This window comes from Porites lutea, chromosome 11, assembly GCF_958299795.1.
Source record: "Porites lutea chromosome 11, jaPorLute2.1, whole genome shotgun sequence".
Taxonomy (NCBI): Eukaryota; Metazoa; Cnidaria; class Anthozoa; order Scleractinia; family Poritidae; genus Porites; species Porites lutea.
Window position 1 is genome coordinate 26,796,676 of NC_133211.1, and position 142,779 is coordinate 26,939,454.

Genomic DNA, 142,779 nt, shown 5'->3' on the forward strand with positions numbered 1-142,779 from the left:
CGTGCCTAAAATCCAGGATTAACCTTTGTTAGACGGAGCGGCGGGTCAAACAGAAAGCGGGTAAATGATATTGGAATGCAAAAAATTTCTGAAAGGAGGTTGAGACTGGGAAGCTCATTAACAGCTACGGACAAAAAGAACTGTAAACACGTGCAGAGGCATTGTAGGATTAGTAAAAAAACATAAAAAGCTGGAAGAAGGGAATTTTGTAACTTAGACTAATAACATTCAAAATGAACAGAGAAACTAGCAAAGTATGCCAGAAATAGATCACTATGAAAAATATTCCCCAAACTGAAGGTAGAATAGAAATATCAACGGTACACTCAGAGCTCTAAACCGCGCCTAAAACTAGCGGGGTGAACGTCAGAAGAAACTGGTATAACATCGAGACAATCCTGATCCATATTACGCCTTGCCGCTTAAAAAATTCAGTACTAAATTAGAATAGACTGCACCTGATTGTTGTCCTTCATGAAGCCGTTTGGGATGTTTGGCTTGTCCATCGTCGGGTAACAGGAACGCTTTCCACAGGCAAAACAGGTCCCGACACTGGGTCGACGAGAAGGCGAAAAACAGGAACGTTTGACATAAGAGGCTGGGGTTGCATCTGTGAACTTGAGGTGGACGCCGGCGTTCCAACTGGCGAGGATCTGTTGTTGAGAGTTGAAAGAGTGGTCTTCTTCTTAGCGGCCTAGTACGCTACATGGCCGCAAAATTCTGCACTGTGGATCCTTTGAAACTGGTCTTCGTTGGCCTTCTTCTTGAACTTACGTGGTTCGCTATACTTTAGTTTCTTAATTTCTTTCATCTGCTGCTCGGCAAAATATTCGTTAGCGCGCTTGATTTGACCAACGGTTTCTGTTAACAAATCTTTAAACGAGTCCATAAACTGTTTGTTATTCTCCTAAATGAGATCGGACACTTCGTCTTCGCTGACCGATATAACGCAAGAAAGAGCCGATAACAGCGTTAAGAAAAACGAAAGAGAGGGTGGTTCGTAAGCCTAGATGACGTACACGTGATATACGCAGCCTTATATACCCCCGATATGGGTACCCATGGTGCACCCGGCCTAGTACCCAGGCCCTGTTGTATCTCGTGCCGTCAAAATATTTATTTCTGTCTTCTTCGCTGGCTCATTCGTCAGAAATAACATTCTTTCAAATCGCTGTGTATTTGACTCTTTTTGTTTTAAACGGTATCTCGTGTCTGATTTTATTGCTAGCATATATTAGTCGCGTGTTTAATCAATTGATCCTTGTTAAGTTATTTGTTTTATAATAATACGTCAATATGGTCCCTTGAGGTTTTTCCTATAGAGCTAATTTGTATTCAACTTTGGGCTTGTGAACTCGCATAATTACCTAACTAATGACGCGTGAAACGTTGAGAAAACAGTTCTGTAGTAGTCAGACAAACTTGAAATAAAGCGTTTTCAGCTCCCCTTTGTGTATGTCTTGTTTATATATATCCGAGTTTTAGCGCTAAATAAGATATAGGAAGCTGTTTCTCGCGTTGCTAGGTGATTGCTCTTATTTTCCTTTTAATTAAGTTACTTACCGAGCAAGTCTAGGCAAGCCTATTGTTCCTATTATAGTAGAGAAACACTCATTAGTAAACCTATACCGAATTAGTATGCAGGGCGACACTTAATTAGTATGCAGGAAATCCAAATTAGTATGCGGGAAGGCAGTGAGCAGGCTTTTATGCGGTTCAAACAATAAAAATACGGCAACCAACCAGAAGGCTTCGTCAAACGAGACAGCCAATGAGCGTCTTTCTAATTCCGGTCAACCAATCAAAACAACTATGACATCATAGTACCCCGGAATACATATGACATCATCTTCCGAAAATAACTAAAACCTGTCAAACCGGTTATACCAACCATGACCGCCACAAGATAAAAATAGAACATGACATCATTGATAAACCCGTCAAACTGGATATACTTAATGAGATTCCACCGCAAGTTAATGAGATTCCTGCGCATTTTATTCATGAGATCAAGACAAAAGGTTATGACGTCACCTAGTTAATGTATTCCTGCGCATTTTATTCATGAGATCAAGACAAAAGGTTATGACGTCACCTAGTTAATGTATTCCTGCGCACGCTAATGAGATTCCTGCGCAAAAAAGGGGTTAATTTCATCCCTCCTATACTACTCATTGCCGCTCTCACAAGTGTACTGGCCCCCCAAAAAATACCAAGACAAGAATAAAAAAACACAAAAGGTTTGAAATTTCATTGTTGTCGGCTTAGCTAACAAACAATGCGCTATTGTTCTCCGTTTCTCACCTAAGTGAGAACAAGTGGTTTGAACAAATTATGACCCGTGAAACGCCCTTTCTCGATGCTGTGTGAAAACCTTTACAATGCTTACAATGAAATACGTCATTGTCTGCGGTCGGATCAAAAACTGACAAACAAACAGATGTCAAAAACAAGTGGCCAATTATTGCCCTGTGAAAGACGACCTTTATGTAACCTATACCTCATGAATAATATCATGAAATAAGGGCCTGTTTACATGCATGGAGTGGGGGACCCCGGTCTAGTGGGGTTGGTTTCTTTTGTTTTCACGCTCTGGGGGACACAAAACAAAAGAAACCTACCCCACTAGACCGGGGGTCCCCCACTCCATGTAAACAGGGTCTAAGTTAGATAAACCCCTCGAACGTCGGTATTAATCCATATACATCCCGAGGGCCTACGGCCCTCGGGCTGTATATGGCTTTAAACCTCCGTTCTCGGGCTTTATCTCTTACTTATTTGCCCCCAAAATTTTGCATAAGCACTGTTTTCGATATCTCTTGGGACGGCTGTAATACCCAGGAGAAATGAAAAAACAAAGGTTATGCAAAATTTTGAGGGGCAAATAAGGTGCATTGTGGGAGATGTGGAAGTGGCCAATAGTTTTTTGTCACGGTTGTTGCACGTTCTCCTTGCCATGAGGATCCATGGGCTCGGAGACTTTTATTACTTCATACCACCAGCACCTTCTCATAATAAGCAACTGAATAAACGGCATGCATTTTTAACTGAAGCCGGAATCTCTCTCTCCCCCCCTCCGAAAATCTTCGCTGCATTTCCTATCTATAGCCGTATAATTCGACAAGGAGTACCATATCCCTCAAGGCCTGAAACGTGTCCAGAAACTACGCATGACTGATACAACCGACATAACGCTGCCATGCAATGATCGAGTCATCCTCTAAAACCATATTACACATGCGACCAAGCTGCAAATGCCGGTTTAAGAGCTCATTTTTGTTGCCCCTCCAACGCATTCCTCTCTGCGTACAACGCTTAATATTCTTCACTGTCAAAAATTTGTACCAAAACTAAAACCCGTGTATCCTGTTTTTCATTGTTTTTAACGCATCATATCCACGTAATTCATTCTTTTGGCCTTCGTAATGGCAAACCAGAAAACAAGCCAAACCCGTTTCTGCTCAGCAAACACATGGAAACACAGAATCAAACATTTTGTCTAACTTTCAAAACCTCGCAGCTATAATGACAACGTAATCCAGTACACGTTGAACGTAAATTTTTATTACAACTAAGATAGGAACATTCACATTGATTAATTCTACAATGTACGATTGGAAAAGTAAAGTGAACGTGGCTTTTCCATTCATTATTATGCGAGAATTCCAGGTTCTCTTATCATTAATCCAGAAACCAATCAAAACTGGGAAAATTTCCCGGCGTCATCTGGCAGCGACAAATCTGCAATGGAAATGAATCTGATTCTAATTGGGGAAAACATGATAAAGTAGACATGAGCTAAGCTAGTCAAAACCAATTTTAAAAGGTCGCTCTGAGAAGTAGAAATCATATCATCACGTGAGATCAGCTGGAGATCACAATGAGTTATTCGACAGGAGGAAATGCTAGGCAGCAAGAAGCGTACTGCGAAAACACGCACAAGTGTCTATAGGAGTCACCAGCGAGTGCCTGACAAGCCAGTTTTGATTGGGTAACTGTTCTCTAGTATGTTTCCTCCCAAAATTGACATAATTTTATATTCAACGAACCATCCTTAACTCCTGTCGCATAAAAGAATTATGGAGTTAAACCCCTCTAAGTTAATGTTTTTTTGAATCTTTGGTGCAGCGCAATAAACAGTACCAGAGGAAAGTGCTGATCAGTTGCTTTCATTTCAATGATCACACTTAAGGATTCAATCCCCAGACTGAAAAGTACATTTTAGTCAACAGTATTAAATTAAAGTACTGGTCCAACTTGCTCATAAGGTGCATGGCACTATCCACTGGATAAATCTCTGTCCAGAGGATGACGCAGTTGTTTTCTATAATATCTATATCTACTGGATAATGATTTATTCGGTGTAAAGAACTATCCAGCTTTTGAACTTCACTACTACTAGGACCTTCTCTACACATTTCCTCTTCAGGGTTTGGCTCATAGACAAACTCTTAAGCTAGAACATACTATGAGTTTTGGAAACAAAGGTTGCTAATAGTTTAACTCTCTGCGTAATGGAAAGAAACGTATTTTTTGTGCATGCAAAATTATAACAACCTAAAGATGAAAATGCGATTTCTATTTTTTATCACAATACCAAAACGTTGTCAAGATAATGTTTTTTTTTGTTGTCGTTTCGTTTGGTAACCTCATAATTAATTGATGATTCAAATCAATAAGTCAAAATAAAATACAAACAAAAATACTTAGAAGAAACAACATTATTTTTAGGTTTAGTTTTCAACAAAATGTTTTGCATATTTACATAATTTCGAGGGAATACTTGACCAATGTAGAAATTTGTTTAACCGTCACTAATTATACACTAAACATTTTAACCTCATTCTAGGAGCCCTAATAGTCTAATGCTACTACAAATGAAGACAGAGACCACCTTAATCATTTGAAAGGCAGCTGGAAGAAATTAAAAATGCAAGAAAGTCACGTTTATATGCCAGAACAAAAATTATAAAAAGGTTGAAAAAATACAAGTGACACAAAAATATGTTGGAAAAATACCACTGCAACTTTGATGATAATATATGACTTGTCAGGATGAAAACATTGTTTTTGCTTTACAATTTTGAAGCAGCATAGAATATAAAAATACTTTCAAACCACTTGGTATTAATTCCTAGCAATTCAAGTGATTAAGGTGGTCTGCGAGGAGATGTGCGCCTTTGAATTGGTCACAAGTCTGCTACTTAATTGTGCCTTCATTCACCGTTTTCTCATTCTCACGTTCTTGAAGAGTGACTAGTTTTTCAAAGCACGCTAAGCAAACTCTAACTGGATCATACAGCTGTTCTTCAGGCAACGGTAATCTCTTTTCGGAACAGGTTCCACAGAAAACCAGCCCACAATTCCTAGACAAAATTTGTGGGGAAAAAAAATACATGTTAGCTGCTGTTCAAGTAGCCATCAAAAAGGGTGGCACGTATTAGTGACGGCTTTTTAAACTCGCTAAAGTAAAAAGGTACAGGTTTCCGATGAACACAAGAAGGGATCATTGGAAAAAGGTCATCTGAGATTTAACAAACGTCACTAATATAAATAGTTATGCAGAGTATAAGGCCTTCTGAATTAGTGAGTTACTATGACTATATTATGACTATAATTATAATGTTCAGGGCCGGGTTGTACAAAGCTGGGTTAAGATAACCCGAGGGATAGTGCGAAATGTGATTTCAGAGATGAAAGAATAAAAAGCAAATTCGGTGTAATTCTTCTTGTCTACAATTTGATGATTAGACTTTTGAACAGATTAAAATTTAACCCCGGGTTATCACTAAGCGCCCTTCAAACAACTGGGCCCAGAGCATAATCATGCAGACTGAAAGCAGTACTGTTGCTATAGTTGACGTGTATGATATGAAGAATTATGCAGACCTCAGAGAGTGTTATCTGCCCTGGCCGATAACTCCTTTGCAATCATACTCAGCATCATCCAATAATTGCTGTTTATTAGTCTCAGATGACTTTTGAGCTTGTCATAAGTAATGATGACTCACAACAATTGGAGACTATTATTATTGTAATTTTCAGGTGAATAACAAAATATTTCAATTAATATTGGGACAATAACTACCTGCAATGATGTTTTCTATTAGCAATCCAGAACTGTGTATCACATTTTGCACAGTTAGTTGCAGCATGATCTGGGACCCACAGAGTAGGCTGTGCCTCACTCTCTTCCACTTGAATCCAGCTCCCTTCATCACCACTGCCAAGTGACAGAGGCGGCTGTTCTCCACTTACACTTGATTCTGGTAATGAACACTGGTGGTGAAAAACAACGAAATAACATAATATTATTTCTTGCTTGTTCACTGGATGGAAAAAATGGATTTACACAAATTTGTTTGCTGCAAATGTGTCAGAACATTTTGAAAACTGAGGAGTAAATCTGGGCAAAGATGGTGCCTAGTTATTTACACCCCGTTTTTTGATATGCAAACATGGCATTTGCCATCATTGCCCCTTATTCACCCCTTGTGACATATTTGTAAAGAGCATATTTGTGCAAATCCATTTTTTCGCCCAGTGGTTTTACAAGACAGCATCGCCAAGTAGTTTAGCCATCAGCCAAGATTGTTTTTGATGGCCCTGTCATCATGGGTGTCAGTAGCTGATTGGTTTGCCTCTAACTAGTTACGCGTATCACTGTTTCTTGCTATGGTTAACTCATTGAGGTCATACGTTTTTTAAAGTTATCCACTGACCAGTTGTTGATTTTAATAAATATTGATCGCAGGCTCAGGTCTATACTGAAAAGGCCAAATAAATTATTAACTTTATAACCTCGTCTGTTCAGTCATTACAAGGAAATCTCAGTCGCTATCACTCAGTCAATACATTAAGGCCTTGGTTTGAGATTTCCCTGTAATGACTCTCAGTTAACTGACTTTGTATTCACTTTCACATGCTACATACCACTTCATCGGCAAGATCACTTGTTCTTCCAACTGTCCCTCCCTCTGTGGACGTCATTCTTCTCCTTTGTGTATCCAACAGCTGTCTTTGCAGTGCTTCCACTTTAGCTTGGTGTGCCATTTCAATCTGCCGCAGTCTCTCTTGGACAGGATCAGAAACATATGTCAATCCATCTATGTCTAGGTACCTAGTGAAGAGTTCTGATGAGTTTGGTCTCAATGTTGATGTACTTGGTGTTGCTTCATGGGTACTGCCTGTAAGAGTTAAGTTGCTTGAAGATTTAGCTGGTGTCCCTTGAGAGTTTTCTGAACATTCTGTTACCTCTTCATCCGAAGGTATTCCTTTACTAAATGAAGAGCCATGCACTGTTTCAACCATGCATTGCCCTACATCACTACTTTCTTGCAAACCTTCCTCTTGCAGTGAAGATTGTTCTTCCACCACAGAAGTCATTTGTTGAGTCTCCTCTGTTAAACCTTCAGAGGAGGTCTTTTCAGAAGATTCCAGTCCATTTTCAATGGCAGAATCGCCTTCAGTTGAATCTAGAATAACAGTTTGTGTGCTACTAGACATACTGCTTTCTACATCACCAACACTTCTCAAACAGGAGTCTGATTGAGCACTAACATACACACTCTTTGACTCAAGAGCAACAGTGTCCTTTGCTATGGGTGTGCTTTGGGGTATGTCATTATCAGAAATATCAGTCCTACTTTCAGGGCAGCTCTTTGATTTCAAATTCCTATCTAAACTATCAAATAATTGTTTCCTATTGTCGTCAAGCGCTTGTTGATGTTTTAAACAGTCTTTGCACATCAGATTTCCATCAGATTTAGATGCTGTAACATGGCACGTCTGCAGAGCTTCTTCCTCTTGCACAATGCTGCTGTTAACACTTGGGAAAACAGGAGAGACAGGAGTGACACAAGCACTGCTTACTGAGTCACCATAATCACTAGTGTCTCCATTCTCCAACACCGTCTCAGAATAAGGAGTAGGGTTGGCAAGATATACGGCTGACCACAGCTGGAGACAACGAGGTTGACAGGAGGCTTGTAAAACCTTAAACCAAAGATATAAACCTCAATATCAACATAAAAATGTAATAATATTATTAGAATTTGGTTGTGTTATCAGTGCAGCCAGAGGTTCAAAATCAAAGTAAAAACTATCGGGAACTTGTGGATGCATTGTCTAGAAAATAGAGAAGTCATGAATGCGATAAAATAAAATATTTATTTTAAGTTGAAATGACTTAAAGAAGAAAATCTATCAATGTACCTATCAAAACACATTTTGTGTTTTCATGAGTTCATATTCCAACCTCATATCCAGGGTTCTCTTGATCACGACATGGCGTGAGTGAATGCACGCCTTAAGTTGCCCAAAGTACACTTTGGTAACAACAACAAAATGGTGTTTTCATATCAGGCAACTTTGGAACAAGCCAATGATCATCTATCTCAGGTCAGTGAGTGACTCCTTTGCATATCTCAACCCCAAAGTGATAACTTGAAAATGCCCTTCGGACATCCACCAGTTAATAATCTAGATGTCTAGTGGGAATTTACACCATTATTTCTTACCAAACTGATCAAGCAGTTTAGGAACTCTTGTAAGCTCAGAGACAATACTAGGATGAGATTACAACTGTACCTACATAAACTGTGTCAAAATGTTACCTGCTCAGAAGAAGAAGAGTACAGAAAATTCTTGAACTCTTTATTTTTCAGCTTCAATAATGACCAAAGCGAGAAGGTACGTTTAAAGATATTTGCCTTCAGACGCTCACTTTCACTGTTGCAGAGGAATGTACCAAAGAGACAGGAATAGGCATGCTGTGCCAATTTTACCTGTTCAATAAAAAGAGAAGTTAACTTTCAAGAGGACTCAAACAGAAGCGAAAAAAGGGCAAGAGTCTGAGACATCTAAGTCAAAGACATTTCTTAAGTTGCACTCAAGGAAGGAGACCCAAAGACCTCTTATGCAGTCATGTCAAGATTTAGAAACCAGTAATAGGAAAGGCCTGAAGATGGGTGACACTTTTCCAATTCCCAGGAGGACTACCCCCTTGGATCTACGTTGCAGAATTATATTACTAGTACAAGTGCTGTGATTTCTCTATAAACCTGTATTTGTCTTCAAAGGGTATTGCATGGGTTTGAAAATGCCAAAAATCTTGTGGCACCTCAATAATACAGTAAAAACCCACATATAAGAACCTAGAATTTTTGACCTCAGGCTGAACAGGTTCTTATATTTTAGGGTAGTTTTTCACAATTCAGGCTGATTAGGTTCTTAAAAGATTCTTGTTTTTCAGAGGTTGCCATAGTGTAACCATTGGCAGCAATATTGTACTACTAATACATAATGGCAAACAATCAAGGTCCAAGAAGAACATCAATATGTTTCTATATTTTCTAAGTAAGATATTAAGATATTGAATCGTCTATATTGCATGGTAGCTTTATGGAAAACATACTTCTAGTGAAAATCCAAACAAAATTAATATAAACCAAAGAAAACCTATACACAATAAACTTTTGTCAAAAGTTTCTCACAAAATTAAAATCGAGAATTTTGACCATCAAAATTGAAGTGATTATTTTTGTATAAGAACCTATTTTCCTTTGCCAGGCTGAAAAGGTTCTTATATTTTTGGGTATTTAAATGCCAAATTCCAGCCTGTAGGTTCTTAAATCACTAGGTTCTTATATGTGGGTTTTTACTGTATGACACACAAAAATTTCCTAAGGTGTATAATAGCTATTTTCATTGCAAGGATGTTTGAAGGCTGGAGAGTTGTGAGATGTGGCTTTGGAGGAAGGTCTTAAACATATCTTGATCTGACAAAGTTGGAATGAAGAAGTATTGAGGTGTTTTGGTGAGGAGAGGGCCTTCATATCTGTTATCAACAGAAGACAGAGAGTCTGGCTTGGTCATACCCCACAGCATGGTGATCTAATCCCATCAGTTATATATGAGGGGAAAAAAATAGGAATGAGGCCACTTGCAAGACCTAGAATGGGAATGCTTGATAGAGTGAAGGATGGTGACCCTTGAATACTATAAGGAAGGACCTGCCTAAGGGCAGAAAACACACACACACACTTGAAGAACTGAAAACACAATGTCCAGTGTATGTCAAGTGACCTTTTCTTGAAACAATACACACGCACAAAATCTTACCAAAAATGATTCATTGAACTCAAATGAGCAGGGAAACTGCCTGGTGAGTTGATGAACGCAGTCCAACCATTGAAGGAACACTGGACACCTCTGGTTCTCATCCTGATTGTGCCCATGACCACACCTGTCTGCAAAACGATGACCAAACTCCAACCATTCACGAGTAACCAATACTTGGAATCCCTGGCAAGGGAAACATTACAACAGTTTGGGAATACTTAAAATAATATTTTGAAAGTTCATAAATTATTATAAAATTCAATTACATCAGCTTTTTGCTTGTGTACTTGATAGCTGAAAAGAGGAACTGTTGAGCAACAGGATAACAACAGTATGAAGCATTGTTTGTTCCTTACACCACCTGTACAGTAGTGACTGTATATCTGACCTGAATGGGCTGGCATTTAGAATAGCATTCATAGGCAACACATTGTAAATCTCAGCCCCTGGCACCTTGCTTTTGCTCTTGGGTGACTAGGAAATCTCAGCTTTTCACAGAAATTCTATGCTGGGCACCCTGGATTTCACAGGTTCAGGGCACTAGGCTCCCTTCATTTTTTTCTTAGAGCACAGCCTTGTATTACAGATCTAATGAAAATATTCAGTTGAACTTTTACAAAGGAGCAAATGAAAATACTGTGTTAACTTTTGTATAACTTAGTTGTTAATTTTATGGCTGAATAAATTGAACAAATGTTGTATGTAAACATGGACAATTCTGTGCTGAGATTTACAAAAACACCACATGATGTGGTCAATCAACCATGGCAAACTAAAGAAATTGAATTGAATTATGCATTTAAGTAACTATTAAGCGCTAGTGGCTGTAAATTTGCTCTCACTCTTCTACTGTTATAGGGCTGTAAAATCACTGTTTGTTTTCATTGTATCATGTTAAAAAAAACAGTTAGGATCTATCTTGTTATTTATGACCGTATTAATTTTATTAATTATTCTGAGAAGTTTGTTTTTCCGTGAACGGCAATTTCTGCCATCTGCCGTTTCCACTCCTCAGAGCTCCCAGCTAGTGAACTAAAGTAGCAGCGAAGGGCAAGCTGTTTTTTTCATTTTCATCTTACCCTGTGATAACAACTTTCGTAAAGTAATTTGAGCTAAGGATTATTACCAACCAAATGATAGGTTACAAATTCCCACAAAGAAAAGGTTTAAGCTTTCTCACCTCAATTGTTCTGTAGTAAGGGTCAAGCATCAATTCTGCCAGAGCAACTAACTGGGTTGTTCTGTCCCAGCCGTCACTGCAATGCACTACAACAGGCCTCTGTTCCTTGTCGATGGCATTCACCACAACGTTGGTTGCTTTCATCAACAAAGAAATATGATGAAGCCAGTTCGTCTTTTCCAAGCTTGACCACCAACTAGCATGAATACAATAGAAAGCATGTGATACAGTCAAATCTGTATTAAGCAGCACCCTATTAAGCGGTCACCTTCTATCAAGAGGTCAGTTTTCAAAGTCCCGAAAATTACTTCCCTTGATGTATTGCATTTTCAACCTCTATTAAGTGGTCACAATCACCATTTGCGAAGTCCTACAGTCACTTAGCCATTCCCCAAGGGTGACTGCTTAGCACAGGTTCGACTGTAGTTAGGAAGCAAAGCCTTAAAATAATCAATGGATTTTGCATAAAGGGGCCTGCTCGGGTACAGATGGAAACTTGAGAAACTTAGAAAATACAAAATCAACCAATGAAGAATTTTTAACACAACACAAACGTGACAAAGTTTTGAGCATAAATAGTTGTCTGGATGTTTAAGAAACTGGCCCATAATTAACATGTTATTCTACATAATATGGGTTTCATAGTCAGGGAATACATCCCATAAAAAGCTGCACTATCACCCAATTGCATTTAGTTTTGGTCCTTATGGCATCAAGTGTCATAGAAATCACTTACTTGGGAGAATCTCTTGGGCCAAGGCACAATGTTCTCAGACTCTGGAAACTTTTCCTTATCGTATGAATATTTGCTAAGTTCATGAACAGTACCTCACAGCCTGGATAATACTCTGATAAACAAAAAAAGAACCTAGTATCAACTCACCATTAAAAATAGTCACAAAAAAGAATGTTGAGCCAAAATACTGGAAAGAGTGTTAAAAAAATGAGGAATATTTACTTAATACATGTACTGTATGGTGTCCTCAAACAGACAGCCACTACACCCATCCAGCCACAACATTTAATAGTCAGGACAATGAGTTCACTAGGTGACTCACAGCAGTTACCAAAATGTTTGCGTACTTCTACTTTAAAAGATTGATACTGCAACTCCTTATCAGTTAATGCATCAATACTTGCATTAAAAAAATGGCCATTTGTTGGTGAACATGTTTTGGAGTTTATATGTTACCATAGCAACAGAATAAAGTAAAAGTAAAATCTTAACATATAAATTACTATTTAAATAAAATATGGCATAATAAAATTTAGGTAAGGTTGAAATTGAAACAATGCTGGACAGCAACTGCCCCTCAACACCGTTCAGAGCCAGCATTCAATTGGTGGCCTTTTTGTACAAGGTCATTTTGCTTGCTAATTTTCAAGCCTGCTTTCCATTTCCCCACTCCCTCAAGAAGGTATAAGGTTTCATTGGTAAGTATTCTTCAAAAGGGTTCAGTGAGGCGGTGGCCTTGGTCACCTACTAGCAGAGTTGCCATGGATACCTCCTTCCTGTGCCTAGTAGACAAGCCAGGTTACACCAACCTTTAGCCACCAGCTCCCAAGATCATCTATCGATGATGAGGTTAATATGAAATTGGAAGGTGTAAGCATTTGCAGTCAAAATCAAGTATGTGTGATAATCCTCACTTGAAGTTTCAAATGAAAATAACAATACCTTCTTAATCAATAAGAGAGTCGGTTAGAAGGCAATAAAATAAGCCAGTCAGTAGAGTAACTAAGTAAACAGGGTACACCAAGGAAGTCAACTCACCCTCACATTCACAGCCACCACCTTTTGCCCTATTGACCACAGCAGCAGAGTAAGCCCTGGCATCCACAATCAGAACCTTGGGCTGTTCTGCAACTTCAATCTCACATGTAACCTTATTGTCCCTAACAGAATCATCGTCGCCATTGCCAGTCATATCTCCATTACATATGCCATCTATGTGGCCATTGCTCAGAAGGTTTGTCTTGCCTAGCTCCTTCAGAAGTTGTTTTTTAAGGGATGATGCTGCAGAGTCCATAGCACATGCTGCTCCTATTGCATGAAGGAGTGCTTCATCTTCTGGACTTCGCCAGCCAAACCATCCCACTTCAGGCTGGCTACAGCGAGCAATCACTGCTCCATTGGTCATGTGCCTGCACCAAAATCACAACTGGTAAGTTCACTATTTACAGCGAATAATAGTCGCTCACACTGATTAATAACTTGTCTCTAGATAACATTGCCCTTACTTTGACACCTGCAGTAACTTATCTACCAAACATAACTTAAATTTTCCATCCCTTTCAAGGGTGGAAAATGATATTCTTAAAATTCATGACTTTTCAGGTTTCCATGAACTGCACAAACCCTGGTATACAGAAGAGATCAGTTGAATTCAAACTTTACCTCCAAACTACAGATGGAAATCGTCCTGAAGTCCTGAATTTACCAACAGCCTCCATTTCCTTGTCTGTAATCTTGGCTGGTACGATGTGAAGCTTAGGATATGTACAGCACAATCTAATTGACAAAGGTTTTTTATCACACTAAATCAGTCTTACCTTCATAACAAATATTGTTACACAGTTATAATGCAAAGGTACATACTCAAAGTTACTGTTGAGGTCAGTGATCCGCCAGGCATCACGAAGATTATCAAAACCCATTCGCCTAACTTCAGACATGAAAGAATACTGCTCTGCATCTAAAAAAAAAATTAACTGCTTTTAGACAAAGTCAGACCCCGGTATGTGCCGTGTACTGTTTAAACAATTAGATTTTGAATAGAATGTTAACAGCCTTCTAATATGTCTATTATAGATAATGCCTTTGGCTCTCACTCATAAAACCAATCCCCTTTTGACAATATTCACTCTACAGCCACACTACACTTTACCAATGTACTTAGCATAGCATAGAGTTTGTTCACCTACTAAAACATCAATTATTTGAATAAATCTACCTCTCTGACAGAAGCTAGTAAACTCTTCCTCCTCTGCTGAGTTTGACTGCTTGCCATCTGTGCACCACGCATAAAATGCAAAGGCAAAAAGATCTTCAATACGGGACAAAGGAGAGATGCACTGGGTTAGATGGTACGAACAATTCAGGCACTGCTCATTGTTATCAAATACAATCCTGAAAGACATGAAAGAAGCACCGAGTGTGAACAACAACAAAGTGATAAAAAATTACAAGTAAAGTATAAATAATTGTTACAACTGAGACAAAAGATATAATGAATACATACTTTTCTTCATGCCTGTTGCAAAGAACCCCTGTGCAAAATGGTTTTTATCCTCTGCAAAAATCTTACTAAAGAGTTTTCCAGTAACTAACCTAAATGACCTGGCATCTTTACAGTTAATGTCCATCAGAACAAGATCTTTCATTTCCACGCACTCTATCAAACGCAAAGGTATCTAAAGAAACAGCATATCATATGTTGAAGTTTTTATATTCTATTGAGGCATTTTCCTACATAATAACTCGCACAAAAAATGTCAAGATAAAAAATGTTAGTGGAGTTTTTCTGCCGCCCTACCTATTCTACCATTATCAAAAATAGATTCAGTCCAAAATTGCCCTTTTCTATTTAGAAAGCAATAGATTTGTGATGACGCAAACTGTCATGTCCCCAATCAAGGGCAATAGACCTTTCCCACATTCCGCTCCAGTGAACACACACAATGAAACAAGGTCGAGATTTCACTGGACAACCTCAAACAAATCACTGTATTTTGTGAACATTAGACTCTAGTTAGGGGCTTTGTTCACAGAAATGCAGGAAAACCCTATTATAATAGATGAAAGTTTATACTGCTCTGATCTCTTAGGGAGCTAATAATTCAAAAGTATGTTTGAAATACTACTTGCTGCAAATGGTGCCCTCTTGACATTAAACTCAAAAAGTACATTGACTTTGCACTTAATGTTGTGAAAATATAGTAATTTTTTGTTCAGGGGTTTCATTAAGGGCCAGGCACCAAGCAAATTAACTGGCTGTGAATGCAACTTTGCATCCCCCATAATCCATTGAAAAAATGCAAAAAGAACTGTGCTCCATAAAAGACCATCTGAAATGTCTCAGTGTTGCAAGCACGTGTCCGAACCAAATTATTTGTGTGGTGGATATTGGTATCAAATCACTATTAAATTGTCTAGAATAGTTATCTTTTTTGTCTGCAGCTTCAGAATGCAGGAAACCACATTTCTGCAACTATAGAATTTAAAACTTTTCTGGGGAAGCATGCTCCCAGACCGCCCCTACGGGGGCAAGGTCCTCATGGCCTTGCCAAAGGGCCTTTTGCAAAAGTTAGTCACGTGATCAACTTTCTGCAAACACGAAAATAGTTTGCTTTTGGAAAATTTTCTTAGCACGAACTGAAAGAGCATATTAAAACTAGGTAACCTGTAAATTTTCAGCCATATATCTCAAAAGAAGCGATTGTAAAGGCTGCCGAAAACAACTCTTGTCACCGGGTTACGCTTGAGTGGTTTTCCATACAATTCCTTGTAAATTTTGAAATTTTCAAACTCTCATTAAATCTTTCCCTTATGCATTTAAGGGCTTAAATTGCCTGTCATGAATAAAAATGAGATTTGAGCCAAGTAATGATGCTTTAAGGAAAGATTTAACGACAGTTTGAAAATTTCAAAATTTACAAGGATTTGTATGAAAAACCATTAAAGCCTTACTGGGTGGCAAGAGTGGTTTTTCCCATACAAATCCTTCTAAATTTCGGCAGGTGTTCCAATCGTTACTGTTGAGATGGAAGACTGAAAATTTACAATTTACCTAATTTTAATTTGCTCTTTCAGCTTGTTAAGGTTCCAGTTAGTTTGGGTTGTTATACCAGTGCAAACAAAACTGGAACTTGATTTACTCCATTTTCAAATCTCCAAATCACTAAATTTCAGAGTCAGGGTAACTGGCAGCTTTTTTGAATTCTGCAAAATTCCAACTCACATTGACAAACGAGTCTTTGAAGCGAATAAAAAGACGGAAATTAGAAAGGGCAAGGACAGCATCAGATGTTCTCTCCAGGTATTGAACACTTTCTCCATTCAGCTCTGGAAATGGCACCTGAGTAGTATTGTCATCTAAAAAAAGGATCATACAAAGAAAAACATTCAGGTTTCACTGGACAATTCAAGTGGAAGCTAGTGGTTAACATGCAAGACACATTGGAGAGATTTAGAGTTATGTTTATGGCAAATGTCACATTCAAGTTGAGAGTTTAGCACAATTGAAAATAAGCAGATAAAAGCAAAACTATTCTTATGGACAAAACTAACAAGCATTATTTTACTAACTTTTTAGGAGAATTAATTAACAATTAATGAAAAAGGATGAGTATCTTATGAAGAATTATGGAGATCGAGGAGGGTGTTACGGCCTCGGCGGATAACACCCTCCGAGATCTCCATAATTCTTCATATGATACGAAAGCTGAATTCAATTATTGTTTTATTATTCGTTCAAAAATAATTCCTTGTTTAACATGCTAACCTCCATCGATCCATCGATGTTAAGTTCATCTTCGATAGTGCATGCTTAGGTTTGTCCAGCTCTGCAAATATTCTCCAAATAGCAGATGTCACCCTTCGAGTTGCCTTCTTGCTGTTCTTACCATGTTTTTAGCTATTTTTTTGCCTAGTTCTTACTCTTGAAACATCTGCCATTTTTTGTTTTCACAACCAAAACAACTCAACCTCGTTCCCAGGTTTTCTCAGTTAACTGTGCCTTAACCTGCACGAACGCTGCATTTTTGCCGTCATTTCCTCGTTAAACACATAATTCTTCCAAATTTCGTCATCAGAAACTGGTTATGGTGAATTATGCGTGTGCTTTTTAGCCAATCAGAATCGGGGAAATATTTGGAATGAATAATAATGAACAGTAAAAGACAAGTAAGGGGACACATGGTACATTTGCCTAAACATGACTCTAAATTTTTCTGTTATCATGCCCTTGCCCTTCAGAATGCATAAAACCAATTGATGATATTTTTACGTCAGGCATTAACCTGATAAAAACATAAACTGCTTAAAATCCGTAAGGCTGAGTAAAATACAACAAAATAAAAAATCAAGAAGCTGACAAAAAAGAATATATACATACATCAAAATTTATTTTGCTTTAAAACGTTCAATTGAAATGCGACACAGAAAAAGCTGATTAAATATACATCGCACGATTTCTCATAAATTTGTAAACTACTGTCAACAATCATAATAGATGAGGATCATTTGAGCTACCGGATTATGTATCGACGTGAAATTCATAAAAAGTTTTTGACGATTTCCAGCTGTTTTAACCTTCTCGGTGAGTAGGACGTTGCACAAAGATCCAACTGATACCTTTACCAAACATCCAAGAAAAGGTCGACAAATGACAGTTCGCAATTTTATCCCGTTGATTGGAGGTCTAGACGGAAATGCCAAGTGCGATTTGACGTTCATAACGTGCTATTATATGAAGAGCATTAAATAAAAAGGTTGGTATTCGATTTAAACGCAAGCTCTACATAGGACCATACACAAACCCACCTGTTCATTTGGTTCCTAGGCATCCCTTAATGATAATGTCTTACCCTCTGTAGCTTCATTTTTCTTTCTTTTTCGTCTTATATTATTAGCTTTCTTGAAATGCAAATTTCTCAAGTGTGGGATGTAAATATAAGCTTACTGTTGTTGTCCCAACTCGTAAAACCGTCAACTTGAAGCTACGATAAACTCTGTTGGCATCATTGAATATAATGGCACAGCATGAAATCTTGGACAAACCTGAAACGAGCGTCTTCTTTGGGAAGAGTTCACTTGCTTGTACATACACCAAACTGGATGGCTGTTCGTGATCAACCTCCTACACAATTTTCAAGTACTGCTTTAGTGCTTCAGAAATGATTTGATAATTTAGTCTACAATTGACACGTTTTAAAGCTTTTTACTCACTGTAGCCATTCCAACTATAACTCCAGGCAAATGCTTCGAGAACTTATAGTCTGCGTGCTGCAGAATGAACTTAGCTCCAAGATGTCTTCCGCTTAGCTGGAATATCTTAAGACAAACTCAGGCAACGGAGAAATACATCAACGAAGAAATAACCGAAACAACGCTTTAGGTCTCTGACTCTATGGGAACGGTAATTTCAGGATGATTCATGCATGAATAAATCGTAAATTATTATTCTATCGCGCCCTACCTCGTCCAAATTTCAACGGTAGGTGTGGACGTCAACAGAAACAAGAAATGAAAATAAATGATGTCATGTTTTTCCCGCCATCCTATAATAAGCATCAACACCTCCAATTTGACCAAATATGGTCAGTTAGGTACTTCTAAGCAAGCAGTGCTAGTCAGCGGTGACGATAATGAAATTATGCGTGTTTGCAAATGAAAAAATGGCGGCGAATCGGCTTCAATGAGCGTGTGTTTATAAGTGAAATTTCTTGGTTCTTTTTCAACTGTTACCTGTTCGATTGCCAATATTCAGTGTCAAGTATGAAGCGAAGGAGAACGCGTACGCCTTCGGATGCAGGTAGTCCTCCACAGGAAAAGAAAACGGTCAAATCTTCAACAAGTTCCAACTCTTCTTCGATTAAAGACGGTCCTTCTAAATCTTCAGATGCCCAAAATGCCGCCAACCTGGAAGAAGCGGAAGTGGAAAAAAGAACTGCTGAAAGTGATGTTAAGTCGTTCGAGAAAGGAACAGAGGAGATCAGGAAACTTGTAGCTGAGATTCAGGGGCAAAAATTCGCGGTAAGTATCATCTGTTGCTAGGTGCCATGGGCTCGATATCAACAAGCAATGTTAAATCATGCTTCCATCTATATCTGTCTGGTAATTGTCTTGCACCACTCCAGATCTAATAATGTAAAAAAAAAATGTTGAAATGTATTATGGTGGAAACAAGGTTACTTGCCCTTTTTTTAAAAATCAGAATGCTGATACAAATGAGTCCAGAATCAGATGTACATTGCTGTTTACAATCTTGAAAAAGCTCAACCGACTTGCTCACATGAGATGCAAGAAATCCAGAGAAAGAACCCAAGAGGTATGACCATAGAACTAAACATGCAATAAAGTATACATAGTAAGGATGTATAGTATAATTCAGTGATTCACTGGTCAGAACATGTTCAGAGCCGCAGATAACTTTTGGTCATTGGACAAAGTCAAAGTGGGAAAACTGTGAACAACAGAAATATTTATGAGATGTTATTGTGTTGCAAGAAAAAAGTCAGTTGGGTATGAGAAACAAAACTTCAAGCAAGGACATTAACTAGTTTGAGGTTTTGTGGCTAGTTCACATGTCCTGATCTTTGCTGTGATTGGTCACAACAATATAAAAAAAATATTTCAAGTTTTCAAGTTTTTGCCAGTTTGATTGTAACTATGGCTAATGTCAGAATAAATTATTTCTGTGATTGGATATATGATAACTGGACAAATCAAATACTAAAGAGTGTCATTCTAAATTAAAGCTGAAGATTTGCTTAATAATTTACAAATAAAACGTATAAGTCAACGATGTATTTCTAAGAACTTTTCTGGTTTGTCTGAGCAAAACATTGACCTAGTCAAACATGTTTCCTTTCCAAAAAGGGAAATTGTTTACAGGTCTAAATCTGAGTGCACCTCTGAGAAACCCACCTTGACTAAAGTTGGGAGGTTATACCTGCTAGAACATGTCTAATGGGTTGGAAAGACTCCACCAATCTTAATACAGAGAGGTGGCACCTGGCTGTGTACAAACATTTTGACTACTTTCCTTAAATCAAAGAATTGAAAAGATCTGTCAGTGCTGCAACAATATAATTTCTCTTTTTAGAAAGAACATGTGCCTTACTATGCCACCTTTTTTCATCAAACAAACCAGAAACACTGTTGGGTATACTTTTTGTTAACTTTACTTTCTGTAAGAACTATGTAAATCTGCAGCTTCAAATTATTAGAGTCTCTGTAGGATTCAACATTGTTTTCACAATTTTTACTTCTTTCAGGCTAAACAAAAGGTGGACAGTCTTCACTTGCAGTTACAAAACCTTCTATATGAAGTGATGCATTTGAAAAAAGAAATAACAAAATGTCTTGAATTCAAGTAAGTGAATAATTTTACTTTTGTGTTTGTACATGTCAGGAGCCTTGTTTTTATAATAGGCTCTGTAAAGTGTACAGCAAGAGTTAGAAACTAAATGCAAAGAAGATCATTGCAATTCAAGGTGCAACTTATGCAGCTGCGAAAGGAAAGCCTGAAAAAATCAGGCTTGCTGGGAAATCTGTTGCTTAGACCATAAATAATTCACAAAGAAAAAACAATTGAAGGATGGAGAAGGCCATTAAGCTTTGATGTGACTTATATGAATCTCTGTTATGAAGGTCAAAGGATGAAGAAATAGAGCTGGTTTCAGAAGAGGAGTTTTTTAGGGATGCACCTAAAGAAATTTCAAAACCTGTAAGTGACCTGTTATAATAGTGACCATGGCAAGAAAAGAAGGAAAAGTGTGTAACAGTTTCCATAAAACACGTAAAAAGCAGACTGTGTTTTACACAGGCCTTGATCGTAGAAATTTGTGTTTGAAGTTAAAAATAAATTCCATAAGTCTTATGGAATTTAAGATACTTTCGATGCATGTCATTTCAAAGAGATTTCTCACTAAGCATTGGATACTGTAGTAACACCACAGGATTTTGTCCAGACTTAAAAAGTGTATGGTGACAAATAGTCTCACCATAACATGGTTTTGAAGTTGAAGGATTTAAAAGAAAAGCAACTGAACCTTTATATTAACTTTTCAGCTGATCTGTAAATTACAATGTCTACATACTTCCTCAGAAAATTAATTATTGCAATATTTTCACTAAGCATGTGTTGAAAAAAAAAGATTGACAGTCAAGGTTAGATATTGCTTAAAAGTGGTAAGAGCACTTGTGTACATGTAAAAGTGTAATAATTTTCCAAAACTTAATTGTGAAGGAAGTTACCAAGACAGATGCTCATCAGCTGATGTTAGCAAGACTTGACTGGGAACTGGAGCAAAGAAAAAGGTATTTTGTCTACTAGAAAGTGTTTATGACTAAGGTTTGTTGAAGGATGTTAAGGATAGAGCTTTCTGTATTCTATATTGTTATGGAATGTTGTTAGAAATTAAAACCGAGATTTGCGAAAAGTAAAACGAAAAAACAAGCAAAAGTTAAACTTTGATGAAATGATTTTCTCTGAGTATTTGGGGTATTAAAGTGTATGTTTCTTGACCCCTTTTTGTCTCAAATTGGAGCTGCTGTTTCACATAAACTGTTTTGGTTTTAGAATAGGGTACGTTTTTGTAGCTTGTGGAACCAGGGTCTGGAATTGCATACCTTTCTTATTCTTCATCTTTTGCAAACAGCAATTCAGGTCTTAAACAAAGCAGGCAATAATTGCTAATAATTAGCAATAATTGCTAATTATTAGTAATAATTTAGCAATAATTGTTATTGCTAAATTAGTGCTACACAAAAAAGGAGGGGCCTTGACTGTCTGGGCATTTTTTATTTTGTAAAGCAGTATACCCAATTTTTTTGAAGGTTAGTCACTTAAACAAGTCATCTGTGGTGGAAAGATGGGTATTTTTAGAGCAAAGCGTTACTGGTAATTGTTTTAATTTTTGAACTTGTTTTGAACTCTGTACCAATTTTCACTTCAATTTCCTTTGCAGACTAGCAACTCAAAAAGAACAGTTTCTCAAAAAAAAGGAATCGTTATCAAAAGAGATCCACACCAAGAAAGAATTCTTGGACAGTTTGCAACCAAGATTAGAAAATATATTAAAGGTAACCTGTAGTGGAGCTGTGTTGTAAAATTTTAAGCTATTATCTTAATCTAAGGGAAAGTCAAATTTGGTGAGTGTCAGGCCACCTGAATTGTTGACCTATCCCTCACCTCACCTCAACTGGGTCTTTGTACAGAACGGGTCATTTCTTCTGGTGATCTCAGGTGCTGTAAAAACAGAAGTTTAAGTTATCACAGGATAAGTTAAAGGAGTTGTGTCACGGCTGTCTTAAGTTTATTTTTTAATATTTCTAATTATACATCTCTATTTGCAATGGAACTCATAACTTAAGTGAAGAAATAACTGGCAAATGACAGAATCACAGCTTCTTTTCACACAAATATATCTCCAGAGCATCATGTCAAACATTATAAACACCAAAGGAACTTTGAAAAACTGTTAGGCTGAAAGGTTTTCAAAATCTGCAATTGCAATCTGGTTTAATCTCCTTCAAATTTGTCCATCTGTGACTTCTATTTTGTATGCTATGTTATTTATACCTTGTTGTAATATTTTGAGGAGTTATTTTCATGATTCATTCAATATGGTGGCATTTCCTACCTTGGGAATTGCAATTGATTTTGTGACACAGCTCCTTTAACATTACCTTTAACATTATTAAACGAAAGACTATAGCATTTGGAAAATGTAACAATACACTGAAGAAAAAATTCACATAACTCCTCTTCCACATCACGGCAACTTCCATTTCTCTTGCATGTAAAAACAACCAACATTTTGTGATGCCACCACTGGTTGCCCTGCGAAATGACGTCTACAGTATGGATTTTTTGCACTTTTTCATTAGACGTTATTTTGCGGGGGAAACCAGTACTAGCATGACAAAAAGGCCAGATGTTTTGTCAGGCTACCTTTTCTCATGCAGCTGTAATTTGTCAAGCTGTTGTCTTTCCTTAGGCTACCCAGCCTGTGCAAGAGTACATGAACATGCCGCTGGATGCCAAGCGTGTACAACATGAAACTGCACGGTATCTTCCACAGCCTTTGTACATTTTGTATGTTCAAGCAACAGCATACAAGGAAGCATGTGATTCTAATTTAGAACTGAAGATTCTTGGTGATTTGGATATTGCAAAAGCTGCCATGGAAACTAAAACTGCTGCTAGAGGTTTGTTTTTTGAACAAAGAATAAGTCTGCAATACTCTGTTGAGAGTGAAGACTTAAATTGGTAAAGTAAAGTAAAAGACATTGTTTTACTTATACTGAGCATTCCTTGAATTTTTGAATGCTTACTTCTGGACCCTAATGCACAATCCAATGCAGGGTTATTTAAATGACTCATGAAAGCTGACTCTTTAAAGGTGATCAATCTATAAAGAAGATTGCAATTTGAAGAGAACCTTTATAAAGTTCTCGCTGACCATGGAGTATACTATGGGTCTGCTGTCTGTATGGCATGCTGGGCTTTGTTCCCATCTAAATGTCATGTACTCTGAATAGTAAGTCCAATGAGGATGAAAAAAATAAATAAACATTTATAGGAGTGTCATTAATCAAATCAAACCATAATTTCAAATATGTGCAGAACTCCTTGAAAGAGTTATTGTCATGACGTTGTAGATTTTACATGATCATATTGAATTCCAGAAATTACATTCTCTATCTGAAATTACAGTTTTCTGTTATACAGTCTAGCACATTGAGTTGCAATAAAGTATTTTTAAGCTAATACATGTTTTGTTTTGTTGTAGATGTGGACAGTGATTCAGACCAAGAAAATGCTGAAGGACATAAGAGGGTGAGAACATAATAATTATATTTTATCAGTATTGACTTGTTTTTCAGGCTTTACAGTGTATCTTGTTGATGAAAACAAAACAAAAACCATTCTAAGTTGTCCAAGTTACTCAATAATAACCTGGTTACCTAACTGAGTGCTGCTGCAGACAATGTTAGTCTTTACACTAGAGCCTAAATAAGCTAAGAAATATTTCAAGACAAGTATAATTTTCAATTCTTCAAGCAAAAAGAAGCTTCCCACACAACCGTTTCTTTATTGCTTCAGATTAACTTAAGGCTGTTTTCACACGCAACACAATTAATATTGATTGACATGATTCACCTTTTTCAAAACTCAAGAAACCACAAGTTTGCTAAGTCAGTTTTAAGGATGGTTTTCAAGTCACTTGAAACTTTCTTGAATTGAATCAACTTTCCAACTTTAATGAAATGCAAAGTAAAATAACTTGAGGTTTTACTTAGGCCTTCACACGTATCTTTGGTTAAGTAAAACTTAGCAGTTCTTAAATCTTACTAGTGTCAAGGCAGCCAATGTGTATTTTCTTACTTTGGAATCCTTTTTAGTCAAAACACAGGAGAAAAAAAGAAGAATCTCGTTTAGAGGAGAAGAGAAAGTTGCTGCTTAAGAAACATCCACTTCAAATCCTTGTGCAAGTTCGGTGTAAAGGTTAGATCTATAGTCATTAGAATATTATTGTCATTGCTTTAGTGAAAAAGTCAAATGAATAGTACCAATGTTTTTGCTGTTCTTTTTGTGCTAAATGGTTTATTTTCATTATTTCTGTAGACAAAGCAACAGTAGATTTGTTGTTCTCATATTTGCCAACATTCAGCACAGTTGTAGTATCACCTTCCTTGTCGTTAACTGAAGCTCTCCCTGAACCTGTATTGGCAAACAGGTGAGTTCATGACGAATGATGAAGATTACATGAAAGCTGGGGATGGATATGGCACTTCCTCTTGCAAATGTTAACATATAACTGCTTGCTGAAACTTCAGAGCAATTAATGATCCCATGGGTAAATTAAATTATTCTGCTTGACAAATGAAACATAATTTTTTGGTGCAAATCGATGTTGTAGTTCAAAATCAAATTATTATGCTGATTAAAAGGGTTTCAATGTAGTTTAACTCTCAATATCCCTTGACCTCTTGAACAATTTTTTATCTTTGGTGCAAATGGAGAGTTCTAACCAGCAGAGGAAGTAATTTGTGAGGATATAGAGAGCGAGAGAGAGAGAGATTAATCTGCAAACTAAGTTAAATTAACAGTTACGAGGCTTAATATTATATAAAGCTTAAACCTTATATATAATGCTTAAACCTAAGTGCCCGCTCATCACATGATGTGGCATGACATTTGCTAGGGACCTTAAAAGAAGACTTGACTATTAGTACCAGTTTAGGGCTTAGTATGAGTTTGAGCACCAATCTTATCCTGAACATTTAATAACGTGTTAGTCAGCAACAGGAAAGAGTTATAGTTGGGGGGGGGGGGGGGGGAGTACATTGGCTTGCAATTGTTAAGAAAAGAGATGTACTCTCACTTGTTTTGTATTTGCGGTCAAGTCTGGGGGTTGCTATTGTGATGTCACTGCTTGTGGAGTGGGATGCCTTGATCATTTCCACAGACTGCCCAGGTGTCCCAAACTCTGCACAATTTACATTGTATTCAAACGATCTCCAGGTCCCAACTGATACATGTAGAAGTTGCTCAGGCTTCTGAATGGTCTTCCTTCAAGTAAATAGACCTCTCTCTTTCAGTGAGGGTACACTCAAGCAGTAAGCACAACTTTCTTTAAATATGCCAATGTGCCAAGTCTTTTTCCGTTAATCTTGTTTTTGTTTTCAGCACTATTTTGTCCCCTGATTCATTGTTGACAAGTTTATTTCCTGATGACAGTGGAAAAAAGGCACCAAATCCAGCCAGTCTCTATCAGCTTGCTAAAGTTGGGTAAGTAAAGTCCTCTGTTACAGTCATAGACTTGTCTGCGTGTAAACTCTTTAGCCTTGGTTGACCTCACTAGTGACACATGCATGAACATGTGCGCCTGAAAAATACCAGGCCCTAATTGTTGAAACATGGAATAGGGCTGTAGACTGGATAAATCCCTCTCCAGTAGATAGGTAGGAGATGAAACCATTAATTACAATTATTGTGCTATCCAGTGGATAGAGTTTTATCTGGTGGGTAGCATTATCGCCTTTTGAACAACTGGGGCCTGGATATTTCTCTTCACCTGTGATAAACACAAGGAAACATACAATGCAGGGATAGGCATAAAATTTTGTTGCAACTAATGTTGGTGCAAAAGAATAATTTTAAAAAGGTGGGAAATGACAGGTTTTAATACAAGTATAAAACTTTGTCACTTTTGCTTGTGCCTTTTACTTTTTTTGTTTATGGTCAGTTGCACACATCTATACAAAAAAAGCAGAAGGCCTTTATATTCTAAAAAGACATTGTAAAAAAAGACATAAAATGTCTTCAATTTTGAAATATTTTCAGCCAAAATCATGATAAGCACCCATTTCCACATTTCAGTAATATTACTTGTTTATAACAATTCACATCATAAACAATAATTGTGTTCTTTCAGAATTAAAGACTTTGCAGAGTTTGTTAATCAAGTTGGCAAGCCTTACATGTGGGCTCAGAGGATATGTGGACTTGACTTTTTACCTGAAGAAATACATGTAAGAGGTTTCTTTGATATGTTTAATATACATCAGTGCCGTAGCCAGACCAAACGGCCAACCGAGGCAGGCGGGAGTTGCTAGGGGGGTTCGGGGGCATGCCCCCCCCCCCCCCCCGAGAAATTTTGAACTTTAGTCTCTCGGAAATGCGATTTGCAGCGTTTTCTGGGCCTTTCGGTAACTTTTTTTCGAGTTAATTTAAGTGGAATTTAAAAAGCAATAATCAGAAACAAGCTACATAATCTGGGTGACCGTTAACCTCGCCAATGGTTTTGATCAGTATTTGTTCAAAAAAAATTTGAGTTAACGTACGTAGCCCCTTGAGATCGATGATATGGTAATTTTTTCATAGTATATTGACTGAATTGCTGAATTCTTTGTAATATCATGATGCGTTAAAAATATCCGATGATCGCTTATGTGAAATAAAAATGATCGGCGAAATTCGTCAAAATTTTACCGAGGCGAGTGCCTCGGTTGGCCTTATACTAGCTACGGCGCTGTACATAGACTACTTTGCCAATTTTCTTGTTATGATACAAACAGAATGTTTTTTGCTTTTGTCCTTCAAATATTTTGAGTTGTAAGTTTAACCATTCATCTCTACAGTTCATGATTCTTTTTAGACAAAGTGAAAGTTACTTTTATTGAACGCTACTTTCTTAAGCCTTATAAAACAGCCAACATTTTGCGAAGCTCCACCGGTTTCCCTTTGAAATGTTGTTTGAGGAACGACTGCAGAAGTTCCATACTAATAATTATTACATGTCACTACACAGATCTGGGTAGTGTTTCTGATTGTTTGAAGCAAATTTCCCTCGTGGCACAACCAATAAAATCACTACCCAGATCATTATGGATTTTCTGCAGTCATTAATTTTTTCAAACTTCACATAGGAAACTAGTGATGTCGTTGTAAAATGTCAGCTGTTTTCTCAGTCTATACTTTCCTAACTCTTTTTTACATGCCTTGGACACAAGCACATAAGCTTTTATCCTTTAAGTATATGGATAGAAGTGTAATCATACTTACGGAAGCTACTAGCATTATTCCTGTGACTCTGGTTATTGTAATATTGATTTTTTTAAAGGTGGCTTTTTTATTCTTGGGATGCACAAAGATTGTTGCCATTGAAATAAAGCTGCTGAACAAAAAGTTCTTGTCGTGTTGTCTATTACACTTTAAAACGTCGCTCTACCTTTTGAGTTTGTCAATGAAATCCTCTGAGCAGTAATTTCCTGTGGTGGCGGTGGTGGTAGTAGTGAACTTTATTAACATCTCAAGTGCAAAAGCTCTAATTTGTGAAACAAATACAGAGATTAAAATAAGACATAAAAAAGTGATATGAAAGCTAAAAATTAGGTCTGTTTACACATAAAATTCTAAAATACTTAATGTGAAGTAGTTATATAAGAAAAGTAGTTACAGTGTATTTTGCAAAAAAGTGAACATTTAATTAAACAAAAGTTCATGAGTCTTGTTTTGCCTGATTTTTCAGTTGTCTTTTATTATTTACTTATTTTGACACGTTTTTTTGTAAAATAATAGTATTATTTTTTGGTAACAATTATTTCTTTGTTTAACAGGACGTTGTTGCCAAGTCATCAGTAAGCTTGTCACACATGGAAGCTACAATCAAAGCCATCAGGACAAGAATCCTGGCTAGACTCGCTCTTGAGCAACAACTTACGTCCTTAGGTAGAAACCGCGGATTGTTTTCTGCTTATATTTCTTAACTGTAAGCGGTCACTGGGTACTTAGGTTCTTTCAAAGGTGGTGTTTCGCGTGAAAATTTCTCATCCAATCTATCTTTTCATTCGGTATAGTGATGGAACATTCCTCTGAAGGAACACTTATTGAATCGGTTTTTTTTGCCGCCAATCGTCGGGTAAACGATTGGAGATTGTGTAACACCGTCTGGATGCCTGTCTTGGAGATGTCTTTGTTGTGAGATCGAAATGTCGTTGTAACGCCAGGGAGACCTATGTTAAAAGATCATTTTTACCCCCATTTTCCCCCTCAGTGTGGTGCTCTACCGAAAGTTGTTTGGCTTCCCACACACACACATTTTCTGGCAGAGTGAGATCAGTGTGGAGAAGTTAATATATACTGCGCGAGTTTAGCTTAGCAGAGATTAGAGAACTCTCAGAATGGAATAACAATGATTTTTTTTCTAGAAGTTGGTATACATGTTAGGACTTGCTCAACTCACCGGGGGGGGGGGGGGGGGGGGGACGGGGATCTTCACCAGAACCGAAGTACTTAAGAATACTGACAGCTAGGACCGGGACAAAATGCTGCCTTTAAAGCCCCTGCTAAATAACCTGAGATCAGGCTCTATTTTCGTTTCGCTTTAAAAATTACATTCCAACGGGCAAGGCTAAACGATCAAACATTTTTGCACAACACCGTGTTGGAAGAGCAGGTTTTACCGGTTTAGCCACCTCTCTCAACGTTGCATTTAAATGGCTTTCGTTCGATGTTTGATCTAGATCAATCATTTTTTTGCATCACAAACAAATGTTTGATATTTAGCAACGCCATGTTGTCAATTGAAATGCAAAATTGTACAGAAATGTTTAATGGTTTAGCTGGGTGCAAACTCTCTTAAGCTACACTAAAACGGGCTACAAAAAACTTGCAACTTGTTTTGTAACATTTCCGCAGAGCGATGTTGCGCGTTTACCACCCACGTTCGATTTTTTATTGCAACAAATAAGGTTGCAAGGTTTTTTTTGTGGGTGAAATGCGCAACATCGCTATTTTACTCCTTTTGCAGCAATGTTGCAAAACAAGTTGCACCTTTTTTGTTGCCCGTATTACCCGCGGACCTTTAGAGGAAAGACTGCCTTTAGATTTCTCTGTTGCTGTTAATAAACGTCTTTGAATGGACGCTTTAGTAAGACATTTGTTAGTATTCAGATGAAATGTTGTTAATTTTTTTAGAGAGTCTGACGATTCCTCAAAACAAAAATTCTCTTCAAATGTTCCCGAGCAAGATATCATCGGGACTGACTGCCTGGCACCCATCAACTTTGGAAGAGTTCATGGTAAGAACGATGTCTATAAACTGATCCGAAACTACCAGCGGTGACTGCGTGTGTAACCTGGGGAAAGCAATGTAGCCAGACATGAGATCTTCACGAATGGTTGCCGGGTTGGTTTACTATTTACCAATCAAATCTGTAAATTTCGTTAGTTTTAACGTAATTGGAACTACATCCTTTTTGAGAAGTCCCCTTGGAAAATTTCCAAGATTAAAATGGTGGTTCTTTTGGTCGGATTAAGATGTTACAAATAAAACTTCCGTTTCATTTACACGTTTTGCAACTTAAGCGCCACATCTAAGAGACTTCGGGCTTTTCTGACCATTCCTCATGTAGGAATTGCGATTATTTGTAAAGAAAACACCAATTCTATGAGCGTGGATTAGAAGTCGGTTTAAGAGCGAACGTGAAGTTAAAGGAAAGTTATAGTTAAGATGAATCCTTCATCTCATTCTTTGTGTTGGTTCTCCACTTTGGCGACCTCGTTTGAAACATGCAGTTTATTTTTCCAGGAGCAGCCAGTTCTTAGAAGCCTTGTCGATGATGGGTTTATTGTAGAAGATGACATGCTTTATCAAGCCGTGTTTGAAAGAGGAAAAGGTGAACAATCCTTGGCCTATGAATAAATAACAGAAAAAAACGAAGAAGTTAATGAAACACTAAGACGTTTAACAGTATTCAGGTTGAAATGTCTTCTAAAATGTTGACCTTCTATCTTAATGGTCTTTGGAGTACTTAAGTTTACCACTGACATGACATGGGAAAACCGAAAATTCTGGTTGGAAAGTCAAATGGTTTGCGCCATTCTGTTTGGAGAGCTTCAGAAACATGGGCTGTGATTTGAGGGGACGCAATTTTTCTACTCATGTTAGTTTATTTAGCTGATTTTGATTTACATCAGGGGCACCCAACGACAATTTTTGGAAAATATCTGTTCGGAAGACGATTTGAGATCTAGAACTTCCGGAACATTTGTTGTAAAATTTCTTCGCGGCTTGCCTGCCTCCCCTAGGATTTTCGAACATCTCAAAAATGGTAATTGCCCATTTTTTAACGGATGTTTACCCTAAAAAGGTAATGGGAGCCTTTTTTCTGGCTGAAATTTTCGAAAAGGTAAGTTTTGATCCCTATAATTTTCGGATCACTAAACTTTCAGCTGGGAAATCCGAACAGGTAAAAAATTTTTAGGGATAAAAATATGCCTATATCTACCGTTCAAATACTAAAATACCTTTAACAATGCTATGTTTAAGTGGTTTTGAACTATATTCTCGTTGGGTTCCCCTGATACAATACATTATAGCGAATGGTTTTCCCGCCACATCAAATTTTGTAGTTTAGTGTTCATGGACAAGATTTCCTCTTGGTTAGTTTGGGTAAATGGTAGGCGCCCTTGGTCTTCCTGGTCGTAATCCTCCTCCTCCGCCTCAGTATCGTTATTGTCCAAATACTATTAACAAATAATTCAGGTAACGGCTTTCAATTTATTGTTGATATTGGGATCGCTTGTGTATGTATGACGGAAAAAAGTATGCGGCTAAGACGGCTATATATTAATTTTTTTTTGGATATTGGCTTCGTAAGCCAAAACATTTTTGTCTGACTTCGGTCCTAAAAGAAAGTCTGTAGAACCAAACGGATCTACAAAGATTGGTAGTCGAAAATTAAACTTATTATACGGCTGAATCCGCGAGCTGGAAAGATGAAGCGAATCCTGCGTTCTGATTGGCTACGCGGGAGGCCCGCTCGGGATTTCCCGCATTGGCCCCACAAGAAAAAGTTATCTTTTTGGCCAAGTAATAGATCCTTTATTGACCAAGCTTGTTCGAAAAAGATGGCTGCATATTCACCTCGTTCTATTTTTGCGTTTTCATTGACTAAGACGTCGTATCGGTCAATGTAAACGCGAAAAAGAACTTGGTCTGTATCCAGCCATCTTGACCGAACAAGCTCGATCGGGTTAATTACTTAATAGTGAGTGAAAGAAAGTTTTGGTTTCCTGAATGGAACTTAGATGCGTGAGAATGTTCATTAAAGAGAGATCGAGTATGCGTGATCGACTAAGCCGTTCAGTTCTGTTTCTACCTTTTCTTTTCAGCACAGCTCAAGGCTTCAGTAATCGTGTCTCAAGAATATCCAACAGCACCGCCATTTTTCTCAGTTGAAGTATCTTGTGGAAAGACCATGATTAGAGACAGCCTCACAAAGGTATTGGGCCAAATGTAGGCTTTACTTTACAAGGATAGCTCCCTTAAGTCAATTATAAAGGTCATTGTTATCATTAGAGGCTCAATTTAAAAACACCTTCATAACTCTATCACCAAATCTTTAAAAACTACGAATTATTATTATATAAAAGAATAATTTAATTCAGTTGGTCAGGAAAATTTTACATTTGTCAGGGGAAAGTCAGGGAATTTCAGAAACCTCTGGCTGTGGCAACCATGTATAAGCACAGCTCTGAAGCCTCTCCAAATTTTCTGTATTAAATACCCTGCCATAGTACATCACGGAAGAGATTGCTTGAAATGTGGTTTCTCCCATAGATTCAATTCTGGTGTTTATACAAACGTGCCCACGTTGCAGTGTTACTGCGCTTTTCACGAACATGCGAACTCTAAAGTTCAAAAGACGCCTTCACAATTGCGTTTTTCGCTGCCGTCAATCCTAATTAAGTAACACACCAAACGGATCGAAATCCATTAATCACAAATCACAAACCATGACCTTTTGAACCCGTTAAAGTAAAGTTTTGTTTCCTAAGAGGTCCGTCAAGATGATTGACGGCAGCGAAAAACGCAATCGTCAGTTGGCTGTTAAACTTCAGAAGTCGCATGTTTGTGAAAAGCGCAGTAAATTATTACTGAGTTCTCAGTTCATTAGTCACAAAACGTAAGCTTGTCGAATACGAAGACGCTGGTCCAAAAGGACAAAATATTGCTAGGCTGTAGTTTTGCTTCAAATTCCATGTAAAGCGAACGGCCGCAAGTAGAACAACTGTAAAAAATGAATTGCTTGATTTTCTCGTATTTAATTGTAGTGTCGAAATCAACCCTGTTGCAGGAGGGATGGGTGACACCCCACCTAACCCCGATGTTTTGCAGTGCACTCTTCAAGTAAATTGTATCTCTTCAGTTTAGCTCTGTTTTACACTGGTGTATATTTCATTCCGCATCTCATGTATTTTGATGCTAATATGTTGCCTTTCGTGAATCATTCTTTATAACAGGCTGTGGAAGGAGAGGTGAATGTCTTTTACCCAGAGCTTACTGCCGTTGACTCTCCTTTCAATCTTCTAACCAATCAGCTACGCCGTTTGCAAGTGAGTCAACCAATCCCCAAACAATTAAAAAGAGATGCCTTTTCTTGCGGACATTACGAACACGGCATGACTGCATAGTGTTTAAGTTTCTATGGAAACTGTTAAACACAACAACGGTGATCTAATCAGGAGGTCTTGGATTCGATGCTCACCATTGTCAGAAATATTGTCTTTCTTCTTGTGCGCTCCTGTTTCCATGCGTTGGATAAAATGGAGTTTGAAGAGATGTTATGACACTTGAAGTCACCCTTATTTTTGTAGAAGCCTATTTGACTCTATAATAAACTGCAAACGATTCAAAGCGATAAAATGTAATTTAATTTTCCCCATAAGCTTTACCCGCAGCACTTCACTTTCCCATGGAAACTACTCGTTTAGCCGCGTTTCTAATGTGACTTTTCACTTTTAGATGTGTTTTGATATTTATTTGGAGAGTGGCAGTTTGAACCATGTGGAGGGTGCTGAAACGTTCGATCGGGAGAAGTTCTTCCTTCGCGTCAAGAAGTAAGTGGAGGTAACATAAGCATTTGCAAAGAACCAAATGGAAGTGTATTCAAAGAGCTATCCAGTCTTGTTTATGTGAAGTTGTGAGGACGTGGAAACAAAACTTCGCAGACAAGCATCAAATAATTGCGGTCCTCGTAGCGTAATAAATTGAGACTTCTTAGCAACTGCAACTGAACGAGTTTTGACACGATACAAGGAAAATCGTAGACCGTTTTCACTGTCAGAACAACTTCTTACTGCCTTCGCGAAACGAGATTTTGCAAAGGCAAAGAGTCGTAAGACAGAGAACGGAGAGGGGGGTACGCGTCGCCAAAGGCCAGGGGTAAGAGAGTCAGAAATTATAACCCAACTAAGAACGGTGTTACTTGGCAAAAGACACCGAAATTTCGGGATAGATGGCTTAAATAGGCAAAAGGTCTGCAATGCCCTGATGAGCTACGAGAATACCAGCGTTGTGCGCAGGCAGAATACGTGGTTATTCTAACAATGAAAATAGTAAACCACTTTCACTGTCAGAACAACCTGAATTAGTCTTTCTGTGGCCGTCAACATACGACCAAAGAATCATTCTAAGGACGAACAGACGATCAAAACTTCATTCTAAGGTAGAGCACACGATTAAAAAATCATTCTCAGGTCGAGGACACGACCAAAAATCTTGATCAGGTCGAACACACGACCAAAATCCTTCTCAGATCGCACACACGACCAAAACCATTCTCATGCCGAACACAAGACCAAATCTTTCTCAGGTCCAACACAGGACCAAAATCATGTTTGGGTCGCACACACGACCAAAAACATTCTCAGGTCGAACACACGACCAATATCTTTCTAAGGTCGAACGCACGAACAAATTCATTTTCAGTTCGCACACACGACCAAAAACATTCTCAGATCGAACACACGACCAAAATCTTTCTCAGGTTGGACACACGACGAAAATCATTTTCAGGTCGCACACACGACCAAAAATATTCTCAGATTGAACACACGACCAAAATCTTTGTTAGGTCGAACACGCGACAGAAATCTTTTTCCGGTCGCACGCACGACCAAAATCTCTTTCTCAAGTCGAACACACGACCAAAATCTTTCTCAGATCGAACAAATCCGAACATTTTCTCAGGTCGAACACACGACCAAACACAACTCATGGATAAAACACACCAACAGTTCCTCTGGTCGAACAAACAACCAAAGTTTATTAAGTCGAACAAACGAATCTCAAAATGCTTATCCTCAGGTCGAACACAGCACCAAATCATTCTCAGGTCGAAACGTACAAAGCAACTGCGAGAAAAAGACGTGCGACAGAAAGCTGCATTTAATACAAAAGACACAGAAAATTTCGGGAAAACGCAGGCAAATAAAGAACACAATTAGGTGACATACAAAATTCCGGACGACTAAACTCACATAAAGGCGAGACAAAATGCAAGGTAGACAAAGCAAGTGTTATCGGTAAACAGAGGTAATAACTTAATAACATACGAACGCGGAATATAACCTGAGAAAAAACAGAAACCAAACCCGGATGAATGAGCCTAAAACTGCAGCAGCTTGTTACTTGGGCTAGAGCGGCCTTCGCGCCCCCTTCTTGAGGTTGTTGTTCCTGGACTTGGGGTTGCTTAAGGCCTCCCTTGTTCTAGTGCATTAGCTTCCAAGACATTGGTTAAAACTTCGGATTAGGTCCTACAGGAACAGGCAAGTAAAATTTTTGGGCCTCGGCGACGCGAGAAGAAACTCGTTCAAGAAATATAACCCGGCTAAGAACAGCGTTAGTTGGCAAAAAAACGCTTAACTTACGGGATGGGTGGCTTAAATAGGCAAAAGGACTCCCTGAGACCTCCACACAATTGTCTGTAATGCCCTGGCGGGCTACGAGAATACCAGCGTTGCGCGCAGGCAGATTCTGTGGTTATTCTAACAGTGAAAAGAAATTCTGACTTTTACGTCAAGCTCTGTTCGACATGTTCATGTAAAAATACACATTTTTATTATAAGGAGATGACTAGCCATCTTAGAAGACCTAAATGTCCTAATTTCCCAAGAAACTTTCCCCTGGACCTCCTACTAACATTAATGTGCTAACGATTAAGGCCGGAACACGCTGGGCGACAGGTTGCAGCGACACATGGCGGTGACAAGTCATAGCAACAAATCGCCTCGTGTGTCTGGGAAATTTTTCAGCAAATCTTTGTCAACGAATCAAATCAGATTGAATTCGTGCAACTTGTTGCGGGCGACTAAGATTTTCACACCAAGCGATTTGTCGCTGCATCGCACCGCGTAACTTCTCGCTCGACCTGCAATCAAGGAGTGATTGGTCGTCGATGAGTTGTGGAAGATTTGTCATTTGTTGAGGCGACATGTCGCCTAGCGTGTCCCGACCTTACGCGTTTGCTGTAGCCTCCTACCCCCCCCCCCCCCCCCCCACCAACACCTTAACCTGTGAATGATTTTTGAAGCTCACTTTATCCCTGTTTTTTCTTTGTTCGTTTGTATTCATCCATAGGGGCAGAGATCGAGGCCTTCCTTTGAAATATGACGCAGGTCAAGGATTGTTTACGCAGAGATGACAGTTGGCACTAACCGAACTAGGAATTGTTTCGTAAACTTGCAATTGGATTTCTTTATATGAAGTTTTAAAAAAAACTACGTCTTTGTTACAAGTGTTAACATTTGTTCTTAATAACATTGTCCCTTCCTAAAGAATGTGTGTCCTTATTTGTTTGTTTACAAGAAACAATGTGAATTGTCTTGATTATATGTACCGTTGTTGGAGTTTGAACAGTCAAAAACGTATTTAAACGCTACGCGTCATCTTTAAAAATACGGTTGGAGTTTATCGTCTTACTTTAGTTAATTTATTTCTGAAAATACAACGTTTAGTTTTATCAACTGAGTTGACGAGGAAGATTGGCCACCGTAGGGGGAATGAGAAGATGACGTTGTGAGGGTCAATCCTTTGTGAGAGAGAATCAGGAAACCGTTGGTTGTGCGTAGCGTATTAACCCTTTCGGTACCGAAATTGAATTAAAGGACTGGTTTGGTATGTGTGCGCGCATTTGAAAGTTCCAGGCTGTTAATTCTTAAGCGTATGGTGTTCGACAGATGTTTCGATTTTCCTTTAAATGAAAGCAGCGTCAGCAGACAGTTGGATGATGATATAGTATCAAGTAAGTTTATTTGAATGTGCCCAATAACGTTTCTTGTACGCCAGATTTTTATCGGAGACCAGCTGGTGTACGAACCATTAACGACTTCACGCTGGAGGCGATCGGTTAGAAAGTCTTTAATCAAAAGTTTTACATTAAAACGGATACCACAGTAATCAACTTTGCCAAGCAACCGCTGGTGATCCACTGAGTCGAACGCCTTGGCAAAGTTCTGGAAGACCATTCGTGTACCACTAGAGAGACCTTTTGGGAACCCATGTTGAAACATGGATATGGTTGAATTTGAAGACGAGGAAGAACAGACGATGAGTTAAGTGGTGCTTTGGAAAGTATCCTGTCGGTTTCAAGACCACGTTGAAGTAATTACTTGGGCACAGGTTAAAGTAACCTTCCAATGGATCTCCTTATTCGGTTGCTCACAAAAGTGCAATAGGTCTGTGAGCAAGATTGGGCGCACAACAAAAGGTCTAGCCGTCGAACCAACAGGTCGCTTAACGCTGGCTAAACAATGGAAATTCATCTGGGCTCGCAGGTCTTATTTTTGCGATGGGGGACGGCCTGCGATATGGTCACGTTCAACCGATATACAGTCGGAAGTGTCAAAGGCAGTAGAGCTGGCGCACCTTGCCAACTCCCTTGGAGTCGAGATTGTAGCTATTGTTTCTCAAAGTTCCCAGTAACTTTTCGGGCCCGGAAAGCCGTTTAGAGTTGCTGTATTTTTATTCAAGATCAAAGTTTTAATAATTTTGAAAATAATACAGTGAAACTATCAGTTAAGGAACAAAACTGAGTGGTTTGTGGACTGGGAACTGGGCTAATATTCAACAGGTTTTAATTTTAAAATTTGTCTTCGGGCCCGAAAAGTTTCCCGGTCTTTCGAGAAACGGACCCCATGCCCGAATCACTAGTGAAAATGACTTCCTTGTAACTTCCTGAGCATTGAGAAATTAGGTGAAGAAGAGTTTATGTGGTTTTCGGGGGACGTGGTCACAAAATTTCAGACGTTTGTATGGATCTTTAACCATGTTTGAAGAGTCATAACTTGATCCCTTTTCAACTTTAGAGCACCAAACTTGGTCAAATAACGAATCTCAACATGATCTTTTTATATAGTGGTGTCAGTTTATCGATTACTTTAAATCTGAAACTGGCCCCAGTTCCCAACGCAACTCCGAAACGGCCAATGAAGAAGAAGAAGAAGAGTCGTGGATGGAAGGACAACAAACGTGCCCTCTTTACAATACTTAAACATGTGAACAGTAAGCTCGGACGTCAGCATACAAGGCGCCACTGGCAGCCGCTCTCAGTCCATTAAGAGCTTACTGTACCAATCCAACTCGTGATGTGAATGATGTGACGTGTGAAGGTTGACCACAACACCGGGGTCTACGTCCCCTACTCTTTTCGAACAGTAGTGTGGGTTCTTTAACGTCCCACAAGAACCAGATAAGTGTAAGTGCTGTGAGACGGGACCTACGGTTTTTCGTCCTTATCCGAGAAGACTAGAAAGTCTAACCGTTTGCAGTTGTCATTACAAAGGCAGCACTTCCTTCTCAGTTATTTTAAAGACCCTGAGTGATGGTCCGGCCGGGGTTCGAACCCGTGACCTCCTGCTCAGCAGACCGGCGCTCTCCCAACTGAGCTAACCAGGCGGCGGTTAATATGCGCCCTCAATGTGGCAGTTAAAGATACCATGACGTGGAAAGCGGTGAAAGCGTCTCTTAAAAAGTGTATTGGCGTTCTTTTTTGAATCTTTTTCGCGATTATTCCAAGTCGCTTACTTTGTGTAAGCGTAGGCACCACTCCGCTTGAGTTGTAGTCGGGCAGTGACCCCTTGAGGTTAAGTAATGTACAAAAAAGTGTGGTGCATGTGCAAGAAGATATCAAGGAACCTTAACAGGAAGTAGCTAATTGGTCACCATGCTCGTCCCATGTGTGGTTACTGTTAATGTGCACACGGAGCAAGTTTTGTAGTCCTTCTTTTCCGACAGTCAAGTTGAGTGGGCAATCGGCCAGCTTGCCATGGGTTGAGCATGTCAATAATGACCTCACCGGTCAGGATTAGCAGGCGCCCTTCCATGTCGCAGTAAGGCAGCCAAGTAGGCTCTCGAGATTATTGAGCGAGGAGGATAAAAAGTTTAAAAGTTATAGACCACGCCCACTAACGCTTTGATGTGCTTGTTTCGGGCACAAATTTCTAATTGAAAGAAGTTATCTTATGTGAACTGCACGCTGAGTTCAAACACATCAAAGCAGCAAGCTATAGAGTATAAAAGGCAATTTACGAAGAGCAAATATCTCTGGATGACTGTCATTGCGACCGCTACCTTATATAGTTGTTGTTGTTGATGTCTTATGGAGACAAGCACAGTATAGTATTCAAGTCAGGAACCTTTTCCGTATTTTGGAAGATTAAGATAAAGATGTTTGATATTAGAGTCGTTGAGGTCATTGCTGCAGCTGCCAACCTCTGTCCCGCAGAGGATCAAGAAACAGAAGCCACTCAGATCTAACACATTGAGGTTGAGGTTTATGGCAGCTAGGGAAGGACTAGCTAGGCTTCGAACACAGCAGTCTCTCTATTAGCAAGGACCAGGCCCCGGTTGTTGAAACCTTGGATAGCGCTATCCAGCGGATAGGGTAATTGATTTCCGTAATACTTATCCGTTGGATAGTGCTATCCAACGTTTGAACAACCGAAGCCATCTCCAGAAGAGACAAGTGCTGGACCACGCTTAATTCTTTACGAAGTGTACTTTCGTAGACTTCAAAAAACAGTCCTCTGAGAGGACATGAGTTTACTGACAATGAATAGTCTGTACAAAAACCTCGTGCCTGCACGTTCTTCAAGGCAGTCACGTTGTGTAGCGACTTCTCGGCACGTGCACTTTTTGTTACTGTTTGTTTCGTGCTATATAAAGTGCTTTATAGCACGTAAGGTTGGTTGGGGGCCATAGGCAAAGTTAAAACTTTCGCAGATAAGGTTCTGGGACTATTGTAATTTCTTGTCAAGATTAAGCACGCTAATGTCGTAATGAAATTACCATAAGATGAAATTTTAAGTGATCTTCCTACTGCACATGCCTCACCGTATGAATATATTCCTGATTGTCATCTCAAATCCCAGGAATTAAAATTTTAGCAGATCAAAGCAACTGAGGCTCGTTTATCTTAATACTCAAAGCATGGTCTCTACATTCTATGAACTGCTATGCACCATCAACGAGTATCCTTTCGATATAGCAATGAGCCAAACATGGTCAAAGGGTAACCCACATCTACTAAAATACGTCAGCATCCCTGGCTTCTTAAGCGTCTTTCGCAAACGTTACAAAATACGTGGAGGAGGTGTTGGGGCGTACATACGAGATAATCTAACCCTTAAACGACGTAGACATTGAGAACATTGAACCCGAATTGGAACACGTGTTGGAGATTCCGGGGGCAAATAGACATGGCAAGATGTTGCTTGGTGTAATGTACCGATCAGAACGTATTCAGGATTTTCAACATCGACTGGATAAGACTGAAAACTTATTTAGCCAGTTAAACGCCTTCTGGGACATCGATTTAATGAAACCTTAAGCCACAAACCTTGACATGTTGAACTCTTTGAACTTACACCAGCATGTACAACGTGCCACGCGAAAAACGCATACCTCACCGACTCTAATTGACCACAGAATCAGCAATGTGCCGAAGCGAATCACATATTGCAACGTCTTACCTTGTCCCACCATCAGTGACCATGTTGTTCCATACATATATATTAACATCAGGGTTGATCGATTCAAGCCACGATTCAAAATTGTTGGAAACGAACAATTTTTTTTATGAAAAAGCTTTTAAAGAGGACTTTTCTACACTTCCATTTAGCCCCGAACTGGTGATCCAGAAGAGCAACAAGTCATATTTAATTCGATGTTGAAGTGATGCAAAGACAAACATGCTCCACCACGCAGAATGAAGATCACCCGCGCCCTTGCCCCATGCTTAAACACGTACGACATTAGGCAGCTCCAAATCGAAAAAAGCGAGCTACGGTATCTTGCTCATAAGCAATTCAGTCGATGTCTGGAGTAAATTCCGAGAAGCGCGAAACAATTTGAAGACAAAAATTAAACAAGTAAAGCGGTTGTTTTATCAGAAAGGCTTGTCATCGAGCAAACCCATTCTTCATCCTAACCCTCAGCCCCTGAAAGTGGACCCTGATCTTTTGAAAAACCACTATACTTCCACCTCACAACGCTTGCTAGGATCAACACCAAACTCTCCGCACGCTTTACAAGAACTTGTCAACTCACTATCTGATTGTTCACACAAGCTCATTCGACCTTCGTCCTGTTACCTATTGAAGTGCTGAAACAGCTTAAAAACATGAGATCTGATTGTTTTACTGCAGCTGACCATATACCTGCTAAGTATGTAAAGATGGCTGCCGACTACATTGCCTCTCCGCTGACACACGTTAATAGTTCTATTTCCGCAAATATTTCCTTCCCCGCCGCTTGGAAAATGGCAAGAGTGTCTCCAAGTCGATTTCCCAATCAATGCTGACCAATGCAGACCCATCGCTATTCTTCCTGCACTTTCTGAGGTCTATGAGCGACTTGTCCCCAATCAAATATCAAAAAACACATCGGCGAAGGGCATTCTACAACTACAGTTCTGTTACGAATAAAGGATGACGTAATAAGAGCAATGACAATAGGTAGGTCACTCTCACTGCTTTTGCGGATTTCTCAAAAGCGTCTGACACCTTTAACTATTCAGTTGTTCTAAGGAAACTACATGCCATTAGGTTTACCGGTACCTCATTAAACTTGGTACTCAAACAATCAACTTTTAGGAAGCAATTTGTTCAAGTCAACGGCAAACAGTCTAACTTAGTGGATATCCCATTTGACGTTCCCCAAGGCTCCATATAAGGACCTCTTCTCTTCAATCTGTATGTTAACGACCTACAAAGGGACTTAAAAACTGCTCATGCTTCCAGTATGCTGATGATACGACTCTATATGACCACAGCAACCCTAGGAATCTCAGTGCCTGCGAAGATGAGATGAACAATAACACATTTTCTAGAGCAGTGGCTAAAGATTCCAAAAAAAACGAAAACTAACCAGATGCTGATAACTACGGAAGAAAAACTACGAACGATATTAAAAATATTCATTACTAGTAAAATTCAATCAACACATGAAGCAGTTACGAATGGATAGAAATAGCAAAGAAATTGATTTGGTTAAACCAATTCGAGAATTATCATAATTCAAAACAGAACACTTTTCCTGTAATATGATACTTGAAAGACCATTCCTCAAAAACGAAAAACACCTTACGTTTTTTAGTTAACGGAGCATAGTATCTTATTTAAAGTTATTTAAAAGCCCTAAGAACAATCAGTATCAAATTCCTCTTTGTCATAACAACGCTTTATAAACAGAGTAAAAAACTGAGAGATAGCAAGTATCGAACTTAGTCCCTTCGGCTCCGAAAGTCTCGCTTTACTGCACGTATGAGAACAATAGAAATGACCTTACCATCATTCATTCTTATGCCGACGATAGCATAAAGCTTTCTGGTTATATACCAATAAGCTCAAAAAGCGTTAATTCCATTCATAGGGGAAAAATGATGATCTTCAGGGCCTGTAGCATTCTCCCCCCCCCCCCCCAGGATGGTGAGCACAATTGACGCGATATATGGTGGAACCCGAGCTAAAGTAGTAAAACCAGAAGGCAAGAGTAAGGCATTTAGGATCTCCTGGTAACGCAATCATGTACCTGGACTTTGCACACGAAAATCACCCTGCTATCTGATGATTTTAATCGGGATAAGAGGCTGCTGGAAAGCGTTGAGACGGAGTGCAATCGCATCCTCCTTTTCCTAAACAACAAGAAGACTAACACGCTTCTCCCGGAACACGCTACCCTCAAGATCTTTGGTAACACGCGATAGCACAGTGCTCTGGGAACTGGATGACTTTAAAAATCAAATCCAGGAGAGTTCGTCTACATTAGACAAAGTGAACGAGTTGAGATAATCTAGCTAAAGTTTCAGAAAAACGGAAAGTCACTTTTAGATCCTTTTAAAGTGACATTTTCGCTGCCGTTGCCGAAGTGGTGTGAAGTGTATCGAGCGACTAAACCGCTTAAATACTTTCAAAGAACACAACGAGTCAACAAGCACATGGCTCGGACGAACAGAACAACACGACAGGGCTCACGTGACCCCCAACAAGTTCCCAGGACCACATATTCCTCCCCTTCAAGTTAATATGTGGCATGTTAATGATATATGAAATAAATCATATTTGAACTGCGGAAATGAAATGAAAATGAAGAAATGATCGTCGCAGTGAACGCAATTTGTGCAATTGCGTAAAGAAGCCTGAAAAAAAAAATTCAGGACTTCAACGGGGTTTGAACCCGTTACCTCGCGATACCGGTGCGATGCTCCACCAAGTGAGCTATGAAGCCACTGACGTTGGGAGCAGGTCAATTGTGGGTTCATATGTTCTCGCCTTAAACTAAATGTTCATTGGGGGTAGGAGGGGTCCATCAGTAATAACGCTGTGGTGGTCTTCGGTCCCTTACTGGATATCGTCGCACCGGGGTGGCAGGGACTAAGCTTGGGTCTTCGGGTGTAGTGGGTAACTCCAACTCCCCACAGGTTACTTCAGAGCTATTCATATCGGGTACTACAACCTCCGGAACAACACTTCCCTTTTTGCTATGGCCTGCCCTTTGAACTGTTGGACTGGGGCAAAGAGGCTCTGTAGTACGAGAAATTAATTGGTCATGATCTCACCGAAGTACCATTCCATCTTCTAGTTTGACTCGCGCAGACAGAGGGCCGGATTCCTGGATGATAGTTCAGGGGAACCACTTCGACCTCCGGGCGTAGTTTCGGACGCTCAAGGCATCACCAAGCTTCACTCCGCGCGTTCGGCTATGCTGATCATGCTGTTTCATTTGTCTTGACTGAGGCAAATGAACCCTTGTCGCTACATCCGTTTGCAGCAGATCGTGGTGAGACCTAAGACCACATCCCCACCTTAACTGAACTGGAGATTCACCAGTAGTGTTTTGCGAGGTAATCCGGTAGCTTAGAAGAAAACGAGCCAACTTGGTGTCAACAGAACTGTCACCCTGTTTCTTTATTCCTTGCTTAAAGGTCTGTACCGCTGGCTCCACTAGACCATTTGTACTTGGGTGGTAAGGTACTGAGGTAATGTGCTTGATGCCATTTTTTTGCAAAAATGACTAAATTCACTGCTCACAAAATTGGATCCATTTCCGGACACTACAATCTCTGGTAAACCATGTGAAGCGAAAGTTGACCTCATCCTGTCTATGGTCACTCGAGGTGGCAGAGTTCATACAGTGGATATACATGCACTTGCAATGGGCGTCAATGATCAGCAAGAACATCTTTTCCATAAAAGGACCCGCATAATCTACGTGCACTCGCGACCAAGGGCGGGCCGGGCATTCCCAAGGGTGTAATGGCGAACAAGGAGGGGTCTTTTGGTATCTCTGACAAGTAGCACAACTTTTCACCTTCTCTTCTAAATTTGTGTCCATTTTTGGCCACCGAACATAGCGCCTGGCTAAACTCTCCATTTTGACTATCCCCGGGTGAGTATCGTGTAATATATTCAACACCTCTTCTCGCTCCTGAGGGGGTACTATGACCCGAACTCCCCATAAGAGGCAGCCAGCATGTACACTCAGTTCTTCTCTTCTAATAAAATAGGGCTTTAGGGCTTCTTCTTCTACCTTTGAAGGCCATCCTTGAAGAACTAACTGTAGAACTTGGGAAAGCACTGGATTGCGGGCTATCCACAATTTTATCTTAGTAACATCTACTGGGCTGGTGTTGATAGTTTCTAGAAGGTGTACAATGTCCCCTGGGACGGGTGTGGACCCCGGGACATCCAAAACGGGTAGGCGGCTAAGTCCATCCGCATTACCACTCTAATTTTCTGGGCAATACAGCAGTTCATACTCATAAGCTAGCAAAGTCAATGCCCACCTTTGCATCCTGCTTGAGGCCATTAAAGGTGTGGCTTTTTCAGGATGTAGCAGCCCCAAAAGTGGTTTGTGATCTGTGTAAATCTTAAAAAGGCGACCATAAAGAAATTGGTGGAACTTTTTCACAGCAAAACCTACAGCTAGTACTTCTTTATCTAGGTGACCGTAGTTCCTTTCTGCCGTAGAGAGTGTACGCGAGGCGTATGCCACAGGTCTCTCTGATCCATCTTTTATAACATGGTCTACAACTGCGCAAACACCATAGGGCGATGCATCACAGGATACAACCAGCTCTTTCTCGGGATCATAATGTACTAATACGTCTGATGGCTGAAGCTGGGTTTTGGCTTTATCAAATGCTTCTGGCTGTTCCACTTCACACTTCCGAACAACATCTTTCCTCAGCAAACTACGTAGTGGTTCCAGAATGGACGACAGGTTAGGTATGAACTTCCCATAGGAGTTAAGCATACCAAGGATCGACTTCAGCTCAGTGGAGTTTTTCGGTGCTGGGGCCTCTTGAATGGCGTTTACTTTTGCTTCGACAGGATGAAACCCCTCTGCATCAACTTGGTGCCCCAGGCACCCCAAAACTGAAATGAAATGGTCTTGGAGGAGTTTTGCTAAATCCTCATAGCTTTTATCCTTTGGATCTTCCGGGGCAACCAAACTTCGCACAAGTTTATAGGTTTTCGCTCCCACACAAACCAGAAAAATGGATCTCCTCTTGCCAGGGTCTGTGATTTCATTCGCTTCGAAGAAATGGTTTACACGCTCGATGTCATGGCGCCAATCTTCAGTTTCGTAGTACTCGTCCAACTTCCCAAACGTGGGCATGATTCACGTAGACTTCCCTTCCTTTGTCTACCTTGCAGTGGGCGTCCGTACACGTTCCCCGTCGCCAAAAATGTAGTGTATCGGGGCGACTAAACGGCTTAAATACTTTCAAGGAACACAACGAGTCAACAAGCACATCGTTCGGACGAACAGAACAACACGAAAGGGGTCACGTGACCCCCAACAAGCTCCCAAGTTTCCCAACTCCGTTTACCCTTGGGAGCATTTTATAGCACTGATGCCAATGCCCGTAGTAGTAGTAGTAGTAGAGGACGGCTGTTCAGGGCTTTTTTTATAGATTAGTTGATGAACGAATTATAAAAAAAGAGGGACAAGTGACCAATATCGATTAGTGACGTCATCACTTTTGATTAAAGGGTTCAATTGCGTTTTAATTGCTCCCAGACTGAACCAAAATTGGGGAAAAAATAATCACGCAATAAACCTTTATAGAAAGGCTGCAGGTCGGCCATAACCCACCCTTAAAGTCACGTCACGCAAAATTGGAATTATCACGCAATACGTTATTCTTTTTACCAAACGTTTAATAGTAAAAGGTTTTAAACAACTTGAATTAAAATGTAAAGCCTTTTTTGTTACAATGCTTATTCAACTATCATTATAAACAACGTCTTCAATATTGAACCCACGACTCCTCACTCGTTTCCAATCTTTTGGCCTTCTTCCATCAGATGGTTGGAAAAGCTGTAATCAATTTATGGTTTGTGGTGTCAAATATTACTGTCACTGTATGACAGGCATCCTTGGAGAACCCATCCACTCCAACTATTTCACAAAAGGTCTTTTGTCTCACTCCTCTATTGTGTAATTTTCTGTGGGGCATCGACTTGTCTGGCCTTTTCATGGTTTCTTGAACTAAATGCTTGTAAATAAAAGCCTTGTCATTGCTGAGGAAATAACTTTTATCACGTCGCTGGCTGTGTGCCATGTGATTTCTTGATATATGTTCCATGACATCAATCTTCTCTAAGGAAATATCCACAGAAACATCCCCCTGTTTGTAGCCTGTGCTTGGCAATTTCAAAGGGTAACATCTTGGACGTTCTCTCTGACACGAAGTATCCTCACCTTCCTCCATCTTGATAAAAATGAGGACGTTCTGGCCAGATAGCTACTAATAACGACAAGAATGCTCCGCCCCTTCCACGGGACACACAGTTATTGGTTAATTTCCACCAGAAAGGCTGTGATTGGTCAACTCTTGAAAGGCTGACAGGAAATTGTCAAATTTCAGCCAATGGGAACACGAGTTTCTGATTTCGCTTTAGTTATTTTTAGCTTCTTAGTAATCAGCCCAACGTCTTGTCCTGTGACACTTCCGGTTCAACAACTGGTTACGTCACTAAATCGATATTATCTTTAACGTTCTCTCTGGCATAGAAGATCATCACCTTCCGCCATCTTGATAAAAATGAGGACGTTCTAGTCAGACAGCTACTAATAACGCCAAGAATGCTCCGCCCCTTCCACGGGGCAAACAGTGATTGGTCAATTTCCACCAGAAGGCTGTGATTGGTCAACTCTTGAAAGGTTGACAGGAAATTGCCAAATTTCAGCCAATGGGAACAGGAGTTTTTGATTTCGCTTTTGTTATTTTTAACCTCTTAGGAATCGGCTCAACATATTGTCCTGTGACACATCCGGTTTAACAACTTCCGGTTCACAGATAGTGGTGACGTCACTAAATCGATATTGGTCACGTGTTCATTATATTATTTTATAATTGGCTCTTTAACTAATCGATAAAAAAAGCCCTGAACAGCCGTCCTCTACTACTACTACTACGGAAGTCACGCAACACCGCCGGAACAATCGCGCTGCATGTCACTCTTTTAACGGAAATGCGCAAGTCACGCAACACCGCCGGAACAATCGCGCTGCATGTCACTCTTTTAACGGAAATGTAATGCTTAAACCAAAAGTTAAATTATTACAATTGAAAAGAGGAGCTTCTACGCGAAATCAGAAGTAAGCTGAAGGGCTGGGGAAATGGGCTTCGGCTTTTTGGAAGGCCCTGTAGCAATAATTTATCAGTGAAGCCAAGGGGTGACCTGTGAATTTTTTGGTCAGTATGAAGGGGTTATTTGGAAAATATTTAAGACAACATCAACTAATTTAGTCCATAACCCTGCTCCAGTGATAAAAACCTTTCCAAAATCGTTTCTAGAGTCCCGAGAAACCGGAAGTGAAGTTTAAATTGTTCCCAGGAGATTCAATTTTTAGACACAACCCACCAAGACTCCTCTTGGTTACGGGTTCGGAGCATCAAGAGATTCCATTTTTATTGTGAGGAAAAGTTAAGTTTCACAATGTCTACGACTATACTAGCAACTAGTAACAACGAGTCTTACAAACACTCCCTTCAGACGTGGCGTCCCTTAGCAATACAGAACTTCCTCTCCAAGCAGTTGAAAGGGACTCTTATAGGTAAGCACGAGTCTACGTGGTGAAGTAGTAAAAAATATTAAAAAATATTCAGGCGTGGCTGCAAGGGATAGTTTCCCGCAATGTAACGGAGGAACGTCTCACGCCTTTGTAATGAATGTCCGGGAGATTGTCGTCCAAGAAGTTTTGTAACACTTCAGGGTCAACAATTTCGAGCGCTGGCTCTTGTTGTTAGTTTGTTGCCCAAACTTTGCCACAAACAATTTAAAAACCCAAGCTTTGCCAAACGGGTCCTAGAGAGCGTCCCTTAGAACCATCCAATTGCACACGTGACTCCTTCGAGCCGATTACTAATGTTCTCTGTGAGACTGGTATCCTTGAGCTGGGTTTTAATACATGATATACTCGGCCTTCGCTTGTACTTGATCCGACAACGGATCTATGTATTGTCACACAGGAAGGAGTATCCTGTATAATAGTTTCTCGACTCACTCGCCTTTATCATCGAAAAGCCAGAAAGTCGGGTAAAATTTCGAGGTTAATTGTCGTCATCCTCATCCTTTCTCTCTTCATACCCGTATGGATAGGACTGAAAGGTGATGGGGTCGAGGGCGCGTTTGTTAAAGACGACCCTGTAGTGTTTGTATTGAGGCTGTGTGTACAGGTCGTAGGTGGTGGCGTTGCGTACAATGTGGTTTGACTGAACAACGGTGGTCTCTCGGGGTTTTGATTTGGGGTCCTTCACCTCATCCAAGACATTCTTCCTCATGACTTCGAAATTCAACTGCGCCGACCCCTCACTGTTGAGACAGAACCCCCGCACTTTGCAATCTACTTTCCCGTCTTTGGTGACATAACCGTAGTTCTTGGGTCCTGCAGCCACAAATTCTACGATGACGTCTCCGTTCAACTCGTCTTTCATTTCCCCAAGGTAATTGCCGGTGGGTATTTCAGGCAGACCAGGGCGCCACTTGTAAATGATGGAGTCTGTATCGAAATACAGAACTTGTTCTCCAAGCAGTTGAAGGAACTCGTATAGGTGGAGACGGGCCCAACAGGTGGTGAAGCAGGCAACGAAGATATTCAGGTGTGGCTGCACAGGACAGTTTTCTGCAATGTAACGGGAGTGAACTTCCACTGTGTTTTCGTTTACTACACCTATGTAACGAATGTCGCGGAGATCGCTGTCGAGGAACTTGTGGAACTCTTCAGGGTCCACAAACTCGTGGACCTGGCTCTTATTACTTTGTTGTCCAAACTTTCCCCAAAAACAGTTCAACATAAGTTTAGCCAATGATCGCAAACCAGGGTTCTTCTTGATGTGGTCGGGACGGAGACGAATCTTTTCACGTCCAAAGTAGTCCTCAATGTATTGGGCTTGCTTGACTGGATCGTCCTCCAAGTCTTTTGGCCATCCTTCTGCTTCTTGTTTGACTCTTAGCCATACGTTGATGTACTCTGTAAACAAGCTATCCGATGTCTCTGGGAAGTGCCAAACCTCGTAGACATGGATCACCCGGTAGCCCATCTTCACAGCCTTCTCGACCTCGGGTGTACACCACGTACCCACGATAGCGCGCTCATCGTCATCATGTGGGCACGTCCATTTACGTTGCATGAGAGGGTTCTCAGTTGCCAAGGTTGCACATTTTGTACACAGGGGGAAGAGCAGCTTTTGTTGGTGGCGAAAGGGTAGTACGGGGTAATACAACATACGAGGGGGGACGAGGCGACATTTGACAAGTCCAAAGTAATTGGAAAGGGTGGCAGGGTCAACCTGAGAGAAAAATTGAGGATGACCAACAGGATATCGTTTGTACTTGTTGACGAAGGGGTAGAGTGATGTGACGTCTACGTACCGGATCTCCTCTCCCTCGCCGATATCCGCTCGATGGTACATTTTAATGGCGTTGGTTCTTCCCCCGAAAAACGCGTCTCTCGGGTTCAGTGGATCCATAAAATCTAATCCTCGACAAAATGCCCGCACATTTTCGTCCTTGTCTTTGAGACGAGCCCAATCACATTCCCACATTTCCACCACCTTGTAACCGCGCTCCTCTGTCAAAAATTGAATTTTTTTGCGAGTACTGTTGCAAACCTCTTGCATGGTCAGGCCCAGGTGTCGTGGGTGACGTGTGTCTCTTTGCTTGAAACAACGAAGACAACCATGCCAAAAGCAACCTTGAAATTCGTATACAGTGTTGGTGGAAGGGTCGAAACCGTCTACAGTGTAGCGGCTTTCGGGAATCCTGTACTCCCCCTTGTTTTTAGCGTGTTGGATGGGTTTCATCTGCAGAGGACGCTCGTCATGGGAATGAGCGTTGTCAACGAGGTTGAGCTTTTCGCGTTCTTCTATGCTTCCGGCATTGTTGATGGCTTGGAGACGTTGATGGTTGCACCAATGGAGCCATTCGCAACTTACTCGTGAGTGATTCTGTTGCAGCCGCCACCCGTGTAAGGGTTCGCTGGCTAGTTGGTTTTCTTGCATTCTGTTCATTCGAAAGTCTCTATTACATGCTGAAGCGATGGTTATGGAGTTAAAAGGATTAAATCCCGTCATCTTCGTGAACAATGATTTGAATTGCTGGCAACCCGCCTTTAACAATTTTACGTCAGAGGTGCAATACTCAACTAATTCCTTTTGAAAATTGAATTGGTAATTTTCCGCTTGCCTTTCATCGTACCACTGTTTGAACTTTTCTCGCTCTTCCAACGACATACTCTCTGGTATGTAATAATCTTCGGCGGGTAGGTTGCCAACATAGTCCTGATTTTCCCGTTTGTTAAAAAGGTGGGGAAAATACCCTTTCTTCCGTTCCGCCAGTCCAAACGTGGACGGAAAACGAGCAAGGGCAAAAGGACAAAATGAAAAGGAGTCGATAAAACGGATGGATCCCGTTGTCAGCTGCAAGATCTTGGCACCATTCCGCACTTGCCCCACCTGACGATTCTGGTTGTGATATTCTTGTAAAATGAAATAACCGTCATAGCCTTTGAAATTGTGCGCCAGGACAGTCACGGGTCGCTGACCATACTCAGACAGGTCATCCAGCCAGTCAAGAAACTTCTCAATGCAAGTCTCTCCTGCAAATAGTTCCGTTTCAGCCTCGTCGTCTTCTAACTCGGCCATGAGTAAATTAGCTACGTGACGACCATCAATCTGCATGGCTTCGATGTCGAAGTAAACGTGCACAGGTCGTGATTGGTCTTTGCCGTCCTCTTCGTCCGCTATATCAGATGCATTGGCCTGGAGTGCTTGACGTCCCGCAGCCGCACCCCTTTTGATGGGTGGACCATTTTTGTCTCCGCGACGCTTTCGTTTATATTTGCATCTTGTTTTTTTCAATTCCTCCTCGGTGGGGGCTTTCTGGATATAGCAACGATGGGACGCAATGTCCACGTAGTTCCCACACGAGGGACAATCGGCATGTCCACACTGATGACGTTGGAAATCGCGCGGAGAGCGTTTGGTAAAAAGACATTCCCTACATCTTTTACGAATATCACATATGGATTTTTCGTCCACGCCGTCGGCAGATTTCCCAGTGTTCCCCTTGGTCCTGTGGGCCTGCAAACACGTGTCTCCGAAAAATTGTCGAAGGCAGTCCGGACATGTCAAGGTGGCCCGTTGCCCCCTTTTTACCTTGTCCACGAAATCCTGACAGTTGCGCTGAAAGCAACAGGAACAGGTATTGGAAGCCTTGCAGCGGTGACGCTCTACGTGATCGTAGGGCGCGTGGCAATAAGCGCACACGAATGATGTACCAAAAAAGCCTGGAAGCGAGGTGATGACGTCGTAATGCCCCTCTGTGTAATACAAGATGAGTTGCTTGTCACGAGGGGGTCCAAACGTACTAACTTTGTACTGACGTGTGGCGTCCACCAACAAGACTTGATAATCAACTAGAGAGGGCGCCAGGGCAAACAGGTTAATCTGTTCGTAGCTGCATGGACCAAAAGGGACGCCTGCTTCAAAATGAAGATCCTGTGCTTCAATTTTCTGAATTTTGCATCCCCTTTTGAATGATTGCCACTTCCGATTTTCCAACCGGGCTTTTGCTGTGACGAGAGCCCTCGCACAACACATTTCGTCCTTGTTCTTTATTGTCACAATACTGCCTTTCAATGCTCGAAATGCGGCTTGGTTTCGTTGACCTGGTCGACGGTACTGGGGTCTGGAACCCCGTGGTGCATCTAGCACGTGTGTTATACTGAGTTGAAACGTGTCGTCCAACTCAAATTGCTCGTTTGAATTAAGCATTTTGGCCAAATGATTGAGAGTATCATCTACGCGGGCTTCTCCCGCGCGCCACTCCCCCACCCGCATGGGGTACCCATGATAACTGTTTGTGAGGCGATCGGAGTGAATATTGAAAAACACCCGATCCCCATCGTATATTTCTTCCCCTTGCAGCACTTTGTCGATGGCCCGTCTCAACGCAGAGCGAAGCTCCATCCAGACGTTTGCTCGTTCAGGCATGTGCCCAGTCCGTCGCAAAACAGTTTGAAAGTGTCGTTCGTGAACGCCCAACGTACGACTTCGACGATCGACAAAGGGGAGCAGGTCAAATGTAAGTGGTTGCAATAGACTTTCATGTTGCGTATTTTCAATCATTGTCCCTACTACTATCATCTGCGTAGACAGCATATACACTGTTGGAGCTAGGACTTCCACTCATCTGTTGGCTCCGACTGTAAAGACAAAAGGTAATGACCGAGTATTGTTTTTGTTACATTTATAGGTCGTACGCAGCATGCGAGTATATATGCATACTACTTAGTATTCTATGCAGATCCGCAGGAAAGAGAAACGATCGTAAGACTTGTTTTCGTATGTTCAATCCTGTGTGACGTGTCACAAAATCTCACTTCATTTTCATTACCCCGAAAGCAGCTGTTAGGGCAATATAAATATGTACCGCTCTAAAGGTGAAGTTTTTGATCCGTTTTGGTTGCGAACGGGTATAAATTGTGTCCACTTTGGTCTGAGAGTAGGTAACGTTTTCGAGGGTGTATAACCTGTTTGTCGTTTCAGTTCCAAATGAATACGAAAGAAAGACTTAAGAAGCAGAACCGCAAATTTAACAATTGAATTTTAACACTTTTTGTATTTGTCGGTCTAATCTAATTGACTTCTACAATTCCTGCATTCACAAAAACAAGCTGGTTACATGATTTCCTGGAAGCCACATATACCTATTATGCATGCAGCACTAGTTCAAATTAAAAAGGGTCGAAACATTTGCAAAAACTTTAGAATTACTTTTTGATTAAAACGGTGGCCCTTTAAAAGAACTTCGAAGACAGTTTTAAACAGACCGGTTGCTGAATTAATTTGGCGTAAACACTAAGGAGTATTATATTCCATACTAAGACAGCAACGAAAATACCCCTTCTAGATCAGCAAAAAAATCATTGAAAGTGAAAGAGACCAATGAAAGTTTCTTTCACTGGAACTCAGAGGCGGCCCTTCAACCTCCATAAACAATGCAAATGGGTAATGAAAGCCTCATAGAACTCCTTCCATCTTGAGAAACGGGATTAAAAAAGTGATCATTTTATTGTTAACTTTTTAGGCCATTCATAAACTTGCTCCGACTTACATTTCCGAACTTGTATCACCGAAAGACACAGGGGGTAGGTACTATCTTAGATCAAATAACGGCAAACTTCTTAACATTCTACCATGCAAGTCTCTTTCCACGCTTGGTGGTCGATCTTTTTGTATGGCTGCCCCTAAATTATGGAACGATCTTCCCCTTTTTATTAGAAATATATCTTCAGTTAATGCTTTCAAGAAGGTTCTTAAAACTCATTTATTTCAGAAGGCGTTTCCCAGCTAATTTATTGTTTTTATTCTCTTTATTAAGAAGGATTTGTATATAGGATTTTAAAGATTAATTTTTATTTTTAAATTGTTATTTTTACTAATTTTTAGGAATGATCTGTAAATTTTGTTTTTGGAATATGTACTAGGATTTTAGGATTTCGTTGAGTCAATGTTATGCGCAGAAGAAAATTTCTTTCCCTGGATTGATATTTGCGCAATACAAATCAATAAATATTATTATTATTATTAATAATGAAGTTCCCGTTAATATAAAGGCTGACCAATCACCATCGTTTAGCTCCTTATAGAGGACATTACCTGATGCTACGTCATGCAAGTAGGTTACAAGAAAGCTTTCCATTGCAAAATTGGCATGTCAGGTTAGTGATATTATTTTGGCGCCAAACAACGAAGACATTTTGTTGCATCTTAACCTGGAGTAAAACCTAAAATGCTTTTAACCGTAGATAAACCACTGTTGAGTCGACAGAAAGATTTTTAGGTGCATTATTTAAATCCTATAGCACTTCCGACCAAGCAGTTTGGCTCAAGAAGATGCTAACTAATAGATTTGTTTCAAAGGGGTCCTCATGATGCAGCGAAACGACCGGAGACCAATCAATCAGATTCATCCAACAAAAGCTTTTGAATCACTTTTTGATTAAAACGGTTCCCGATTGAAAGAAATTCGAAGAAAGTTTTAAACAGACCGGTTTCTCTTCTAAATGGGCGCAAATGAAGGAGCGCGCGCGTTTCGGTTGATGTATTTCCTTATAATTATGCCATTCCACAAATTCATCGAGATGTTATAGCTAGACTTTGTGTAAAACCGAAAATGCTTCTGACCGTAGAAAAATCACGGTTTAACGAGGAAGGAGTCGACAGAAGGATGTTGACGTGCATTAATTAAATCCTAGAGCACTTTAGACCTAGCAGTTTGGCTCTAGAACACGCTAACTACTTAGATTTGTTTCAAAGGGTTCCTAGATTCCCGAATTCGAATAAATAATGCAAAACGTTCAGTACCTCTGATACCTAAATCGTATTATTTCTTCTTCTGTATTCCTCTAGTCAGCGAATAACTCCAATTCTCTACGCGACACGAAGACTCTCCGTACTAAGAAAGCGACGAAAATACCCTTTCTAGATCAGCAAAAAACTCGTTGAAAGTGGAAGAGGTCAATGCAGTTATTTTCGGTGTAACTTAGAAGCAGTGCCTACCATAAAGAATGAAAATGGACAATGAGAAGCCCGGTAGAACACCTTCCATATTTAGAAACGGAATGACAAAACGCGATGGGCGATGCCAGTTTTATAATGAAGTTCCCGCCTATATAGAGGCTGACCAATCACAATTGTTGAGGACATCACCTGACGCTACGTCATGCTCGTTGCAAGAAAGATTTCTATTACAAAATTGGCGCCAATAAAGGCGCGCGCGCTTTTCCGTTATTAAATGTATTTCTTTATAATTATGCCATTCAACAAATTCATTCTATGTTTTATTCTCGCTGTGCAACGCTCTTTATGTAAGGTCAGTGATATCATTTTGGCGTCAAACAACGAAGACATTTTGTTGTATCTAAACTTAGAGTAAAATCGAAAATGCTTTTAACCGTAGACAAACCACTGTTGAGTCGACAGAAAGATTTTTACGTAGATTAATTAAATCCTATAGCACTTCAGACCGAGCAGTTTAGCCCTAGAACATGCTAACTACTTAGATTTGTTTCAAAGGGGTCCTCATGATGCAGGGAAACGACCGGAGACCAATCAATCAGATTCATCCAACAGAAGCTTTTGAATCACTTTTTGATGAAAACGGTTCCCGTTTAAAAGAAATTCGAAGAAAGTTTTAAACAGACCGGTTTCTCTTCTAAATATGGCGCCAATGCCGCGCGTGCTTTTCGGTTAATGCATTTCTTTATAATTATGCCATTCTACAAATTCATTCCCTCTTTTACGTCGGGGAACGCTGTTTTTGTAAGCTTAGTGATATCATTTTCGCGCCGGACAACGCAGATGTTGTAGCTAAACTTAGTGTAAAACCGAAAATGCTTCTGACCGTAGAGAAATCACTGTTTAACGAGGAAGGAGTCGACAGAAAGATGTTGACGTGCATTAATTAAATCCTAGAGCACTTTAGACCTAGCAGTTTGGCTCTAGAACACGCTAACTACTTAGATTTGTTTCAAAGGGTTCCTAGATTCCCGAATTCGAATAAATCAGCAAAACGTTCAGTACCTCTGATACCTAAATCGTGTTATTTCTTCTTCTGTATTCCTCTCGCCTCCGTACTAGGACAGCGACGAAAATACCCCTCTTCCTAGATCATCAGAGAACAAGTGCAAGAGGCCAATGCAATTACTTTCAGTGTGACTCCGAGGCGGCCCTTCGCCCGCCATAAACAATGAAACTGGTCAGTAAAAAGCCTCGGAGGACTCCTTCCATCTTGAGAAACAGAATGAAATAAAGCGATGAGCGATGCCAGTTTTATAATGAAGTTCCCGCCAATATGAAGGCTGGCCAATCACCATCGTCTGAGACCTTATTAGGAGATCTCCGGATGGATCATACAAGTGCGTTGCGTGACTAAAAACAGCAGCACTATGATGAAGCTCTCAGTGGCTTCTTCGTCTATCTCTTGGCCTAAACGTCGCCTAAATGTATAATGTCGGGTCCTTTTTGATGCTTGAGATGACGGACTTCACATGAACCGTATCGAAGTTGGATTTTAGTCCACCCAAATTTACCTGGTGACAAAAGCAAAGGTAATAGACCAGTAATAATCGTCGGGATATAGCGCGTCCGCTTACCATGGCGGCTTCTTCAACTTCAACGTTCACTGCAACTTTATTTGCTCTGTTTAGATGAATTAATCTTAGACAAACAGAATAGTAATTTAACATTAATGAATGAGGCTGAGTATCTTATGAAGAATTATGGAGATCGAGGAGGGGGGTGTTAAGGCGGATAACACCCTCCGAGATCTCCATAATTCTTCATGTGATACGAAAGCCGAATTCAATAATTGTTTTATTATTCATTCAAAATAATTCCTAGTTTAAAAACATAGCTAAAACATGACCTCCATCGATGTTAAGTTCATCTTCGATAGTGCACGTTTAGGGTTGTTCAGCTCCGCAAATATTCTCCAAATAGCAGATGTCGCCCTTCGAGTTTTATTCTTGCTGTTCTTGCCATGTTTTTAGCCATTATTTCGCCTAGTTCTTACTCTTGAAACGAGTGAATTGTCCGCCATTTTTGTTTCCACAACCAAAACAACTCAACCTCGTCCTTAGGTCTTCTCAGTTAATGCTGCATTAACCTTTAGAAGGCTGCATTTTTGATGTCATTTCCTCGTTAAACACAAAATTCTTCCAAATTTGGTCATCAGTAACTGGGTATGGAAATATTTTGAATGAATAATAATTTTCTTTAAGAATTGTAAATGTTTATAAATACAAAATCCCGAGAGGATGGGCACCGTGGCCAAAGGAGCCGAGGCTTCAGAGTTGGCCACTGTCATGTTTGAAATATAATCCGACAGAAAAAGGCCAAGATTTATATTCGTTAAGATTAATGGGCACATTATCATAATAATCTACAGTAAATATTATACTTACTGAAGCATATCTTAACCTAGGCGTTCATTTATGCACCAACGCACAATAAACAAAGGGCATACTTTGACATCCGCTTAGTACTGATTGGAAAGAAGAAATGTTTTATGCTTTCTAAAAGCAGGTTCAGTAAGGGACTTTAAAATAATGTGATGGGACACTTTCCCATGCCTGAACTGCCTTATATCTAAACTTAAATTTGCCTTATTACATGAAATGTTCATGACACATTAATTTCATGAATGTTGCTGTACAAAAAAAATCACCAAATTAAAGTGATGCAAACAATAAGTGTCGCAAACATAAGACGATGCAAAAATTAATTAACTCACATTATGTCCATAATCTGCAAGAAAGAACGAGTTTATTACCACTGAGACGTTTACAAAATCACATTTTTTTTTCTTTTCTGAGGAATTTTCAATGTAAATGCATCTTGTGGCCAATTGACTCAAGAACAATAATTCACGTACAAGCATCAACTGCTTGTGGACATTGTGAGAACTGCTTTGTTGTTACTGGTGCTCTTGCATATTTCTTAATTTTGATGTTATTGTTCCTTTGATAAAGTCATTTCATTTAATTCAAGGACATGTTAAATAACATTGTCTATGAGATGTAAATTGTTGTACTCAAAAACGCAAAATTAAAGTGAATCAAAATATGAAATTTATACAAAATCGCGAAATAAAGATGTGAAAATTTCATGTAGTAAGGTAGTCTGTGCGAGTGTTTGTTCTATACAAATTTCCTTGGGTAGCATATCGAGTTTTATGAGAGTGTATGTCTACTGTTGGGATGATAAGGTCAGAGAATATAGCTGGAATGTCTTTCTTTTTATTGAGAATTTTATGGGTAAATACAATGTTTTTGACAACTCTCGGGTGCTTGTCAATGAACACACGTAAGTACTTAATATGATCTTTGCTTTCAATATTTTGAATATTTATGTCAACTTGTTTTTTGGAGATGTTACAACCATATAATTAGTTTTCCTTGAATTTGGAGATAGCTTATTAGTATTACAATAACTGAAAACTGATTCAACTGCAGAATTCATAACCAATTCTAATTCTCTTGGACTGTCACTAATAAAAAAGATATTTGTATAAATATCGGCAAAAATTCTAAATGTTGGTCCCTCACAACAGTTAGGGGGATCATTTATATATGGTAGGAAAAGTAGAAGGCCTAATGTAGACCCCTGAGGTAAGATAAGATAAGGTAAGTGACTTTATTTAACGAGGGTTATGCATGAGAGTATTTAAAATTACTTATAAAGTTGTGGCCCTCTAAAAATAAATAAAAAAATACAATGAAATGAAATAAAAACTAGCAATAGGTTACTATTTACAATAAGAATATTTACAATGAAAATTTTACCAGTATTCGACTAACGAGAGAAATAGTTCAAAATTAGGGACAGTGAGGGTTAATACTCATGAGAATGAAGTGATATCTTTTATTATTAATATCAAAAGATCCGTTAATCTTTTGGAAATTTAATTTTACTTTCCATAGTTCTGACTTGAAATATTTTAAAGTCTTCTTAGTTCTTAGGGTTCGGGGTAAGTTATTCCAGTCCTTAGCGGTTCTCACTGCAAAGGTGTGTCCTACCTCTAAGATGTTTTTGTGGCAGGGGGACAGTAGATTTAAATTACAATTTCTTGTTATTCGTGCATGGTTATCTGAGTTTTTTCTTAAGGATGTGTTTAAATGATGAGGCAGTGTTCCATGTATCCTTTTGAAAGCAAGTGCATAGCAATTGATGTATGCTTCATTGTAAAAAGGGAGCTAGCTTAAATTGTCAAACAATATATGTTACTGTTGATATGGTGTAAAAGGCCAAGACGCTCGGAGAGCTTGTTGCAGTGTTCATTGACATATACTTTGTAAGTTAGGTCTTCATCGATGATCAAGCCAGGAAGTTTATGACTTGCAACTTGCTCAATTTCAGCGGTATCCATTACAACTTCCAGCTTTCCTGAATCTTGGTCCATATGTCTCTGTAGACACTTTCCTGTAACCAACAAAGCTTTCGTTTTTTACGCATTTATGTACATTTTATTACCTCTAGCCCATCTCTCTATCTCTGCCAGATCATCAGATAATGTTTGGTTTAGTGATGAAATAGTTTTCCAATTTGAACTTGAAGGTAAGGTGGAATCATCTGTGTAAATGTCCACAGTTGATTTGTGAACATGAAGAGGCATGTCGTTGACGAACAAAAGGAAAAGCACCAGACCTAAAATTAACCCTTGGGGCACACCTTGCTTTACACTCAGCTGTTCAGATTTAACTTTCCCTAAAGTAATAAACTGCTTTCTCTCAGACAGGTACAATTTAAACAAAGCAGTGGAAGAGGAACGAACGCCATAGATAGACAACTTTTTTAGAAGAAGTTCATGATCTATTACATCAAAAGCTTTGTGAAAATCTATAAACACCAAACCAGTCAACTCCTTATTGTCGATGTTTGTTTAGTATCTGATTTGTAAGTGTAATCAGGGCTGTGTCTGTAGAATGTCCTGACCTAAAAGCTGACTGGAGCTCATATAGCAAGTTGTTATCTCGCACAAATTTAAAACGGGAGTTGGCTACGTGCTTTTCGAGAATCTTACCCCTCAAAGGAGAGGCAATTAACTAGATTCTGCATCACCTAAGGCTAATTTAATGTACTGTGTATGATGTTTTAAATAGCTTTCAAACCAGCCAAGGGGGAGATCCCTGATTCCATAAGCATATAGTTTTGAGAGTAATATTTCATGATTTACAGTATCAAATGCCTTTGATAGATCAAGGAAGACTCCACAAGATGTTTACTTTTTATCTATCGCTTCTTTTAATTTTTCAGTGACCTCTAGTATGGCTTGTTTAGTAGGGATTTTCAAGTTCTTTCGGAAGCCAAATTTATATTTATATAAAATTTCCATTTTGATTTTATGATATACCAAGGGGGCGGGCTTTGGGGATTATAGCTCTATGGGGAGGGGGCAAGAAAAAATTTTCTCGCCTCCTCCCAAAGCGTTCCCTGCCCCCTAAGTAGATTTGACACTCATCTAAGATGGCTGCCCTTAATGCAAAGTCCTCGATCTCAAGAGTCTCATGGAAGAATAGAGGACTGTGAGCAGTCTAAACTAGTAAGTAGAGGTTAACTTGTGGGGGTATGTTTTGTTCCAAGGGTTTGTTTCAACAACAACAACTTTATTCTTTGTACAAAAATACAAAAATTGGATAGTTTGCCCGCAAATAGCTCGATTTTGCCATTTCTGATTGGTCTAATATTCCTCCAGTTAATTCTATATAACCAGCTACCATTATTTTACCACATTTTGAAATGCATGCAAGCAATGCATCAGGATGCAATGGTATATAGAGAGGAGAAGTGTGATGTCACGTTACCATGGTAGCACTATTTCTGGATGACAACAAAATCAACGACAACGATGACAGCAAGGAGAACAGGAAAAATAATATGTTTGTATTAACAAACAACAACTTTGCACGTGCATCACGCTATTTTGTCGTTGCACCACTACGACACGAATCTTCCTAATTTCACGAGCCTGCTTTATGGAGTAGTTAAACACAACACAAAAGTTGTTGCTTTCTTTTTCTAAACTTAGATAACAATATACGATCCCAAATGAAAGGAAATTGAATAAGATTGGTGAGGTTTGAAATAGTGCAAATAGACTTTTAAGTGACTTTATCGGTTTGTTGTTATCCAAAAATTTTGCTACCATGGCAACGTGATGTAATGACTTCACTTCTCTACTGCCCTAATATAAAGTAGCAACCTCATTTACAGGCAGTGGCATGGCAGCCTAGCTGTTTATGTCTGAAACAACTCAAAGGATTGGGGAAACAGTTCATAGCTATTTAAAGACGAAATAGTTGTTTTTCTGACTAAAAGTTAAACTAAACAGAAGAAATGCAAAAATACCTAAAAATGTCTCTTTATGGGTGTTATCAACTTTTTTAGGAGTATCTACAAGAGAAAAAATCTGTTTATATCTGGAAACCAAGCTGGGAAAGAGTTAAATGTTTTGAAGAAAGTCTACAAGGAGGTAAGGTTATTAAGAAAAAGGAAATATCTTCAACAAATGAAATACAAATATTTGTCTTTCTTGTGACATGTGGAATTATGTAGATCTTGGATGCTGACAGCCTCATTCAATTTATTGTTTATTATTATTATTATTATTATTATTAGTATTATTATTATTATTATTATTACTATTATTATTATTACTATTTGTGTTATTTGATGGGCAGTTTTTGGCCACTATACACCTTCTGTGTATCCCCCTACCCTGCATGGCTGAGCGGTTAGAGCATTGGACATGTAAGCTGGAGGCCCAGGAGACCCTGTGTTCTAGTCCTGCCCTGATTGCTAGCTGGATATGTTTTTGGTGCTCCTGAGTTCAAACCCTCAACCACACTTGTAAAAGAGACAACTGGTTCGCTTCCTTTCACTTGGGATTCTTAACCATGTTATGTTTCATTTGAATTTGTTTCAATACCCCTAAGCGGATAATTAAGTATTGTAAGTACTTATAATTTATCCAGTTACAAGGATGTCGCACGTAGCATCAACGATGAGTTTTTATCTAATAATAGTTTGATTCCCCTTGGCAGAGGATTTGTACACTTGGTTTGGAATCTTCTCATCAGTTCCATTGCATTTTTCAGTGTCTTAGACAAGGGGTCACTTTTAAAGGATCTCAATCAACCGCTTTGTCAGATTGGATGATACATTGTTGTGGAAGTCCTGGTGAGCATATCTAATAGTTTAAGAAGTACTGTGCTAAGCTTAGAGTCTGGTTTCTTAAGAAATATTGCTGTTTAACAAAAATTCACTTGCTGCCTTATACTTACCGTAAATCCGCTATTAAGCCCCGGCCCTGTCAGTTTTTTCTGTTTTTTGTTTCTTATAGCATTAACATTTCTTTCTCGGGTTTTTGCCTTCCCTGCCTTGATTAGATGTTTCTATTTACGAGGGAACATTAAACATGAAACTCTGCTGTATTGTTGATGTGTTCCCAATAAAACTTGTTTGTTTGTTGTTCTCCCCCAACTCGGTCATCAGTGAAGACTCTCCTAGATTGTTTCCAAAATGCCCAATGCTTTTTTGGACTGATTCAAACGCTGTTTGTGCTAGTAAAACTTCTCCCCAGGCATTTCCATAGTTTCTCTCAATTTACTTGCAAAGTTAACTTTCACTTGTTCTATTGATTTCTCTAGTGAAGCGCAACCGCATGGATTATTGGGTAAATAGTTTTAGTCGAGTAGTTTTATAAATATTTTAAGTTCGCGGCACCAGCTAATGGCTTACTTCACAATCGGGTGGTTTTCAATAGCGTATTGTTATTTTTGACAGCCATTGTCATTCCTACTAGACTTAAAACAATAGTTCGCTGGTCTTAAGTAGGCTACGTTTCTACCAGACTTTTTCAAACTCGCAAGTATAGTGGCTCTTGTCCGTAAATTTTAAAAGTTAAACGTATTCTGCACTATTCTGTCCATAAATTTCAGGATTTTGTTGCTGGTACGTTTCCGGAAAATCGCGCTCAAAGTCAGCTTCCATGCAAAACTTGTCTGTCTATCATCAAATTTTTTAAGATTGCAATTGTATATATACAAGACTAATTTAATTCAGCTGGTCAGGAAAAAGTCAAGGAATTTCAAAAACCTTTTGCTGTGGCAACAATGTATAAGCACAACACCCCTGCAAAACTTCTCCAAATATCCTGTATTAAATACCCTGCCATAGCACATCACTGAAAAAGATCGCTTGAAGTTTGGTTTCTCACACAGATTCGATTCTGGTGTTCATACAAACATGCCCACGTTGCAGTGATAAATTATAATCGAGTTCTCGGTCCATTAGTCACAAAACGTAAGCTTGTCGCATGCGAAGACGTTGGCCCAAAAGGACCAAACCGCTAGGCTGTACTTTTGCTCCAAATCCCATGTAAAGAACAGAAAGAACTGAGTTCTCCAAAAACTGAAGTCACAGCCGACTCCGAGCACTGGCCTATAAGGGAAAAGTTCAAGACTTTACATGCAAAAGTCAAGAAATTGCTCCTTGAAAGCCGTAAGCACTTTTATGACTCCATAGATACGTGCTTTAAGAGGATTCGTAAGTGCCTGTGGTCTATTTTTAAGCTTAATTCTAAATCACATCATATTCCAGACCTTGTCTCCATGGCAACTGCCCCTGAAACTACCGATGACCAACTGCATAATCCACCGAGAGAAAGTTCTGATTCTCCTGCAGGAATAGCTGCCCTGTTTAATCGTTTTTTTGCCTCTGTATTTACAGTTGACAGTCCAATGGAGGAAATATCGTGCGCACCATCGAACACTGTTATGGTCGATCTAACTCTCACTGTGACTACGGCCCAAACTACACTTGAAGCTCTGGAAGTCGGTAAAGCCACAGGGCCGGACGAAATTCCAGGTAAGTTGTTTAAAGGGACTGCCCCGGTAATTACTCCATCGCTTTGTAAGATCTTCCATAAATCACTCCAACTAGGGTCTCTTCCGAGCGATTGGAAACTGGCCAATGTCTTAACTGTCCATAAAAAGGGCGTAAAAGATCACGTGGAAAATGACCGTCCTATCTCTTAATTGCCAATAGTTTCTAAGGTTTTGGAGCGTTGTGTGTTGAAGATGGCATCAAGGCCTTCGACAAAGTCAGCCATAGACGCCTCGTCCACAAGCTAAGTCAAGCCAGCTTTGGTTGGAAGCTGCTCAATAGGCCACTTGCACTAAGAGGTCACGTGACCAATGCTTCCTTTAAACGATGAGTTGGAATCTTGCTGATGCCAAAAATTGACAGAGCATATCAAAATTATCTTACAGCCGAATTTTGGAGGAAACGCATTTAAGGGAGATATTTTTTGGCACTTTGATTTTTCTACAAAGCAGTATGATTTGTATTGGCCGCCATGTTGGAGGGCATACTTTTGCCCTCCAACATGGCGGCCAAAACTACTTTTTGCTTATATCTTATTAAACGTTTGATAGTTACGCTCAGATGTGCTGTAAACGTTACCACATTATCTTTTCAACATTTCCCTTGAACTTTAGGTGCAAAATTTGTGTTCAAAAAGATGTAATTCCGAATTTTAAAAATCACATTTTGGTCACGTGACCAGCTACGAACTTACTCATTTTAAGAAAATGGTGCGGGTTTGACAAACCAAATCACTATTATTTTGTTTAAGATATCACCCACTAATCGTTTTTCGAAGGCAAAATCATATAACTTTCATTTTCATAAAAACGATGTCACATGACCTCTTAGTGCAATTGGCCTATTGGTTCCAGTCCTACCTATGGGGTCGCCGCCAACGCATCACAGCACTCGGCGCCACTTTGAAGGATCTTCCTGTTACCTCTGGAGTTCCTCGAGGTTCTATACTGGACCGGCCTTCTTCCTCCTATACGTTAATGTTGTTTCTAGTAGTCGAGTGTTAATGTTCACCGACGACACAGAAATATCTAGAGAGATTAGGACCATACGCAATGCCTGTTCCCTCCAGACAAACCTTGGAAGGCCTGAAACTTGGTCCCAAACATCTGGTGTTCCCTTTAGCAAAGCCAAAAGTGCAAGGCTCAGCGCATAACAAGGCCCATAATGTCTACCTACAAACTCAACAACACCCTGCTCGGAACGACGTGCGCCGCAGAAAAAGACCTGGGTGTATGCATTACTAATGATCTGACATATGGAACAAGCAAGTATACGAACATTCTGCCCGTGCCAACAAACTACTTGGGTTCATCAAGAGAAACACGAGATTCATCCTTGGCACCGCAGTAAGACGAACGCTATTCTTAGGCTCAGAACGTCCTCATTTGGGATACGCCACTCAAATCTGGGCACCGCAGTCCATCGAACTCACTGCTAAAACTTGAGTGCATTCAAAGACTCACCACTAGGTTTATTTTAAACCTGCCTTATTCTTCAACTATAAGCTACAATTCTCGTCTACAAACTTTCAATCTCTTACCTATTTGCCACTGGCAGTAACTATTGGACCTTGTCTTCTTTTTCAAAAAATAGTTTGGTCAAGATAGACAGACCCCTGTGTCTTACGTGATATTCGCAAGTACAGATGGACTAGATCATCCACCAGTGCCAATATTAATAAATAAGTACCTAACAAATCCAAGACCACTACTTACCAGAAAGCTTTTCTCGTTAGAGCATGTAGAATGTGGAACTGGCTCGCTAACGAACTTGATTTTAGTTAAGTGTCCATAACTTCATTTTAATCGGTTTTATTTAATTATTACAAGACCTTGTTAGCCACTTTTTTTGATGTAATAGTGTGTCCGTCTGCTACCTCGTCCGATCGCTTGCTGTATGTAGTTAGTCTCTTTTCTTGAATTTTGTCATTCTTAGCATTTCATACTCTTTTTATTTTACCCGGGCCCTCTGTAATTGGTCTCTGCTGTTGCGGTGTCCCTGCTGACCCCCTTCTGTAGTTTAATTACGTTGTATGTTTTTTTTGTTTGTTTCTTCGGCAAAGCTAATAAAATAAAATAAAAATAAATAAAGCAAATGGCGGCAAGTAGAACTACTATTATAGACGTTGGCCCAAGAGGACAAAACTGCTAGGCTGCATTTTTGCTCCAAATTTAAAAAATTAATTGCTTTGATTTTCTCGCATTTAACTATAGTGACAAAATCAAGTCTCTTGCAGGAGGGGTGGGTGGACCCCCACCCAACCCTGCCCAACCCTGATGTTTTGCAGTGCACCATTCAAGTCATTTGCATCTCCTCATTTTAGCTCTGTTCTTCATTGGAGTATATATTATTCAGCATCTCATGTATTTTGTTGCTAATATGTTGCATTTTATGATTCAGTCTTTGTAACAGGCTCTGAAAGAAGAAGTGAATGTCTTTTACCCAGAGCTTACTGCCATTGACTCTTCCTTCAATCTCCTTACCAATCAGCTACGCCGTTTGCCAATCCTCAAGAGGTTAAAAAGACACTGTTTAAATTTAATCAAATCCTGACCTCATGGATAAACATTGGAGAAGGTGATCTAATCCGGAGGTCGTGGATTGGATGCTCACCATTGTTAAAGATATTATCTTTTTTCTTGTGCGCGCTTGTTTCCATGCTTGGTTCTAAAATGGAGTTACAAGAGATGCTATGACAGTTGAAGTCACCCTTATTTTTATAGAAACCAAATCATAGTTCAAACTGGTCACTTGTTGGAAGGATATATATAAATTTAAGGCTGACAGGGTGTCCAGTTCCTATTTTTTCCTATTTTTTGAGCCTATTCCCGTCACACTTACAATCTGGTATCAAATGGATCAGTGTCATTTTGCGTACACCGCGGAAAGCCTGGTTCCGTACTTAAAACTATACGGTCTTTTGACTCAGACAAGCATATTCTCAACCAGCTACTGATTGCAGATTAATGGAAGGAAAGCTTTCCATAGGACGTTTTAGTCCTAGTTCGGTATCCTTCAATAGAAATTTCACTCTTCAAAGCTTTTCAAAGATTGGCTGCCAACTTAAAGGGAATTTGCATATGACCACCATTGATTATAGAACCACGCTTGACCTATAGTCAAGCATATCATTCTGATTATCAGCTGAACTGGGCCGATAAACTAAACGTTTCTGATCATTTTCACTCCTTCTAAGCCGCGAAAGTTGATCTAAATCCTGCAAACGTAGAAAGCTGAGGACTCGTAGCCTTTATTATAACCCTGATGAGCTGCAGGGAGGCTATCTTTGTCAATGAAAGTACTATTGATTTTCCTATTTTTCTCCTATTTTTAATACAAAGTTTCCTATTTTTCCTATTTTCTCAACCCTGAGTTTCCTATTTTCCTACTTTTTTGAGCAACCATGCTGCTGGACACCCTGGGCTGAAACTACCGCCCCAATTTCGGTCAGCGTGAAAAAAAATCAGCTCTTGCCATAACGAGTCGACCAAAAACAATCTTTATTTCTTCTCTCTTTAGGCTTATAAGATATCACAAGCAATAAAAATATTGAAAACAAAATTAGAGTACTGGCGTTTCTAATGTGAGTTTTCTCCTTTAGATGTGTTTTGATATATATTGGGAGAGTGGCAGTTTGAAATATGTGGACGGTGCGGAAACTTTCTGTCGGGAAAAGTTCTTTCTTCGCGTCAAAAAGTAAGTGTAGATGAGGGACCATTCTATTTTATCAGTATTGCAAAAATATTTCACGTGACCCCCCCCCCCCCTTCCCTTATTCTTTTAGGTGCCCCCTATTTTTTTCACATGACCCTTTCAAATCCTATCAGCACCCCCCACCTCGTTAAAGGTCCATAATACGAACATTTAGAATCGCTTTTACAATCAACGTCAATTTTTACCACGTGACCATGTTCTCTCGCAGCTCGATTGACCCGCCACTCGAAATGCTGAGCTTGTTCGTAGCATGGGTAATGATCTATATTATTATCCATGTTCGCAGCAATTCATGGATCCTTGCAGGCTTTAACATGGCCTGAGAGGAAAGAAGGTTGGACTCTCATGTAGAAGCATACTTTTCTTATCCATCACGAAAGTCCAAACCTCCTTGTGAGACCACCTTCCATTAGCTCACTTAACGGGATTTTCGACACAGCTCTTGTTTGTATTGTATGCTCGTCTCGTGTTGCTGTCTCCCATTGCGAGTGCTTAAAATCCCTCATCCCTCTACCCTCATCCTGCAATTGAGTGCGGATACGTTAAAGGGGCTTTGTAACGAGGATATTATAAACGTGGACCTTTATTTTCGGAATTCGATTTTAGAAGAAAGTAAATAGTGCGAGATAGCCTCTTTACTTACAAGTGTTGTTTCAAGCTGAAGTGAATACTGAAGCTCACGCCAGCCCGGTGTGTTTGTTTGTTTGTTTTTTCTGTAGGGGCAGAGATCGCGGACTCCCTTTAAAATACGACTCAAATCAAGGATTGTTTACCCAGAGATGACAGTAGCCGCACTACACGAATTTGAAATAGTTTCTTAAAACTTGTGTCTCATGGAAATCTTTATAAGAACCGTCTACAAAACTGCACTTCTGTAATGAGTCTTTAACATTGTGCGCAATTAAATTCTCCGTTCTTAAAGAATGTCTGTGTTTATTTATTTGTCAGCAATGATCAATGTTGTCTTGATAAGGTGTAACGGTATTGAACTCATTTGTGTAATCGGTCAGGAGCGAATTTAAGTTCTACCTACAATCCTAAAACACCCAAATGAGGGTTGTTATCACTGATAAACTGTTCACCAATTCAAACTCCAAACTTTTCCTGGTCAAATCACTATATTTAGAACCTCTTCAGCCTGCTCCAGGCCGTCCGGGATAGTCGGGTCCGCGAATTAGACCACTTCCGAGTTCCAAAAGCCCTCACTTTCAAAAGGAGGCCAAGTGCACAACCTTTCTTGTGAAAATGAGTTTTACTTGCATGAGATTTCATATCAAAGGCTGAACACTTAACCTCGTTTTGATACAGAGGCCCGGGGGAACTAGGAAATGGCCTATTGAGAAAGCGCGAACACGAAAATAAAACGTGAGGAAACTGGGGAGAGGAAGGGCGGCTGAGCTACAAATCACGTGCCTTTCACTTACGCATCATCCTCACTATCCGAACCCCTTAGACTCAACAACTTCTCGTAAGCGACCATGACCACCCCACAGGGCTGATTAGTTAGTTAACATTTTGAAAATAGGATTATACCTTTGCTCTTCCGCCGAGTATTGGGTCGCATTCGATGGATAATATTATGGAGTAAGAATGAGAAGAAATTTGGGAATTCTCTTCAAACGCAAATTAACCAATACCATTAAAATGCTACATTCATTCAGTGATTAATGTCCACCAGATTTCTGGATTTTGCCCTGCGACGAAAGCCAGAACAAGTGATTTTGAGAGACTATTCCGTGTTCTTTTACTCCTAAACGGTGTACTGTACATGTCAATCGAAAGCGCTCTCAGTAATAATGACCGAACGTGTAACGTACTTATAAACTTCTCGCCTCCCGGTCCCTCGCTTCAGTCGAGGTGGCAACAGAATCTTTCATTCCAAGAAAAAGTAACTTATAATTAAATTCCGATCTACGTGCTGCTTAGCCTGTATCACAAATGCGCGCCTTTGAATGGAAGCTGCCGAAAGGGTGAAGTAAGGAGCTATGTCTTGGTATTTTCCATCCAAATTAAAATAGCTGACTTCAAATCACTTCCAGTCGATACTTTATAGCTCATCTTATTAATTCTCCGATTATTTTGTTAACTGTCAATTAGTTTTATTTATCTCGCAGTGCTTTGAATTAAGAAACAAATTAATATCAATGACACAATGAGATCTGTAATGTTTTACATTGTAATTATTTGAATTAGTAATTGTCGTTATCTTTTTCAAAAAGTGAAAACGTTTTGCGCAGAACTTCAATTCTTCTATTTATTGAATATTTTTCTTCAAAACTGTACAGGAGCACTTTGTATTTGGTTTCTCGGGGCAATAAGTAATGACATAGGCCTTTTTCTAAAGGGCACGAGAACACAGGCTATGCATGGGCGGGCCCACCCACTTCCTGGCCAGTCTCTAGCGTAGTTCCAGCCATCACACGATATGAAATTTAATCACCTCCTTGCGCGAACGGATATTTTTAAATTTTCCTTTTTTCCACGGACTAATCCAATTCCAATGTGGAACAGCCTTCCTCAGGAAATAGTTCATGCTACAAGCCCAGCATCCTTTAGCGCAGGGGTTAGTGCGTGGCGCTACGGCTCCAGTCCATACCCCCTACGGTGGCCCACAACTGTCACGGCAAAACCAAAAACCTCACGGCAAAAACAAAATACCTCACGGCAAAACCAAAAACCTCACGACAAAACAGAAAACCTCACGGCAAAACCGAAAATCTCAAGGCAAAACCAAAAACGTAACTTCACGGCAAAAACCAAATACTTCACGGCAAAACCAAATACCCACGGCAAAACCAAAGCTATTTTGTTTTTGCTATGAAGTATTTGGTTTTGCCGTGAGGTTTTTGGTTTTGCCGTGAGGTTTTTGTTTTTGCCGTGATGTTTTTGTTTTTGCCGTGAGGTTTTTGGTTTTGCCGTGACAGTTGTGGGCCACCATATCAGTCTGCTTAACTTAAATAGTTTAATTAGTTGATTAATTTCACTATATTAATTTGATCCCACTTTGTAGTCGTTATTTGCAGCCCACAAATTTGTTTGTCTATTGAAACACGCCACGTGGTGTATATTGTAACGTAGTATATCTAATATTTATTTTATTTATTTATTCACTTATTTTCATATCGGTTGTAATATGCAATAAGCATTACCGATTAATAGAACAGAAACACTCTTTAACTGTGCTGTAAGGTGAGTGTTAACGTGGCTTTCTGCTATGTCCTCACGCCCTTCGGCCCCGCCGTAATTCTGGACTTCTACAACAACTCGGGCTCAAAATAGGAAAAAAATGGTTGGCTACGCCCCTGGCCAGTATCAAGAAATGTGGAAAATGATTGGTTGGAGTACAAGTGTGGATTTGGCTCCTGGTCTACAGTAAAACATAGGCTTCTGCGTAAACACAGAGTCAACGCTACCCTAAGAGCCTCTGCTCGCAACGTGAAAGAAAGAGAGAGTAGGTGTCAATCATAACGTCGTGACAAAGGCATGTCGTGGGACTAATCTATTCCATGTATTTGCATAAATTATGCACCGTAATCGAATGCACAGCTGAGTATGGTTACTCGCGCCGGAGCATCCACTGTTAATTTGTTTTGGTTGTCAATTTTTTACCAAAGCAGTTACTTATGGCGTTTTTCACTGTTCTAACTACAGCAAAACTTTTGCAAAATGGCTAAAAGACCTTTGCCTTCAAGTGCTTTTGCGTTGCCTGGGCTGTCGAAACCTGATACCAAGAAACCATTCGGAATTTCATACACCAGGTCAACTGGTCACTCGAAAAACCTGTCGACAAAAAATGAAAACGGTCCTGTTGAAGATAATTTTAACACTTCTCTAAGTTTGGTAGATGACAAGGGCTCACTGCTGCCTGTACAAACAAAACATACACTTGATAATTTGACGAAAACACGACCTCGAAATCCCGGCAGAAGATCACCTTCTCCTTTGGCGCGAAGGAAATTTGAACAAGACTCGCTTGGAAGCGAATCTGTGCATTTATCTAAGTCATCTTTGGAAGCAGATAACTCGAAACAGTCTAACTATCAAAGAGATGTTTCAAATGATCGTTTGAACGCAGTGAAAGAAAGAACAGCATTTTCTCCAGCTCTTATGATCACTAATGATGTCGGTTTTTCGATTTCGAGTGATGAGCTTTCCGTTTCGCGAACTTCGCCAAGAACATCGCCGAGGATAAGAAATAGACATCAGGTAGATCGCCCAGAAATTCTTCCAAAGCCTAATAGAAACCTAAACCGCATGAACGCAGATCATGTCCCCGAGAAATCTGACCTCGTTGGGAACATTACAGATTTGACACATAACTCTGAAGAGCACAACAATCCGGCAACTATGGAACCTCCGCCTTTACCTTCATCATTACCTCCTTTAGAAGACGATGTCTCAGCTTCTGACCCAAATGAAACGCTTCGTAGAGACGCAAAACATTCAATGCAAGGATCCTCATTTGGAAAGGTAATGAAAACAGTGAATGGAAAAAGCTTGAATTCTAATCTGTCAAGAACGTTAGGTAGCCCTATTGACAACTCAGATGAAGTAAAGAGATTTACCAGAACTAAGCAGGGAAGAGCTACAACATCTTCAGATATGTCCAGTTCGTCATCAAGAATAGCAAAGTGGCAAGGATATGGAAGAACTTGGTCCGGGGAAAATCACGCTTCTACAGGAATGGCCAAAGTTGGAGTTGCATTGTCGGAAAGGCAGACATCTTTAGATTCTGCCATAGCATCACGACTGTCCAAATATGATACACCTTACAGTTCCAGACAGCGTAAATCTGTTGACAAAAGTCCATCATCTCGCCGTAGACGCTTTAAACCAGTTTCTTTAGTTGATGAGTCAGAAATGACCAACACTGTGAGTACTGTTGAAACTCAAAGTACAGATTCTTTATCAAAGGTCGATGAAAATCAGAGCCAGCTAAGTTCTGAAAGATTGCATGGTGTTCAAGCTGGTAAATTTCTACCTGGCGAGGATTTGCCAGCGCATCTTACCAACGCAACAGAAATACAAACAGATGGGTTGAGTTTGTCAGGGAGTAACACAAAAAATAGGTTTCAAAGAAATGAGTTTGCACCTGAAAAGAAAGTTAAACCAGTAACCGGCTCATCATTACTGGCATCAAAACATAGTGCAGGTCAAAGCAATGTGGAGAATTGCAGGCAACATCCTAGCTTATCAGACAAGTTTGCCCTGAATAGGACAAGCCCAGAGCCTACAGTCTTGTTGGAATATGATGTTAGAAACAGTGAGGAAAAAGTTATTGAAGTTGAAACAAATGAAACAGCTCCATTTGTTGTCTCAGATAGATCAGGTATGTACAGAAGTAAATCAGATTATTTGAAAAAGGAATTAAGCAAAGATTCTAGGGCCGTTATTGACATTGGTTTAAATGACAGACCAGACATGCAGGAGGGAAGCCCACAAGTTACTTTACCAAAAGTTGTTATTGAATATGATGGTGAAGTCGTGAGAGACTCAATGCTCCATGGTTATGACACAGAAAATAGTTCAGACGAGGCTAATTTGTCAAAATCTTCGTTTGAGGCTGAACAAGACACATTTAACCTTCAACAAAAAGAACAGGAATCAGATGGCAGTTCTCCTGTTGAGAATGGTGGTGATTTACAGTATAGTGATTATTCTGATGAGGAGGAAGATCTTGACCTTGTGTTAGATGATGTTAGTTTAGATGATGAAGACCTCACATTTGAAGACTTGGATTCTGCAAGACAGAAAATGAAGCAAGATAAAGGTATGTTCTTTGTTTTTATAAGACTGCATTACAGATCATCCTCAGACTGATCTCTCAATGCAAAGAAATCATTTATAACTACAGACAGAAGGACTTAACACTTTGATTTTCCTTTCATGTATTCTTTGAGTGATGGTCAGTAATGAAATTTAATATCTCATCTAAGGGCTTGCAGATGTACTGATCCTTAAATAACTTATTTTAAGATTGGGTTATACCCATGCAGCACAGACCCATTCCAAAAATGGCTGCAAGCTGTGTCTTCTTAACTTTTTACATTAGAATTAGCCTCACTTACATCTTTCTCAAGTTCAAAATTCAAAAAAATATTTTACATAGAAAGTTAAATTAAGGCTGGTTTTCACTAGCGACAGAGTCGGAGTCAGGGTGGTAATCAGAAGTGCAGAGCTTATGATCTAGTGAAATCAGCGTTCCGATTCCACTTACGACTCCATCACTTACGTTCCACTTATGATCTAGTGAAAAACAGATTGTCGGAGTCGGAAGCAGAAGCAGAAGAACCAAACCGATCACAAAACGTGGGAACCTGCATTGTCATCGGTTTATCCTTCCGCTTCTGCTTCCGACTACGACAATCTGGTTTTCACTAGATCATGAGCAGAACGTAAGCGACGGAGTCGTAAGCAGAGTCGGAAGAAATGGAAACATTCTGATTCTTCTGACTCCAATTCCGTCGCGCTTATGACTCCGATTTTTGATTTTCACTAGGTCATAAGCTCTCTTACGACTCCGCTTACGACCTGACTCCGACTCAGTCGCTAGTGAAAACCAGCCTTTAGCAAGGATGATTTTAATGTCAACAAAATGACATTAAAAGTAGTTTTCCTTTTTTGGAATGGATGTATGAAAAAGGTGAAATTTAGAATTGTCAGTGAATTGCCAGTGAATTCTGTTCTTAACTTGCCCAACAGAAGAGTGAAGTTTTGTGGGGAAATTATTCAGATTACAGAAGAACTTAATCAGTCCTGATCATCAAAATGTTTTGGCCACAAGTTAAAATGATTCGTAGGCTAGTACATGTTAGCTACAGCTTGGCTGAAAGTGACTTTCTTTACACTGTGACAAGAGCCTGCATTCATGTAGCTGGCCTTTGGATCAGTGAGTGTGTGTGTGAGAGGAGGGAGGGTGGGGGGGGGGGGGGGGAGGGCTTTGGGTGGTGAGTGAGAAACCTGCAATGGACTTGACTTATCCCCATGCTCTTCATAACATAACAGCTAAAACAAATCCCACCCACTATGCAGGCTATCCAGTCCAGTGATATGTCTAGGCTGTTAAGAGATCCATGTGGTTTCTTAAATCTCAACTGCGATGTCAGAATCCTTACTTTAAACTTGACACTGAACAAGATGCAATGAAAAAACTCTTGTTAATAAGTTCAATGATTTTTCCATTTCCTAGTATTTTGGAGCAGTTGTCTATTAGACAGTGGGCGTTTATTAGGGAAGGGTGTCGTTTAGAAACTTTTAAGTTTTAAGTTTTTTAAAAAGAGGTATTTATTTGGGATAGGGTGTCTATCAGATCTTAGTAAATCCAACTAGTGGTCTATTATCAATCCTGCATTCTGATTGGTTGAGCTACTATATGTTATAGCCCACTAGTAAAGAGAAGCGCCGGCTTTGAAAACCAAAACAATGGCGGCTGAATCGCGTTTTGCTAGCTAAAGTTGTTTTGTCTCGATATTTTTGACCAAGGAGCTGGATTTTACTAAAACAATAATATTCCTCTCGCCCTTATGGCCTCTGAGTCAATAGCCCATTCGGCCTTCAGCCTCATGGGCTGTTGACTCAGAGCCCGAATGGGCTCATGACTCAGAAGCCATAAGGGCGAGGGGAATATTATTGTTTTAGTAAAATCCAACTACTTGGTCAAAAATATCCAGACAAAACAACTTTAGCTAGCAAAACGTGATTCTTAGTATTGTTAAATACCACAGTATTGATATTACAAGGAGAAAGGTAAGGGTAATTCCCTTATAAAATAACCTGACATACAGTAAAATGTTGGTTTTCAATGAAACTTGGTACACTGTGATAACTATTCAAGAGGATGATGAGAACATGATTAAAAAAGTGGAACACCGTGCTTGTTTTCACCCTACAATGGTGACAAATTTGGCTATTTAAGCACCTTTGGAAATAACTGTATGCAGTTCATGTAGACACTACTTTTTTCATGATGCCTTTGATATCTCACAGAATTTGATTGTATTTTGGTTTTTTGAGAGATGTTAAATAAAGGCAGTGTTTGCCCACACAGGCAATCTGGAAATCAGTTTATTTATTCTGGTAAATTATTGTAACTAATCCTTTCCTCTATGGAGGCGGGAAGGAGGAGGGGTATGGATATTTTCTGGAACCGCATATTATCATTTTGAGTGTTCACCTTATCCTCGCAGAATATTTTGTAAATGGGCATACGAAAAAAGCAGTGGTTACAATGAAGTCAATTTTATGCTTACATCATTGTTATCAAAACTGTCATTCACTTCTATTTCTGTTAATTGTTCTTTTTATGGGCAGTCAATTAGCAGTAAAATGAGTCATGGTCGAACTCATTTTCACATGTCAAAAAATGAAAACTGTCACTTGTTTTCTAAAATGTTGAATTACTCTGTAGCTTTTCACTCATTGGCCATATACACAGTTTCTATTTATTAGAGTTATTTGTATGCCATGTTTTCCATGTTTTAGTAAAGTAAAAAACTTACCTTCATAGTTTATTCTTTTCTTTCAATTTTTGCCATTTTCTGGTTGCATTGGGTTCATTTCCTTTGTTATGTGTTTAACTAGAATGCCTTGTTTATGTTCACATTTTCACAGTTGTTGATTTCATGTTATTGGACATGATTTTGCATTAAATTACCTTTCCAATATCACAATAGCACTTAATTTTGACAGTTTTTGAGCACGAAATACCAAAAATGATTCATTCATGAATGACAATCTTATATTAGCCCTGAAAGCCAATTGGATTATATTGAGGCTTCCATGAAAATTTGAATCTTCATTACCAGTGATATTAGCACTGTTGTGATATTGGCCCAATATCATGTTCTAATAAAAGTTAATATTCAGTCACACAATCGGGAAAATAAAGAAATAAAAAAATAGAATTTGTCATAGGTAATTTCAGTTCAAAATCAAATTAATTCAAAGTAAAATGTTCAATTTTCTGGTTGATTATCATGATTTATAGTTAACTTCACAGTTGGTTCTGCGAAGAATGTTTGAGATGTTAAGATTTTAAATATTGGGCAACAATAAAGGGATAACTTGTATGTTCCCTGATTTTTAAAAGTTATTCTTCAAGGATTGTAAATTGTCTTGTTCATTGAAATATCACATCCTTTGTTGATGTTCTTTCCGTCGTACTTGAAAATTTGCATGCTGCAAGGAAAACATTTTGAAAAATTTGTTATCTAAAAGATGCTTATATTAGAAGTGGTGGAACGTCCTCTTCACTTCCTTATAGAGATAGAAGTAGGCGGTGAGTATCTATTGTTCTCAAAGTAGACAGTTCAGTATTTCTGTAGTTATGCACGTAATGTGTTGGTTATCTGGTTAGTTGAAAAGTGGATAATTTTAGGGTGCAAATTATTTTGACAATAATAAATTATAGTCTTTAAAATTCTTTTTATAGGCAATGTAGCATGAAATATAGGAAAAAAGGACCTAATTCCACAGAATTGCCATAAATAACTATTAACGATGATTTTCATTGTGACAGTAAAATTGTCATGAAAGTTATACCTTTTGTATTGCTTACGAGGGTGTTCATTCCTTACTCTTTCTTAAAGGAAGGCACTCATACGTGGGATATTAGTGTGTGAAATTTTTTTAGAAGCAAAGTTTCAGTTTTGCCTGTGTTTTCTCTTCTCTGCTAGGAATGAGTGATTCATTTGGAGGTTTGTCAATCTTGTGCTTGAATACTGTAGCAGTTGTTTCAAGTCAGCTTGGAATATTGACTTCATTTTTGAAATTGTGATTGGGATTTGTAAATTTATCGCATTATGTTTTCATGTAGAAGCCTTGTTGTAAACTGATCTTACCATTTAGTGTCATAAAATGGCACTAGATTCTTGATGTTAAAATGTATTTTGCCAACAATAATAATATTGTAGCTTAAATATTTATGCTTGCCAAAGTTGTGTCGATGAGAAGACTGACAGAACTTCATGCATAAGAAAGAGCAGATTACTGCCATTACTCTACGTATACATACTCCACATGTTTTCGTTTTTTGTTTCTCGGCCAAGCTTGGATGTTTAATGATAATGAAAAAAAAAATAATGAAAATAGACACTCATTATTAATAGTAAGAATGTTTAGAGTTTTGCTTTGACATATAACTTACATTCTGATGGTGTTCATAGGCAGCTTATACTCACCCAAGGATTGATATTAGCCAAACAAACTGTGGCACACGATTACATCCTTGGGTTTCCTCCTTAGAGACTTAATTCTTCTCTTTGCTGATATAATATTGCTACCATGCATAGAGTTGTAGTAGATTGAGGTGTTGGATATTTGTTGATACTCATTACATTCTTAACATGTAATTTTGATCTCCAGTAAATTGCATATATATGTAAATTATACAAGGTGAGCAGTGGGGTGCTAACAGTGAAAGTTGTTACTGGTAGTCAGTAGTCACTTGGCTGATTTAAACAGTTTTTATTACATTTAGTGTTACAATTGCATATAGTTTATATAGTTTATGGGACAAATGCTTTTCTTTTAGGGCATATTTGCTTACACTATTGCCTTGTGTTCGATAAAATATTTCAGGAAATCTTCTTAGCATTTACCTTCAGCAAGAATTGCTTTATTTGGAGTGAGTTTAGGTAGCCTTGTGGAAAGCTCAAGGGTTGTGTCCACACTTGTAAAACTTGTTCTAGTTTTTGTTTACATTTGTACCAAGTACACTCTAATTCAGGGTCAAAAACATTTTTTTATTTACTTTTTTATTTGAGAAAGACTGTTGAATTGTTAAAAGATTGGATAAAACAATAATCTTATTTCTTTTCTAAGAACAACTTACTGCAACTTGTGCCCTTATAGTGTAATTTAATTATATCTGAAAATTAATTTCATTAGGCTTTAATCATATGGGTTTTTTTATAAAATTATTATTAATTTTTCCAAGCCTTTCTGTTTTATTTGTGTTACCAAGCTAAAGCATGTTTTGCTCTGTGATAAACTCTAGGTTGATGTCTCTGATATGACACTCATGGGAAAAGTAAAATGGGTGATTTTGTCACCTCTGTGTCCAGTGTCCCTGTCGCATAAAAATCCCCAAAAATGCAAAATAATTTATGACATGCATCCCGCAGGATGCAGAGATCGATTGATCGATCTGAACATGTGTTTTTGTAGAAATATTCTGTTCGTGTAATTACTGTGGCAGTTATGACTGTTGTTTAACCATGCATATTTCATTTGGCCTTATTTGTGCTTTAAAATAGAAGGACTTCAGTCACATTGTATTATTTTCAGTGTACTGTAATACAGAGTTTTGAAGTCTGTCTTCAAATTAACTGTCTGGTTACATACAGGGTTAAGACCCGAGCATTTTCAATTTTCAATTTTCATTGGTTCTGGACTGGAACTCATGATTTTTCACAAGATGAGTCCCAGGACTCATAGCCTGCGTAGCAAGCGTTTCCAATCGAGTTATTGCGCGAAACTTAGAGAGGAAACAAAAAAACGGTTAAAGGGGGAGGGGGAGGGGAGAAGAGGAAACGCTTGCCCGCAAACCCCACGATTCTGGAAAACGCCCCTTGATATTTCACGGTTCGGTTCATTTGTAAATTGACAGCTCGTCAAAATAGAACTATAGCAAACAGATTACCCCTGGATTAGCAGATTTGTAAAATTACTTTGTTCTCTAATAGAACACGTTGCAGGCGATTGCAAGGACTGTAATAAAAAAGATTTACGATAAAAGAAAGTTAAAACTATGAGCGATTGCTGCAGAATTTCTTGTTTTTTATTGTGTGGCTTTATCTCGTCTGAAACCTTGTCGACACGTCAAAAATGATTTGTCCGGAACAATTTTCTCCACCCGGTATAAGTTTTGCAGAGCGGCTGCTCTTCAGCCTGTGTTGAAATGTTCTCTACAATAGATGCCGCTAAATTTCCAATAAACAAAAAGAATCTTTTCATTTCAAAAAGCTGACAAATCGCTTGTCCATGGCGGCTTTAGCTAGTGTCAAGTACTGATGTTCTGATTTATTTTGATGTTATCTCCAACAAAAAGTCCATTTTTTCCAGTCAGATCCGCACGCCGTCATTCTCAATAAATTGGCCTTCCCTAGTCTCCACTGCTCGATCTCCAATTATACTTTGAAGACTCTGATCTCATAAACCTTCGCGCAAACACGATTCAAATAAATATCAGTCAAAAGAATTTGTAATCTGCGACCTCAAATCATATGAGACCAGATCTGTGACGCACGAAAACAAAGCATACCTGGTTTGATTGATGTTTCGAATGCTAAGTAATCAACACTACCCGCACCGCGCGAATCAGAAGCTGCGTTTGTGGGCGAACGCAGTTTTTCAAAATCGTGGGGTTTGTGGGCAAGCGGTTCCTTCTTTCCCCTCCCCCTCCCCCATCATTCATTTTTTTTTGCTCTTGTCCCAGCTTTCTAGATGAACCTCGCAAGGAGACACTTGCTACGCAGGCTACAGGACTCACCATAATTATTTGTAACAAAATCACTGAGTGCAACTCTCTTTGAGGTGTCTAAAAGTGAGCAACCTTTTCTTGCAAGTGGCAAACTGTACTATATTCATTGACATGTCTTGTTGTTCATGCTTCATTGTTATTTTGCTGTAAATGACACTGTAAAAGATATGCTTGTATTATCCAAATATTCATGAAACATCTGATGAATAAAAGAATTCCATTTGATGACTACATAAATAACCATAACACAAATTAAAGAAGGAAAAAAAGGTTACATAATGACTGCTTGAATAGTCAGTAGATTTGAAACTCCTATAGGTTGCATCGTTAAGCATAGCTGTAATTAAATTTTTTTCATTATTTTTGTTGTGAAGGAATTGAGGATCCTGACCTGGACCGGGATGAGGAGAATGGAATGCTTGATCAACACTCTCCTGTTCAGGATATTGCTGTGTTTTCTGAGTCAGAAGTGGAAGAAATTGATGAAATGTTGTTTGATCCTCCTCCCATGTTTGCAAGGTAGTCTTGAGTTCTTTTTTTGTTAGACTGTGTATTACAGGGATTGTAACAGCTACTAAGGCACATGATTGCAGAAGGGTGGTTTTCTGCTGTTTGAGGAATGAACAAAGCGGAAATAATTTTTCTCACACACATCTGGGAGTATGGGTTTCAAGTTTGTGGGAAGTCTTCATGCCACAAGGTGTTTAGGAGTTCAGTCTGTTTTGTTGGCGTTCTCCATTGCCCGACCATTTTTTTTTTTTTGCCTCACCCAAGTGATTTTCTTGTCTTGGCCGTCTTATTTTTAGTTAGATAGCAAAAGATAGTACTGTTCACTTGCAACATCTTGTGCTGTAAAAAGGCCTCAGCCTTACAACCGAAGTCTGAGTGGTTGTTCAAGTGATGGACAAGATTCTGGAGAAAACAGGGATTTTAAGATCCAATGACACGACGGAAACAAGAACATCTAAAAGACAATAGGTTTAATAAGCAAAACAACAACTTTACACATGCAGCACACTTTTTTGTACATTTCTTAGCCATTTTTGCATGACTAAGACGTGAATGTGACTAATTTCGCATTTTATGGAGAACATAAAGAAGCAATGATGAAATTTTACTCCTCTTTCTGAACTTGGATATGGTCCCTTGGAATTCAACTTCAGGAGTGTTTGCCTTCATTTGACAAAGTAAGTCGGTAGGAATAATCATGGTAAAGACTGAAAAAATGCAAATTTGCTTTAAGTGACGTTGTTTTGCCGTTGTGTCCCTGGATCTTAACGTCCCTAATAAGTCATCTGAATGTGGTGAATCATCTCATAAATTAGTGAGAAGTGGTGATTCTTGTTTGTAAGTGCAGTTCTGATCCCACTCTATTGTTGGCTTAATGATGTGGCTCCTAATTGTGTATGGGAAAAATGCTTCTCACTCCTTTGGCTTTCACTGAATATCAAAAGTAGAACAAAACTGCACATTTGTTATGGCATATTTGTTGAACCTCTGAATTTATTTTCTGCAATCCTTCACCTCCCCTATTCTAGGTTGGAATTCCTATCATACTGGGAGACAGGATGAAGGGTAGTACTGAATCTTTGGGTAGTGTTGTGCTCAGCTTCAATCTTGGAACCCTTTTCTTGACTTGGCTTTAAAAAAACCCTAACCTGTCCTTGATTAGCTGAACCAGAAACTCTAATTCTTTGTACCAGAAGTCCAAAATTTTACCACAAATGACATCCTATTCTCAACAAAATATTTGATTTCTGTGCCCTATCCCTGATTAAATCGCTTGAAAGTCCTACCCCTCACATTGGTGCATCCTGAATACCTATACCATGCCAAGGAGTAGTAAGTAAAGACATCAGAATCCAGTATACACGAAATCCGTTGAACTGAATTATCTAACAAAGAACTTACTAAATTCCAAGTACCCTTGTCAGGTGTACTAAGCCAAACAAAAAACAAAAAAAAACAGAAAGATGTGCCAAGAAAGCACAGCATGTGTGAATACCACACTTCTGACAACAGCACATCCCAAATACATGTACAAGGCAGCTTCTATGAGAATCCCTCCCCCTTAAAAAAAGTATCTGGTATGAGACTGTGCTCTAGCAGAGCCTAATGTTCCCTGGTGCCTCATTTTTGCTCCTGTTTGATTAGAAGTTGTATTTTCTTTCATAGCGATCATATGCTGGGAACCCTATATTTCACAGCTTCAGAGCAGCATGGTTCCTTTCAGTTTTTCTTATAGCACAGTCTTGTGGTATATTTTCTTCAGATGTTAATAACAAATTTTCAAGATTAAGCATTACGTATTATTCTGACATGTGACAATGGGGAGAGATGGCTACTTGAAAAGTATTTTGTTAATATTATAGCCACTTACACATGTTTTGGTACAAAAACAAGGTGTTCATGGTGATTTAAAAGATTAATAGACTTTCTTTGTTGTGTTAAAGTTCTGATGAGGGAGACAGAGATGATGCAGGAGAAGTACACATCATGGATTATGGTTATGAAGTTCATGCACCATCTCCTGTTATACCTCCTTCTTTACTGGAACAGCAGGTACACTGTTAACCCTCAATAAACTGTAATGAACACCATGCAAGGACTGGGAGAATTGTTATTGAGGTCCACTATATATGAGTCCCAGATGTGCATATCAGATTACATATACAGCTGACTCCCGATAACTCAAACCTTCAGTAGAAATCAAGAAGAATTTTTTTTTGGAAACGGAATTAAAAAACAAAGCTTGATTAATCAATACAGGGTTGAACATTGTATTTAAATTGGACTAACAAAAGAATACATAGTTGTTTCGAAATAAATTCAACGAGTTGAACTGCAGTTCACTGCTTTTTTTCACCTTGTCACGTGCTTAAAATTGTGGTTTGAGTTAAGGTGATTCCATAGTAAAAGAACCTAACATAGATTTTAGATAAAACTTGGTACACTGATGTAACAAGTCAAGAAGATGATAAAAAAGTAATAAAAAGTGGGGGTCACCGTGCTCGTTTTGACGTCACATTGCTGACAAATACGGCTATTTAGGACCCTTTTACAAAAACCGCGGGCAGCGCAAAACTAGACAAAAAGGAGAGATTTTTTCGATGATGCAGGTGACATCACACAGAATTTGACTTTAATGTATTGTTTATCCACTTACGTACCAGAAAAATGCCTTTTAATGCCCTTGTTTTTACTTTACACTCCAAAGTAGAATTAAATTGGACGCGCGCTTTTCGACCGTGATGGCTCAATCCGTACAATTTAGTAAAATTGCCAAAAAACTGAACATATATTTGTGCCATTTTCTTTCTCATCGAAAGGAAGCACTGTCCTTATTAAAATCATGAAATAAAAAATGGGGGTCACCGTACTCGTTTTTGCGGTAGAGCTGCACAAAGTGCGCACCGAACACATTTTCTCCGATTTTTGAGAGAGGACTGGGGCGAGTTTCAAAATAGAATGTATGTGATAATGTGAAAGGGGGAAGAAAGTATTAAAAAATCCGTTTTTACAGAATTTACATCGAGATATCACATTTAGGACACAATGTGATAAAGAAAGTGTTTAAATGAAAATCAAAGTGAGTAAGCACAAGTTAAACATCCACTATCGAGGTTCTCCGATAGGAGGTCGAACTCAGCAACACGCATACTGCTTACGTTATGCACATTGAGTCTCACCTCGGCAAGAAACAACAGCAAGCAAAAATTCCAATAGCGTTTCTCTTCAGTCAACTTCATTTTAATAATATTACTTCACATGCTCTTTTTTACGGCGGCCATCTTGTTATGCGCAGTAAGAGATGCGCAGTGCAAAACTAGGGAATCACCTTAAAGGTACAATATTGTATAGAAAGTTTCTTAAGTGAAACAAAATTTCTGCGAGTAAGCTGGAGGTTCAAGTTATTGAGGGTTCAAGCTATCGGGAGTCGACTGTACTGGTATGCGTATTGCAACCTGTTTTGGGGGGTGGGCTCACAGTTGTCAAAAGTAGCTGGCTGCTGGCGAAAAGTGCTGCCTACTTGGTTAGTATCAGCCAGCTACTCTGCTTGGCATTTCTTTGCAGATGACGTTTTTTAAAGAAAATACCCCTGGACTGGCCTCTTACTTTGACAACTCAGCTGTCTACTTGAAAACTTTCTGACAACCCTGTGGGCTGGAAGCTCTAAGAACGGTTCACAGGATTGGTTTAGAAACAATAGATAGCCCTAACCCAAACAAAACTAACAATGAACCCCAACTCTGAAACAACAGAGCTTCGGGTCAACAAGAACCTTTTAAATTAGAGGTTCTAAAGAGGTTCTGGCCAACACGTTTTGGGGTTGTTTAACTCTGAGTTGCATGTAACTTTAATATACACGTATGTATCTGGGTCTTTTCTGTAAGAGGGGGTTTTACATTAGGTTTAAGCATCAATGAAAGCAGTCTTTTAATTTAGTCCCATAGAAATGGCTTAGTTTAAAACACTTCAGAGGGAGGAAGGGAAAAATGTAAAACGATGCCTGTAGACAGGTTATTGCTCTGTTTCTTCCAAATGTTGATTTGGTGAACTTAACTTTCTCTTAGCCGATTTGTATCACACAATAAGTGGTAATTGATGCTTGTGATGCAAGCTGTTAAAGTCAATGGAAATCTGCTGCATCTTTCACCCCATATTGCAAAGCAGAAAACAAGAAATGGCGTATTCATTTTTTTAACAAAGTGAAAGTTGGTAAATCTGCACTCAATGCTTAGTGAGACATGTTAAGCAATTTCCTTTTCTCTGTAAATTTTGTGCATTTCATGTGCATACACCACTTCACACATTAGTCTCTATTTCTAGTATAGAGTTAGCAAGAGCACACAGCACATTCTTGTAGTTTGTTTCTCCTGCTCACTTCATGGTCCATGGTTCTGGAACTTTCTGGCTTTCTTGTTAATCCACATGCACCTGAAAGACGTAAACAAAAGATCGTAATCACAACATCGGTGTGACTCCTCACTTTGATTGATGGAATTCTTTGTTATGTAAACACATTTGGCAGCGTTAGTGGCAAACATATTTGTCGATAATTTTAACACCTTTTGATTGGTCATTCTTTGGAGGCAGATTTGTGGGCAGAATAGACAGAACAATAACCTATCTACAGGTGATATTTTTCTCTTTTCCTTTACCTTGTGTTTCTTGCGCTGTTACCCACAAAATCCAGCAGAGTGCCCCCACATAATGCCTGTTGTACCAAATTGACATTAAATCAGGTTCTACAGTGTATATGTATTTTCATTTTACATGCTAACATTCAGATTAGAAACAAATTCTTCTAATCAGCACCACATAGGATATGTTCAGAGAACAGTGAAGAGAATATGCTTGCTGATATTGGGATTTTAAGAGCTAAGTGTACATGTAGGGTTGGGTGTGACTTGACAAGGTCTGTGATGTCCCCTGATATAGTCTCTTCTAATGAGGGACCACTTCAATAAACAACCACTTCAATGCCTGAGTTCCCTATTGTGTAACTGCTTCCAAGGGCTTCATACAGCAGACTGTAACTATGTAGTTTATTATTTGGCATGTTTGTATTTTATCAAATTTTTAGCCAAGAGATGAGAAGAGGTTTCACAACCTGGCTTTGGATGTGTGGACAGAAGAGGATTGTGTAGACTGGCTGGATTTTATTGGACTGGGACATTTTACAGCAGAGTTCAAAGGTACAGTCTTGGAGACAGTGACCTGCATGCACTGTTGAGTGGGTGAAGGATCAGAAAAAAATAACTTTATAATCCTGGTCATAAGCTCACTGGCTCACCAATAAATCCAGTAAATCCATAAGCAAAACAGGATTCTAGTGATGTCCCTTCTCATATGCTGGTAAGGTCCACTAGCCTGAAACTAATTCTACAAAAAACAAAGTGACTCAAACATTGGTTTACTGTCAAAATAAAGTTATTTTCTATTTGCTTGTGCTAGAGCAGACCTTACAGATCATAATAATAATTATTTTTAACTGCTCACAATTTGTTTGAGGAAAGCTTATCGTTAGCTATTACTAATATTTTTATTTTTGTCAAAAAATCAGCATAGTATCCATCAAGAATTAAACTGACAAAAACGTGCAGTGTTTGATGGTGGAAGGGATTTCTGCAGTTTTGGTTGAATAATTGAGGGGCTTGATAACTAAGTATTCTACTATAACATCAATAAGAGTTTCATCTGTGATAAATTACTTTTTTTTCTTTTTCTTACATTCAGAGAATCACGTTGATGGAAAGATGCTCAAGAATATCAATTTCCAGTTACTTGGTGAGTCTGTTACCTTGTGTCTTACTGTACCATCATTTACAGTTATTTGCAAAGAAGATGACCAGTTTGGTGGATTGACTTTTTGTGATTTAGTGCTTTTCCATCATAGCTCAGAGAAATTGTCGATGGGTTGTCTTTTTATTGTGACAGGATCGCGGCTCTTGCTCCGGATTTTGTATATTTTATAGTAAAACTAATTCTATAGTTTATACTTGGCATTAGCTAACGAACTACACCTTTAGAGAAACTGCTGTACATGCGCCTGATACCCATTTATTCATGTTACAATAGTTTATGTTACTTTCTCTTCCTCTTTGCAGAGGAAATTGGGATTGACTCTCCTGATGAACGTGAAGTTATCTTGTCTGAGATTTATCGTCGTTTTCATCCTGAAGAAGAGGACATGTTTGAAATGGAAATACAAGGTAATATATCATGTTTACTGTGTGAAGTAGTAATGATGCTGTCATGTTTTGAAGCTTTTAGGGAAAATCTTTTATCGCTAGATAACGAAATTTCTTACATCTTTTTTTATTTTGCTGGGACAATTAAAAATGGCTGCTAGTGATCGTTCTAGAGCAACTCGAGCAAACTACTCGTTTTCCTTTAACTTTATCATGCCCAGGGTTGCATTCAGCATCTCCGCTAACCATCAACAATTGCTGTAGTCATAGTTAATGGAGGTGACTATGCTGTAGTTGATAACTTGAAATTGAATTAAAAGTCTGTTTAACTCTAGCAGAGAAAAACTTTCTCTTCCCGGCGAAGATGATAACGTGGTGCCGGGTGAGCAGAGTCTTTGGCGAAGGCGAGATTTTTGCCGCTTCATGGTCGAATGACGAAGTAGTATCTCCTGTTTTACAATCAACTTCTTGTCGTGAATGAGAGATGTAGCCAATTAAGCCAGATAACTTATAAGAAAGCAAGAGTTGCTTAGCACTTCATCGTGGCGTGTAACGAGCTGGATGACAGGAACTTTTGATAACTTCAAAAAACTTTTGGACCTTTTAGTAACGTCAATATAGAAACATTTTTAACAAAAGGCCAATTCAGGACTTACCGTGTTGAAACATGTTTCAGCATGTTGAACCCGTTTCAGTTGGATTTTTTAATACCGTCAATATAGAAACATTTTAAACAAAAAACCAGTTTAGGACTTAGCATGTTTAACCTGTTTCAAGATGTTGATACATGTTTCAGCTTGTTGTTCCAGTTGGAGCTTTTAATATAGAAAGTAGCATGTTGAACACGTTTCAGTTTTTTTAGGGCTGGGAAAAATAGGGAGCCCTGCAGTAATAGATGATTAGGCGATACCAAACACAAGTAAAAATGATCATTATCTTCAGTTACCTGTGTCAGTTGAGATACAGTTGTGCATAGTTAATGTAATAATGCTTGATAACTTCCACAGGTGCTCTGCAGTCGGCATCGGAACAGGAGAGGATGAAAATTATGGCTGTCCTCAATGCTCTACGATCACCAGCTTTTCAAGCCGAGCTTGGTATCGGCTCATCCACTGGATCATCTTCACCGCGTGACAGTGAAACAGGATATCAGATGGCGTCAGAAACAGGATCAATATCCAGCAGCATGTCTGGAGGTAGCCATGATCATCATCCGGACATGCCTCCCCCACCCCCTCCTCCCTCGTGGTCACAGTCAGATACTATGCCCAGGGACTATAATGTAAGTATAAATGCCTTTGTTGTTGTAGTCTCCAAAAGAAAATTTGTGATATTAGTTGCGGCTACACTGAGCCTCTCTCTTGTGGGAAAAGGTACTCAACTGTGGTGTGACTGCTTCTCTTTGGATCGATTACCGAGCCGCTGCTCGGGAGGGAGAGCTGCGGAAATCGATCCTATCGCTTCTTTTCAAGGTAAAATTTCACCTGGCACATAGACTCGGACACATGAAAAATTTCAGAGGAAGCGACTGCCACAGCCACTATCTCGCCTTTCTAATTGCCATGATTAAAAACATCCAGTGAGCTGTCTATGAAATTCCCGCGTAAAAGACTCTTTGCACCTGGCGACCTGGGCCCAGTTGCTCGAAGCATGGTTAGCGTTAACCAGCGTTTAATACCTTGACAACGTATTGGTTTTGATACTGCTTAACCAATGGTTAAAGCTAACCATGCTTTGAGCAACTCAGCCCTGTACGGTAAACAGACTTGAGCGGGTAAATACCCGGCTAAAGTACCGCGGGGTAAATACCCGGTGCCGTGGGGAGTTTCTTTTCCCACGGTGCTTGTAGAGTCATGACTTTTGTATTACCAATCACCCAAACTATTTTTTTGATATATAACTGTCTGTTCTTGTTTTAGGTCCATGATACAAAGGACAAGGGGAAAAAAGGAAAGAAACAAAGAAAATCCTCTAAAGATAAGGACAAGTTAGGAGAAAAAGAACCTAAAAGTGAAAAGCAGCATAAGAAACACAAGGGGTATGAAAGTGTTTAATTTTTGTGCTTTACATTGGTTTAAACCCTTTCATCTCCAGAAGTGGTGTCGAAAATAAACAAAATAGACAAAAATTCCAAATTTGTGAAATTTGAAAAAAACAAATGCACCGCTTTCGAATTGCTCATAATACACCTTGTTTTCCAAATTTTGCGCGAGCATTGTTTTCAACTTCTTTTGGTGCGACTGTAACACCCAAGAGAAATTGGAGTAAATAGGCTATTGCCTAGGCAACCAGGAGGATAACGGCAGCGAAGGCCTAAAGAAACTAAAGGTCTTGCGAGCAAAATAAAACAGCTGTACGCGTGGATCACGTCTGCTGCTCGACTAAGACGTGAGACTACCCAATGCCACGTTTTATGGAGGGCGTGAACACACCACGACAAAAATTTCCCATCTTCTTTTGAAGTCGAATACAGTCCTTGAGAATTCAACTCCCGAGAAAGTTTATATTTGAAAAACTAAGCGAGGCTAAATAAACGCGTTAAACTGAAAGAGGAACGCAAGTTCAGTTTTATAAGGACGTTTTCACTGCCGTGTTCGTCGTGATTGCATAACCTCCTAATTCTGAAGTTACTTGTTGCATTTACTTACTACAGTGTCTCTAAACTGTTGGAGAGCCTCTCTATCGGTTCCGGCTCATCAAAACTTACAAAACTGTTCCAGCATCACCATACATCATCATCGTCATCACCATCAAAAAAGCTCAACCCTACCATGCAATACCTACTGCAAGCTGGACCGCAGGGTCTGGTACGGATATGGCCCACTGCACTGTCTGAAGAAATGAATTACTGTAGCTTCATGATTAACATGACTACCACGTGTGCTGAGGTCATCAAACTTGTTTTAGGAAAATATGCAGTAGTGGACGATCCACGACGGTTTTACATCTCTGAAAAAAGTCTAGGAAAAGGAGGTTAGTCTTGCAGTTTTTATACTTTTTTGTGTGCTGTTTGTTATCTGTTGCTCTTCTTACTGGCTTCTCTTGAAGCCTAGATCAAGGATAATGGGATGTTTCACAGTCGACGCCTTTGAATTTACAGTTCAAAGGGGACAGACAGCAAACTGTTGTTGCTTGAAATATCCCTATGTCGTAACTGTTCATCAGTAGGATGCCTAAAATGTGTGCAATTCCACGATTGGTTTCGGCTCCATTAAATCCTATACCAATTGTAGAACATTTTAGGAGGAGCCACCCACAATGTGAGTACAGTTCCCGACAAGGCCAAGGTGTAGAAAAACATAGTCTGAACAAAATTTAATGCGTTAAAGAACGAACTAAATACCCAACACACGTCAGTACAGAGGAGAGATCGCTATGCCATGTTTCGTTGCCATGGTAGTAAAATCTCTGGACCTCAACAAACCGTGGTCCTGCAAATATGGCAGAAAAAACGGGGGAAAAAATGACGTGTATGACTTTCCTGTGCATGATGGAACAAAACGGTAGACCATACTTTTCTTCCATCGTTCGACAATGCAAATATCAAGAAAGATTGTTGAGGTGCAGAAATTTTGCTCCCATGGTAAGGTGACGTCATACTTCTCCTCTCTGTTAAATAAGTAAATAAAGCGCCAAAATCAAAGCTCAGCTGACGTCACATATAAGGATGAATATATTCCGTGATCAAGCTTTTGTATGGTCAAAGTGAGAAGTTTTGTTTTTATATCGTGTGAAAAGTAGCTTCTTCAGTGGTCTATCAAACGAATTGAATTCATACTATAGAGGCATCCAGTACACGCAAATAAAACTTGATGTGCGTCTAGTATTTTGCGTTTATTTTCATCTTCCACGCATGGTAAATGAGCCACTAAATACTCATCCTCGAAGTCGACTCAGGGGCAGTCAGTTGCAGAGTCGGAACCGGAAAAGGCGCGAGGAGTATTTTCAAGCTTTTTCGCCCGTGCTTGAAGAATTTCGTGGCGCCTTTTTTCCCGACCCAACTGACTACCCCTGGGTCGACTCCGAGGATGCCAAATACTCTGCTTGACCATCATCTTACCACATGACGAATGTTGTATTTTCCTCAGGTTCTTATAGCGATCTGTCAGACACGGACTGCCCTCTGTTGCTTCAGTGCAGCTGGTCTGATCCTGACAAACATCGCTTTGAATTGCGGTGTACAAGCGACGGAGTCATCAAGGTAAGTGCGCCAGAAAATCTGTGAATAATCCTTGCGAGGGTAGATTTGATACTACCACGGGCGTCCTAAGCTTACGTTACGAGGGTGAAATTCGTTTGTCTTATGAATGGAGTTACAGGGGTAACGCAGTAGAGCCAAAATTCGACTAAATCGATGAATTCACGCTTAGATACATCAAAGATGAATCTTCTTTATTGTATGTAAAATATCACGATATTTATCGTTCGTGTAGACCTCAGTATATTATTTCTCATACAACGTCTCAACGAGCGCTTGTAACGCGATACCAACTCGGTCGTCAGGAATGTAAATTACATTTTACTCTCGTAACGTACGTGAGCTTGGGACGCCTGTGATGCTACCTCTAGAACTTCATCAAAATTGCATTCGTCTCTTTAGGAGACTAACCAAGAGAGATAAGCAAAATAACAGTTGATGTAAACGTGGCCAAATACAGCGTTCTTTATCAATTATGAGTTCATATTTCGCGCTATTTTTACCACATTTTTTACTTTGGTCTGCGATTTCCTCACAGATGCTGTTTGAACTGGAAGGGTATGAAGATGATCTTGACTATCGTTCCATTCCCCTGTCACCAAAGACTCCATGTTCAGAAGCTCTGGGTATCATAGTCAAGAAGTTTAAGTTGCCTGGTAAAGTCAGTGAATACTACCTGGTGGAGGTTTCCGAAGAGAACGAAGGTAAAGCCATGGATTTGTTTCCTTGAAAAACAAAGAAAAAAGCACTTTATTTGAGTGTCAAGGTATTTAGCAAGGAAGTACTTACTGGGGACGCTATTTTTACGTCTCCTACTGGAGACGGAACCGCCATTTTACGTTGTTGTCCGAGGTACGCGAAAGTCGAGCCGTTTGCAAGGCAAAGGGAGTACCTTCATTTCTCAGTTATTTTAAGACTTTGAGTGTTGGTCTGGCCCAGGAATCGAACTTGCGACCTCCCGCTCTGCAGTCAAGCGCTCTACCAACTGAACTAATCCTGCCGCGATAAAAAAAAAAAAAGAAAGAAAGAAATACAAAAACAAACGAGGCAAAAGGTGTTACGGAAGAAATTTCAGTCCATAGGATTTCATTTAGTCAGCTAGCAAAAAAACTGTAGTTTAGGACACTCCTTGATTAAGGGTTCACTTCTCTGGTCTCTGCAATTATCGTAAGAATTTTTGAGACTCCCTGCAGTGGTTCATGGAATATATCCCAACCCCACAAACGTTTTCAGTGTTTTCTTCACCTGACATCCCGACGCGGTAAGTGTTGGTCAACATTGCGGGTGTTTTTTTTTTTTAATTTTTCTTGCAGGGAAGGAGGTGTTCATTTCTACTTAAGTTCGGACCAAAACTAAGGCCAAGGCCAATTGTCGAACTTTTCATGAGACGAACCAAACTTAATGAGTTGTAAATTCATAAAAAGTTCGACGTCTGGCTCAGTTAAGTTCGTCTGAATGAGTTTGGATCGTCCAACACGTTGTATCAGCATCCGTCTGCTTCAAACGGGTAGAACGTCTGAAGATCGTGTCTGGGACAAACGTCGATCCTCACTTGCGACGAACTAAACTAATAAATTAAAAATTTGTATGATATTGTATATTTAGCCTCGTTGGGAAGAAAATTTATTAAAATTGCGTTTTGGTCTGTTTCAGTTGATTGGATTTACGCGTCCTAATTTTGACGTCTGACCCAACAAACAATCTCAACTTACCTTAGGTCTACCCAAATTAGAGTTTGGTTCGTCTCAGGCCTAACAGAAGAAACATCGAAGATGAAAACGCTTTCGCTGAAGCGTCCAATGAGTTTTGTCAATGATTGTTTAGTGTCCCCGCTGTATAGTCTTGTCCTTACATTTTTCCTACCTTCTTACACGTGACAGATGACAGAGAAGAGGTCGCAGATCACGTGTGTCCCTTGAGACTGCAAATGGCTTGGAGCGCCCCTGATCACGTGTTCAGACTTTGTAGAAGAGCATCTGAAGACGTCAAGGATGAGGATAGCAAAGACACATTAGATGGCTGGTTAGTAATGCTCTTACAAACAGTGATTAAGGTCAATGCTAGAAGAGATTTGGGTCACTGAATTTTCAGAAAAGAAAGTGTCTCTCATTGGCTTCGTTCCAATTAATTCTGCCTTGGTTTTTAAAACTATACCCAACTCTCCTAGCTGGCTTTCAATGTTAACCTGCTTGTCTTTTTAATTTTATTCTATTTATTTATTTAGTTTGTTTGTTAGTCAATTAACCAGAATCTACCTGCGGCATCAATATTAGAAAAGACACATTAGGGCCATTTATACGAGGAACAATAAGACGCGTCTTATCTAATAAGACGCGTCTTAGCTAAGCCGCGTCTTATTTTAGACGAAATGTGCCGTTTATACGGAAAGTTCGCGTCTTATTTAGGACGCGTCTTATTTTTCCTCGTATAAATGGCCCTATTGTTCCAAACGACATTTCCCACGTCAACTCTGTCGAAGAGAAGAGAAGAGAAGAGAAGAGAATGTTTCCTTAAGGTGACTCGACCCAGTTTTTTTGGGGGGGTACCATCCTACTTTGAAGCTCTCTGGTATCCCCACCTTTACTTTTATCGTAAGTCTAACACATAGAATGGATAACATATAGATCAATCTACAATATAACATAAAATTTTGGGCGATCGGAGTAAATGTCACGTGGTTATAATGCCACGCCCCTTTGAGGTCTGAGTCAAAAATCTGCTGTTGCCGGCATTTTTTCGTAAAAATCTCTCGGCTACACATAGTGCGCATTAGTGCCTTACGCTGAACAGAGTTTCACCAAAATCGCAAAGACCCAATTCGAGAAATTCAGCGGTTTCCAAATTTAGGTCATAATTTATGCGAAAATGATAAGCAAACTTTACACGGATTATATCTAATAAACTATGAGATTCATCTCTTTATTTTGGGCATCGTTATAACAGATGGGTCCTTGCAAGTCAGCAAAACGCTTTAGGGCCTTGTAAATGCGCGCGATTTCGAGCAAAGCAAACATATAGAAATTATAGTTTTCGCTATTTGTTGACGTTTGTCAGCGTTTAGGAGTCCTTCTCACGAAAAAAGCATTTTCTTAAAAATTCGTAGTTTTTTTTCCTTCAAATTTTTACAGGGCCACAATTGATTAACTAACTACCCGGACTCTGAATTTCATGGTCATTGAAAAACTGTGACATTATCTTCTATAAGCCCAAACTTGAGTGAACATTGAAGATTTTTAGCGTTTTGGCTGAGTTTGTGCTTTGGGAGTTGTCTATTGTTTCTAGTCTGTCATTATACAGCATTCTTGTTCAGCACGCGTGCAATGACCACGCTTGGCTGACTTCCGAATGCTCACCGAGATATAATAATTTTGGTACAGTGAGACAGGCCATCGCGTGATACATAGAGGTTTAACTCACAATTTTTAATCAATTCTCGTGCTTCTTGTGCCTTTGCAAAAAAATCAAGAAGTGCTACACACTAAATCTACTTACTATTAAAAAAATATCATTTTTTCATAGGTTTAATGCAAGCCAATAATTAAACCAACTCGTGACGTGAATATCTCGGTGAGCATTCGGAAGTCAGCCAAGCGTGGTCATTGCACGCGTGCTGAACAAGAATGCTGTATAATGACAGACTAGAAACAATAGACAACTCCCAAAGCACAAACTCAGCCAAAACGCTAAAAATCTTCAATGTTTACTCAAGTTTGGGCTTATAGAAGATAATGTCACAGTTTTTCAATGACCATGAAATTCAGAGTCCGGGTAGTTAGTTAATCAATTGTGGCCCTGTAAAAATTTGAAGGAAAAAAAACTACGAATTTTTAAGAAAATGCTTTTTTCGTGAGAAGGACTCTTAAACGCTGACAAACGTCAACAAATAGCGAAAACTATAATTTCTATATGTTTGCTTTGCTCGAAATCGCGCGCATTTACAAGGCCCTAAAGCGTTTTGCTGACTTGCAAGGACCCATCTGTTATAACGATGCCCAAAATAAAGAGATGAATCTCATAGTTTATTAGATATAATCCGTGTAAAGTTTGCTTATCATTTTCGCATAAATTATGACCTAAATTTGGAAACCGCTGAATTTCTCGAATTGGGTCTTTGCGATTTTGGTGAAACTCTGTTCAGCGTAAGGCACTAATGCGCACTATGTGTAGCCGAGAGATTTTCACGAAAAAATGCTGGCAACAGCAGATTTTTGACTCAGACCTCAAAGGGGCGTGGCATTATAACCACGTGACATTTACTCCGATCGCCCAAAATTTTATGTTATATTGTAGATTGATCTATATGTTATCCATTCTATGTGTTAGACTTACGATAAAAGTAAAGGTGGGGATACCAGAGAGCTTCAAAGTAGGATGGTACCCCCCAAAAAAAACTGGGTCGAGTCACCTTAACATTAAGTTCTTTATATTCAAAGGGAATATTGTGTTTAGATGGGATATCGCAGACCTTGTCTGTGCCTTAAAGTTGTCAGTTTTAGAGCGAATGTAATTTTTCTTGCTTCATTTTTCAAGGACGACAGATGCTACTGAAGATATTTCTCAAGAGCAAGCAGTTCACTCCGAAGCATCTTCGGTGCGAGGGGGCGAGGACGAGCTCGAGACACATGGTGGAATCGAGAGGGACGAAATCGTGGAAGAAACCAGTGAAGACTTGATGGACGGATTGGTTCGTCTTGATAGCGTGATCGAGGAAGAATCCGAAGCTATCGCTTCTCAGGAACTGGAAACTGTCAAACAAGAACTAATGATAAAAGAAGAACAACTCCGCGATCTACGGTTAAGAAGTGATACGCTTCGTGAGAAGGAGCTCGAAATCGAGAGTTTGTTGCAGGAAAACGAGAAGCTGAAACGGCGAGGTGAAGATCTTGGTAAGCTTCAAATTGAGATTGAGAATCTGCGGCGTGAAAACGAGGAGTTAAGGATACAAGAGCGGACTAACAGCGAACTGAATAATAAAGTTGATGTCCTTGCCGAGAAAGAGCGGGAGATTGAAGAGCTTCGTTTGCAGAATAAACAACTCCAGAGAAAGGCGCAAGAGATTGAAGGCAAGTTTGATTCTGAGATTACTCTCCGGGATCGCGAAATCGAACGGCTTTACACTCGAAACAACGAACTTTACACTAAGGAGAAAGTTTTGGAGTCCTTACAAGAAAGAAGCAATGCGCTTGATTCACAAGAAAAAGAATTGGAGACACTAAAGGCTGTAAATGAAGAATTTAAAACCAAGCAACTTGAGATGGCTTCAGAGTTGAAAGAGATTCAAGAAAAGAACGAAGAACTGTTAATCGGAGTTGCTCAAGCCGAGAAGTTGAAGGAAATTAATCGAGAATTATGTCAGAAGATTGACGAGGGTGAAATTCTAAGACAGGAATTAGGCAAGAGCGAGGCAGAGAAGAAAGAGTTGAGAGAGAAAATTGTCGTATTTGAGCGCGAGGGAAGAGAAGCACAAACAGCTGGCGCGGAGGAAGCCGAAAGGCTAAGAAAGGAAAATCATGCTTTGGCAACACAGTGCAAAGACGCGGAAGAAATGAAAAAGAATATTATAAAGTTGACAGCGCAGATGCGAGATATGGAAACTCGTAGTCAAGAGCAAGCTGATAAATTTGATAAAAAACTTAAAGAGTTCGAGTCCGAGAAAAAACAGTTGCTGGAGAGAATAGCCGAACTGGAAGCTCGCGAAGAGAATGAGACAAAAGCAGAAAACAGCGACAAGGAGATGGAAGATTTAAAACTCGAAAACATCTTTCTTGTGGAAAGGACGAAAGAAATCAATGAATTGAAGTCTGCTTTAGCCAAGATGGCGGCAGAAGCGAAAGAGAATGAGTCTTTTAAACAGAAATATAAAGAACTGAGAGATGTGGAGAGTGTAAGTAACCATTGTAACAGTCGGCCGGCAGCGGTTGATGTTAGAATGTTCGTTTAATAATCGTAACAATCGGGCATCTCCCTTGCATAGCTTTGTTAAACAGATAGTGCAGTCAACACGACTGAGTGCTTCCTGAAAGGGGTTACGCCGTCACGCCATTTCTGTGCTATCTTTGTAAAAACTTAGAACTTTTCTCGCAGCAATTGAGTTTGAAAAAAAATGGTCCAAGCCCGATAACACTTGCATTGTGTTGAGTTGGAAACCCTATCTCGGCCCACAATGTTCATTTTTTAATTTCACAACCAATCTCGATTTCAGGTGCACCTTTTGGCCCCGGCAGTGTTATGTTTGTTTTGCAGACTTTTATTTTATTACAAGAATAACTGAAAGACCGTACTTGTACATTATTTCTTCGCAGTATTTGAGCAAGCAAGTGAACGCTGCCGAGACCATTGCCCGTCAGAAGGACAAAAAGTTGAAAGAGGCTGAAAACAAGATTACCACTTTGGTAAGCCAGTCAGACTAAGCAAAACAGTTGTATTTTCACCCCGTTTTGGGGCTTCTCGTAGTTTGTGTTTCCTAGTCGATCGTTTCTTGCATGGTCTCCCGCGAAACCATCTGTCTGTTTTACCTCGCTTTGCATTCTTCACACGTCCTCCTGCTTGGCTACCGGTACTATTAAAAATTTTTTATGCCTTCCATAATTCGATTCTGTGTTTTGTGCAATTAACTTAGCTGACATTTGACCAAATTATGCATTTGAGCCGTAATGAAAACTTTTGGCTTTGTGTTTACGCAAATGGCGTTTTAATTGTCATCGTCATCATCATCATCACCATCATCATCATTATTATCATTTTTATGCATAGTTATTCTGCTTTTTGAAGAAATGCTTCGCCCAAAAAACGTTCTTCTTCCCATTTTCTTACAGACTGAAGCAGTGAAAGACATGGAGGCTAAACTTGAGGAACATGAGCAGAACAGAATATATCTAAACCAGTTGCTGAGTATGCTCAGAGACCGCGACCCCACCCTTTTGCACGTGATCAACACCTCACTTGCGCAAAAGTATGTACTGGTTATTAAATTAGGTCACATTGGCCCATGGAAAAACAAGAAAGGGATCTGAAGTTTTATATTTCCTTTTCCTATATTGTCGAAAAGCGGGCTTTACTAGACGAGCCAAGAGCCCATGGGGGTTAGCGAAAACAATTGATTCAGACTGTAAGTCTGAAAGATAAGACAAGCCGCGCGCAGAAAAAAGGTTACAATTTGGGCGAGCACGTTCGCAAGAGGGCACCTTTTTCCTCCTCGTTTGCTACAGTTTTACCTGAGCTCTGAGTTGAGGTAGATATGTGTGCTTTGTTTTTACAATAATTGTAAGGTTGATATGAAGTGAGCGTTCTAAATTGTTAGAGCGGATAAGAATCGGTGAGCCACTCTCCAATGCTGATATTTGAAATGAATAATAAATAATTAAATCCTTTTTCCTTTTTTTGCAGTGAGCCGGAGGAATGGTGCTGAATATTGACGTGGCTTTTAGTCGCGAGCCCTCAGACTTAATCCAAGTGGTACTTTAGTAATAAAAGGCTGAAGAGAGCACAGCTAATAGATCTGTAGTGAAAATCCAAACTAATGGAGCAGAGAAACCGGTCTACTTGGACCGTAGGTAGTGTGAATAAAGGCGCCTCGCATTTTGTGTTAATCAAGTGAGTCACGTGGTCTGCTAATTCAGCGAATGAGCGGCCCAATTTATCATCTTCTAACACGACTGCGACGCGGTGACACCACGTTTACAGCACGACATCCTTCGTGCTATACATCGTAACGCTATAAAAGACTGTTGCAGGACTTATAAACGTTTTTTGTACTTGAAATATCTGTGAATAATAACATAAGTTTATATTGTTGAAGAAGTTGCGAAACGAAAGGCTCAGCAATTTAGCGAAGCAACTCAAGCAACATGTATGCAAGGCTTGCTTGGCATAAATCTCGACATTGATGGTGCGAAATTGGCAATTCAGTTGATTCCTTTTTTTGACTCATAAAACTGGCCGTAACATAAGCATTCGCGGAAGTACAAAGAAACAAAGTCGACGCGTGAGTATAAATATCGCTTGAATGTAACTCACACGTTCTTATTTGGATATATTTTGTTTTGAGTCAGTTAAAACGTAGGCCGTCATTTTGTTAGAAATCGGCCGGAAAACAGGTTCGTTCAGTATTTCTGCAGGGCTCATAGAAATCCGAGGGTTTAATAATACTATCAACCTTATTAGTTAATGATAAATTGAAGTGAACGTATACTGAACATATCCTAAAAAAAATCGTGTTTAGTTATAGCGTAGAAAAGGACATTTATTTATTAACAGTAACAGCGGACATGCCATTATCAAGAGTAAAATTTCAAATATAGCTTCACTGAGAAGAGATATTGTTTATAAATAGCAAATTTATGTCATTTACAAAAGAAGGGTATTCAATACTATGCAAATCAGTAATGTATTACAAACAAACACATTTGTGACTCACAATTATTCTTAAGGAGTAGAACTCTGCTTTTTTGCTTAAACCCAAAGATCTGTAAAAACAGTTTTACTGGTTAGGTGTAAGGTGTAGGAGACAGCAAGGAATGGGAGCTTAACGCGGGCCATTACTTAGCGAGATTACAGACTGATAACTGCGATTCAGGTTTCTAGAGGTTACTCTTGTCGCAGATTCCCGCCCAGGATTGCCAGGGAACAGTCAGAGAAAAACTTAGTTCATTCTTCAAGTTTTCTGAAAAGTCCGGGAATCTATTTTTAGGGTTTCATGACGGAATGACATTCCATAGTTAGTGACGAACAAGTTTCGTGAAGACGTGAAGAGATCGACAGTAGTTGTAAGGTCTGCTAAAGAAGCTAAGAATGGGAGGTGCAAGACCAGTGAAATAGTTTTTATGGTGTTAAGGTCAGGGATAAGCCTTCATTTTTTTTTTCGGCTCTAAAGATTGGCAACCTTGCAAGAGCGGGAACGGAAAGCCTGTGGCGCAAGATTTGGACAGCCCAAAAGCACGCAGAACTTTCTCCACTCTTGACAAAGGCTGTTCAAACCTTTCCTTCAGGCTTTTTTTTTTTTTTCGGGGTTGAAGAGGAGTAATGGCGTGTTCGTTATTCCATCATTCGAACTCGAAGATTTCCGATATTCTTTTCCTCTTTTCCTCTTCTCCTGATTTTCTTATCACCAGGCTCTTAGATGCAGTTATATCCTGGCTTACTAATATAGTTATACGAAAGGCTTCCGAGTGAAGTACTCTGTACGCCGCAAATAATAATTCGGTGCATCGAGAAGCCAGTCAAAGCACAGAATAGTCTGATGCCTTGGTTAGAAAATTCATGTGAGTAATAGAGGAAACCGTCCAGGTGGAGCATTTTTCATCATGTTAATATAGAAATTTAGTAGTAACGAGATATCTCAATTTAAGGAAACCTCTTCAGACACTTTTTCTAACAGATGATTGGGAATACTAAAATGCAAAGATGATAATTATGCGTACATTTGTAATCATTTTCATATATAAAGGCTATTTTAACAGATGAATTTGTATTTAATAAAGTATTTTCCACCCAACTGAAGCAATTTATTGATGGGTTTATGTCTGTGTTTCGAGAACAAAATTACTGTATTATATTCGTGTAATGTAGAGTTTTTTTGAATTCTGAAGTCTTCAGCTTGCATGTGATAGGGGGTGCTCACGTACATCAAGCCAAGCGCATAACTTATTCAAGTTTCCAAGCTACTTTTCAGGCATAAATTATGTTGACTTTGAATAACTAAATTGGCTGCAATCTTAAGCATTTGATCTTATCGGTCTTCACGTCCGACTGCAATAAGGATTTCGTCGAACATGGGCAAATTTTAGTAAGACATTTGGGCTGGGTCTTGTGAGTACTACACAAGAGCCCTCCTATTTTAAGAACGGTTTATGCAATTTAGTGACCTCTGGCAACTTGGCCATCGCAAATTGATTTTAAAACGGCCGTCCCTCTGTTAGAAAGGCTTATTTTGTTTGATGTCAAGTGAGCAGCGATTAGTTGGGGCAAGCGATCATTAAGGAGGCGGGGTTGGAATATTTGGGAGATTAATACTAACTAGTATACAAAGAGGGTTTGTGGCAACATCACAGCTTCCAAACTGCAAAAATATTAAGCTTGAAACATCATCAATTTTTGTTCCATCACTGGAGAGAAAAATTTGAGCTTTTCTTGTTTACTATGGATTGAACTTGTGACGGAAAAAGGCGTTTTCAGGCGAGCGAGCGAGACGTGCAGCTACCTTGGTTTTAGACTCGATTTCACCCCTCGGCTTTTGGCAATGTGCGGCGGGAGGGGCACGACACCAAATAATTTTCTCCTCCCTTCCGTCTCGAGTGTCTGCTTGGTATTCCACGCTGCCTAGCGCTTGCCGTCACTCGCCTGAAAACCTCTGTTCTACGCGCTCTTCTCCAGACCAGGAGCCCATGACTCTGCTCTGGTCTGACTACATGTAGATCTCAGAGGGCGCGGGAGTGATAGCCTGCGCGCAGACGAAATTAAACTCTGGTTTAGTTATCGTCTGCACGCAGGCTAGGGAGTGAGAGAGGGCCGGGAATTGATGTAACCAGTGATCTGGACTAGACTGATTTAGTAGAGCCTAAAGCTAGGAATTTTTTCTCCAGTGTATTATGTTGCAACTATTCAAGTTATTCGTTGGAAAGCACGCTGACGACCCGAAACTTCCCACCCTCGCGCAGTTGTGAGTGCGCATTGGGGACGAATTTAAAAAGCGCGCGAACTTCCGCGAACTTGGGAACAAATAGAACCGTCCAACATGGCGGCCACCATAACAAAGCAACCTGGAGAAGTTGAAGGCTCGTTGTACGAACTTCAAAGGCTCCAAGAGAAAGCTGAAAGGTAGGAAATGTAAAGGATTAGACAAAGGAGCTCAAGCAAGTTCTGAATAGTGAATATTTTTCATAGCTAAGATATATTTTGAACTTGAGCTGCCCACAAGTTCATCAGATGATGATCGCTTTTTGGCGAGTTTTTCTTATGTTTGCATAATTAAGCTTTACTGCTGTAATTGATTACTTGTTCCAGACGAAATTTGAATGAATGATGGACTGTCACTGCTTCTTAAAGTGCTTTAGCACCTACCTCCTCACCCTATTGGAAAAGAAAATTCCTATCCCTCCAAAAAAAGCAGTGGAGTTTTAAGTACTTACTGGTAGATCTCGCAGCCACTTGTTCTGGGCATTCTACTATTATTTTATTGTAATTTTATTCATAATTTTTGGTCTTTTGAATTTCTCAACCTGGTAGTTGATCAGTTAAAAGAAAGAAGAAATAAACTCCGCAAAAGGCTGAATAATGGTCCCCATGAAATATTACAAGAGTATCTGAAAAAAAGTAAAGGTAGGTTTATTTGGCAGATTTTCTGAAGCACAGTATTATTTCACTTAATCGGATGTTTGTCCCCTACATATAAATTATTATTTTGTTTTGCAGTACTTGCACTTAAAATGCATCCTGGCAAATCAAATTATTTCCCAATTAAACATGCAGTAAGAAGTGCATTAAACAAAATTAAATGCCATTGTTTTCCCCAGTTGTAATGGAATATAATATTGTTGTTTTAAATGGAACTGTTCAAAAATTTAAATCATGAAGCAAATTAGTCGACTGGTGGTTTGTGTTCAAAAGCCAAATTATTTGCTTTGCAGTGCTTGAACATTATAAAGAACTTTTTTGTGAGGTTAGTTATAAATATTATTGACTGCACATGAAACAGTTAACTTGTAATGGCAAAAGGTAGTGAGTACCACTGAGCAACTTACATTATTTTTTACATCCACACCTGTATTCATTTTTAACAGTGTCAATTTGTCTAACAATGACTGTCCTTAAAGTGCTATTCCCTCTGTTTTTTTATATTGATTATTTTTGTGCTTGGCTTAACTTTGTTTAAGATCAGTGTTCAAGGAAGGACATTGTCACAGGCACCAGTAATAAGGTAAGTACTATATAGCTGATTGTGAATGGTAAATGAGAAAGTGTTTCATGTGTACTGGTGACAATATTAATTTTACAGATAACTAAGGGAAAAAACCTCAGTGCTTTACTAAGGTAGTAGAAATAACATCATATTGACAAGAAAATGTTATTGAAAGTATTACAGAAATTTTGATGTAGATGAAAAACTATCATTTTGGGGTAGCTAAAAGTTATGTTTTGTTTTGAAAATTGTCATCAAATTGCAAAAATTAGGTGCCACTGTGACATAAATAATAATTTTAATAATGTACTGATGAAATTTGTACTACATGTGGGCAGTTTTTTTTTTATTCAAGCGCTGTAAATATCAGTTACCTTAGCAGGGCTGTCACCAAGATTGCATGTTCATGGCTATTACTTTAGCCAAGGATCATACCTGTAGTAGTCATGGGAAATCCCTGGGCCCTAGCCCTGATTGAAAACCCTGTCTTAATATGCCATCTTGTGTATTTAAACTTCACAATGGTACATGTATCCATGGCCAAGGCTTGAACTCAGATCACCCCCAAATCCAAAGTTGTATACATTATTAATAACCACTACTAAACCACCACGTGTCCTACAGTTGACATTATTATGTATATTTATAGGCTATCATCACAGCTGTGAGAATGTTACAAAAACATAAGGTACGAGGAACATCTCACTTTATAATACTTAAAATAACTATTGGAGGTTTTAGTTTACCCGATTTTTAAGCTATTCTTTCTCTTTAAGTATTTAAGTGACATATTCAGTATTCTTTAGAATCATTATACTCAAATATTTTAAGGCAATGCTTTTCTGCTTTCAGCTTACTGACCTGTGTGACACCTACAGACTGACACGCATCTCAATAGCTTCCCAGGAAGCCAAAAGGACTTGTTTTCGATGCGAAACATTTTTTAACTATAAGTTGAAATATGAAGTTGGTGCATATTCTTAGCAATTTGCTAATAATTCTAGGATTCTCCCTCCCTAATTATCTATACATTGTTTCTCTGGATACTTCGAATGTCCTGTTTTTGTCAGATACAAAAAATCCTCAAGGTCGACCTAGAGGCCACCTCTTTATCAAACAGCCTCTTTTTGTCCCGATAAACAGATCATAATATTCATACATTCATTCTTTTTTCAAGCTCCCCTTGACCACTTCTTTACAATTACCATTTACCTCCAACCCCCTTAGTTGTTATTTTGGTTTTCTTGTTGTACAAGTCAGAAGATCACCAATTTTGATCACTTGAAATTCAAGTTGTAAGTAATTCTTTTTTTCAACCAACAGCAAGATATCGTGAACCATATTATATTGAAGTAGAGTTAAAGGACAATAATTTGAAGGTGAGTTGTCAAGAACACAGCTCTGTACATCTTGTTATAATATTATGGCAGAATCGTGAGGGTTTAAAAATTGAGTGGATTCTGCCTGTACATATATTTAGGCCTTCAATCGGGGGATAAGCAAAATATCAAACAAAATATTTTGTCTTGAAATCACAACTAGTAAGGGCCAATAAAATAATATTAATATTGCTGGTTATTACTCAAAGTCCTAGCCAGTGTGGTAGATGTCAAAAGGGGTGGTTGAGGAAAAGGAAAAGGGATGTCTGCTATAGGAGACACCTATTACTTAAATAAATACTTGACTTGTTTTTACTTTTATTTGTATCTGATGAGTGTATTCGATATAAATCATGTGTTTACTCACCTTTCAAAATCCCAACATTGAGATTCGAGCTGTCCAAATCCCTGATGTATTTTCCGAGAATTCCATTGAGAATCGAGGCAACGAGAGACTCGAACATCTTTTCCTTGAAATCTTGGCTGCTGTGATAAAATAGTATTACCTTCACAGAAAAGCTCGACTGTAGCAGTACGCCCCAGTACATAATGTCAAAGAAGTCAACTTATTTAGGAAAAAAATCACAAGTTCGCAGCTGAAATCTTCGTTTTCTGAGCACCGAAACGATGTTCTCGCTGGCTCAAGTGGCTAACCTTTTGCATTTCCTATTCTAAGTCAAAGTTACAGACAAATATGCTGTCTAGAGATCCGTTTCCTGGAGGGCAACATTGAAAAGAATTGCTAGAATATCTTAACAAAACAACGTATATGCAAATACAACAGCAAATAGGGATAAGGACGTTATCCTCTTAGTCCGTGGGGCCTGTGCACCAAACGACTCAGATTAACACATTTCCCTTTCCAGTCAAGTTGGAACTGCATCTCGGTTATCCTACAGTTACGAAGCCCGTTTTGTAAGATTTATTTGTCTTCACACTACCAAATATAGTTACACTGACTAGAAAACGGGGTATTCAGGCGCGTAGGATTGGGGGGGGGGGGTCGAAGGGTTCGAGTACAAAAATGGTGTCTAAACGATCAGCCGGACGATCCGCTTCTATTTTAAGTTACTTTTCCACCGGGGGGGGGGGGGGTACTCCCCTATATGGGCTATATGTCGCGGGATAGGGTATGGTTTTTGGAGGTTCTCGATCCTTAAATAGGGTATCCTTTTCGCCTATGTTGGCATAGTGTCCCGGTGTGATCCTTAGATAGGGTGCCTAAATTGTATCAGCAAAAATAGCAGTGTGTAAACACCCAGTTAAGCGAAAAACAAATGATCTGTCAAAGTTAAAGTATTACCAAAGCGATTTTAAAAAGATTGTGTTTTTCCGTGGCGGTTAGTCGTTGTTTGGATCGTCATGCAACGTTTCTGTCCCTTTTGTTCTTCCCTTGCATAGGGTGTCATTTTTTGGGTTTGGGCCTTAGATAGGGACTCAATTTTCGTTTGATTCATCCTTAATTTGCGTGAGGGTTTAAGACCCTTCGCGGCACACACTTATCCGGACTTTATGGGAGTACCCCCCCCCCCCCCCCGGGCTTTTCCAAAGGTAAGTGACTAATTGTTCAACGTTTTATTCCTTTTAGGCTCAAATTCATAATGTTAGATACGTGATACGTATTTATGTATTTAGATATGTATTTAGTGCACATTGACGCTTTGACGCTGAGATTTGAGGCATACCAGATGTACAGAGTTACATTAATACTGTCATAACAAAACTATCATAATCGTTTTATAGCCTTTGAAAGATTATTTATTTCTTACCATTATTAACTGTTCTTTGTTAATTTTCAGACCAAAACAGTGCTGCATAAATTTCTGGAAGGATGACCATATAATTCTGCACTTGCAGTTTAATAAATAATAGTGAAAAATGGAGATGAAGATAGAACCAATGTTAGGTAGTAAAGCTACGTGGTTGATGTTCTGATCAACCATGAGAAGTAGAGAGTGTGTGTTCAAGATGTGTTGTTGGACATGGTTATACAACATGCTAAAGAGCCTTTTCACCCTGATGTAACATGAGTTATAAGAGAGCAATGACATTACATTATTTCCCATTCAACCTTTTCATCTAGGTTTCTAAAACAATATCTTTAATAATGCATGGCATACCAATAAGAATCACTTTTGATCTTCACATCAGACATGTCTACACTGTACATGTATACCAATGCCAAATACTAATTTTTGTTACATTATTTTTAGCTCTATTATAGATTATGTTATACCATGTACTTATATGGGAACACTGATTAGAAATTGTTGTTATTGTTGTTGAAAGTACCCTGCCAAAGGTTAAGCTTTATATAAGCTGATAGAAAGGTATAAAATGAGGGTGGGGAACAAGATTGTAGGAATTCCCTTATATCTAGTTTTGTAATGCCTCCAATCACAGAAGCTTGAGTGAGCAGGCTCTTCTTAAGCCTACCTAAATGTACAAATACAATACTGATGTAAATTAATTTTGTAAATAGTGCACAATAAAAGTTGATTGATTTACTTAATTTGACAATTTAATGATCTGTTGATTTTATAAGACCCTTTTTTGTAAAAAAAAAGAATGAACAGAATGGGGTTATTTGAAAAATTGGAATTATGAAGGACACAAAAGATCATATGAAAGTGAGCACCTTTAATTTATTACAGCAATGAAAGATGGGCAAAACTCCAATACAACAAAACTTTCCTGAGTTCAACAGATTTTTACTCTGCTGCTCCTTACAAAACCTATGTCTAACCTGGAAGTAAATAGTTCTTAGCACTATAGGAAATTCTCTTTTTATCTACAAGCACGGGTTATATTTAAATCCTCTGGTCAGTTCAATATTTCCACGGCTGATTTCCATAAACGTTTCCGTGTGTCAGGAGTCCATTGCGTGTGTTCATAAACAAATTTTACCGTGTCATCGATGGTCTCCACACTCTTTAAACCTTTCCTTTTTATCGAGTGCAAAGAGAACAAACAACAAGAACACATCGATTTCTGACTTCACCACAAAATGCACAACGAAAGCCGCTGGTAAAATATTAGACAAGCTTGGAATCGTATTTGAAACGGCGACGGCATTGAAGGCTGCTTTCTACTCTCCTCTTAACTCTAAATCACCTAACTTCAGCGAGGCGAAAGCATATAAGTCATCACTTCTTCGATCTGTTTATTACACTGAAGAATACGCTCTATTCCTCTCTCCTCTCCCTCAGGATTAGTTTTTGAGCATTCTCCCCTCCCCAAGGATTAGTCTCTGAGCATGAGCAGATTAGTTGGTAAGGATTACGCATGTGTCACCGGATGTCAGTAATTTACTGACATCCGGTAATTGCTGCTACGAGAGGCGCTACGAGAACCCTCCGTTTCGCCGACCACGTGACCAAAAGAAACGGAGGCTCTGGGGACGAGAATGGATTGGAGTATGAAATCTTTGGCGCATGCGTAAAATGCAGTAGATTTTCCAAGAATTCTGAAGGTCTCGGTGCAGCGAAAAGAAATAGTTGTAGCACAAACAAAACAGGAAAAGTCGTCCGTGGTATAGGCCGACATCCTACCCTGAAGGCTAAAACAGACACTGAAGAAGTCTTGACGACCTCATAGCTGAAATTATCCAGTGGAAACTTAGAAGACCTCCATTTTGCGAAAGCCACAACGAAAGAACCGTCGATTGCACCTCTGATGCGAAAGAAAAATAGAAGCTTGAAGCCAAATAACAACAGTTCTTTCTTTGGACTGCAGACTAACTGTCCGCACTAGAAGATATAGGTAATTACTAAGATTGCCCGATAAATACTAAGACTCGATCTTAGCCTAAGCATGATATATACTGATATTGCGATAGCAAACAAGACGAGTATCATATCTCAAAACTTCACATTTTTCCCATGCCGTATCTCACTAAGGCAGGGCTCGACTTTAGAAAAAAATCCTTGGGGCCAGCTGGCTCCTAAGTTTTTAGATTTGGTCGCCAAAAAATTTTCAGCCCTTCGGGCCTAAGATTTTTATTTGAAAATTTCATTTGACACTGTCAAACTACGCCTTCTCTTATCGCTTCTCGCGTATCACTTTGCCTGGATTTCTTCAGCTTGAAGGAAAAGGAAAGATAAAAAACACGTAAAAAGAAAACCCTTAATGTTGCATACTTTCATTATTTTTCATTGACCTACAAAAAATATTTATCGCAGGAACAAAATGTTATAGTTTACGCAGGTTTGCGTGTTCATTGATGTGTGGCAACTGTGCGCTGCAATTCCATGTTGGTGTTTGTGAAGCTATAATTTTAATTTGCAACTGGTGGGAATTGGAAGAGTTCAAAACGACATATAAGCTTCTATTCATTCGTTTTTAGAAGCCTTTAGTCCCTTCCTTGTAAACAAAACGTCACAATTGAACGTAGCGAAAAAATTGAATTGAAGTCGTAGCGAACAAAAAGAAAACAATTTCAACGTTGAAATACTCCTACTTATTCAAATTGGTTTGATCATCTTTCTTTCTTTTTTCTCTGCCATTTAAGCAGTTTATTTCGAGTTTAAGTCTTTGAAGCCAGTCGACGCATCTTAACGAGTCGCGCCGGGCGGAAAATTCGAGAAAATTCCATAGCGTGTCGATGTGTTCTAAAATACGTATGGTAATAAACTTCGGCTGCGTTCCTTTGGGGTGATCTGGATCAGGATCAGTGATCCAAGATCTGTCTAGATCATGGTGCATCAAAGGAACCGGTGAATCCATGACCAGAGTGGATTCACCGGTTCCTTTGATGCGACATGACCCAGACAGATCTTGGATCACTCATCCGGATCCGGATCACCCCAAAGGAACGCAGCAAGTGGGAATAAACACAAATGTTGAATGTCAAAAGCGGACTATTTTTGCCAAAGCTTGAGATACATTGCATTATTGGAAGAAAATACATCAAATGACCAAAATACCAACCGCTTTTAGGAAAACCTCAAAATAGTTTAACTGGAGGGAATGTGAAATTTTTTGTGTTTCAGCGAGGCAAGGAGAAATCCGATATCTACAAAAAAAACACAAAATGCTTAATGCGTGTGTCTGAGGTTTGCGTTTCGGCCGTGTACGATCTACCATCAATGTATTTTATTTCTTTCTCTTTAGGAACTACAAAATATTGCCAATGAAAAAGAAAACTACAATTTTATTCGTGATAAAGCTGCGACAAATATACATACATTCAGTTTTTGTTCGATAACAAATGCGAACTTTCGTAAATTAAACTTTCTATTCATTTTCCTACAACATACCGCGACTAAATTGTAATGTGAAAACGAATGTTATTTCTTTTGAAATGGTAGACCATAGTTTACAATCAAATGGTAGCAAAAATCCCGTTTTACGAACAAATGTCACTTCCGGAATGCTCTCAACCAAACATGTGGATAACTGATTTCACAATAGTAATTATAGTAAAGGCGCAGTTTAAACGGCTTTTTGCATGAAAGTGGCAAGAAATTAGATGGTCTGTGCATTCTTCACGGTTTGCAATTACCACTGTTTTCGTTGATACGCGACTTTGGAAAACAAAACACCCGCGGAAACGTTTCCGTCATACGTGTTATCGACATATCGGATCGAAATCCACCAATCACAGCCACTAGTGTGACCTTCTGACCTTCTCTACGTCATGCCAGCGGGCTGTGATTGGTGGATTTCGATCCGATCTGTCGATAACACGTAAGACTGACGGAAATTTTGGAAACGTTTCCGCGGGTGTTTTGTTTTACAAAGTTGCGTATCAACGAAAACGGTGGTAACAGTCATTTATTTCGTCATGGATCTTAGGTAAGGAAAAAATAACAGAAATAAAATAATAACTTGAAATCGGGGTGGCCAGACTGGCGACCATACGTCAAAAGTTAGTCGCCAGCGGACTAAATCTAGTCGCATTGGCGACCCCACAGGTCGCAATGTCGAGCCCTGTAAAAAGGGTAAAAGTTTTAAGCGGTGTTGGCTAACTTCGAAAAGTTGGCAAACTCGTGCGTTCGCACGTCAAACTCGCGTTAAATCACAACACACGCTAAATTTGCAACATGGCCGACGTAGTACAGTGGCACTCACGAAGAGTTGCCGCTTGTGTCTTGGTCCTGTTGTATGTTTATCGCCAAAGAAGAAACAGAAAGCGCTGAAATATTATAAAGGTTTGGACGAAACCGTATATCAGTAGAAATCTGACCCGTGTAGCGTACAACACGCTCGTCCAAGAGCTTCTTCTCCTTGATTTTTGTGTCATTATACCCTGCAGACGAAACGTCCAACAGATCTGGACAATTCTGAACTTCGTTGATTAATTGAAAAGTTGCACGTTCGTCTTCACGTCCGTCCGCCATTTTGTGAAGTGTCACGCAAATCACGTGAACAGAGCGCGTGTTTTGATTGGTTGACAGTCACCAACACACGTTTGCAAACCGTTCACACGTAAAATACAAGTTTGCCAACACGAAAAAGTTGGTGAGAATAGAGGCAGGTTCTATTTGTCGCCAACAGTTTGCCAACGTGTTTGCCGACTGTTTTTGTGCCGTTCACACACACCAACTTGAGTTTGCCAACATGAGTTTGCCAACTTTAGTTTGCCGTGTGAAGGGCGCTTTAGTCTTCCAAAACCAAACTATTCATTTGGGTCATGCCCAGGTCATGGATAAATATCGCTAGTGGTTTACTGAATGAAGATATGGCCAATATGGCGAAGTATATTTGCTAAAAATACAATTCCGGGATTTTGTTGTAGAAAATCGTATCTTGATGTTTCATTTTTAGGACTGAATTATTCTACGGCACTGTATAAATTGAATTATGAAGTTTGGTGTTAGAGTTGTTTTCGTATGAGTGGGAAACGGCAGGAATTTCGAGTGTTTTTATGGACATTACGTTTGTTTTGATTAGGTTATGGTCGATAGACTATGTAAATATGTAACACATTGCTCTGTGACGTCTCCCGGTCGGGTGTACAAGGGGAGGGCAACCTGGGATGAGCTGATTGACAAAATTAATCCTTCATCTTTAGATGAAGCATAACTTGTGCTTCTGGATAAGAACAATTTATGTCTGGCTCATTCTCAAAGTTTTTGAGCGAATCTTGTTGCGGTCGAGGTCAACCATGTTTGGCATTTGCATCCGCTGTTAAAAATGTACTGATTAATCCAAGTCTGCATCAGGCTGCATTGACAAGACTGTCAAGCAATTTATTGCTAGAAAGAGGAAGGAAAGACGGGAGTAGGCCAGAGCAATAAGAGAATGAAACAAACTTGCAAATGTCAAACAGGAACCAACCTTGCGTGACATGACCACATTGATGCTAGCAGCAGCAGCAGCAGCAGCAGCAGAAGCAGTAGACAGTAGTAGTGGTAGCAGTTATAGAGGAATGCCGTTTTCTAATGATTACTTTTCGCATATTTCAGTCATGTACAAACGTTTCACCAAGGAACTAGTCGATGACATTGAAGTTGACATGGAGTCAGAAGAGGTCAAGGAGATATGTGAAGCAGTAACCCTACTGATCACTAAACTCCTTAACCATGTCGAGGAGAGCATGCCTTTTCTTAAGTCCAGTGATGTTTTGAGATGCGGTAGCATGGCTGAGGGTACTAGGATCTGGAAATTCACCGATGACAATGAAAAAACTGTTTTGGAGTTTGATTTTCTGTCAGTTTTAGAAAAAACTGGTGCTAATGATTTTGCTGCAGACAACTCGTGTCACGGATTCATGAACATAACACAAGAAACGGCCATTTTTCCTAACAACTACCAAAACTTATCCCATGAAGTTGGGGCAGTTGGAAGGCTAAATGCAAACATGGTTTCATTCATGTTTAAAACAGAACTGATGAAAGCTGTAGGAAAGCTTTGCTCATGTTTAAAGTGTGATATAGGTGTTTTGCCAACTGGTGACTACATTTTTGGAAATATAACTGAAACCTCCGAATATTCAGAAGAGTGCAGTGAATGTCAAATTCACCTTAAAACGGGCACTTTGGCCATTGCCACGGGTGGGAACTTTCATCCATTACAGTGGGGATCGTCAATGGTCTTCTCGTGGAAAAGAAAGGTTCTCGATGGGATGAAGTATCCTTGTGAAAAGTCTCGACAAAAGCCAAAGATCGACAATGACATTATCATATTGGTAGATTTTTTGCCAGCCATTGAAGTCACAAAGCAAGGAGTATCTCCCAAGGAACACCTTTGTTATCTCGTACCAAAAATCTGTAAACATGAGCATAACACTTGCTGGAAAATCTCCCACTGTAGGAAGGAGGTAGGCGAGCTCGTAAGTACCAACCACTTGCATCGCCAATGCTACATGGTCTTGAAGTTCATCCAGGATTACATCGATTGCGAACTTAAAGGAATCCCTGAGAGCCCTAAGACCTACATGATCAAGTCAGCGGTTATCTTTCACATTCAATCATGTAAGAAGGAAGACTCCTCTATAGAGTCTTGCTTGTTGGAAATCATTGATTTTCTCACTGATGCATTTGAGAATGAATTTCTCCCGCACTTGGTTCTCGGGTTCAACTTACTAGACAAGTATCAGGACCCCGCCCTTCCACCAGAAGACCAGCTGTGGACTGGGAATAGAAACACAGTCATGAGCAAATGCTGGGGCTTCTTGGGTCACGTGTTCAGAAACCTTGACTCGATCGTTGCTGTGGGCTTCGATTTTGACACGATTCAGACAATTTTAAAGTTTATAACACTGGAGTATGGGGTTTGTTGGGGGAAAACAGACTTCAGAGATTTGTATCTCCCAGAAGAGAGCTATTTCTTAGAACTGCTGAAAAAAATTGGTAGAGGTGATTTTCCATCTAAAAGCGAAGTGAAAAGCGTAAGACAAAAAAAGGACAAGTACCAGAAGGAGAGATATCAAGGAAGGAACCGTTCTCTTCATTATATGTGTATGTTACGATGCCGCAAGGTCCGACAAGATTTGCTCGAGTCAGACGCCGAATTTTACCAAGGCTTGAAAACGGAGGAAGAAGTACGTGATTTTGTAGAAAAAGCTCAAAGGGTCCCGAAGATTGACAAAAACACGAAGCCGTAGGGCAGGAAAGAGGGCTTTCCAGGGATTGTATCGTTAACAAATAAGGTAATGATGAACGTCCGCATCAATCAGACAAGGCCCATAATCAATATTTCATAGATTTTGATCCTTTAGTTCTTCCCATGGCAAAGGCAATCTTTCCAAATAGCGTTTTTAAGAATGGGTTCATTTTAATTACTTTTTCTTGTGTGTTTCTTTTCTGTTTCTCTTCAGATAAACAGAGCCAATTCTTGACATTAATAGTCATAAAGAACATACAACAGTTACAAAATTCAAACATTTTGTGGCAACAACTTGTGACTGTGTGTCATAACGGGATGTGTGAATAAAAAACATCGTATTTCTGAAGTGAAATAGCCGTTGAATGAGGTGGACAAGGCACTAAATGGTCATTATTAACACCCATTCTTTCATTCTGTGGTGGTAGAAACCCGTCGCGCAAACTCAACATGTTCGTTCCATTTTTTCCATGCTTGGTTGTTTCCCCCCTGTTGGAAGATCGCGTGGACGCACTTGTGTGACAGCCTCAATTCTGCCATCGACTGCTTCTTCTGTCTTTATACCTGGTCAAGGGCTCGGGTGTATACTGGTGGTAGCCTATAAAGCCTTGTTAAAAAAAACCCCTTGATCAATAATGGTCTAGTGCATCCATGCTTGAATAGCGTTTAATGAGCTTGGCGCGTGTCATAAACGGAATGTGAATTTAATTGCTGCTAATTACAAGCTGCTTAAAAAATGCTCTGGGACCAGTTCGGACTCTTGGATACAACACAAACGAGTACGCGAGCCGTGTATAGAGAAGTCGGGGGACCAAAAGGTGACGATCAGAGCGTGCAAAAACACTTGGAATGACTGAAAAAAATTCACACATCTTCAGTCAGGCTAAAGACGGAAGAGGTGAACAACTTCAAGCCTGCACTCGCAGAACTCTTCTCTCGAAGCCCTTTACAAACATTGATGCACGAAACAGATAGAACTGCGGTTTACACTCTTCTCATACGCGGTATGCTAATAATCTGAACAACTACCAACTCGTGAAGTGGTGACATGACCTCTTGGTAGAATTTTCTTTGTTTGAGAAGATAAGATCAAATCCGGTTCACCACAGAGAAGATCAATGAGTAGATTTAAGGAAGAGTCTACGATATCTTGACGTCTTTGAAAACAATTCGCGATGACCTTTGTGCGGCAGGGATTGACTCAGAGGTTCGCCTAAATCACTCCTCAGCCACTGGAGGAACATACAGACAAAGAGCGCTGGGGTTTTACTGTTAACTTTTATATAGTGCGAGATGTCTTTTCTAAGATCATACGGCAATGATCCTCACTGGAGTTTCATATAAGCAGCCGACATATGCTTTATAGTCAGAGAACTGAAATTAATGTTGTAGTTTTTTTTTTGGCTGTGTTTTCAGCTTTACCACATCAATTAAGAATAATATCATGCACACTTAATAGAGGCACGCTTTTTACGGCCTTATAAAATAAGCTCCTCAATTTTTTGTCACCGCAAGCATCGCGCGTGTCGCGATCAAGTTTTCACCACGCGCCCAACGCCGTTATCTATTGTAAAAAGGCGGGAAAAGCTTGTTGAAAAACAAAATGTTGATCGTGCTCAGGGGCCCGTTTCTCGAAAGTCCCGGTAACTTTACGGGCCTGAAATCAAATATTCAAAACGAAATATAAAGAATAAGAGCGCGGGTCCTGGCTAGCAAACTACGCCATTTAGTTTCATTAAGGTGATTCCATAGTAAAAGAACCTAACATAGATTTTAGATAAAACTTGGTACACTGATGTAACAAGTCAAGAAGATGATAAAAAAGTAATAAAAAGTGGGGGTCACCGTGCTCGTTTTGACGTCACATTGCTGACAAATACGGCTATTTAGGACCCTTTTACAAAAACCGCGGGCAGCGCAAAACTAGACAAAAAGGAGAGATTTTTTCGATGATGCAGGTGACATCACACAGAATTTGACTTTAATGTATTGTTTATCCACTTACGTACCAGAAAAATGCCTTTTAATGCCCTTGTTTTTACTTTACACTCCAAAGTAGAATTAAATTGGACGCGCGCTTTTCGACCGTGATGGCTCAATCCGTACAATTTAGTAAAATTGCCAAAAAACTGAACATATATTTGTGCCATTTTCTTTCTCATCGAAAGGAAGCACTGTCCTTATTAAAATCATGAAATAAAAAATGGGGGTCACCGTACTCGTTTTTGCGGTAGAGCTGCACAAAGTGCGCACCGAACACATTTTCTCCGATTTTTGAGAGAGGACTGGGGCGAGTTTCAAAATAGAATGTATGTGATAATGTGAAAGGGGGAAGAAAGTATTAAAAAATCCGTTTTTACAGAATTTACATCGAGATATCACATTTAGGACACAATGTGATAAAGAAAGTGTTTAAATGAAAATCAAAGTGAGTAAGCACAAGTTAAACATCCACTATCGAGGTTCTCCGATAGGAGGTCGAACTCAGCAACACGCGTACTGCTTACGTTATGCAGATTCCCAACACATTGAGTCTCACCTCGGCAAGAAACAACAGCAAGCAAAAATTCCAATAGCGTTTCTCTTCAGTCAACTTCATTTTAATAATATTACTTCACATGCTCTTTTTTACGGCGGCCATCTTGTTATGCGCAGTAAGAGATGCGCAGTGCAAAACTAGGGAATCACCTTAACTGACGGTTTTATCATGTTAGATGCAAAACTATTGAGTCCCCCTCTACTTTTCATCGGTTTCTTTACTTCGCACCGCTCTCCACTATCTGAACGCTTGGAACAGGCTATTGAAACCTCGATCTTTAATGTAAACGGAGACAGCTTACCGGGCCCGTTAATTATCGGGACTTTCGAGAAACGGGCCCCAGCACCGTGAAATGAGAATGCGTTTTATTCTCTCGACTATGAATGAGACGTGGCTGGCTTCAAATATTGCCAGAGGCATTAAGTAATACGTAACCATGACACGAAAACCTCTTTATTAAGTTCACAAGTATATTCACACAATTTTCCGGTGAATCTCCTGAAGAGAGAATCATGCGGCCGAAGACCAAAAACAATATGAACTTCCAGCCTGAATAAACCATAACCGATCAGTCCACGTTAATCGTTAATTTTTTATTGAAGAATAAGGATTGGGGGAGGGGGGGGGGGGGGCTTATTAACTTTCCTCCTCTGAAAAGGGGGGGCTAATCAGAGAGGGGGGGGCTTATTAACTTTCCTCCTCTGAAAAGGGGGGCTTAATAGAGGATTTACGGTAACTAGTATACAAAGAGGGTTCACGTAGCAACATCACAACTTCCAAACTGCAAAAATATTAAGCTTGAAACATCATCAATTTTTGTTCCATCACTGGAGAGAAAAATCTGAGCTTTCCTTGTTTACTATGGATTGAATTTGTGACGGAAAAAGGCCTCTTCAGGGGAGCGACCGAGACGTGCAGCTACCCTGGTTCTAGACTCGATTTCACCCCTCCGCTCTTGGCAATGTGCGGCGGGAGGGGCAGGACACTAAGTATTTTTCTCCTCTCTTCCGTCTCGAGTGTCTGCATGGAAATCCACGCTGCCTAGCGCTTGTCGTCACTCGCCTGAAAACCTCTGTTCTACGCGCTCTTCTCCAGACCAGGAGCCCATGACTCTGCTTAGTTATCGTCTGCACGCAGGCTAGGGAGTGACAGAGGGCCGGGAATAGATGCAACCAGTGATCTGGACTAGACTGACTTAGTAGAGCCTAAAGCTAGGAATTTTCTCTCCAGTATATTATGTTGCAACTATTAAAGTTATTCATTTAAGGTGATTCCCTGGTTTTGCACTGCGCATCTCTTACTGCGCATAACAAGATGGCCTCCGTAAAAAAGAGTATATGAACTAACATTATTAAAATGAAGTTGACCGAAGAGAAACGCTTTTGCAACTTTTGCTTGCGGTTGTTTCTTGCCGAGGTGAGACTCAATGTGGTGGGAATGTGCGTAATGTATCGGTCAAATCGAAGCTTCAACATGCCCCCCCCGGGCATACCCCGGGCATTTGACACCTTTGTCGTCCCGGGGAGGAGGGAATTTGATCATCAAAGTCTTCCAGGGGGTGGGGAATTTGATCCCCATGCTTTCGGGGTAGGAAATTTGAACTCCACCCTCGATTTCATGTAAAATCTTTGGCGTGGCGAGCTATCATGGGGGACGCGGTGTTAGAGGATTTTCGTGGAAAAGATTGTGCCCCGATTATGCCTTTGTGGCCAATTGGTTACGAGGAAAGGGCTTAAACAAGCTTTGTGCCGTATTTGAAGTATTTAAATTTTAAAATTTTTAATATTGGATTCAGGCTTTGAATGTATGAATGTATTTTATTGTTGTGTTTGCAATGAAGTACAATACCTATACCGGCGATTCAGTACAACAACATAAAATAAAATAAAATAAAATAAAATAAAAGGGTCAACTACTTTGACCTACTGCAAGTATGTTAATTAATAAGGTGAGCGATGATGCATGTCAGTGAAATTGTCATGATGTAGTAATCCCAATAGGTGGGATCTTTTTTCATAGAACGCTTTGTATGTTGCATGACGAAGAAAAGCTGAGCATTCAGTAGCCTGTTCCAGGCTCCGAGATGGTGGTGGAAAGTCGTTCAGTAATAAGAAATGAGAAAAACGCGCGAGGGCTGGGGAGAGACAGGGCGGCGGAGCCTGTACGCATTTTTTTAACGGCCTGTTCCGGTATATCAGCTCCTGATATACCCTCTGATTGGTCAATTGTGACAGTTAACATCATCACCTGGTAGCGTGGTCATTAGTTTGTCATCACCAAGATGGCTAACGCGAATCGCGCGTGTGATCTTCATGAATCGGCGTTGTCTTGTGCTTTAGACGAGTGTCTGCGACTTGGCTCGCGGTAAAGATGTTTTCGGTATTATGCCCACCGGTTTCGGCAAAAGTTTAATCTTTCAGCTATTCCCACGCTTGGCTAAAGCTGCTTTAATCCTAGAAAACTCTGCCATAATAGTCGTTTCGCCGCTGATATCTATAATGCGAGACCAAGTGGAACAACTGAAAAAGCTTGGATGTCCGGCCGCAACTATTTGGCATCGGTGAAGAGGGAAAGGAGGACGCGAAGAAAGCGAGAGAAGGAAAGTGCGAAATTTTTTTCGGTAATCCGGAGTCCCGGTTGATCACAAAGTGGCAATAACAAAACAGTCCAAAGACTGTTAAGCTTAATATTCCGCTCTTACCGGCATTTAGATAACGGCGAAATTTGTCATTTACTTCGTCGATATATATGAACGATTTCAGAAGCCAACTAGTTGATCGGTATTCTCTATTCTTTTACCGACCAAAGGGTAGCCGTCATCGCATAACTTAATGGCATTGTTTGTATTCACCTTATACCGACCAAAGAGTAGCCGTGAAGTAAATGAGATAATGGCTACGTTTGGATCGGACATATATACCGACGACAAGGTAGCCACAAAACCTATATCATTACTGGCTACTTTTGAATTGGTTATTTATGAATGGTAGCCAATGATCGAAAACTTAATGGCTACTTCTGGATAGGTTAGTATGTAATGGATCCAAAGGTAGCCAGTTATTAAATACTTGACGGCGACTTTTGGATAGGTTTGTAAATGGCTGTAAAGGTAGCCAGTTGTCAAATATTCAACGGCTACCTTTGGGCTATGAATAACAATCAGTCCCAAGGTAGCCAGTAATTAAAAACTTGACGGCGACTTTTGGATGGGTTCATAGTTAATGGATGTAAAGGTAGCCAGTTGTCAAATACTCAACGGCTACTTTTGGGCTATGTACAACAATCGGTCCTAAGGCAGCCAGTGGTTAAATACTTAACGGCTACTTTTGGCCTATCAATAACAATCGGTCCTAAGGTAGCCAGTGTTTAAATACTTAACGGCTACTTTTGGGCTATGTACAACAATCGGTCCTAAGGTAGCCAGTAATTAAATGGTGACATATGCAAACTTGGGAGAAGATCCAACTTGAACATCTTGCTCCCAGACACTACAGTGTAATCACTAATGGCCATAATGAAAATTCGACTACATTTCGAAATTACGAACGCCGTGACCAAGTACCATTTACCATTAACATACCTATTGACTTGATGCGAAAGCGTTGTCAACTAATAAATGTAGATATAGACCATAAGCCTGTGACAGACACGTATCGTTGAAGTCTCACCTACGGCAACCGTAAAAGCATAAAGCATGTTTGGTTTCCACAATGCAACTAGTGTCTCGAAGTGTCGTAGGCTCCCAGGCTATGGTAAGCTTATCAGAGAGACAGAGAGTTGTGGCGTGTAACGCAAATCGGCCTGCCTTAAGGGCCAGTCTGGATTCTGTCCTGTCGAACAGTCTCTGTCACTTTATTAACTTCTTGCTCCCTTAACACCCATTCACTAGAAAGCCATCCAAAAGTAGCCGTTAAGTAGTTGACTACCGGCTACCTTCGGACCCGTTCACTGTAAACTTATGCAAAAGTAGCCGTTAGGTAGTTGACTACTGCCTACCTTAAAACCTATTAACTATGAACTGATCCAAAAGTAACCGTTAAGTAGTTGACTACTGGCTACCTTAAAACCTATTGACTACCTTAAAACCTATTGACTATGAACTGATCCAAAAGTAGCCGTTAAGTAGTTAACTACTGGCTACGTTAAAACCTATTGACTATTGACTGATCCAAAAGTAGCCGTTAAGTAGTTGAGTACCGCCTACCTTGAAAACTATTGACTATAAACCAATCCAACAGTAGCCGTTAAGTATTGGACTACTGGCTACCTTAAAACCTATTAACAATGAAACTATCTAAGAGTAGCCGTTAAGTAGTTGAGTAATGGCTACCTTAGGTCTATTGACTGTAAACCAATCCAAAAGTAGCCGTTTAGTAGTTAACTACCGGCTATTTTTGGTACCCGTTCACTATAAACTTATGCAAAAGTAGCCGTTAAGTAGTTAACTACTGGCTACCTTAAAACCTATTGACTATGAACTTATCCAAAAGTAGCCGTTTAGTTGTTAACTACCGGCTACCTTGGTACCCGTTCACTATAAACTTATGCAAAAGTAGCCGTTAAGTAGTTGACTACTGGCTACCTTAAAACCTATTGACTATGAACTGATCCAAAAGTAGCCTTTAAGTAGTTGACTACTGGCTACCTTAACACCTATTGACTATAAACCAATCCAAAAGTAGCCGTTAAGTATTTGACTACTGGCTACCTTAAAACCTATTAACTGAAAAGCTATCCAAGAATAGCCGTTAAGTAGTTAAGTAGCTGGCTACCTTAGGTCTATTGACTGTAAACCAATCCAATAGTAGCCGTTAAGTAGTTGACTACTGGCTACCTTAAAACCTATTGACTATGAACTGATCCAAAAGTAGCCGCTAAGTAGTTCACAACTGGCTATGTTAGGACTTTTTTACTATAAACCTACCCGAAAGGAGCCGTTAAGTGTTCAGGTTAGTGGCTACCAAAAGGTCGGTAGATGCAGTTAGTGGCTATTCTAGGGTCAGTAAATTTATTTAAAAGTACAGAAGAGGAAAGTGGCTAAGAACGATGAACGTATATAGACAAAGAATTTAACTAAATTTGTTATTATAACAATTCCCCGCTCTTACCAAGGGAGAAACTACGCGCTCCAGTCAAAAGACTCACACCATTTTCAGAGAAACACTATCAAGCTGGAGTTTCCTATAAAGTCACGATGCAATTCTCCTAAGTTGATGTAGCTTAAGTTTAAGCTGCACTTCATTCTTATAATTCTGGATCTGTAAATCACTATCCGTGATAATTTAACATTCTTCAAAGAAAACGAAAACTAACGAGCTGGGCCCAGCGTGACACAACATTGCAGAAAAATATTACATTAATTCCCGGACTAAAGAAAATCACTTAGTTAGTCAGATCCAGAAGGCACTTTGGAGAAAATTAAAACCCTTATTCAGCCGCAATAAAAAGCTTTACGCTTCTAATTAGAGGTCAAAGAAAATGCTCTTTCATCAGAGGACAAATCCTGCCGACTAGAAACAAACGCCGTAGTAAATCGATTTTTGTGCCATGACCTCTCAGTGTGAAACAAGCGGCTAAAGTCACATTTGCTCAGTGACAATGTAGAACCTTCCAGAGCATAACCTCAGTACCCATCAGAGGAAAAAACTTACTGCCCCCTTTTATTGCTATAAACTAGAGCCAAAAAAACGGATGCTCTCACAGGATAACGAATTCGAAGACATAAATTTCCACACATCGCACAAGGAGTTCGCGTCGCGTGCAATGCTCACGCGAGAAACTTGAGAATGATTGTAGCTAACTGAAGTGTTAACAGTTTTGACAGCCGAATCCTGACGTGACAAAAATGGGCGGAAGAGGGTCGTTAAAGAAATGCTAACAGGCTCTCTCTTCCATTTTTCCCGCCGCCACCGCCCCTTTCCCAAGTCGTGCGCGTCTTATTTTCGCTTTGCTCGTTTTAATACGTTCCCACTGTACGATCTGAGAGCCTGGCACAGGCTAAGCATTCAGTGACCTTGTAGCAGCGATTTCCGCCGCTTTGCACGAGACTTTTGTTCGTAGTAAATACGTTAGCAGTGTTGCTCAATTTTTGTTATATTTATAAAGATTTTGTTCGACAACTGAAGGCGTTTCCGCCGTCCAGTCATTTTTGTGCCCGTGAAATGTCCCCGAGGTGGGAGCATTTGATCACCTGAATGGACCTTAGTGTGGGGCATTTGAACGGCATTTTGGCGCCGGTAGGGGGGAATTTGAACAATAATTTTCAAAAAAGTCAAATGCCCGGGGGGTTGCCCGTGGGGGGGGGGCATGTTGAAGCTTCGATTTGACCGATACATAACGTAAGCAGTACGTTTGTTGCTGAGTTCGATTTCCTCACGGAGAACCTCGATAGTGGATGTTTAATTTGTGCTTATTCACTTTGATTTCCATTTAAACGCTCTCTTTATCACATTGTGTCCTAAATGTAATATCTCGATGTAAATTCTGTAAAAACGGATTTTTAAAATTCTTTCTCCCCCCTTTCGCATACATTCTACTTTGAAACTCGCCCCAGTCCTCTCTCAAAAATCAAGGAAAATGCATTTGGTGCGCACTTTCTGCAGCTCTACCGCAAAAACGAGTACGGTGACCCCCATTTTTTATTTCATGATTTTAATAAGGACAGTGCTTCCTTTCGGTGAGAAAAAAATTGGTACAAATCTATGTTCAGTTTTTTGGCAATTTTACTAAATTGTACGGATTGAGCTATCACGAGTCGAATAGCGCGTGTCCAATTTAATTCTACTTTGGAGCGTAAAGTAAAAACAAGGGCATTAAAAGGCATTTTTCTGGTACGTAAGTGGATAAACAATACATTAAAGTCAAATTCTGTGCGATACCACATGCATCATTGAAAAAATCTTTCCTTTTTGTCTAGTTTTGGGCTGCGCGCGGTTTTTGTCAAAGGGTCCAAAATAACCGTATTTGTCAGCATTGTGACGTCAAAACGAGCACGGTGACCCCCACTTTTTATTACCTTTTTATCATTTTCTTGACTTGTTACATCAGTGTACCAAGTTTCATCTACAATCTATGTTAGGTTCTTTTACTAAGCAGGGAAGCCGAAACTTCCCACACTCGCGGAGCAGTGAGTGCGCATTGGGGACGAATTTAAAAAGCGCGCGAACTTGGGAACAAATCGAACCGTCCAACATGGCGGCCACCATAACAAAGCAACGTGCAGAAGTTGAAGGCTCGTTGTACGAACTTCAAAGGCTCCAAGAGAAAGCTGAAAGGTACGAAATGTAAAGGAAAATGACAAAGGAGCTCAAACACGTTCTGAATAGTGAATATTTTTCATAACTAAGATATATTTTGAACTTGAGCTGCCCACAAATATCGCTTTTTCTTATGTTTGCATGATTAATAAGCTTTACTGCTGTAATTGATTACTTGTTCCAGACGGAATGCTGTAATTGAAGTTGCTAAACAGGAAAAAGCTGAGGTTGATGATTTGCAAACTAAAGGTCAGTTATCATCAACGGTCAAAGCCGAAGATTAACACGCAAAAACACAATTTTAAAATAAGCTCAAGCTTACAGTCTCTGGCATGCGATGATTTTAACAGTGAATTGTTATTACTATTAGCATTGGTTATTTTCAGTTGAATGGTCAATTAAGGCTAGCTACACGTTAAATGCATAGTCAATGGAACATTTGGTAATCGAACTCCAATCGTTTGATTGACTTCAATTATTGGATGGGTTCGCTAATCGAACATAATCAAACTCACCCCAAAATTTTGCCAATCAAACACAATGGAACATAAGCGAATGTTCGAAAATCAATCATACTTCCAGCCCGCAAGCAAGCTCTCCGGGGTGCTTCGGCGGCGGGACAGGAAGAGGAAGGAGAGCTTGCAGCTATGTCTCTGGAATTTGAATATCTGCATCAAAAAAGTTGATGCGAAATGCTTATTGGCAGAGATGACATTAGTAATGATGTCATTACCCTTGGCACGTTTTTTGCAATGTTTGTTTACGTGCGTGCTCTTTACTGCTTCGTGCTCGTTGGCGGAAATCTGACAGCTCAGTTGATGGGGAGCGACTGGGAAGCTGGAGGTGGAATTCAAATTCCAGAGATGTAGTTGCAAGCTCTCCTTGCTTTTCCTTCCTGCTGCCAGAGCGCCCCAAGAGCTTGCTCGCAGGCTATTGTACTTAATAAAACTAGCCTGCATCGCAGACACTCTAAACCTCCTGTAAAGAATGTCAGATGGACTATACCATTAAATGGTATAGATGATGTGTGGGCAGGCTGCAACACAGGCCAACACATTAACAAGTTTCATCTCATTTCAAACAAGACGCTGTGGTTAATAAAACAATTAAGTTACATGTCCAATTTCAAACACCAGTACAGACTAGGCAAGATGTCAGAGGGGGCAGAATACATGAAAGCCTGCATGAAACTAACAATTCTGGAATCGAACAGATGGAATTTACTGAATAAGAGGGGATTCTTTCCAATTCAATAATTTTTTAAAACTAAATACTCACTGATTTTTATACCATTTGTGTCTTTCTACCGAGCAAAATCGAACAAATCACTTTAGTTTGTTTGGTTCGAGTTTGGTAAATGAACTAACAATTTCTTTTAATAGAACTCGCTGAAAAGTTCCAGTTCGATCATGTTCGATTACCAAAACAATCGAACAACAATCAGACTGACTGGGTTCACTTGAGTGCGACTGATTTTTGGTTCAGCTTTGTTCCATTAGCCACGCTGGGAAAAGGTCATTCAACTTGTTGATTGTTGTAAAGAGAAAAGTGGTGGACTCCATTCCATTCAGCAAGTTGTAACTTGTGCATCAATCAATTCCCCAGTCTTTTAAATAACTAGAAACAAAACGTTCAGTAAGACTGACAGACTGTTGTTGCTTCAAAGTATCAGTCATTTCCTTCCATACCCCACCCCCAGTGAACTGCCCGCAGTTTTTCTTCTCAGATGACAAATAGTTTTTCTTCTCAGATGACAAATTCTTGGGGACAAGGATGCTTAAACAGCCAAGCACCTGCAAAGGAGATAAGAATAGGAGGGCAAATGGATGGTGCAGTTGAAATTGATTGATGCATTAGGAAATCATCATCATTATCAATCTGCCCTTTTGGTTGGGATGCTCTGAACAATCTTATAACACACATTCGAGTCCATCATAGCATTTACACTCAATTCTAGAATCCCTTGAGATGGTATTACCAAATAACGATAGTCAAACTAACTGAACTTTTTGTTTCTACTCATTCCACAATTTGCATCACCCACAGTTTGTTGAGTAATAACTTTTGATTGATGTCAAATCATGTCATCAGCTTGACAGAAGGATACGTTGGACAAAACCTGTGTTTTGTGTTTCACCATCTTGGCTATCGTTTTTATTATTATTTTTTCTTTCACAAATCTTAAATTTGAATGAATGATGGACTGTCACTGCTTCTTAAAGAGCTTTAGCACCTACCTCCTCACCCTATTGGAAAAGCAAATTCCTATCCCTCCAAAAAAAGCAGTGGAGTTTTAAGTACTTACTGGTAGATCTCGCAGCCACTTGTTCTGGGCATTCTACTATTTATTGTCATTTTATTCATAATTTTTGGTCTTTTGAATTTCTCAACCCGGTAGTTGATCAGTTAAAAGAAAGAAGAAATAAACTCCGCAAAAGGCTGGATAATGGTCCCCATGAAATATTACAAGAGTATCTGAAAAACAGCAAAGGTAGGTTTATTTGGCAGATTTTCTGAGGCTCAGTATTATTTCACTTAATCAGATGTTTGTCCCCTACATATAAATTATTTTGTTTTGCAGTACTTGCACTAAAAATGCATCCTGGCAAATCAAATTATTTCCCAATTAAACATGCATTGAGAAGTGCATTAAACAAAATTAAATGCCATTGTTTTCCCCAGTTGTAATGGAATATAATATTGTTGTTTTAAATGGAACTGTTCAAAAATTTAAATCATCAAGCAAATTAGTCGACGGGTGGTTGTGTTCAAAAGCCTAATTATTTGCCTTGAAGTGCTTGAACATGCATTTACAGAACTTTTTTGTGAGGTTAGTTATAAAATATTATTGATGGAACATGAAACAGTTAACTTGTAATAGCAAAAGGTAGTAAGTGCTACTGAGCAACTTTTAATACATCATATTTTTCATCCGCACCTGTATTCATTTTTAGCAGTGTCAATTTGTCTAACAGTGACTGTCCTTAGAGTGCTATTCCCTCTGGTTTTTTATATCAATTATTTTTGCGCTTGGTTTAACTTTGTTGAAGGTCAGTCTTCACGGAAGGACATTGTCACAGGCACCAGTAATAAGGTAAGTACTATATAGCTGATTGTGAATGGTAATGAGAAAGTGTTTTATGTGTACTGGTGACAATATTTACAGATAACTAAGGAAAAAACCTCATGGCTGTGTTAAGGTAGTAAAAAGTATAATCTACAGAGGTAACATCATATTGACAAGAAAATGTTATTGAAAGTATTACAGAAATTTTGATGTAGATGAAAGACTATCATTTTGGGGTAACTAAATTTTTTTTTTGTTTCGCGAATGCTCATCAAATTGCAAAAATTAGGTGCCACTGTAACATAAATAATAATTTTAATAATGTACTGATGAAATTTGTACTAGATGTGGGTAGTTTTTTTAAAAAATTGCTTTATTCAAGCACTGTAAATATCAGTTACCTTAGCAGGGCTGTCACCAAGATTGCATGTTCATGGCTATTAGTAGGTGGGGAATTGAACAAATCAAAAATTCTTTCTTTCCTCTCTTTTTTTAATTAAAGTAGCCAGGGTGAGCCAGGGCTTATACCCATAGTAGCTATGGGAAATCCCTGGGACCTAGCCCTGATTGAAAACCCTGTCTTAACCCATTCGCCCCTGAACCGCCCGTAACCGCCCGTGCGGATCCAGGTCCTTTCTACCCTTTGTGACGTCATCAGTTTTAACAGTCAAGGACAACTTTCTTTGCTAACTTGTGCAGAGTGAAGAGATCTTTCAAACCATACCAGAATGAGCACAATTCAGTCAAGGACACCGGAGAAAGAAGCAAAAAACCATGTGACATTGACCTGAAAATCTCCATGAAAATCTTGTTCCATTGCCCACCTACCTTTCCTTTCACCTAATCCTAAGATCCTAAAAGCTTTCCTAAAAACTCTTCCCACCAAAATGAAGCCTACTAAATGCCCAGCAAGAGAAAAAAAAATGAGGCAAGAAAAGCGAAAAAAGAAGGGAGGAGAGAAAGTGAAAAGTAAAAGTCAAGACTGCTGTGTCACTTTTAAACCCACAAAATCTCAAAATTTTGCTTTCTGCGCATGCCCGAACTTCGCAAGCTGATATTTTGCATCTGGATCAGAAGGCCGCAAAGTGTACGACCTGTAAACCGGTCTGTGGTAAGTTTCAGCTCTTTATAGCACGACAGTGACCAGAAAACCACTCGACTAGCTTCAAAACGCGTTTTTCGGCAAAATCTCTAGGAGCGAATGGGTCAATAAGCCATCTTGTGTATTTAAACATCGCGATGGTACATGTATGGCCAAGGCTTGAACTCAGATCAGCCCCAAATCCAAAGTTGCATACATTATTAATAACCACTACTAAACCACTATGTGTCCTTCAGTTGACAATACTATGTATATTTACAGGCTATCATCGCAGCTGTGAGAATGTTACAAAAACATAAGGTACGAGGAACATCTCATTTTACAATATTTAAAATAACTATTGGAGGTTTTAGTTTAGCTGATGTTTAAGCTATTCTTTCTCTTTAAGATGCTTCCATTATTCAGCCAGAATTCTCTGACTGAAAATTTAAACTACTTGACTTTTAGCCAATGATATATCAAGAGGAAATTATTTGAGTGACATATTCAGTATTCTTTACAATCATTATACTCAAATATTTTTTAAGGTAATGCTTTTCTGCTTTCAGCTTACTGACCTGTGTGACACCTACAGACTGACAGGCATCTCAATAGCTTCCCAGGAAGCCAAAAGGACTTGTTTTAGATGCGAAACATTTTTTAACTGTAAGTTGAAATAAGAAGTTGGTGCATATTCTTAGCAATTTGCTAATAATTCTAGTGTTTTTGCTCCATAATTATCTATACATTGTTTCTCTGGACACTTCGAATGTCCTGTTTTTTTTTTCTCAGATATAAAAAAACCTCAAGCTCGACCTAGAGGCCACCTCTTTATCAAACAGCCTCTTTTTGTCCTGATAAACAGATCATAATATTCATACATTCATTCTTTTTTCAAGTTCCCCTTAGTGACCACTTTTTTACAAATATTACCATTTACCTCCAACCCCCTTAGTACTTATTTTTACATTTGTATTTTCGTTTTCTTGTTGTACAAGTCAGAAGATCACCAATTTTGATCGCTTGAAATTCAAGTTGTAAGTAATTTTTTTTTTTCAACCAATAGCAAGATATCATAAACCATATTATATTGAAGTAGAGTTAAAGGACAATAGTTTAAAGGTGAGTTGTCAATAACACAGCACTGTACATCTTGTTATAATATTCTGGCAGAATCGTGAGGGTTTAAAAATTGAGTGGATTCTGCCTGTACATATATTTAGGCCTTCAATCGGGGGATAAGCAAAATATCAAACAAAATATTTTGTCTTGAAATCACAACTAGTAAGGGCCAATAAGATAATATTAATATTTCTTGTTATTACTCAAATTCCTAGCCAGTGTGGTAGGTGTCAAAAGGGGTGGTTGAGGAAAAGGAAAAGGGATGTCTGCTATAGGAGACACCTATTGTTTATTTTCTGCAGTTGCTAGTGGTTGCAAATTTCTGATTGGCTAAGCTGTAAAATTATTAGTAACTTACTGATGTGCATTAAATAAGAAACAATACATGACAATGACAGGTAATGAAGCAGGGTTGTCACCAAAGGCCAGGGGCAGGGGATTTCCCCCCGGTTACTTTCATGGGAAGCATGAAGGAAAATAGAACCAAAAGTAATTCCTGCATGTGTCACAGCTGTTCAATTACCCACCTACTATTATTGAATGAACATGAAAACCTGAAATCTTAGTGACAGCCCTGATGAAAAAAAAAAAAAAACATGTTGTATTGGAGCATCTAGTAGCAATTAGTGAGTATTATTTGATCTGGGTTACTTACAGAGCTTCTTCTATGTTTAAAAGATCCTTTTTTACATCCCTTGTTTAGATCTGCAAGCATACTGTACCCTATTTTATCCCAGTTGACTTGATATGTCAACAGTACTTGAACAGTGATATTAAGGTATTTTGTACTTGGTTGAATTATTTTTTTTCCCTCAAATACATAAAGTATCAGGAATTTGACAAACCATTGGTGATTGTCCAAGTTAGGTTTGTACAGAAAGAGATAAGTACCTTCAGTTTGTGGTTCTTCATGACGGTCATTACTACGAAATAAAAAGTTCCTGACATGAGAATAAAACTCTAAAATCCTCCCATTTTTTGGTCATATGACTTAAGTCATGCTTTTTTTATTCAAATGCCTCTGGAGTAGGTTAAAGGTAGGTGAATTGTGCGTGACAAAGTGCTGTCCCATACTCGGGGGCAAGTGGAGCAACCCATCCAGCTGGTGTGTGTTAAAAATGAGTTTTGCGACTGGCAAGCCAAATGCCTAGATAAAGTAAATGCATGTGAAAAGAGGAATGCTAAGCCTCTATGACTGCTCTGGGCTTCCCTGATAAAGTATTTTAGTGTTTTATTGGAAGGAAAATGATAACATTTGGTGTTGGGCAGACAAGTAGTTGATTAAAGAAGTAGCTAGAAGTAGGAGAGGCTGTTGCTCAGGACGTTGGACTACTTAAACATCTGAGTCTGAGAAAAATATTCTGGAGTTTGCTCAAATCAAGCAGTGTGGATTTTGGGGGTTCTCCCTATTGGAAGTCCTAAATGTTTTACAAAGTTGCCCTGAAAGATGTACTGGAGTATTTTTACACAGTTTTATTTAGTAGTATAGTACTTGAAAGTGATGTCATCCCAAAGAAACTCAAATTTTGTAATCACTTTATGTTTAATCAATTGTTCTGACTTGATGAATATTGATTTTTTTCCTTTCAGAAATTTTTCATGGTCATCTCAGAGCATTTGAATGCATTTGTAGCAAGACGAGAACAGGTAACTTGAGAGATTATTCTGTGTCTTTGAACAATACAGGGGACAAACAGCAAATTGTTGTTGCTCAAAATGTCTATAAGGTGTAACTGTTCTTCAGTAGAATATCCAAAATGGATTGTGTGCAACTCCACAATTGACCACTCCAGAAATACCATAACATACTATAATGCTCTTTGTAACAGTTTGTCACTCCAAAATTTTTTAGAAGCATTGTCTTCAGTTTCTCTTGGGAGTTAAAATGGCCCCAAGAGAAACTGAAAACAATGCTTATGCAAAATTTGGGGTGAAAAACAAAGAGCACTATGGTATGCTATGGTATTTTCTGGAGTGGTCAATTGGTTTTGGCTCCATTAAATCATTTACCAATAACAGAAAATTTTAGAAGGAGCCACCCACAATGTGAGTGCAGTTTTTTTTTTTTTTTTTTTTTTTTTGTAATTTGTGACTTTTGTTTGTTTTTTTTTTTAATAACATTTATTTGGTTACAACACTTCTTATGACAATACTTACATTTACATGAAGGAAAAATAAAAACAACGTACAAGAGATAGATAGCACAGTTATATGAGTAGGAAAACGGTCTAAACAAAATGTACATGTAATGCGTTTAATGACATTTTTGATCATGCAAAGAACTTCCATAGTTAAACTTTACTGATCTCTTTAGCTAATAATCATTTGTGCACACACTAGAATCCCTAAAATGGCTGGAAATCGAGCCTAATACTACTGTCTTTGTTTGATTGAAGTTTTGCATTATCTTTCACTTGAGCACCTCATCTTTAAGTAAATTCTTCTCACAGGTTCATCTTTGCCAGGAGCTTCACAGAGAAAAATTAGAAGGAGAAATATCATGCAGCCCTGCCCATGATTTTGTTCAATTTAAACCCAAGGTAGGGTAAATATTTCAAAAGTTGGTGCTTTCTGTTCCAAGCCGTGATGCAGTCCATTGCACGCACTAGGTTGAGGGAAAGGTAGTCTTTACACAAGGGCTTAAGTGTTTTTTCAGTCGAAATTTGAACTTTATTGATCTTCATAGAAGTAGTCCTGTGTTAAGACAAGCCCTTTTTGACTGACTTGAAAACCATTCAGGGATGTCACTAAGATTTCAAGTTGTCAGGTAACTACAACAAGCAGACGGGGAATCAAACAGCTAGAAGTTTCTTTTCCTTCCTTTGAAAGTAGCCACGGAATGCATTGAGGGGAAATCCCGGCTTCTGGCCTGACCATTGAAAAAACCTTTTAAGCAGTGTAGAATGTTGCTATGATAGCCTTCCACCAGGTTACAGGGAAGTTGGAGGGAGGCTGGAGTGCAGTTTCAGCCATTTTGTAGAAATGTTGGTTAGGGAAAAGGGTGGACCCCTCTATATTGACCTATACTGTGGAATGGTTGATTAATTGATTATTGATCAATTTATTATTTTTATGATATTAATTTAATTGAAAAGTTTTGGGCAAAAATATTATTACAAAAACATTCATTTACTGTGCAGTGTTTACAGAGATACTTGAACGCTCACCGCTTAAGCAGTTTATTTAACTTGCAAAACTTTGCATGTGCATTTTGAATATTTTGATGTCATTTCTTTGGTTTATAAGAGCATACACCATTGGAAAATTGCTGTTACTACTGCATGTTTTTGTAAGTAAACTCTCTTTGGGTCTTGGTACAAAAGCCAGAGCTGACAAGAGAGATTTGACAACTTCTATCAAAAATGTTATAAAGGATGACGTTATTAACTTCCAGTCAAGGGTATAACCCTCTGATCTCATCAAGCCAAAAAGTAATTGATTCATCCTAATATCCTTTGAACTCACTTTTTGGACTACTGTAATGAATAATAATGAGGGGTACAATGTAACAGATAGGTGTATTTGCACTTAGCGAGAAATAATTGTATTAAATTCTTCAGAAAACAAATTACATTGCTCCTTGGACCAGAATTGTTCCAGATGCTCATAAACGTTGTTTCTAACACTTGCATTGTTTGCAAGTGCACAGAGGTCACACATCCAATGATAGTTTCCATCTAAACCATTCTGGAGAACACCACCCAACTTGTACTTTCTCTTCCAGCTAAAGTACTCATTATATGCGGTGCTGTTCTTGTCCAGGTACAATAAATAGTCAGCAAGTGCTTTAACAGAAGGGAAGTCCAATACATTGATATAAGACCCTGGAATAGCAATTTTCTTGTAGTCAGCTCCCCCCATTACAATAGGAACAATACCATTTTCTAGGGGGGAGCCCCAGTACTTCTCTGTCACATAATCCAGGCACTCGGTGTTTTCAAAAGCAAGCTGAAACTTGTAGGATTGAAGAATCCTGGAGCAATCACCTGAATTTCTAGCACAGCCTCCCCCTCCACATCTACCAAAAATATCCACCTGTACAAACTGCTTTAGTTTATTGACGTAAGAGAACCGTTTCCCTGCGCAGTTACTAACTGTCCACACAACCAACTTGTCTTTCCCAAGAGAGTAATCTCTAGATGCTTGTGGCTTCTCATCGTCAGCTTGTAGAGGTCTAAAGAATCCATATGGGAAATAAACATCCGAATCCCTACGATAAGTCATTGTCCAGTTAAATAATCCACCATATTGCCTGGCATCAGGGCTGTGGGCAGGGCTTTCGAGGATAAAATAGACCCAGGCTTGATTAGGGGGTCTTTTGTTGTGTAGCTTGCGAAGCGTATTTACATGTGGCATATCTCTACCGTGGAATATCACCACGTTGCTTGAAGAAAACTCTTCTGTTTTGTAACTTACAACGCAGTTTTGGACGGGACAAGGTTTTCCTTTAAAATGTGTCCAACTTTGCGAATTTTCCAAACCTTTCCATGGGTTGGACCCAAAAAATGCCGTGTAAATTAATACAACACGGGGGCCCGTAGCTTCTGTCGTTGGAATTATTTTCCCTGGTAGATCAGATAAGCTTGGATAATTTTTATTTGTTTTCAAATCAGCATAAGTGTTTTTGCTTACAGTGTCCAAAGAGGTAGGATTCCTTGCTGAGCTTGCTGTGGAGCTCAGTTGAGTTTGCGATTTCAAAGATTCTGAATGAGTAGAAATCAGCCGATGCTTGCTGATATCTGTCAGATGCTTCGAGTTCGTTGTTGGCTTTCGGTTAAAGCTTGGGTTATTTTGTGATTTCAACTTAAAATGTGTGCTAATGTCTGTAGGATTCAAAGAGGTCGCAGTGCTTGTTCTTGCTGTGAAGCTTGCCTGAGTTGATTCCAAAGACGAATAAGTCAGCCGATGAGTACTAGTGTCTGTTAGACGCTTCGAGGTCGTTGTTGCTTCTTGAATGAAGCTTGGGTTGGTCGATGATTTCAATGTAAAATAAGTGCTTTTTTCAGTAGGATTCAGAGGGGTCTGAATTGTTGAAAAGGCTGTTCTTTCAGGCCTTTGTGGGTCCAGCAGCGTTGTGAGAGCGCTGATGATTGTAGGCTTTACAGAGGTTATAGTTGCTGTTTCTGCTTGTTTTTCTTGTTTGAAGCTTCGGTAACTTTTGGATTTCACAGTAAAACGAGTGCGTAATTTTGTAGGTCGCAGTACCGGACGATAAGTTCTTTGGTAGCTTCTTCTGGTGGACTTCTCTTTTCCTTGATTGAAGTTTGGATTCCTGTTTGATTTCGATCCAAGAGAAGTTCTTCTGTCTGTAGAATGCGTCGCCGTCGATTTCTTTTTTCGTACTCGTTTGACAGCGGAATGTTTCAACACAGAGGGATGCGGTCGGGTGTTCGAAAACTCCATCGAGGTTGAATTTCTTTGGCCTCCATTGTTGTGTAGTTCTGACTGAGAGATGACTGAGTTGAGGACTTGAGATTTTGAAGAAAACTTTATGCTTAGATGGTCCGCAAAATAAAATAAGGCAAAGAATAGGAAAAATGAACTTAAACATACCACTGACCAAACCTTCAGCAACCGTCTTTGGAACATGGTTTTGCGTTCGTTTTGTGATCCGCCGATCGTATTGTTATCGCTAAATCGTTTGCGTGACAACGCAGTGTGAAACTTTATCCTTAGCGTGTTCCAGGGTAGCCTGTTCCTGCCGTTCAGATAGGGGAGCGAGTTAACTGGGAAAACGGGGGAGGGGGCGACGGGGGGGCGAGATCGAGAGTTCTCTCCCCCTTTCCCCCTCTGGTGTCCTCTCGTTTTTTTTTTCTTCGTGAATTTTTCTCCCGCGCTCTACTATCCGAACGCCTGCAACAGGCTAGTCCCAGGGTAGCCTGGGAACAGCAGATGTTTCTCGCGATGAGCGAGGGGAAACGTCTGCCGTTCGCAGGCTATAGTTCCAGGCGTTCAGATAGTAGAGCGCGGCGGTCAGTGGGGAGCGAGTTAAATTGTACAGCGGGAAAACGGGGGAGGGGGGGGGGGGGTCGAGAGAGAGTCCCCTCCCCCTTTTCCCCTCTTTTCTGCCCTCGTTTTTTTTTTTCTTCGTGAATTTTTCTCCCTCGCTGTACTATCTGATCGCCTGGAACAGGCTACTTTATCGTATACTATAAGATCTAAAAATAATTGTTTACGCACTCTACCTGTTTTTTTTTTTGTGGGAAGCGGATTTCAAGGCTTGGCTGCTTGTACGCACGTGCGTATCTGAAGAATTGTCGAAGGCTAAAACAAAATCTTGGGGTCTTTTTGAACCATGGACACAATATTCTTTTTTTTTTTCAGCAAGTGCTCGTTCCGTTACCCTGCGAGCAGTGGTTTCTTCGTGCCGGACGCTACCGGCCTGGAGAAACCACTGCTCGTAGGATAATATATCATCCGAAATAGGAAAAGAAACAAGCAGTTATTACAGAAACGGTAAATTGTTTGTTTCACCAGTATAGGCTCCTGACAGTTACTGATCATACATAGTATCTGCCACGTCATGATCGTGGAAAGTTTTCCAAGAAATGCATTGCAAAATACGCAAACTTTTATTGGAATAGTGTCAATGTTTATACGTTTGAGTGAAAAAATGCATTTCCACAAATCTTTTGAGGAACTTTTTACTAAAGGTCAAGTAATACTGGCAACATTTTCGTTTAACTTGTCGCGCAACATTAGAGCCGTTTATACCAGAGAAAATAAGCCGCGACTTACTATTGCTGCGGCTTACGTAAGACGCGAAGGGAACCATTTATACGAGTATGGCTTACGTAAGACGCGAACTACTAGTATAAATGGTTCACGCTTAGTACGCGGCAGAAAAGCGAAACGATTGGCTTTGGTCGGGAAAATTGCTATATTTTACTGTCTTTTTCGTTTCAAATTAACATTTCGGTCAACATAAGTGCTGGGCTGTTGCGAATTTGTGCGGAAACAACGACGAAAAGTTTGTCAGCGATCAATCGAGTGGTAGAGTTAAGACGAAATTTCCGGCTCTCTCGTGCAGCAGGTCATTTTATGGACCTTACGATCCAACAACGGCGACGTCCATTAAAACGTCGCTGAAAAATACACTTCTCATCCTTTCACACTATTTCGCGATTATTCCAGGTCGTCCTGTTCTTTAAAAGAAGGGAATTTAGGTTGGAGCTCAAGAGAGAGGACCGCGCCCTAGTCAGACAGAGATGGCAGAATTCATCGCCTTGCTGTTCCCGTCCTCAAGTACACTTAAAATTTTGTCATTTCAAGTCGTAGCTGTGCAGAGACGGCAACGCAATTTACAAAAATGCGTGATGCACGTGCGGAGTTGTTGTTTTTCTCATTAAACCTATTGAATAATCCGTGAGCGTAGATTTTGTACCATTTATACGGGGTGTTCGCGTCTTATGTAAGCCGCGAATTATTTTCGTATAAACGGCCCTGTTGTTGCTGTATTACCACCCGCGCGCTCAACTAATCGCGCAACAAACTTCCGTGAAATTGCAAGTTGCGGTAACATGTTGCGCAAAGTAGAGCCAAGTTTAGGCTTTTGTGCCTGATGCAAGCATTTTTTCGAGCATTTTAGTGAGACAAAAGCATTAAGCATTATTCGAGCATTTTAGTGGCACTTTCCTAGAAAAGCAATTTTTTTCAGAGAAAATAAAAATAAAATATTTTTAAGGAAAGTGAAGACTCAAAATTCCAAAGCATTCCAAAAGCCACTCCAATACTGCAATACAGCCGAGTGAAGACTACAAGAAAACAGCGCTTTTTAATAGATTTGTCAAAGGCAGCGGTGTTTGTTTTTGCTTATTTGTGTCCATGCATTACCTTCGTTTGATGAGCATTATCGGAGCGTATTAGTGACTTCGGGGAAGACCGAGCATGTTATTGGGAAAAATGGAGCATTATGGTGGAATATTTTAGTGGGGAAACAAAAGCATAGAGTGGTTTTCGTTTGAGTGTCGTAAAACCAAAACCAAAGTAATTACTCTGGCCAATCACATAGGACACAGACAATACATTGAACCAATCAAAACTCGAAGTATTTACATGTGGCTGACGCAAAGCGCGGGAAAATGCATGCGAGCGCGTCACAATTGGCTTTGGTTTTACTTCTGATTGGATGAAAAAGTGGTGCGAATCTTTTAAGCCAATCGCATCGTGTAGAAAGTGCAAAACCAATTACTTTTCGACACTCAAATGAAAACCGCTCTAATGTACAAAAGCCTAACCACTGAGTTCTACCAAATTTCTGGTTCTACCTCATGCAACAAACAATCGATTTTATCACTTGCGTCACATCGTGCCACGCGTCACAAAGCTTGTGATTGGTCTATTTTCCTGCAGAAAAAGCGCGGGAAAGATGGTTAGTCCTCGAACAAACTCTTCAGCCTAGAAACTTTTAGGATTTCGACATATTCGCAATCGCCAAAATCCATTCGCTGTCCCTAAAACTAATTTGCTATCGCTAAAATCCATTCGCTTTCGCTAAGTAATTCTTCAACGGATGCAAGGAAGTTTAAAACGTCTGGAGGAACCGCCTCGCTTTGTTCACACAAAGACAAAAGAAATCTAAGCAGCAAGGCTAGAGCGAAGCAACAAACCGCCGAGTCGCCATTAGCCCGGTCCAAGGCATGGGAGTGAAAAGTGATAACAAACGCGTGGGGCTGGGGAGAGAGAGACAGGTGCCCTCTCCAGATCGCGCGCGTTTTACTTCCCCTTGGCTTGTTTTTACTATTTTTTACTTCTTATAACCTATCAGGGGTTAGCATGACATCCCATCGGCCTAAACCCCCCTCGGACACCTCAAGAAGTTTACACAATTGCAACGTAGTATTACTAATCACTTCGGTTTCGAGCACAGGGTCAAGCAAAAATGAAGCAATATTGATTAGGGTTAAGCACTGACTCGAAACGATCAGCTTCCATTTAAGTTTAGGGTTGTTGGGGGTTGTTGCCATATAGGCTCAAATCAAACCATTGCTTGTCAGCCTAGTGGTGTAGGTAATGCACCACAGACTCTACGCCCCGAGTTTTCCACTCACGCTATTCCGGAAGAGACTTTATTATTCTCTGAATCTCGCGAATAAACTGCGGTGGACTGCGGTGTGATTATGTAACTATATAAACCCCGCAGGGCGGGGAGTGCTGGCAATGGGCGCGGATTCGACGTGAAATCCATTCTCTTGGTGAGAGGTTTGATCGAGAACACTTGCTCGGGGGACGGGGCATTTGAGCAGTTTTTTCGGCAGAGACTGAGAGGAAGTAGCTACATAGGGACATCCTTTCTGAATCCCCTCAGACACCCTGAATTGACTATTTCCCAGCAACAAGTTCCTTCCAAGGACATAGCATTTTTTCCAAATCTCCCGGCCCAGCAAAAATGTCAATTTTTTTGCCTGAAGAAAAGATATTTTGAGGAACAGATCCATTGGGTTGTAAATAGTTCGTAGAGAAGTACGAGTAGAAGGAATATAGGTCATATAGTGACAAAATAGCTGTCTTAGATTTTAAAAAAAATTACTGCTTAATTAAATAGCTGAAATAAAAGCTGAACTGTTCAGTAAAAGAAATACAGCAAGCAAGGAAAGTATTTGTGAATTTCATTAAAATCACTACAAATAAAACCATTGATCAACACGAATAAAGCAGCGTGTTTGGTTGTACGAAAGCCTAGACGGGTTATTTTTATTTTTCCACATCACTAACGATGCAGTCAGAGACAGAATCAGGCAAGCCATTGGGCGCTATGATGATCTCTTAACCACAGTAAAGAAAAGCAAGGTTGTAAAGTGGTTTGGGCATGTATCAAGATCATCAGGGCTTGCCAAGACGATTTTACAGGAACAGTGCAAGGAGGGAGAAGAAGGGGCCAAGAAAAGAAGCTTTGGGAGAACAATATTGCTGAATGGACAGGGTTGAAGTTTTGCGACGCCGTAAGAGAAGCTGAAAACAAAATAAAATGGAGGGAGAGGGTTGCAACGACCGTGGCGCCCCAACGGTCATTGACCACGGGATAGGTGCAGGTCCCGGGGGGTACTGCCATATATGGGCTATACAGGTATGTGCCGCTGTGAAGGGTATGGTTTTCAAGCAGTTTACTCTAGGATAAGGTATATAAATCAGAGCGTTTGGGTCTAGAATAGGGTATCATTTTTCAGGAAACTGATCAGTTGGTTGAAGATTTTATCTAGACTAGGGAAACAGCTACTCTAGGATAGGGGGGATTTGGGGAATTTACTCTAGTATAGGGTAGCAAAATTCAGCTGAACTAGCTCTGGTATAGGTTAAGGGTTCCAGGGTCCCAGCGGCACATCCCCACCCAGAAATTCCTAAAGTACCCCCCCCCCCCCCACCCCCGGGTGCAGGTGCAATAGATTTTAGCGATAGCGAATAAGTTTCAGCGACAGCGAATAGATTTTAGCAACAGGGAATGAGTTTTTAGCGACACTGAATGGAATTTAGCGATAGCGAATAAGTTTTTAGCGACGGCGAATGGATTTTAGCGACAGTGTATAAACTTGAAGAAAAGTAACATCTTAAGTAAATCACAAGGAATAAACTCGTAAAATGTTGACTAACGTGTTGTGTCTACTAACCTATGCAAATATGAAGTTAAAATCGCTGTTCATTTCAGCGTTGTTCGTTGTTCGTTGCTATGAACTAAGCCGCTCATTCTACAGTACAGATTCTGGTTATTATAAGCGGAACACTTTCAGTTATCAGAATTTTTCACACATATCAGAAAAATACATCAAGTTCTCTTAGTTTGATTTATCCACAGGTAGCCCAAGCTTACTATGAGAGCCCTGAACAACATTATCCTACTTAGCTCATTCATTATTCATACGACAACAGTTATAAGACGTTGTATGAAAATTATCCCAGCTTAGCTTGGGCTACCAGCTACCTGTGATTTATCGTGTAAAAAACAACCTAAAACTTTTACAGCGGTTTTTGTTGTTTCGTGGGCTATTGACTATTGTTAATCTATTATTAATTAGCTACAGCTAAATAGCGAATATTGAAAACATCCGGACGACCATATTAGCCTACGTGTAGCCGCACCCTCCCCACGACAAGAACGTTTTTCCTTTGTCGGGGGGGAGGGTGCGGCTACACGTAGGCTATAAACGCTCGTCTTCAATACCGAAAAATACACGTAACAGCGGCACTGCATTGCAATCGATCACACTGGATATAGCATCGAAGAATCAAGGAAGATAGCAATGTTTTGGAAAACCTCGTCCTCCATTTGGATTATTGTGTGTGTTTGTTTGATGATGATTTTGCTACTCTTTCCCATTTCTCACCATCTTACCGCAAGGTTTACTCTGCGAGTAGGGCGTCCAAACAATAAAACTTATCGCCAACAACAACCTGAAAAAACAATTCCTACTGCTAAAGTTTATCATCGCCCTCGTGTGGTGCTAATTTACACAGGATTTTTTGGGTCGTACCCGTGGCAAGGTTTGGAAGACAATCAAAAGTTTACTCACTTTAAAGGCAAGTCCTGTGCCGTCCAAAACTGTGTGGTTAGTTACAAAAAGGAAGACTTTAATTCAAGCGATGTAGTGATATTTCATGCCCGAAATATGCCTAGCGTAAACTCTCTTCGCGAGCTGCACAACAAGCGGTCTCCAAATCAAGCGTGGGTCTTTTATATCATTGAAAGCCCAGCCCACACCCCTGATACGCGCCAATATGCTGGATTATTTAACTGGACCATGACTTATCGAAGGGATTCCGATATTTATCATCCTTATGGTTTCTATACATCTCTAGAGGTCGATGATGAAAGACCACAAGCATCGAAAGATTATTCTCTTGGGAAAGACAAGCTGGTTGTGTGGACAGTTAGTAACTGTGGAGGGAAACGGTTCTCTTACGTCAATAAACTAAAGCGATTCATAAAAGTGGATATTTTCGGTGGATGTGGTAGTAATGGATGTAGTAGTCGTGGAGGTTTCAGTACGGAGGATTGCACCAAACTGCTTCAATCTTACAAGTTTCAGCTTGCTTTTGAAAACACCGAGTGCCTGGATTATGTGACAGAGAAGTACTGGGGCTCCCCCCTAGAAAATGGTATTGTTCCTATTGTAATGGGGGGAGCTGACTACAAGAAAATTGCTATTCCAGGGTCTTTTATCAATGTATTAGATTTCCCTTCTGTCAAATCACTTGCTGACTATTTACTCTACCTGGATAAGAACAACACTGCATATAATGAGTACTTTAACTGGAAGACAGAGTACAAGCAAGGGGGTTGTTTACATGGAAATGATCTCTCTCGTCATTACCACTGGACATGTGATCTGTGTGCACTTGCTAACAATGCAAGTGTCAAAAGCAAGGTTTATGAGCATCTGGATCATTTCTGGTCTGGAGCACAATGTAACATGTACTCTAATCAATTTGATAAAATTATCAGTCAGTGATTAAGGACCTGTATTGATTTAGAAGTAAAGAAGGTTTACCATAAAACAGCTCCCTTTGTTATCCATTGTCTTACATTCTCAAGCCTTCAGAATCTCAATTTCTCAGCTGAATCACCACCCCAATACCGAAATAAGAATGTCCAATGACAGTGATTTCATCTTTTTTTGACTAAAATTTATTAATCACTACATTATCCCTGATTCATAGGATTTTTAGCAGCACAGTGGAACCTGGTTAATACAGGCAACAAGGGGACTTGCCCACATTATCCAGGTGTCCTTATTAAGTGGGCTGTCAGAAAAAAATGTTATGGACAAATGTTTTATTGATACAAAGGAGCAATGACTGAAAGCAAAAAGCCAAGGAATTGAAACTTGCATGATAGAAGGCAAAGAACTTTATTAAATGTGAGGGATGAACAGACTGATCAAAAGCAATCACATCACACTATTTCATCATGAAATTAACCTGTAGAAATCTTTCATCATTTGAATAGGGCACTATGTTTACAATTAGCGCACGATAAAAATACACAGTATACAGATACCCAGTGTCGGTAAAGCAGGGTTGACGATATAAGTAGATTAGGTCACACTATGCATATGTTAGGTTGTTACCATGCAGTTCTGAATTCTGAAAGTTAGGGTAACTATGGCATCTAGAAAGAACCCTCAAATTTTAATAGACACTCCAACTGAGACAATGTAATAATGTAGAAGACATATGGAGGATTGGAGTAATACATTTATGTGCTGTTTTGGTTCAACTGTCTTCATTTCAAAAATATTTTGTTGGAAATATATGATGGTAAACAGCTTTTAACAGCAGAAAATAAAATTTGAAGCAAGGCTAAACATAAACCATGCCATGCATGTACCTTTCTCTTCTTTACTTTATCATTTAGGGGTTGTTGCCTTCCCATGCATTGCTCCATTGTGAAATTTGTATTCCTTTTTCGAAGAGACAGAACTTAATGCTATTAATTATAATAGAGGATATCACACAGCGGCATGAAGATATGAATTCTATTTTCGATTGGTGAAAACAGTATTTTTTTATGAAGGAGTTCAGTGAATGTCACAATTCAGCTGTACATCATGGAGCTCACAGAATTCTTTGCCATTTATAAGGAGGGAAAATATTGCATCTGTTCTTGTGAAGGAACCGATTGACGCTCATTTCATGTTTAGAGAAGATACCATTGTGAGCCCACAGTAACTGGCACAAGCTGATCTGGTGTTGCCACCATAACTGGGGAGCCCAGTGTGGAGCCACTTCAGAATACCCCCATCACTTGTTGTAATACTTCGAAAAACATCGTATACAATGGAACTTCTCCTTTGGGACACCTATTTTCAGGGGACATAAAATTTTGTCCTGGAAAAACGTTCACATAATCTTTGTATTTGTTACCCCTGTTGAAGGGACATCTCTAATCAGGGGAAAGGGACACTTTTTCTGGGTCCTGAAACCAGGGTTTAACCTCCACAAGGGAACACCTTTTTATAGCCCTTAAAATGTGACTGACCACAAAAATCGTTGATAAGTTCTAGTGTTCACTGGTCACAATGGCAATAGCATTCAAAACATGAACTGTCTCACTTAAATCGATGCATGTCACTGCAACATCGCAGAGATAAGTTAATCAATATTTTTTTATGCATTATCTAAGCTGCATAAAGTAATGACTGCAGCAGGCTAGTTTCCAAGGCAAAATAAAAGGAAAATATTTTATTTGTTGGTTAATTATTAACAAACCCCATCCCAACCTCCATTCAGGGGACACTTGCCTTGGTCCCAAGGGTGTCCCCTGAATAGAGGTTCTATTGTAACACAATTTACTCTCATAGCATAACACAATTGCCCTCTTGTTATTTCACTAGGTGCAAATAAGTGGCAGAGTATTCTGAAGTTTAGCCACCAGTGAAAATAAATAGAATCAAGAGATAAAGTGTGTTCTTCTTGACATATTTTAGTTGACTGAAGGTCAGAATGAAGACATTGCTGTAAA

General features: G+C 39.5%; 9 protein-coding genes and 1 long non-coding RNA gene across 15 annotated transcripts in view; 8 read left to right on the forward strand and 2 right to left on the reverse strand.

The window, feature by feature from the left end:
- Nucleotides 1–3,544: 3,544 nt before the first annotated feature.
- On the reverse strand, nucleotides 3,545–18,558 carry LOC140952852 (phosphatidylinositol-3,5-bisphosphate 3-phosphatase MTMR3-like). The gene is made up of 15 exons (XM_073402304.1): nucleotides 18,252–18,558; nucleotides 18,084–18,162; nucleotides 16,264–16,397; nucleotides 14,634–14,716; nucleotides 14,257–14,432; nucleotides 13,902–13,998; nucleotides 13,701–13,814; nucleotides 13,077–13,447; nucleotides 12,039–12,150; nucleotides 11,303–11,498; nucleotides 10,123–10,305; nucleotides 8,616–8,786; nucleotides 6,934–7,995; nucleotides 6,089–6,279; nucleotides 3,545–5,366 (listed from the first exon to the last, which is right to left on the reverse strand). The coding sequence occupies exons 1-15, from the start codon at nucleotides 18,258–18,260 to the stop codon at nucleotides 5,201–5,203; spliced, it is 3,144 nt and encodes a 1,047-aa protein (XP_073258405.1). The 5' UTR covers nucleotides 18,261–18,558; the 3' UTR covers nucleotides 3,545–5,200.
- A 110-nt stretch (nucleotides 18,559–18,668) lies between these two features.
- Nucleotides 18,669–36,283, forward strand: LOC140952853 (THO complex subunit 5 homolog). The gene is made up of 19 exons (XM_073402305.1): nucleotides 18,669–19,058; nucleotides 19,240–19,353; nucleotides 20,303–20,400; nucleotides 20,679–20,754; nucleotides 21,277–21,347; nucleotides 21,998–22,112; nucleotides 23,030–23,240; nucleotides 23,825–23,871; nucleotides 24,438–24,540; nucleotides 24,661–24,772; nucleotides 25,726–25,827; nucleotides 26,474–26,570; nucleotides 28,158–28,269; nucleotides 29,518–29,621; nucleotides 30,131–30,218; nucleotides 31,717–31,826; nucleotides 32,848–32,940; nucleotides 33,350–33,444; nucleotides 35,966–36,283. Exons 1-19 carry the CDS (start codon nucleotides 18,693–18,695, stop codon nucleotides 36,027–36,029), a joined length of 2,178 nt encoding a protein of 725 aa, XP_073258406.1. The 5' UTR covers nucleotides 18,669–18,692; the 3' UTR covers nucleotides 36,030–36,283.
- A 12,166-nt stretch (nucleotides 36,284–48,449) lies between these two features.
- LOC140953386 (uncharacterized) lies at nucleotides 48,450–52,391 on the reverse strand. Its single transcript, XM_073402870.1, has one exon. The coding sequence runs from the start codon at nucleotides 52,389–52,391 to the stop codon at nucleotides 48,450–48,452; it is 3,942 nt and encodes a 1,313-aa protein (XP_073258971.1).
- An 8,849-nt stretch (nucleotides 52,392–61,240) lies between these two features.
- On the forward strand, nucleotides 61,241–65,712 carry LOC140951706 (uncharacterized). Its single transcript, XM_073401020.1, has 4 exons — nucleotides 61,241–61,434; nucleotides 62,060–62,141; nucleotides 63,693–63,830; nucleotides 65,584–65,712. The coding sequence occupies exons 1-4, from the start codon at nucleotides 61,327–61,329 to the stop codon at nucleotides 65,640–65,642; spliced, it is 387 nt and encodes a 128-aa protein (XP_073257121.1). The 5' UTR covers nucleotides 61,241–61,326; the 3' UTR covers nucleotides 65,643–65,712.
- Nucleotides 65,713–65,942: 230 nt separating this feature from the next.
- Nucleotides 65,943–68,486, forward strand: LOC140953387 (THO complex subunit 5 homolog). The gene is made up of 4 exons (XM_073402871.1): nucleotides 65,943–65,948; nucleotides 66,261–66,351; nucleotides 67,448–67,544; nucleotides 68,282–68,486. The coding sequence occupies exons 1-4, from the start codon at nucleotides 65,943–65,945 to the stop codon at nucleotides 68,343–68,345; spliced, it is 258 nt and encodes an 85-aa protein (XP_073258972.1). The 3' UTR covers nucleotides 68,346–68,486.
- A 2,648-nt stretch (nucleotides 68,487–71,134) lies between these two features.
- LOC140953388 (uncharacterized) lies at nucleotides 71,135–71,906 on the forward strand (the record flags this gene model as incomplete). The annotated part of the gene is made up of 1 exon (XM_073402872.1): nucleotides 71,135–71,906. A coding segment is annotated over exon 1 (678 nt), but the record flags the coding sequence as incomplete, so codon positions are not given.
- LOC140952952 (uncharacterized) lies at nucleotides 71,888–100,434 on the forward strand. 4 transcript variants are annotated; one of them, XM_073402414.1, is made up of 16 exons: nucleotides 71,888–73,332; nucleotides 80,418–80,562; nucleotides 82,497–82,605; nucleotides 85,631–85,742; nucleotides 86,284–86,334; nucleotides 86,655–86,759; nucleotides 87,746–88,020; nucleotides 88,658–88,776; nucleotides 89,392–89,711; nucleotides 90,827–90,939; nucleotides 91,475–91,640; nucleotides 92,817–92,958; nucleotides 95,467–96,820; nucleotides 97,239–97,328; nucleotides 97,752–97,888; nucleotides 98,323–100,434. In XM_073402414.1, exons 1-16 carry the CDS (start codon nucleotides 71,910–71,912, stop codon nucleotides 98,342–98,344), a joined length of 4,683 nt encoding a protein of 1,560 aa, XP_073258515.1. In that variant the 5' UTR covers nucleotides 71,888–71,909; the 3' UTR covers nucleotides 98,345–100,434. The 4 variants fall into 4 exon arrangements, with proteins under 4 accessions (XP_073258515.1, XP_073258516.1, XP_073258517.1 ...); XM_073402415.1 differs by having other exon boundaries at nucleotides 71,888–73,323; nucleotides 80,415–80,562; XM_073402416.1 differs by lacking the exon at nucleotides 71,888–73,332 and adding an exon at nucleotides 76,713–76,839.
- Nucleotides 100,435–101,661: 1,227 nt separating this feature from the next.
- LOC140952954 (uncharacterized) lies at nucleotides 101,662–103,863 on the forward strand. The gene is made up of 5 exons (XR_012167423.1): nucleotides 101,662–101,751; nucleotides 102,160–102,252; nucleotides 102,807–102,850; nucleotides 103,482–103,520; nucleotides 103,685–103,863. It is a non-coding gene; the product is annotated as an uncharacterized lncRNA (long non-coding RNA).
- Nucleotides 103,864–107,678: 3,815 nt separating this feature from the next.
- On the forward strand, nucleotides 107,679–115,344 carry LOC140951694 (uncharacterized). 3 transcript variants are annotated; one of them, XM_073401004.1, is made up of 3 exons: nucleotides 107,679–107,973; nucleotides 111,621–113,305; nucleotides 113,474–115,344. In XM_073401004.1, exon 2 carries the CDS (start codon nucleotides 111,623–111,625, stop codon nucleotides 113,258–113,260), a length of 1,638 nt encoding a protein of 545 aa, XP_073257105.1. In that variant the 5' UTR covers nucleotides 107,679–107,973; nucleotides 111,621–111,622; the 3' UTR covers nucleotides 113,261–113,305; nucleotides 113,474–115,344. The 3 variants fall into 3 exon arrangements, with proteins under 3 accessions (XP_073257105.1, XP_073257107.1, XP_073257104.1); XM_073401006.1 differs by having other exon boundaries at nucleotides 113,688–115,344; XM_073401003.1 differs by having other exon boundaries at nucleotides 111,621–115,343.
- A 7,636-nt stretch (nucleotides 115,345–122,980) lies between these two features.
- The window catches only part of LOC140951671 (centromere protein O-like), a 20,696-nt gene continuing 897 nt past the window's right edge, over nucleotides 122,981–142,779 (forward strand). Inside the window, exons 1-11 of the mRNA XM_073400974.1 lie at nucleotides 122,981–123,072; nucleotides 123,239–123,303; nucleotides 125,453–125,545; nucleotides 126,105–126,148; nucleotides 127,485–127,523; nucleotides 127,772–127,868; nucleotides 128,269–128,324; nucleotides 129,028–129,102; nucleotides 129,915–129,971; nucleotides 130,775–130,864; nucleotides 142,745–142,779. The exon at nucleotides 142,745–142,779 is cut by the window's right edge and continues 59 nt beyond it. Coding sequence (XP_073257075.1) covers nucleotides 122,990–123,072; nucleotides 123,239–123,303; nucleotides 125,453–125,545; nucleotides 126,105–126,148; nucleotides 127,485–127,523; nucleotides 127,772–127,868; nucleotides 128,269–128,324; nucleotides 129,028–129,102; nucleotides 129,915–129,971; nucleotides 130,775–130,864; nucleotides 142,745–142,779 — 734 coding nt within the window. The 5' untranslated portion in view covers nucleotides 122,981–122,989. The remainder of the gene's footprint in view (nucleotides 123,073–123,238; nucleotides 123,304–125,452; nucleotides 125,546–126,104; nucleotides 126,149–127,484; nucleotides 127,524–127,771; nucleotides 127,869–128,268; nucleotides 128,325–129,027; nucleotides 129,103–129,914; nucleotides 129,972–130,774; nucleotides 130,865–142,744) is intronic.

What these genes read in the sequence shown, in the direction of transcription:
- LOC140952852 (XM_073402304.1), bottom strand. An exon ending in TGGTGGCTGTGAATGTGAGG is followed by an intron (nt 12,151 to 13,076) that starts GTGAGTTGACTT and finishes TTTGTTTATCAG; the next exon opens with AGTATTATCCAGGCTGTGAG. An exon ending in ACTCTTCTTCTTCTGAGCAG is followed by an intron (nt 7,996 to 8,615) that starts GTAACATTTTGA and finishes CTTTGGTTTAAG; the next exon opens with GTTTTACAAGCCTCCTGTCA.
- LOC140952853 (XM_073402305.1), top strand. Translation starts at nt 18,693, where the DNA reads ATGAAAAAATGGCGGCGAATCGGCTTCAATGAGCGTGTGTTTATAAGT. An exon ending in ACAAAATGTCTTGAATTCAA is followed by an intron (nt 20,401 to 20,678) that starts GTAAGTGAATAA and finishes TCTGTTATGAAG; the next exon opens with GTCAAAGGATGAAGAAATAG. An exon ending in GCAACAACTTACGTCCTTAG is followed by an intron (nt 28,270 to 29,517) that starts GTAGAAACCGCG and finishes TAATTTTTTTAG; the next exon opens with AGAGTCTGACGATTCCTCAA.
- LOC140953386 (XM_073402870.1), bottom strand. Translation starts at nt 52,391, where the DNA reads ATGCCTGAACGAGCAAACGTCTGGATGGAGCTTCGCTCTGCGTTGAGA.
- LOC140951706 (XM_073401020.1), top strand. Translation starts at nt 61,327, where the DNA reads ATGGGTGTTATCAACTTTTTTAGGAGTATCTACAAGAGAAAAAATCTG. An exon ending in TGAAGAAAGTCTACAAGGAG is followed by an intron (nt 61,435 to 62,059) that starts GTAAGGTTATTA and finishes TGCATTTTTCAG; the next exon opens with TGTCTTAGACAAGGGGTCAC. An exon ending in ACATTGTTGTGGAAGTCCTG is followed by an intron (nt 62,142 to 63,692) that starts GTGAGCATATCT and finishes CTGTATTTACAG; the next exon opens with TTGACAGTCCAATGGAGGAA.
- LOC140953387 (XM_073402871.1), top strand. An exon ending in CAATCAGCTACGCCGTTTGC is followed by an intron (nt 66,352 to 67,447) that starts CAATCCTCAAGA and finishes GTTTTCTCCTTT; the next exon opens with AGATGTGTTTTGATATATAT. An exon ending in TTCTTTCTTCGCGTCAAAAA is followed by an intron (nt 67,545 to 68,281) that starts GTAAGTGTAGAT and finishes TTTTTTCTGTAG; the next exon opens with GGGCAGAGATCGCGGACTCC.
- LOC140952952 (XM_073402414.1), top strand. Translation starts at nt 71,910, where the DNA reads ATGGAACCTCCGCCTTTACCTTCATCATTACCTCCTTTAGAAGACGAT. An exon ending in CTATGCCCAGGGACTATAAT is followed by an intron (nt 88,021 to 88,657) that starts GTAAGTATAAAT and finishes TTCTTGTTTTAG; the next exon opens with GTCCATGATACAAAGGACAA. An exon ending in AAAAAGTCTAGGAAAAGGAG is followed by an intron (nt 89,712 to 90,826) that starts GTTAGTCTTGCA and finishes TATTTTCCTCAG; the next exon opens with GTTCTTATAGCGATCTGTCA.
- LOC140951694 (XM_073401004.1), top strand. Translation starts at nt 111,623, where the DNA reads ATGTACAAACGTTTCACCAAGGAACTAGTCGATGACATTGAAGTTGAC.